Below are 125,048 nucleotides of genomic sequence, written 5' to 3'. Positions count from 1 at the left end.
ATGATCTTAGAGGTTTAATGTATCATTTTCAAATATGTATTCATAATGTTCTTGTGTTTAAATAAAGCAATTATAGCATTGTTTCTTTCCTTATTTGTATTTTCACTTAATGGAAACAAAACTATATTTTTCTACTCATTTTTCACATTATTTCCGAAAGCATACCTTCATTCTAAAAATTTGAATTATTTATATACTATTTAGCATGTTTTCGTCATAAGAGAAATGGAAAATTACTCATAATTGCCCTCTTTTTATATTACTCTTCTTACTTCAAGCTTTGTGCAAAAAAGATCGGTATTTTCAGCCCGCTTTCAAAAATTCTAAAAAAATGTTATCCTTAAAGTGTTATCCTTCAATTAAAAATGGTTTTATTGAAAAAGAGTGAGTGGTTTAAGAAAAATTCAATTTTCGTAACAATCGACGAATCTGAACAGTGCTAGAGTATTTCTTTAATAACTAAAAAATTAAAATAATGCTATATATACCAATTAATGTACTAAATAGTATACTAACAGATGATGAAGCATAATTTGAGAGGTTTTGGGTATTTGTAATTTGTAAAATAGGTGGGGTTAGTAATATTGACATAACACTAGTTGGTACATTAGTATGTACATTAATTAATTCTTGTAGCACCATCGAAAAATTTAGGAAAGGTATCCCATTTTTGAAAAATGACATAGAAACTAGATAAAATTCTCTACAAATCATAGAAAGGCCGAGTTCGGAAAAAGTCAAGAAATGTCTCTTAGATTGTAATCTTTAAAGAGTATCTAATTTGAAAATTTATGTTTGCTAATGATTTCATACTTTAAAATTTCATGAATATGCTTCTTATCACTTGTTTGGGCTTTAGTATGATTTTTACATTTTTATGTCTATATTTCTTTGTCATGGTGCTTCGATGATGCTCAAACATGCATGGAAATTATAATCTCAATAGCTTATTCTAACATTCACTTAAAACATCTAACTCAAGGGGAAACTAAATGGGGTGGTATTGGGTTTTTGATCACTTGAATAATAATGAAATGATAATATGTTAACTTCAAGTATGGATTGATGGGACGTGTTCCCTAATTGAAGGTTAAGTCTTGCACAAATGATTTTTTCGGAACCCTTGAATGGACCGTTGTATTCTGACCCTAGGTATTTATGATGGATGAGGTTGGAGGAGGTTATGGACTTGGCCCTTATTTTTACCGTATCTTTTGAGGTCCTCAGTTGGTGCTACGTGGTATGTAATTGTTATAGGCATCCGGGATAAGGTCTATAAAGCAACAAAAGATGGGATATACTAAATAATCCGAATCCAATTCTTGCGGTTAGGTTAGGAGGATGAAATCCTTATTTCTAGATTATTAACATCTAACTTTGTAACCTTTTGCTTATTTACTTGAATGTCATGCTTCATTACTTGTTTGTGTTGGACAATCTTCACTGTATTTAAATAAATTAAATTATGTTGTGTACTAAACAACAACCAGAATATAAAGAAATAAAGGAAATGAGAGAATTTGTTTGATTACAAAAATCAAACTCGAAATAAAAATAAATAAATAAAAACAGATTTTATTTTGTTACAAAAACAAAATTAAAATCTGATTTAAATAAATAATAATAACACTGAAAATAAATTAAATAACTTACTTGATTTAATTTCTTCGAATTATAATCTGATCAAGTCTAGTGTTTGACACTGTGTCCTTAAAACAAATTTGCCCTCTCCACTGTGCTTTCAGAATTTGGGCGTCTATCTCCCAAGATGAAATGATGCAGCACTACAAATTGTTTGCCTTACGAACACACTAAGTGTTTATACTCTTTCTTTCAGAAATTAAATGCAGCAAAATGCAGAGATTTATAGCAGAGAATGGAGTACGAAAATTGGAGTCAAATCCAAATAGGAGGCTAGTCTATTTATAGATGTAAAGGTGGCTGCTGGTTTTAAATTGAACAGGTATGAAACCTATTGGTTTTGAATTCAAACAGATTTGAATCTGTTGGGTTCATAATTTAAACAGATACAAAATCGGGAAGGGCCCTGTTTGGATGTACAGTAAAAACCAGACTAGTTTATTTCGGGAAGGATCCTATTTGGATGTACAGTAAAAACCAGACTAGTTTATTTCGGGAAGGGCCCTGTTTGGATGTACAGTAAAACCAAACCAGTTTATTTCCAGTTTAATTTGAATTCTAGATTTTATTTTATACAAAATAAAATTAAATTCAAATGTTTTTGGCTCAAAAAGATTAGTATTGGGCCGAACAAGCCCAACCTCACACCACGCACCCGCGTCCAAGCCCAGGCCCAGCCCAGCTCGCCCGACCGGACGGACGGCGGCGCCGTCGCGCGCGCGTGTGGTGATTTTTGGGTCCAATGAGTCTAGCCCATTTTGCCCATAATCTTTCTCTCTAAAACACTTACCCCTTGAGGCACACCCCAAGTACCAAACCCATGCCTTATAAACCCATTCAAAACTTTTCACCAAATTAATGTGGAACAAGCCTTATACAATACATTTAAGGATTTTTCATCAAAACTCCATTTTCATGGAGCATACTTTGGCTTCAATTTTCCATTTACTCGGTAATGGTTTTGAGCAACCAAATATACTACGTGAATCACAACACAGCATAAAACGCGTTACCACTTTGACCCGTGAAAATCAATGCACGGGGCCCACCTAAAAAATAGACAAAACTTAGGAAAAAATTCTGGTTTTATCCAGAATTTTATAACCATTTTCAACAATCCCCCACATAAATGGAATTTGATGACAACGGAAATGCAACAATATGCAGACTTTATCGAAAGAGTATAAGTCGAAAATATCTTGCATCAGGATAGGTAGCTTTCGGCCTTGAACCTTCCATAATGATAACCTGTCAGACTTACTGGCTAACCAATGGATGTGATGCCTTGAATTGTTCATCCGTTTGTGTAAGCCAAGACAATAGATTTCACACAAAATATCTTCTAACACATCATGGTTCTCACTGTTGTGTTCATTTTGGCCTTGAACGCTCCTGGTTTTCATAAGTGTTTCTAGAGAATGTAGCCTCTTTCATTCTCATAGAACCGGCCCCAGTTTAACACTCATATAAGTGATTCTTATTGTGAGTATCTCCTTATACTCGTCTTGATTTTATGCCTTAATCAAGATATAAGTAATCATTAAAAGCAAAGCTTATCCTTATACCCCTGCATACAACATATGTTGCAGATATCACTCTCACCATAGGAATGGATAGGGAAATTTTAATCCCTTGGTGATTTCTGGCGAGCCATACATAACTTAGTTGTCCCTTTGAACTTAGTTCTTGGGATCTCCAGTCATATAAGTAGGGTTACCATTATGACGACTCTTATGTAATAGGCTTTAATCCCATCCCCTTCGATGAACTATACACTAGCTCTTTTGTCAAACCTTTTGTTAATGGATCCGCAATATTCTCTTTAGATTTTATATAATCTATTGAGATTATTCCGTTTGACAACAATTTCCTTACGGTATTATGTCAACGACGAATATGTCGAGACTTACCGTTATACATATGATTTTGTGCCCTGCCTATTGCAGATTGACTATCACAATGAATGCAAATAGCTGGCACAGGTAGGGCTGAGCAAGGAATCCGTGAAATCCGTAATCCGATCCAGTCCAGTCCAATCCGATATGTTTGGATTGGTTTTTTGAATCCGTGGTTCGGTTCCGGATTAAAGAATTAAAAATCCGTAATTCACGGATTGGTTCTGGATTGAACTCCACGGTTCCGGATTGGAACCGATCCGGACCGTATACAAATAGTCTATATTTTATTATACATCCTCTCTCATAGTATCTTCTCATATTCCATATAAAACCTAAACTCAAACCTAAACTCGCATCATATATTCTTTTATTACTTTTGTTGGTTAGTTTTTAGTTTTAATTTGTAATGGTCTAAATACTTATGGTGAAACCAATTTTTTTATAGTTGTTTAAATTCTAGAACAGTGTGTCGCTATTATAGAAAGACATGTTACTATTGTGAAGCTAATATATCGCTATGTTTATGTTTTTATGAAATTAAAGTGCTATATATATATTTTTTTGTTATTTAATTATGTGAATCCGTGGTCCTAAACCGATCCAATCCGTATTTAAATGGATTGGTTCGGATTGGTTCCATGATTTAAACGGATTGGATTGGTTCCAATTTTTCAAGAACCGTAAATAACGGATTGGTCCTGGTTTTATCCCAATCCGGTCCAATCCGGACCATGCTCACCCCTAGGCACAGGTTTTGGCAACATTGGAATATCTTCTAAGAAGTGACGAAGCCATTCTGCTTCTTCTCCTGCTTTGTCTAAAGCAATGAACTCAGATTCCATTGTGGATCGTGCGATGCATGTTTGTTTCGTGGATTTCCAAGAAACAGCAGCGCCTCCCAGAGTAAAGACATATCCACTTGTAGATTTTGAATCTTTAGTATCCGATATCCAATTTGCATGACAATAACCTTCTAGTACTGCTGGATATCGAGTAAAGTTCAAACCATGATCACGGGTGAGTCTCAGATATCTAAGAACCCGAATGATCACTTTTCAATAGTCTTCTCCGGGGTTACTAGTGTACCTACTCAATTTACTAATAGCATAAGCTATATCAGGACGAGTACAATTCATTAGGTACATTAGGCTTCCAATGGTTTGGGAATATTTTAACTGAGACACTGCATCACCTTTATTTTTCAATAAATAAAGACTGATGTCTACAGGTGTTCTAGCTAAATTCAAATTATCCTCGATAAATTTATCAAGAATTTTCTCAATATAATGAGATTGAGATAATGCATATCCGTCAGATGTTTTAGTAATTTTCATTCCTAATATAACATCTACGACCCCCATATCTTTCATATCAAATCTTTTGTTAAGCATTTACTTAGTTGATTTGATCATGTTTTGACTACTTCCAATAATAAGCATGTCGTCCACATAAAGACAAACTATGACATATCTTTGGTCAGTGTTTTTAACATAGACGCATTTGTCACATTCGTTTATCTTAAACCCATTAGTAAGCATTGCATGATCAAATTTTTCATGCCATTGCTTAGGTGCTTGTTTTAATCCATAAAGGGATTTTACAAGTCGACAAACTTTCTTTTCTTGCCCTGATACTACAAACCCTTCGGGTTGCTCCATATAGATCTCTTCATTTAGATCACCGTTTAAGAAAGTTGTCTTAACATCCATTTGATGTATTTCTAGATTAAACAACGCTGTTATAGAAATAAGCATGCGAATGGATGTTATTCTTGTCACAGGAGAATATGTGTCAAAATAGTCCAGACCTTCCTTTTGTCTGTAACCTTTAACTACAAGTCTTGCTTTATACTTGTCAATTGAACCATCTGCTTTCATTTTTCTCTTAAATATCCATTTATATCCAAGAGGTTTAGAACCTAGTGGAAGATCCACCAATTCTCAAGTATGATTTTGCATAATGGATTCAATTTCATTATTAACAGTCTCTTTCCACAAAGGTGCTTCAGAACCTGTCATTACTGCCTTAAAGCTTTGAGGTTCATTTTCTAACAAGTATGTCAGAAAATCTGTACCAAAGGATTTTGATGTTCTTGCTCTCTTTCTTCGTCTTGATTCATCATCAATTAAATCCTGTTGGTCGAGACCATTACTAGTCTCTTATGTTTGATTGTCATTAGTCTCTTGACTTTGTGTACAATCATAAATTCTTTTCTGTGAACTTAATTCCTGTCCTTTCTTGTAAGGAAAGACATGTTCAAAAAACGCAGCATTCCTTGACTCTATAATAGTTTTCACATTTATATCAGGTATTTCTGATTTATAAGTCAGAAACCGATATGCACTACTATTCTGAGCATAACCAATAAACACACAATCTACTGTTTTTGGTCCAATCTTCATCTTTTTAGGAACAGGAACTTCAACTTTTGCCAAACACCTACACACTTTTAAGTATTTGTAGGAAGGCGGTCGACCTTTCCACAATTCATAAGGAGTGCTGTTGGTTTTCTTATGGGGTATTCTGTTAAGAACATAATTAGCAGACAATATTGCTTCCCCTCACAAGTTCTGTGGTAAGCCTGAACTTAGTAACATGGCATTCATCATTTCTTTTGGGGTTCTATTCTTCCTTTCAGCAATTCCATTTTGCTGTGGAGAATAAAGGGTTGTAGTTTGGTGAATAATGCCATGTTGTGCACAAAATTCATTTAATAGTGCATCATATTCACCACTCCTATCACTTCTAACCATTTTAATGGTATTACCAAGTTGATTTTCAACTTCTGTTTTGTAGAGTTTAAACATTTCTAAGGCTTCATCTTTACTTCTACGTAAATAAACATAACAATATTTTGTGCAATCATCGATAAATGTTATGAAATACTTTTTGCCTCCTCTAGTTTGAATAAATTTTAGATCACATACATCAGTATGAATTAATTCTAGAGGTTCGGTTTTCCTTTCAACCAATTTAAATAAAGCCTTGGTTAGTTTTGCTTCTACACAAATTTCACATTTATGATTAGGATTAATTTCAAACTTTGGTATATAATCTAAACCAATTAATCTACGCAAAGCATCAAAATTCACATGTCGTAGTCTACCATGCCATAAATTCGACTCAAGAATATAAGCAAAAGATGTGTTATTCTTATTCATAACAACTTTCGATACAACTGTCATTACATTCAACTTAAAGAGACCATCACTCATGTATCCCTTACCAACATACATACCACTCTTTGTTAATACAAATTTATCAGACTCAAAGACAAGCCTAAAACCATTTTTACTTAACAAAGAACCAGAAACTAAATTCTTCCGAATGTCAGGTACATGTAGTACGTTGTTGAGAGTCAGTTCTTTCCCTGATGTCATCTTCAAGATCACTTTTCCTTGTCCGCCACAGTAGAAGTAGAAGAATTTTCCATAAAAATTTGCTCACCATTTGCAGCCTCATTATAGGTAGTGAACATATTCTTGTCCGCACATATGTGACGAGTTGCTCCAGTGTCAATCCACCACTCTTTGGGATTTCCAACCAAGTTAGCCTTAGACACCACAGCAGAGAGGTTGATGTCATTCACTCCGTCAGAGATGTAATCCAATTCTGTTACATTGGCCTGATTGGTGGTCTTCTTACTTGTACTTCCATAATCCTTCTTAGGGCAACGGCAGTCAGAACTCAATGTCCAGTCTTGCCACAGTTATAGCATTTTCTTTTGAACTTCTTGTTACTATCGCCTTGTTTAGGACCATCTCCAGTAAACTTTCTCTTTTTGTTATGTGGTTTATGAACTTGTTCAACCGCATTAGCCTTGGACTCAATAGGATTTTTCCCATTCCTCTTTTCAGCCTTTCGGTTATCTTCCTCAATTCTCAGTCTTATTATAAGTTCATCCATGGTCACCTCTTTGCGTTTATGTTTTAAATAATTTTTGAAATCTTTCCAAGTCGGTGGTAACTTTTCCACTAAAGCAACGACTTGGAAAGACTCGCTAAGAGACATACCTTCTAAATGAATATCATGCAAAATTATCTGAAAACTTTGAACTTGAGATATTACCGTTTGGGAATCTACCATAACAAAATCCAAAAATTTACCGAGGACAAATTTCTTCGTGCCAGCATCCTCTGTCTTGTATTTCTTCTCCAAAGAATCCCACAAATTCTTTTACTGACTTCAAAGGACTGTATTCATTATACAACATGTTGTCAAGGCTATTGAGGATGTAGTTTCTGCACAGGAAATTTGAATATTTTCAAGCATCTACAGCGGCAACAACTTGCCGATCACTTTCACCCTCTTTAAGTGCTAGAGCCTCTTCATGGAGAAATCAGGCCAAATTAAGAGTTGTAAGATAGAAGAGTAACAATCGGAGGACCGGTGTTGGTGTAACAATCGGAGTACCACTACCAGATGCAGTTTCAATTGTAGTAGCCATAATCTCTGATTACAAAAATCAGAAAAATTAAAACACAAATTAATTTTCTAGTTACTAAAACCAGAAAATAAATTATAACACAGAATAATTTTATTTTCCTTGTTACTAAAACTAGAAAAATAAAATACCACAATAATTTTCTGTAACACAAATTAATATTCTGCAATTGTTAATGACACCAGTATATTACTACTAGTTGTCAAAGAAAAGAGACAGTATATTACTACTATCTGTCAAATAGCATAAACACTATTTGTTTTTTCAACCAGAATATGTCTTATGAAATTACAGAAAATTAAATACAATGAAGATACCAAAAACGGTTCTGTCTTAAGATTGTTGAACAATCTTCACTGTATTTAAATAAATTAAATTCTGTTGTGTACTAAACAACAACCAGAATATAAAGAAATAAAGGAAATGAGAGAATTTGTTTGATTACAAAAATCAAACTCGAAATAAAAATAAATAAATAAAAACAGATTTTATTTTGTTACAAAAACAAAATTAAAATCTGATTTAAATAAATAATAATAACACTGAAAATAAATTAAATAACTTACTTGATTTAATTTCTTCGAATTATAATTTGATCAAGTCCAATGTTTGACACTGTGTCTTTAAGACAGATTCGTCCTCTCCACGGTGCTTTCAGAATTTGTACGTCTATCTCCCAGGATGAAATGATCTACTACAACCAATAGCAGCACTACAAATTGTTTGCCTTACAAACACACTAAGTGTTTGCACTATTTCTTTCAGAAATTAAATGTAGCAAAATGCAGAGATTTATAACAGAAGATGGAGTACGAAAATTGGAGTCAAATCCAAATGGGAGGCTAATCTATATATAGATGTAAAGGTAGTTGCTGGTTTTGAATTGAACAGGTATGAAACCTGTTGGTTTTGAATTCAAACAGATTTGAATCTGTTGGATTCATAATTTAAACAGATACAAAACTGGGAAGGGCCCTGTTTGGATGTATAGTAAAAACCAGACTAGTTTATTTCGAGAAGGGCCCTGTTTGGATGTACAGTAAAACTAAACCAGTTTATTTCCAGTTTAATTTGAATTTTGGATTTTATTTTATACAAAATAAAATTAAATTCAAATTTTTTTGGCCCAAACTCACACCACGCACCCGCGCCCAGGCCGCCCGACCAGACAGATGGTGGCGGCGGCGCGCGCGCGTGTGTGGTGATTTTTGGGTCCAATGGGTCTAGCCCATTTTGCCCGTAATCTCTCCTTCTAAAACACTTGGGTACCCCTTGGGGCACACCCCAAGTACCAAACTCATGCCTTATAAACCCATTCAAAACTTCCCATCAAATCAATGTGGAACAAGCCTTATACAATACCTTTAAGGATTTTTCACCAAAACTCCATTTCCATGGAGCATACTTTGGCTTCAATTTCCCATTCACTCGGTAATGGTTTTGAGCAACCAAATATACTACGTGAATCACAACGTGGCATAGAACGCGTTACCACTTTGACCCGTGAAAATCGACGCACGGGGCCCACCTAAAAAATAGACCAAACTTAGGAAAAAATTCTGGTTTTATCCAGAATTTTATAACCATTTCCAACAATTTGTTATTATTGTGATTGTGTATTGGATTGGGAAAAAGAGACGGGGTGTATGTGTATTTACTGGGCATTCCAAACTCATGGCATTTTATACTAGGCATTGAAGACTATTACCCAATCGAAGATGAAGTTGGAGCATTTGAAGATGTATGATTACCTTAGAAGAATTAAGAATTAGTTTTGTTGAATCCAGTTTTGTAATCCTGTTTGGAATTGTAACGTTTAAATTATTGATATAATTAAAACTTATCTCTTGTAATTATTGTCTTACTTATATATTTATACATATCTTTTGTAACCTATCTTTATTTTCTGTCAGGTTATGTAGACCTCATGTTAATACCTTATTAAGATTTGTCAAGAAGGTAGCTTTGCTATTTAAGAAGATTGGACTTTGAAGAGAGGCTATATTGGCTCCTTCAATCTCTCTTGGGATCTTACGTAGTTATTGACCAAAGGACTCATTAATGATGTTTCCTATACTTCATCCATAGAGTTAATCTTGGAGTGCCACACTTGTAATATTAGAAAAACCATTTATTTATTTGTTAATGTATTCCTTGATGTTCCCGATTTTTGGAGCGTCACAATCGACCTCCTTCCCGACCACCTCAACCATGCCCCACACCTCCAGTGAAGCTTTCTCACCTCTACCACTTGTCGTTGTAATACTTACCCTCCGTAGGCCACACCATCGCAATAGCACTACACAGTCTATAGCAACTGAGAGACCAAGAGAGAGAGAAAAAAAAAGATAGAGATATCTCAAGGGAAGGGGTAGGGGTTGTGGTTGTCACGCCGGTGAGTGGAGGGAGGAGTAGGGATGGCAATGATGTAGGGTGGAAAGAGGGGTTAGTGAGTCACAAATGGTAGTTGGAAAAAGCAACTAGAAGTGAAGGGGGCTAGGGAAGTAGCGGTTAGGAGGGTATGTGATTCTGGCATCAACATTGAGATGAAAGTGCCAATAGTAGGAGGTGGCGACTATGGTTGGTGGTCTGTTAAAGTTAGGAATAAGGGTTTTAAGGAAGAAGAATATGAGGGTATTTTAGGTATGTTGGGTTATGTATTGAGTAAAATATAATATTTCAAAGGGTGATTCTACTTACACCACTACTTTACCTCTTTACACCCTCCAATGAGTTTTTTTTTTTCTTCCCAATTTTATCCATGTGTGAAATTACCTTTAAGGACAAAACACTAAAATTAAATATATTTTGTTCTCTCCTTACATCCCTTGGTCTTCAATCCCTACTCCTCTTTTCCTTTCTTAATTTTTCTTTTCTCTTACACAACTCTTTTAAAAAGTGAGAATCATAGTAATTTGTTCATTAAAGAAAGCAATGGATGAAGAAACGGTGGTAAAGAACCATCAAAAAAGTAAAATTGTGAGTTTTTTAATTTATTTGGTAGGTTTTTGTTTCGTTTTTTTTTATTGGTGTTTGAATTTCGTTCAATGGTTCGAAATCGAACAAAATAAAATAGTCCGGCATCACATTGCCGAACAAAAATATAAGTCCGGTAACCAACTACTGAATAAAAGATACATTTCCAGTAATCCCAAATCGAATTTTTTTAATTTGTTCGGCTTTTCATTACCATATACTTTTAGTTTCATTTTTTTATATATTTTTTTATTTTTTTGCCTGGAAGAATTATACTTATACTCATTGCAACAACGTAAGTACGACAATATTAGTGGACTCTAGTCATGAATTTATTATAGACGAGGTTTGTTAAGTTTTTTTTTTATGAATACGATTTTTTTTTTTTAATTTGTATTGAGTTTTATTAATAATTTGACGTATAAATGTATTTATTATCTTTAGATTCTTAGTAGTCATGAAGCATTAATTAAATGGGCTTCTAATGTTGGGAAGAAGATTGGATTTGTCATTGTTATAAAGACATCAGATGCGAGAGGTAATGACAAAAAACTAAGACTTACACTTGCTTGTGAAAAAAATGGTTACTATAGAGACAACATGAAGATCAATAGTGAATGATTAAGGTTGGCAGGTTCTAAAAAGTGTGGATGTCTATTTCTATTAAGGGAAAAAAATTACCTACAAATTACCAAAACGAATTGTGATAACATGTTTGATTGATGGATGAAAATAATGATAGATTTTATGGATACTTTATGCATATTCGTACACTTGATGTTTTTATGAATAATTTCGTTGATACTTTTTATGTATGATTTTATGGATGCGTGTTTGATTTATGAATTTTTTTATGGATGCTTCAAAGAAAAAGTAAATCTTTCAATGTACAACGATGGGGGCCTAGACAACTCTATTGTAGTTTGGTAACATGACACTAGAGTAATCTCATTTGTATAACAATATATCACTGAACATGCACTTCACAAGTGGTCCAAATGAATTTCTTGTTATCATCTAATTGGACGACAACATAATGCTGGGAAAAAAAATATTATCCGGTAACATGGCACTGGAGTAATTCAAATTAATTAGCGTTGTATTACCGAACAAACCCACCACAAATTAAAAAATCATTTTTTGGAAGAAAGTGGCTCTGTAAATGTATAGCAACAAAATACTGGAGAGATTTATTTTTTTCGGCAACAAAACACCGGAATAATGTAAATTATTTAGCATTGTGTTACCAAAATTAGTGGTGTAAAGAGATAAAATAATTGATTTAGGATTAGTTTTGGTAATATATTGGAGGTGTAATGAGAATTACATTTTTTTTCAGTAGTGTAATGAAATGGAGGGTGTAAAGAGGTTAAATAGTGGTGTAAGTAGAATCACCCTTTGTCCAAAAGAATAAGTTCAAGCAAAATGACCAGAATGCCCTTTCTTATATATTGGGTCCCAAAACCTCTCACTCAGTCACTTACTCTCTCTCTCTCTCTCTCTCTCTCTCTCTCTCTCTCTCTCGATCCCGATCTCGATCTTGATCCTAAACCCTCACTAAGACCTTAGCATCACTCGCCACCGTTTCTTTTCTCCGCCAATCTTCTTCTCCGCTGATCTACCCCTCTCTCTCATTCACCGCCAATCTCTCTTCCTACACACACTCTCTCTATCTCTATCTCTTTCTTTTTAATCTTATGTTATCTGTCTCTCTCCCCCCCAACCCAACACTACCATCCTCTTCGTGTTGATCTCATACTCTGTTGCCTCCTTCAAACCTTAATCAGTACATACCGTCTCTCTCTTTCTCTCATTTCTCTCTCCTCTCTCTTCTCCATCTTAGCCGCCGACATCACCACTTCCTCTTTCTGTTCCCTCTCCACGCCCGTCAGATCCACCGGCATCCATCATCAGAGATGTTAAATCTGGACCAAGTTCAAGTTCTGTTAGATTTGGACAGAGACAAATCTTTCTCTAAGGTTTTCGTCCAGATTGATGAGTATCCAGATCTTTCTCTAGTCCGATCTTCTAAGGTTCTCATATTATTTTATTTTATTTTTCCAAAACATAGGCCATGTGTGCATTGGGACATTTATTGCAAAACTTAATTTATTTTTATCCTTTTTTTTTAATTACATAGGCAAACTTGATGTTTCTAGATTCACCCCCCCAGAGTGGATTTCTCTTATTTACATAAATCTATCCAACGAGAATCGAAGAAAGATTTATCAAACTCTAAAAGTCTGACAGTATTTTCGAATAGAGGCGATTCCGATTTGTTGATGATAATGAGTTAAGGTTTGAGTCTAGAATCGCAAAAATAGCATTTGTGTTGATTTTTTTTTTCTTTGTTGTTTGTGTTGATCTCTGTGTGTGTGTGTGTGTGTGTGTGTGTGTTTTGTAATAGTTGTTATGGTTCTTATTATTGATGACAATGATGATGAATATCTCTGTTTGTTTATTTATTTTTTATTTTTTGTTGACGATGGTGATGAAACAAAATGCAACAGATAGAGAGAGAGAAAAGAAAGATTTGAACAAATAGAATTTAGTTTGGCTTGGTATTTCAACAGATAGAAAGAGAAAATAGAAGTGGAGAAATAAATAGATAAAGACATAAAATAGAGTAGAGAAAGAAACATATATAAGGAAAAAAAAGAAAAGAGAACTGGATAAAGACACAGATAGAGAGAGAAATCCACAAAATTTGAATAGATAGGGAAAAAATTGAACAGATAGGTATAAATTTGAATATGAGATTCTTTTCTTGAATGCTGTGGAAAATGAGCCACTCTTTTTCTATGTATGTGTAAACCTAAATGAACAGATAATAAAATATTTTAAAATTTGAACAGATAAAAAAATTAAACAGATAAAAAATTGAACAGATAGTTTTAAACAGATAAGTATTGAATAGATAATAAAACTTGGACATATATTTGAACAAATAAAGGTAAAAAAATTGAACAGATAGGAAATTTTTTGAACAATAGTCAATGAAAGTCAACAAATAAAAAAAGTCAACAAATAAATTAGGGGTAAAATTGGAAACAAAGTGTCCTTCAAAACTAACAAAAAAAAAAATCACTAAATTATTTCACAAATGGTAGACCTTTTATCTATAAAAAAAAAAAAAAAAAAAAATCCATTGGACCTACCTCACTAAATTAGATTTATCACCAATTTACTCTTGAAATAGTTAAAAAGATTTTTAAAAAATTATTATAAATTTCTATTTTTTTATGTCATTTCGTAAAAAATTAAAAAACTAACTAAAATAGTCAATTTTCAAAACAACCCAAACTATTGCTAATCTTTCTAAAAAAAATTTTAAAATGAAAAATTACATTTATAATATTAATATATGTTTGCAATTTTAAAATTGGAGTTAGGTGTTGGTTAGGCTCAAAAAATCAAGCTCTGGCTTAATTAGAGCAAGTCTAACAAGATTAGCCAAAATAGTTTAAAATCTTACTTTTCTATTTTAGCACTCCACCAAGTTGCCGTTCACTTGCACCAAGGATAACCGTGTGCTGGGTTTGGAGCAGTTTTGTAGTAACCCACCCTTGCCTGTATCATATCAAAGATGGGGCAAATCAAGGAGTGGCAAGGCTGAGCAAAGGTGGAAGGAGGACGAGTTAATTTTTTAAGTTGAAAAATAAAAATATTAACAAAATTTATAAATAATATGATATATTACAAATAATAATTTATATTTAATGAAAATTATAAGATACAAGATAAAATAAATAAATAGACATTAATAAAAAAATTAAATTATATAAATATATATATTTAATAAATATAACATGACAGAAAAAAGTAAAAGGGACTATGACTGCCTCCAGTCTTCTATCGGACCAGATTGTCTAATCCAACCCAGTGGACTGTTTTTTGGGCCCATTTTGATAATTTGAACTGCTTATATTTTAGGGTTCATGGAGTATGAGAGGGTGATTTATGATCTGGAGTTGGGCCGAGGTAACGGCCGAGCAGGTTGAGAGCCCAACGGTGCATGGGGCCGAGATGATCGACTATCCGCCCAGAGATGGGCTTCCAGAACTTGGGCCGGGCAGAACTTGGGCCGAGTGTGTGCCGTCCCAGACCGTAAAGAAGCTGCTCGGCAAGGCAGTGCTCGGTCGGACCGAGCTGCTCGATCAGGGGATGGCCGAAGCCAGACAAGCTGAGTGACCGGCGCTCGGAAAGGCGTGGTCAGCTGAGGTAACTGTTTGACCGGTAGAAAGGCCGACCACAGGAGGTGCCTTGGGCTAGGCTTTGCCGAGATGCCGCCTAGCCCGGTCCTCCTTGGTCTTAGCCAGAGAAGTGCTTGGGTATGAAGCACGGCACGGCACAGCAACGGATAGAGCAGCTCGGCTGCCGAGCTCTAGCTATGATGGCAGGCAGTTGAGATTAGGTGATGTTCAGCAAGGTTCATGCTGACAGATGGGATAGCGGAGCCACGTGTCAGGAGATGACTGGGAGTAGATATGGGGCACAGAGGGTATATAAGCATGTCTGCGCCCCCCATATGCGACAGATGAACACTTTGTAAGGAATTTCTTACACTTAAACTCCTCTCTCCCTCTTTCTCTCAATCCTAAGGTGTGTGTTAACTTGATCGTCGGAGGGTTTTTCCGGCCACACACCGCCGGGTAGCTTACCATTATTTGCGCGCAGGTGATCGGACATAGACGGAGCTTGGAAGAAAGGAGTACGGGCTTGCCGGAATATTTGCTCCCTGTACAATTGGCGCCGTCTGTGGGAAGCTTGACAGACAAAACCTTGTCTTCCAGGTTCATCTGATCGCCGTCCATGGCGAACAACGACAAGTTTCCGTTGTCTGCCATAGACGGAGCTACCCCAGAGTTCACCCGAAGGCGAGAAGGTCCTCCCGCTATCCATCCAATGGCGGACTTGGGGACGCCCACTGGAGGACAGTCAGTAGACGCGCGGGATAAGCGCGGAAGAAGTCATGGCCATTCGCGGAGTCCAGACGGTCACCGGCGGAGGAGAGACTCACACGCCAGGCGACTGGAAAGTAAGTTGAGAGACCAAGATGCTGTCATCCAGCAAATGGCGGCGGAGATGGAGGATCTGAAGCGGCATGTCAAAGGGAAGGGTGTAGCTGGAGTGGGAGACCACAGTGAGCGCACCCTATCCCGTCATTCGGGTGGCCAGAGTCAGCGACGTACTCAGTCCATATCTATTACCAGAAGTTACCAGGTTGGTGATTCTGACGCGCATGCAGAAAAGTCTAGCGCGCAAGACAGCACCTACAAACCCTCACGTTCGGTGACGACGTCGAGGTACTCTTACTCTGCTCAGTCGGAGGATTTACGGGCAGTCTTAAAGGAGTGGGCTCATCGGCGCGAAGCTCAGAGAATACCTGCCTTCCAGCGGCTATCCTACGGGGTTCACGCCAGCGAGGAGGTCGGAATGCCTCCACCCCGCCAAGCAATGCCACTCTTTGAAGATACAGACTTGGCTAGGCTGAGTGCCACCCCTTTTTCCCTAGAAATAGAAACAACACCGCTTCCGACAGGCTTCCACCAGCCAAAGTTCACACTTTATGACGGAAAAACCGATCCATATATGCATGTGAGCCACTTCCGACAGGTTATGGCCGGACATAGGCGCAATGACGGACTTATGTGCCTAATCTTCCCGTCAAGTTTGGGCGAGCTGGGCTTAAAATGGTTCGAGAGGTTGCCGGAAGGGAGCATACAAAGGTGGCACCAGCTGGCCGAGGCGTTTGTTACACGCTTCAAAACCAACACAAAGACTCCAAAGGAAGTCGATCATTTGCTGAGCGTCAAGATGGAACCGAGCGACACACTGAAGGTATACAACTCAAGGTACTGGGAAACCTTCAACGAGATCTTGGACTGCCCGGTCAACCTTGCAATCACGCAATACAAGCGTGGTCTCCCGGTCGGACATAGACTGCGGGACTCGCTTACCATGCACCAGCCGACCTCCATGGGCCAACTCATGCAGCGCATCAATGAACACATCCGAGTAGAGGATGACGCGTCAGCTTCTACCGTGAAGGCCACTCCGGTAGCAACAGACAAGAAGACAGCAGGCAAAGTGCACGCAGTTGGGCAAGAGTCCAGCCGCTTAAGTGACCGAGCAGAGGAATCGGACCGTGGCTCGAACCGTAAAAACTGGGGTAGAGGACGTCGGAATGACCGGGATGACTACCCCCGAGATGACGTAACGGATGCAGACAGAAGGATGAAGGCAAGGACTGGCATAACCACGGTCTTCAAGATTCCAATCTATCGCATACTTAGTGAAATCCGAGACGAGGAGTATGTCCGGTTTCCTGCTAAGTTGGGCAATGGACAAAAGGGCTATAATCTGCGGTATCGTTGCACGTTCCACCAGGAGAGAGGCCACCGGACTGAGGATTGTTTGCCTTTGCGGCAACACTTGGAAGAGCTGGTTGCGGCCGGGCATCTAGACCTTTACATTGATGGCGGCGTGAAGCCGAATCAGGCTCCGGTCGATCCCAAAGGACGGGATGACCGAGACGCACCACCACAAGGAGTTATTAATGTCATCCACGGCATCGTGGAACCGGAGCGTGTTTGCGAACTCCGGGGCATGATAAAAAAGGTAGAGCACATAAGGGAAGTTTTGTTGGTACAGCCTGCCATCAAAAGGGGGAAGACTGAAGAGAAAGACGTGATTAGTTTCACCTCAAGGGATCTAGAGCGTATCCAGACACCGCACAACGATGCCCTAGTAGTAACACTACGCGTCAAGGACTTTGATGTCAAGCGGATCTTGATTGATCAGGGAAGCTCGATCGAGATCATGTACTATGATGCGTTCAAGCAGCTTAAACTCCGGGAGACAGACTTGGCTCCGGCAACTTCGCCACTGGTCGGATTCAACTCACAACCAGAGTGGCCTTTGGGAAAGATTATTCTGCCGGTCAAAGCGGGATCCGTGGTCAAACAAGTTGAGTTCTGGGTGCTACAAGTGCCTTCGACGTACAACCTTATCCTTGGAAGGGGATGGCTACACGCCATGCAAGCTGTAGCATCGACTTATCACCAGGTGATGAGATTCCCCTCGGTTATGGGGGCAATCGAGGAGATTTGGGGCGATCAGGTCATGTCCAAGCAGTGCTTCGTGGCGGTCAACGGGAGCCGGGCTGCCAAAGGATTCGTTCAAATGATTGAGGGACCGAAGGACCAGGGTGTCTTGGATGATGTGGGCACCAAGGCCGAAGACAAGGCTGTTGAGGAATTGGTTAAGGTGCGAATTGATACGGAACAGCCGGACAAATTCTTCTTGCTCGACTCCAGTCTCACGGCCGTAGAGAAAACCGAGATGGTTGAGTTTTTAATGACCAACATCGAAGTCTTCGTGTGGTCGCCCTACGATATGCCTGGCCCCGATCCAAGTTTCATCTGCCACCACCTCAACGTCTACCCTGGAGCAAAGTCAGTCATCCAGCGAACAAGGAGATTGACACTGCATCACGCCGAGGTAGTTGCAGAGGAGGTTGAGAACCTGCTTGAGGCACGAACAATTCAGGAAGTGCACTACCCTCGGTGGATTTCCAACACAGTAGTGGTGCCCAAGAAAAATGGAAAGTGGCGAGTTTGTGTCGACTATAAGACAGTCAACCGAGCTTGTCCCAAAGACAGCTTCCCTTTGCCGCGCATTGACCAGCTAGTGGACTTGACAGCTGGACACAACAGGCTCAGTTTCTTGGATGCCTACTGCGACTACCATCAGATTGCCATACACGGGCCTGACCGAGAGATCACCTCTTTCACGACTCCAAGGGGACTCTTCTGCTACCGAGTTATGCCTTTTGGTTTGAAGAACGCCGAGGCAACCTTTCAGAGAATGGTGACCAAAATGTTTGCTCATTTGCTTGGCTGGACAATGGAGGCTTACATCGATGATATGGTGGTAAAGAGCCGACATGAAGCAAACCATTTGTCCGACTTAGCCGAGATGTTTTCCATTCTGAAGAAGTACAAGCTGCGCTTGAATGCGTCAAAGTGTGCCTTTGGCGTGGGATCTGGAAAATTTTTGGGATTCTTAGTCACAAACCGAGGCATCGAAGCAGACCCTACTAAGATCAGAGCCGTGCAAGAATTGAAGCAACCCAGCTCGGCTAAGGACGTACAGCATCTGGCCGGGATGGCCGCCGCGCTTAATCGGTTTATAAGCCGGTCATCAGATCGCTGTCGTCCTTTCTTTCAAGCATTGAAGTCAAAGTTCTCGTGGGACGCAGAGTGTGACCGAGCTAAAGGAATATCTGTCTACTCCGCCACTGTTGGTTACACCAAAGCCGGGAGAGGAACTTTACCTTTACCTTGCCGTCTTCCAGCACGCGGTCAGTGCGGTACTAGTCCGCGCTGAAGGAATAAAGCACTTCCCAATTTTTTATGTCAGTAAGACCTTGCTGCCGGCTGAGACGAGATATTTGCCGCTGGAAAAACTTGCGTTGGCATTGATGATGGCTTCGAGGAAATTGGCGCATTATTTTCACGCCCATACCATCGTCGTACTGACCGAGTTTCCCCTCAAGGCCTTGTTTGAGCGGACGGACTTTTCAGGCCGAATTCTTAAATGGGCGGTCGAGTTGGGACAGTTTGATGTCAAGTTCCAGCCGCGCACTGCTATCAAAGCCCAGACCTTGGCAGATTTTGTCGCCGAGTTCTCACCTGGCACTCATCCGGTATGCCCGGTCGATATTACCGAGGCAGATGATGAGATGCACGCAAGGCCAACCACGGTACAACCAGTTAGAGGAGGTAGCGACGCGGAGTTTGCGCGCATCATTGAAGCACCCTCAGTCTGCACGGTTATACTACCCGGTGATGCGAAGACGGAGTTGAGTATCACCGACCCATTCACTCTGTCCGGTCCCGCATCATCAAGGGGGGAAAGAATGGACCCACACAGCCCAGAACCTGCGGCAGGTTTAACACCGCAACTTGATGATTCGCCCACGGACTTGAGCATTACAGAACAACTTGCTGAGTCCGATGCTGAATCACCAAGGGGGACTGAATTGGAACCGGTCAACACAAAACTTGAAACCGCACAGCCGAGCAGTGGTGATCCCACTGCCCTTCGCAACTCTCAGGACCCATCAGACTGCTGGAAGCTTTTTGTGGGGGAAATGTGGAAGCTTTTTGTTGATGGAGCGTCCAACCGTCATGGTGCCGGCCTAGGTATCGTTCTTATCTCCCCGGATGGCCTAACCATTGAACATTCTATCACGCTTGGCTTCCCAGCATCTAACAACGAGGCTGAGTACGAGGCACTTCTCGCCGGGCTCAAAAGCGCAATCCAAATGAAGGCTGTCGAGCTCCTAGTGTACAGTGATTCCCAGCTTGCAGTTAACCAAGTCTCTGGGATTTACGAAGCAAAGGACGACAGGATGGCGAAGTACCAAGCTCTGGTCAGGGAACACATCAAGCAGTTTGAGGCAATTAGAGTCCAACAGATTGGCCGTGAAGAAAACAGCCGAGCTGATGAGCTGGCCGGCCTTGCTTCCATGGTAGATAGTACGTCTCCAAACCCCCTGTTAATTGACTTTCTTCCACGACCAAGCATTGAAAACGCCGGGCAGACGGATGTACTCTACGCCGCGCTAGGTTCTTCTTGGATGGACCCCTTGATCTTATTCCTCAGAGACCGGACTCTACCAACTGACAAGAAAGAAGCCCACAAAATCCGGGTGAAGTAAGAGCGGTTTTGGCTCTCTCCATCTGGTGCGCTGTATAAAAAGTCCTTCACTGGTCCTTATCTCAAGTGCGTGCACCCGAATAGTGTGGAGACCTTCTTGTATGAAATTCACGAAGGCATTTGTGGCAGCCACATAGGGGGCAGATCCTTGGCCTACCGAGCTATTTCGCAGGGATACTGGTGGCCGTGCATGCAGGCCGACGCATAAAAGTACGTCCGCAAGTGCGAAAAATGCCAGAAATTCGCCCATCAGATCCATCAGCCTGCTAGGGAACTTCTTCCCCTCACCAGTCCTTGGCCCTTCGCCATGTGGGGGTAAGATATAGTGGGACCACTGCCAACAGCACCGGGCAACCAGAAATTCTTCATCGCGGCCACAGATTACTTCACGAAATGGGTTGAAGCTGAGCCCTTGGCAACCATCAAAGAGAAAGACGTGAAGCGGTTTGTCTGGCAGAACGTGGTCAAGCGGTTTGGAGTCCCCAAGATCTTGATCTCTGACAACGGCACCCAGTTTGATGGTCGCCTATTCAGAGGATTTTGCGAGGATTTAAAGATAGAATTCTACAACTCCACCCCGGCTTACCCGCAGTCCAATGGTCGAGCCGAGGCATCAAACAAGACTATACTGGATGGGTTGAAGAAACGGCTGGAAAAGGCAAAGGGAAAATGGGCTGAGGAATTACCCAGCGTCCTTTGGGCATGCCGAACAACCCCGCGACGTTCTACCGAGGAAACTCCATATGCTTTGGCTTATGGCATGGAGGCGGTCATACCCCTGGAAGTTGGCATGCCCACCCTAAGAAGCGAGAGTTTCGAGCCCGAGTTGAATGCTGACGCTATTGCCTTGGAATTGGACCTCGTGGAAGAGCGTCGGGAAAAGGCCCTCATCCATGTGGCCGCCTACCAACAAGAGCTCTCCAAGAAATACAACAAGACGGTGCACCCCAGACCATTCAAGGTTGGTGATTGGGTTTTGAGGAAGATTATGGGCAACACCCTGATGCCAGGAGAAGGCAAATTAGGGGCAAATTGGGAAGGACCCTACAAGATCACCGGTCTGGCGGGCAAGGGGGCTTACCACTTGGAGGATTTAGAGGGAAGAGCAATACCCCGGCCATGGAATGCGGCCAACTTGAAACTGTATTATTTTTAAAGCTTTTGCTTTCTTTTCTTGTGCAAAGAAATTTTTTGGCTTGCACTACAGCATGTAATTCTTTTTGTCAATTTATAGAAGTAATTTTGCTTTAGCACTTGGACTGTTGTTTCAATGTTAAGGACATAGATGATTTACTCCGGTTGGAAGAGTTGGTGTTTTGTCCAACTTTGGATTCCCAACCGAGATGATTTACTCCGGTTGGAAGAGTTGGTGTTTTGTCCAACTTCGGATTCCCAACCGAGATGATTTACTCCGGTTGGAAGAGTTGGTGTTTTGTCCAACTTTGGATTCCCAACCGAGATGATTTACTCCGGTTGGAAGAGTTAATGTTTTGTCCAACTTCATATTCCCAACTGAGATGATCTAATCCGGTTGGAAGTGTTGATGATTTGTTCAAACTTTGTTATTACCAACCAAGATGGTCATCTCGGTTTATGAGTTTGTTGTTTTGTTCTGCTTAAGTACTTCAGCCGAGTTATGAATTCCGGTCGACGAGGTGTTTTGTTCAAACAATGATTTATACCGAGATGCTTTGCTGAAAATGGAATTGATGGCAACCGCGCAAACACTTGGCAAAATTCGGCTTTTTCATTGATAAGAAAATCAATACAAAAGGTGGGGACATAGCCCGGTTACATCAAAAGCGTTGAAAGCAAAAATACAAAAAAGATAAGAAAACTAAACTAGGGGGGAGAGATTGGTAAACTCGTCCTCGCCAGCATCAAGGTTGATGGTTGGACTTGCGTCTTGGGCACCGGGCTCATCATTGTCGGGCTGCTCTTGCACCTCGGCCTCCTCTGCCTCAGAATCTGTCTCACCGTCTCCCTCTTCAAGTCCTTCCTCGGCCTCAGCTTACAAAGCGCTGAAGACGTCGTTTACATAAGGCACGAGGTAGACCGGTAGCGAAGCTGGAGGAGGATTGGCAAATACATCGGTGTCAGCGCCCTGGCCGAGGTGTTCGCAGGCGGACTTCCAGCCAGCCTTGAAGTAGATGTCTTGTGTTGCAAAGACTTGCTTCTTGTAGCTCTGCTCGGCTTCATTAAAGCCGGCGTTATTAGCAGCCCGGCAAGCTCTCTTCTTCGACTTTTTGAGCTCGTCTACCTCGGTCTGGAGCTCATTCCATTTTTTCTCGGCCGCATCCAGCTGACCGAGCAGTCTGTTGTTATCGGAATTGGCCATCTCAAGCGAAGACTTAGCCCGGCCGAGCTCGGCTTGGAGGCTCTCAACCTAGCTGGCTGTGTCATTGGCCTTTTGCCGAAGTCTGTGGATGCGCTCCAAAACCAGGTGTTGTTTTTGAATGGCCTGCAAAAAGCAAAGTTGATTAGAAAAGAACCGGGCAAACACTTGTGAAATTTTCAGAGGAACATTGACTTACCCTAGCCATAGACTTTACTGATGACTTGACCAACCGAGTGTCAGAGACGTGGTTGCTGCCGACCACGTCGCTCGGTAGTAGAAGGGCTTTGGACAGATCGAAGGCGAGCAGATGCTCTTTGTCAGCCTTGATCGAAGCCGTTGCCGGGATGTCTTGACCCCGGTGCTTCAACTGTAGACGCCAGGCCGACACTGGGACGGGGGCGTCAGATGGATGCTCGGTAATGAGCTCTGCGACCAGCTCGGCGAATGGGTCTGCCCGAGCTCTTTTACCGGCACGTCGTGCAGAGGGTTCTCGGCTGGATTGCCCGGTCGCTTGAGAGGCAAGAGCGACCACAGCGCCACTGGATTGACCGGCGGCTGGAGAGCGAGTTACAACGCTCGGCAGCTCGACGGATGTGGCAGTGAGCAGGTTCTTGATTCTGCTGCGCTTGGCCATTTCTTGTTCCTCGGTCAGGCGAATGAGGGGAACGTCTGGCAGAGTAGGATCCGGTGGAGGTGTTGGAGCTCGGAGGAAGTCAGTAACTTTACTCCGGCGGGGAACGGAGTATCTGTATGTGGGACTGTAGCCAAGCAATTGGTTGCAATCTCGGTCGCGGTAGCGAAGCGCGGTCCTGATTGCCTCGACGTTGGGGAAATTATAGTTGGCTTGCAAGGCTTGGATGGCTGCAAAAGAAACAAGGAAGAGAATGATTAAGGTACAGAAACATCAAGAAAGTGTATTAACCGAGATAATTTGCGCGGCTTACATGTGCTCCCAAAATTTTTGCTAATCATCCAGCCCGGTACCTCGGCTGTCTCGTAATTACCAGACACCCAGAAGAAATCATCGTCGTGAAGATCCTTGTCTAGTATGCCGGTCACGATTTTCTCTCTGCCCGGTCTAATCTTGAGATAATAGGCGAGACCGTCGCCGGTGTGGCCTAGGGTGTATTGGCGCAGGATCTCGGCTAAACCTAGGCTAATGCCTAACTGGTTGTTTAGCTCGTGCACGCTGTTTATTATCCGGTAAGTGTTGGTAGACACTTGGGTGGGTGCTAGCCCGGTTCGGCGTAGGAACTCGGTGATGAGTGGGTTCAGAGGGAAGTGGAGTCCTCCTTCGACGACCGACAGCACGGTGAAGGGGCATTGTTCTGTTCTACCCCAAGGCGTGGTCTCTTCTTCTGCGAGCTCTAGGTGGACATCGGCCGGGACGCCGTACTCCTCCCTGAAAGCAGCTAGCGCGGCCGGAGTATCCACTAGGAAGCGGAATTTCCCCATTTGTGGCCTGCTTAGTATCCCGGCTGAGGGGTTTGGCACTGTGTAATTGGTTGCTGCTCGGTCCTGAGAGCCTCAGGAATGACAGTGGTCCCCTTGGACTCTGCAAGAAAAGGATGGCAAGTGTAAGTGTGAGCGCGGTCGCGCAAAAGGAGCTGGACTTTAGCTCGGTCATTAAGAGTGCCAAACCACCTCGGTTATCTATTCTAACTAAGGAGCCCGGTCGCCCAAGCAGACCAGATATTAGCCCGATTGAGCGACCAAGTCCTTTTGTTATCTCGGTTTTTGCTGGGGTTAAGACAAACATGTTATTTGCTCGGTCAGATTGGTTTTTTTGATCAAAAGAAGACCAGGAGCCCGGTTCGCCCCAGTTCTTCAGTGTTCTTCAGGAAGATGAAGAACACCAAGAACAGTGGGAGGTTTGGGACGGTTTCTATGGTCTATGCCCTAAGAGCTACGTTTTTGTACCCTAATGTGTGTAATATAAAAGAAAATAGCAACTCAAGAGGGATCGAAGGTCTTACCTGTGAAGGGCATGAGCTGTTCTTCCAATCACGAAGAATGACAGTCGAGGCTGAGAGGAAATGGCTTGAGCTCTGAAGCGTCAGATGGAAAAGAAGCAGTAGGAAGAAATTGTATAAGGGGGGTCTTGTATATGTAGGAACGAGAGGCCGCCCAAATTCAAATTCTGGCAAAAACGGCGGGTTGGCTGCTCGATGACCAATGGCAGCCCGCCACGTGTCCCCATTTATGGCGACGTCAAGACTGAAGCAACGGGTTGAAGAGTCGAAGAGCCAACCGAGCTACTTTCGAAGTAAAGGATGTCAGCCGAGGAGTATAACCGGGCAAGTTTGCAGACAGTTATGTTAACTAGCCCGGTCGAGGTTTGGCATCTTGAAGACCGGAGAAATGTTATCTCGGTCAAAGTGAGTAATCCCAGTCACGCTTTCGCGGACGGAATTAAGGGGCAATTGAGAGGGTGATTTATGATCTGGAGTTGGGCCGAGGTAACGGCCGAGCATGTTGAGAGCCCAATGGTGCATGGGGCCGAGATGATCGACTATCCGCCCAGAGATGGGCTGCCAGAACTTGGGCCGGGCAGAACTTGGGCCGAGTGTGTGCCGCCCCAGACCGTAAAGAAGCTGCTCGGCAAGGCAGTGCTCGGTCGGACCGAGCTGCTCGATCAGGGGATGGCCAAAGCCAGACAAGCTGAGTAACCGGCGCCCGGAAAGGCGTGGTCAGCTGAGGTAACTGTTTGACCGGCAGAAAGGCCAACCACAAGAGGTGCCTCGGGCTAGGCTTTGCCGAGATGCCGCCTAGCCCGGTCCTCCTTGGTCTTAGCCAGGGAAGTGCTTGGGTATGAAGCACGGCACGGCACAGCAACGGATAGAGCAACTCGGCTGCCGAGCTCCAACTGTGATGGCAGGCAGTTGAGATTATGTGATGTTCAGCAAGGTTCATGCTGACAGATGGGATAGCGGAGCCACGTGTCAGGAGATGACTGGGAGTAGATATGGGGCACAGAGGGTATATAAGCATGTCTGCGCCCCCCATATGCGACAGATGAACACTTTGTAAGGAATTTCTTACACTTAAACTCCTCTCTCCCTCTTTCTCTCAATCCTAAGGTGTGTGCTAACTTGATCGTTAGAGGGTTTTTCCGGCCACACACCGCCGGGTAGCTCACCATTATTTGAGCGCAGGTGATCGGACATAGACGGAGCTTGGAAAAAAGGAGTACGGGCTTGCCGGAATATTTGCTCCCCGTACAGAGTATATTATCTCTGCAAAAAATCAAGTCGATTGGATAATGAAAAACATGTGTTCAGATAATTTGTATAAACTATTTATTTTCTCACTGTTCATTTTTTATACAAAATTGATTCAAACACATGATTGTCGTTATCTGATTGACTTGATTTTTTTATAGTGATAGTGTACTCGACGAATCTTAAAATGTGAACAGTTCGAATTAGTGAAACAATTTGGGACTAGAAAGAAGTCAGTCCCAAAGTAAAACCCGTCTCCGCCTCGATCGGGTAGAAATTTTTTATAGAGTACAAGACGAGGGATGCAGGCAGGGAAACAGTGGTGTGAGTAAGGCTGCAAATGAGCCAAGTCGAGCCGAACCGAGTTTTAGTATGTTTGAACTTGTTTATTAAGAATTTAACAAGTTCAATATTGAGCTCGAACTCAATAAAAATTTAACAAACTAAGTTCGAGCCTGTTTATGAGTCTTAACGAACCAAAAAAATTATAAGTTTATACTTACATATAAGCTTGAAATTACAATTGAAATTTTAATTATATAATTATACATACAATATATATAAATATATTAAAAAAATTAATATTTTATCAAAATAATAATATCTATCACCACTATTATATAAATGTATTATTTATAATTAGTTATTATTTATATTTATATTTTTTAAATATATAAATAACATATTTTTATATTATTTAATATATAAAAAATAAATTTATTTTATTATTTAAATAAAAATTAAGTGAATTAATTAACTAGTCAAATTTTAATATGTTTTAACTTGTTTATTAAAATTATAACAATGATTCGGGTTCAAACTCGAAGCATTCACAGTGGACCAGTTAAATGGTGCGTTAGTGTCAGTTGCCAAAATTTTAGCCAGCCACAGTAACTTTTAGGTTCACAATGGAAGTATTAAGGAGTGTGTTAGTAGGATGTGTTAGTATCAGTTGTTAACTTATTTGTTAACTGTGGCTAGCGTTTTAGCCAGCGAGAGAGAGAGATAGAAAGACGTGGGAAGTGTCTTGGGGTCGTACAGCCGGTCATCCCCCGAACGTTCGGCCAGTCGTCCCCCCAAACATCCAGACCCTTCAAAAAAAAAAAACTTGTCGTTGACTGGTTGACCGGTCAGATGTCCGGCACCTTCTTTCCCTGCAACCTATATATATTCTTTAACATACCCTTAACACATACTTTACCACATCCACTACATCATCCCCCACTCTCTAAAATTAACAAACTCTTAGAGCAACTCCAAGGCCCCGTTTGTTTTAGGGTGTAGAGAGAGATGGGATTAGGATGGAGGTGAAACCCATTTGGTGTTGTGTTTTTTTGTAGATTTGGGGAATGGATTGAGATGGATGAGGGGATTAAGTTGGGCCTTGGAAGGGGGATTGGGATGAAAGAGGTGAACGTGGTATTAGAAAAATAGTCCTAGGACTAGAAATTTTTTATTTATTATTTATTTATTTATTATTTTTTACATGTTAAGTATTTTTTTAACATTAATATTTAATTTTTTATTAAGTAAAAATCATTATTTTATTTGTTTTATTTTTTTTAAGAATTATTTATTTATTTATTACATATTGGGGCTTTTTTTTGAAAATTAATATTTAATATTTTTATATTTAATTTATTATTTTATATAAAAAAAATTTAATAATTTCTACATAAACAACTATTATCAAAATAAATATAATTTTATTTAATCCCATACTACCAATCTTTTCGCTATGAATATTTTAAAAACAAACTGGCCGAAGAAAAGAGACATAGTGGTCCTGTTAGCTATTTTAGCTAAGGAAAATGCGTGAAAGCACGAATAGTCCGAAATATTATCTTACCGATAAAAGAATATGAAAAATCTCCAAAACGACGTCGTTTCGAGGTTTTCGGGCTATTGGGAGGGCTGATTTTCGAGCTATCAATCACGGTCCTTTAGCTAATATTACCCTCATATTCTCACTCTAATGGACTGGATAAAAGGCTTGCTATTTTCCCCACTGTCTTCTCTGCTGGCTTCAATTGGAGAGTGATTGAAGGCTCTCCAAACTCGCCTCTCCCGCAAAATCGATCTGCTCCTTCGGCGCGAAATCGATCTGCTCCTTCAGCGCAAAATCGATCTTCTCCTTCAACGTTGCCTGCAACTCCCTCCATCTGACCTCTTCCTCAAGGTATGGATACTTCTATCTCTCTGTCTTTCCCTTCTATACGACTCATAAACCCTCTCTCTCTCTTCAACTCTTCCCCTCCCATATCTGCGAAACCCAAAATTGAAACCCCTATGTATGTTCATTTTCTGCATGTTATTTTCTTTGTTTTTCACATGTATGTATCTGAGATTGGTAGTCTTGTATGCTGCTGCTACAGTTGTTTAGATTCATGTATGTGAAAACATTGCTGATTTTAATTGGTTTAAATCTTATCTTTTTTTCTAAATTCAATTATCTTATGTGAAATTTTGAGGTTGTGTTACCCTATTTCCTTCAATATAGATGATTTTTAGTTTATGAATTTTACTCTTAATGGTCAGCAATCAGGACATAGAGATAAAATTAGTTTATGAATCAGGATCATTGGTCAGCGATTTCAATGTTTTTAGTGTATGAAATAGGTCAGAGATAATATTATTAGTTTTTAGTTTATGTCGTAAACTTTCAATGTTTATGTCGTGAATTTCATAAACTAATGTTGGCCATGTAACCTGCAAATCATTGGTCAGCGATTTCCTTGAATAAAATTTCTGTATCAATTGTGTAGTTGAAGAGGCTGTCCTGATTGTGTAGTTGAAGAGGCTGTCCTGATTGGTGAATTTTACTTTCAATGATCAATGTTAGTTTTTGATGTGTCCTTGATAAGGATAGCAAATACGGAGATCATTCTCTGCATGTTCTTTTCTTTGTTTTTCACATGGATGTATCTGAGATTGGTAGTCTTGTATGCTGTTGCTACAGTTGTTTAGATTCATGTACGTGAAAACATTGCTGATTTTAATTTGGTTAAATCTTTTTTTTTTCTCTCTAAATTCAATTATCTTAAGACGCCAATTTGATGGGTGTTGGGAAAGATCAAAATGAGTTTGTTTTCCTTTTCTTTTTTTATCTAGTTCTTTGATTTGCAAGTTATGTTTATGTGTTTTAATTGGGTTTTGAGTAAAATGCTTATGAACTTTTGAGGTGATGTTACCCTATTTCCTTGAATATAGATAATGTTTAGTTTGGTGGGAAGTGTGTAATTGATAGTTAGACAATTGTTATCTCTAGTTGAATAGGCTGTCTTGATAGGTGAGTTTTGCTTTCAATGATCAATGTTAATTTTTGATGTGTCCTTGATAAGGATAGCAAATATGGAGATCATTAAAATGCAGGGAAACAATATATGTGAGTATGGGGTCACAGTAGCTAAACAAAAAGTAGATTACAGCAAGTCATTCAAAAGCAAGGGGGAAAAAAAGAGTGTACTTTCCTCCAAATTAATCTGGGTATAGTTTCAACCGGTGAATGGAGAACTAGAAGGAGAGAGAGAGCGAGAGAGAGCAGTCTAAAAGATGAAATTGTGAGTGGAAAAAACTAACATGGGATGGCTATTAATGATATTCTACAAAATTAATTAGCATTCCCTTTAATTTAAAGCAAGAACTACAATTATGGGGAAAAGAAAGAACTACAATTATGGAATAACTAACAAGGCAGAACTAAAATAAAGGATATGACTTCATTAATTTAATTACATTTTTCAAGTGAAAGGGTGAACAAGTTAGAAGAACATCATTTGTTGAAAACAGACCAATGGTCAAATAACTGGTTCTTTGAAACCAGCCCACTTTTAGAACTAGCTTTTTGGAATTTTATTTTGGTTGGCCCATGCACGTGTGAATAAATTCCAATTTCAAGTTCTCCAATGTGCCTTGTCCAAATGTTTGTGGCTTGAGCTTCCCCTACGGTGCACATTACGTTACGTAGTCCTGAAATTGCTAACCTATGCTAGTTTTAATACCAACTCAAATTAAAAGCCTAGAAGGACAGCATTTTGGTGCAGCATTCTGATTTTTAATCCTATTTACATGCGTTCATCTATAGAATGAGTTTTTGACATACATTACAAAGAAGAGTGAGGAATCCGATGTATGATGTTGACAGATCTTGTGAGGAAGAGTGATGGAGGAGCTGAATTGGTCATAGGGTTAGATTCATTGTTTGGTTTGGTTGTAGAGTAATACACCATGTTCTTTAAATTTTGATTACAGTTGACATTGTTGTGGTGGTGGTGGGTGGTAGTGCTCAAAGAGCGAAAGCCAAAAATGGAGTAAGGGCCACATAAAGAAGCCTGGATCCACCTGAAAATTGGATTGGAATACTTTGAAGTCATTCTTTTTTCCCTTTTTATTTTTGTTGTGCTGGTTTGAACTGATTGTAGGGGATTATTACGTCGATGTTTTCTCAATCTCGATTAATGCCTGTCAGGTGTGTGTGTGTGTGTGTGTTTGAAAGAAGATGCAAGGTGCCTTTCCAGTGTGAACTTTGGCAGGAGGCATGTTATGTGCTTGTCATGTATAACAATAATTTTTTTTTGCATTTGCTTGAAGAAATATCAAGTTTTCAATTTTGATTAGGCAGATGCTTTATGTGAGGGATTTTGTTATGCCCATTTTCAATCGTTTAAAAAAAATAAGGGCAGTTCAAAATGTGATTAGCATACAGGACCTGTACGTTTTTGGAAGTTGAAACCCTTAAAGGTATTATGAAGACATGTATAATATTGCATAACATGATTGTTGAGGATGAGCGAAATGAACAAAATATAGACTGTAATTATGATGCAATCGATGAAAGTCTCCCTGCAGCAGTGTCACACAAGCGTACACCCGAACTTTATGAATTCATTCAAAATCATCATTGCATCAAATATAGACAAACTCATTCTAAACTCCAAGCAGACCTAGTTGAGCATTTGTGTCATCTTCATAGAGATTTGTAACAACTTGAATTAGAAATAGTTTATTTAATTTGAAGTTTATTCTGAACTTTGCTATTTATGATTTTTTTTTCTTATTTTATTCATTGACCTTTGTAAGGTTTTTGATTAGTTAATTTGTGTTCTTTCGGTTCTTAATTTGATAAATTACAATTATTGGAAAACTTCCTTTGTATTGTTATTTTTTTAAAAAAATTCTTTATTATTTTCTTTTATTCTTCCCCTCGCCTCCCCTTCAAAATGGTTCCACAAAATACATATGTTGGTATATATTCACATACTATAAATTTTATGAAAAAAAATTAAATATTACTTAAAATTATTTTTTATAATATTTTGAAAATTAATATTAAAAAATATTATTTTAAAAAATATTATCGCAAATGTCACATTGACAACCATATTAGTATTTGGTGCGTATGTGGCATTATATGAAAAAGACAGTAATATATATAACATTTTTTTGTTTTGAAAATTGGTTAAATTAGTTTGAATAACTAGTTAAAATAAAGAGGATGATTCGAATACACAATAACTAAACTAATTGAGTAAAATAAAAAATGTATTTTTTTTTTTTTACTTTAGCTAGTAAAAAATAAAGTGTGATTGGAATTACATAACACACCTTAACATATATTTTTAGACCCTATTTTTATTTATTTATTTATTTTTTTTTGTCCTATAACACACTTTTAGTCATTGTGGATGCTCTTACCGAATGATCTATTTACGAACAGTTCAGCAAGGTGTGAGGGTTTAGGAGAAGAGTCAGAGAGAGAGAGAGAGAGAGAGATGGAAGAGGCAAAGGCATTGGTTCAGCAGCAACTGATGATGCAGCAGCAACAGCAGCAACAACAGCTCCTCATCTTTCAACAACTGCAGAAACAACAACAGCAGCAGCAGCAACAACAGCAACAGCAACAGCAACAGCAGCAACAACAGCAACAGCAACAGCAACAGCAACAGCAGCAAGCCGCTATCTCTCGTTTTCCTTCCAACATCGACGCTCATCTCAGACCTCCTGGCTTTCAACAACACCGCCCCATCAACCCCCAACAACAACAACAAACCCCCAATCCTAACCCTAACCCTAATTCCAATTCCATCCCTAATCAACAGCAAAATCAAAACCCTAACTCAAATCCACAACAGCAACAGCAGCAACAGCAACAGAAGGCAATTCGACCCCCGGTGAATCAGGCGGAGCTCCAGATGGCGTACCAGGATGCCTGGCGAGTCTGTCATCCTGACTTCAAGCGCCCTTTCTCTTCCCTTGAAGACGCTTGCGAGAGGTCTTTCTTCCCCTTCTCTTTCTTTCCTAAATTCTGTTCTAATCTAAATCTAAATCTAAATCAATAGCCTCAATTTTATTCATTATTTTTTTGTTGGCTTTGTCCATGCTTATCTACATTTTCACTGTCACTTTAATTGAATTGTTTCTTCCTTCCACGATTCAAATGTCTGTTGTAAAAATTATTGAAGAATGTTATGCACAATCGTAAGTTATATATGTAGGACAATATCTGTAATTTTATATATATATATATATATATATATGTATATATTATTTAAATGCATTATTTGATAGAGCAGAAATGAGGAAACCACCTTCTGAAGATATGAAATATACTCATATGCATCTCACAATGTTTCAGGAACTCAAGTTTGATATCACTTTGTTACATGCACAACTCTCATAGACTGATTGCTTTGTTCCATGACTCTGACAGACTAGGAAACAGAGTCACTCACTCACTCAGTTTTATATCAATCACACCAACATTATTTAGTCTTCAGTGTTTAATTTAAAATTGGATTAATTTCTCTTGTTCCCCCCTAAACTATTGCCATTTTTCGTATTTCATCCTCAAGCTATCTCTGGGCTCAGTTCTGAATGCTTGAGCGTTCCAGGATTGAGTGCAGCCCAATGTGATTAGTATTTAACTTCCAAAGCAGGAGATTGAGTGTTGTCCAGGGGTGAGAACCACTTTCACTTACTATGCACAAAGTGGTTGTCTCAGATTTCAAAATTTTGCTACTAAGGGCTAAATTTTTTGGGAGATTAGGAAGACTTGACCCATAGATGTAGCACAAGACGGATGAAATGAGAAAATGCTTCAGGAGTGTTTAAATGACTGTAAAATTCTGAATAAGTTGAAGAGTAAGTTCTATGGAATAAGGTTAGCTATTTTATGTAGTATTGACTATTGGACAATAAAGAAATAATGTATCCAAAAAATTACCAAAAATTGAATAATGCATTGGTGGGAAATTATAAGTGGCATTTGAGGTTTGGATTCAATGGATGGATTAAAAATGTCAGTCTCCCATCATCTTTATTCTGATGACAGGATTATCTTTTGTAGGGTTGAGTCGAAACAACTTAGGTATTTCTCATGTGTTGCTTTGCTTTGAGGATGTGTCTAGACTAGAAGTGGATTTTAGGAAAGCTAAACTTATTCCAATGGGGGAGAAGGAAATTCTAGAGGCCTTCGCATCTATCTTGGTGTGCTGAGTGAGGATTTATATCTTCTCTTTACTTGGTTTTAGGGTACATTCATCCAAGGGAGGGTGTACTACATTAATTAAAATCACTTTATCAAGTCTCCTTGCGCACGTTTCGTCTTTGTTCACTATTGTAGCTTTAGTGGGAACGAGATTAGAGAAAATAAATAGATGACATTGGAGAAGAAGTTAAATATCATTTGGTTGATTGAGATATGTTGGCATGGCATCAAGAAGTTAGCATCTCCAATGAAGCTCTTTTTGGAAAGTAGTAGTAATTTTATTGTGAAAGGGAGAAGTTATGGAGAAGGGTGATAGTTGCTAATATTGTTTGACATGGGGATTGGCTCATTCAGAGATTTATCGAAGATCTTTGGAAGAACATTTACAATGGTTAGGAAGATTTTGGCTAGTTTACTGGCTTGATTATGGGAAAAAAGCTATGAAGTATAGATACTCCTAGAAGGGAGTCGTATTCAATACTGATACTGATACTCCTCAAAAACTAGTGGATACGTATTCGATACTTTTTAAACATATCTACAATTGTAATTACTAACAACTGACTTTCGCCGATCCAAAAAAAAAAAATTGTAATTTTTTTTTTAAAAAAATTTTGTAAAGTATCAAATAATTTTCGAATACTTTGTCACATATCCAAACTATTGTGAAATTGGGATTGTAATAATCCTTGCATAGCATTATAGTATAATTATTAAGATAAACACATAATCACTTTTTCAATACTTTGCTCACTTCTTAGAGAAGAAAAAAACTAGTCAGATTAAAATCGTGTCCTACTTTTTTAAAATTTATCAAATTGATGGATCCTTCATCTGTCAAATGTGTCACATATGCGTATCCATAATGGAAGGATAAACAAGAAAATATTATCATTTCAACAATTAAACGAGAAAGTGACTTGTGTGCAACACTTTTGTGTATGATAAATTGTGAAAGGGAAAAGCACAGGGGCAACATAAATAGTTTAGACATGATTTTGACCTTTTGAGCTTATAAATAATATACTACTATCGTTTTTTTTATTTTTTTAACACGGATGCATCTGGACTATACCCATATCCTAACTTTTTAGATTTTTTCCTATTGCCGTAACCCTATACTTATCCATATCGTGTTCATATCCACTATCCTTATCCATATTCATGCTTCACTGGGGAGTGAAGTGGTGAGAATTTGGACGGGAGGCACTATAGATGGCTTTCCCATCTCTTCTTGCATTTAGTGGGGAGCTAGGTGTTTTGGGATGCATTTCTTAGACATGCATTACAGGATTGGGAGTTTGAGAACTTGTAGGCTCTCCTCACTTTATGATATAGTTGTTGGGAGTAAGCAGTGGAGATGATACTAGTTGGAATATGTCCAAGGTGGTGTTTGATAAATTGAAAATTAAATACTGAAAGTTTTAGCACTGAATTTCTAGTCTTGAAACATTTAAGTACTGAATGTTTAGATTTGCAGAATGAAGATAAAATCTACCTTCCAATGAACATATTCAGGGTTCAGTCATAAGTTTCATTGACTTAGATTTGAGACCCATTTCAATGAATTTTCAGATTTTAAGTGATAGATCCTTATGCATTAACCAATGCACTTATTTGCAAAATCACAGTGTATTCATTTCGAAACACTAAATTACAGTGTCAAACAGGACCCAAGCCTAGGAAATTTGAAGTTAAGTCATTCTATCATGCTTTTTAGGGTAATTCGGGTGTTTCTTTTTCTTGGAAAAGGAATTCGGAGATCTAAAGCCCCTTCTAGAGTTGTTTTGTTTTTCTTGGTGGACAACTACTTGTGAAAAATTCTATCGATAATTCTGTCCGTTGTAAATTTTGTGACTTGGTGTTGGTGTTGTATGTGCAAAGAGATGTGCATCATATTGTAAGAATGGCTACGGAGATGTGGTGCTTTGATTTTGTTATTCTCCCAACGAGGGTAATAAGTTTTGGCAAGAGTAGAAAGGAAGGCATGAAAATTGAATTTGTTGTGTTTCTTGGGGGTTATTAACTCGACTATGTTGAAATGTTGCACATTGACACTTTTGTATATGCGATTCTTGGGATTATTAACTCGGCAATTGCGGGTTTTTTGGACTTCATAGAAAGAGAATTTGACTATTAAGAGGAATTGCCCATTTAATTAAGATTATACTAAAGAACACAAGATACTGATTTTAAGCTTACTTAAATTTCTGTATTCCCAAGTAACCCCTGGCCATATGCAAACTCAAATCTCATATTTTCATTATCTTCTATAGAGTGGCATTCACAATTAATAGATATTAATGCAAATGCTTCGAGGTTGGATTTGATACAACATGTGGCTTGTGAACTTTGAACTTTATTTGATATAACAATAGTTATGAACTTGGTGAGCATGAATGAGTTCAATAAAACCTTAGCTTAGAAACTTTCTCATAAGCATAAGTAGCACTTTTCTTTTCCCACAATCCCCCTTCATGTATTGTTTGGCATGTGACAGAATGCTAATTATTTGATCTCAACCTCTTTTGTGTGAATAATTTTTGGAAATTTGAAAATGAAAGATCTTGCTTGGTACTATAATATTTTGCCAGGGAAGTTTGGGAGTTCAACTTAACTTTCAGACTTAATAATTTTCTGATTTTTGTCCCCATTTTATTTTGCGTGCAGATTACTACCTTATCATGTGGTGGCAGATTATGAAGCTGAGGAGGATGATAGGATCCTTGATTCTGACACAACAGGACAGATGCTGTCTCGTTCTCAACAGTGGGACCATAACATTGCTGCCAAAGTTGCAGAGTTCACAGCCACGTTTGAGAAGCAGGCACTTGCCTTCAATATAATTTCACGCAAGCGAGCTCTTGGGGAATTCAGATCAGAGGAGAGGTTGATGATTGAGCAGGCTCTCCTACAAGAAGAAAGACGAGCCATGTTTGAACTGAGGGCAGAAATGGAGTCAAGGGAGAAAGTTGGTCGAGAAGCTCATGAAGCTAAGTTGCGGATGGCAGCCATGGCTCAGATGGAACAAGCTCGAGCTGAGTCACAGGCTCATGCAGAAATTATGGCGCGTGCTCCGATACGAGGAAGTGCACTTGGGTCTCAAGGCAGTGATGTTGCTGTAATTGGTGGTCATGAAGTGGGTGAGCAGGAGCCGGGAGTTAACGCTGATGAAATGATTAATGGATGGGGAAACAATACACAGAGAGAGGAGAAAGAACCATCTGAGGATTTCTTGAATGACGAAGAGACAGAGAATGGAGAAACAAGCATACAACATGAGTGGCGTGAAGTGGGAGAGTTCGATTTGAACACCAGATGAACTTTGTGCGTGTTTTGTGAAGTTGATCATGGGTAGCAAAATACCGAGTAATTTGAGTTGAGATGGGTAGACTAGACTATTTGGAACAAAAATTATTATTCATGTTATGTAATCATATCTTAGTGGTGTGGGAAAATATATTGGCTGCATGGTTGTGCAGTTGAACATGCTTTTTTGTTGGTGTTGGCTTTAATGGTAAATTACAAATATGATGCAGTTTATCATTTCATTTAAAATGAGAGTAATGATCCTGCAACTGAAGACTGGATCTTGGATTTATGAAAGAAAAGAAAAGAAAAGGGAACAACAGTCTGTGAAAAAAAAAAATTTACTTTTTTCTTTTTTTCTGCTTGTAGCGGGTGGACAGAACTGGATGTTAAGAATTCTGTGAGGCTACATTGAATGTGGATTATTTGTTTTTGTTTTGTTGACTAAAATAAAAACTTCATTCATTCATAATGAAAGAACATACGTACATGACAGTTTAAGAATATTTAGATTAAAGTGAGACAGACGTAAGAGGAGACACAGGCAAAAGCTACAAAATTGGTAAGATTTTGGTAATCCCGCCGTATAATCTTAGGTCAATCTAAACATAAGATCCAAATGGATTCCCGAGACTAACAATTTTAGAAATGCTAATCCCCCAACTAACCCAATCTGCCCAAACATGGCCAAAGATATATGGAACCCTGAAACCAACAAGTCAAGGCAGACAAGAAACCGAATAATGTAAAAGAAACTAGGACTTCACAGCAATGGAGGGTTGGGAGCTAATAACAAAAAGTGGAAAAAAAAAAAAAAAACAGGAACTGCCAACCAGAAATGGACGGATGTGGCATCTGAGTTCACAAATACATAAAAAAGTATGGGCAAAATAAGAATTAAAATAAAACAAACAGATGCTATCAATAAAATTAACCTATTTTGCTGACAGTCAACTAACAGAAGGGTGAATGAAATTCAAAAGTAAAAGGGAGGTTAGTGACATTTTTGAAACTTGAGGTGATGTTTACCCTATTATAATAAATTGCTAGTTGCCTAACCTGATGGAACCTTAGAAGATATGATAAAGCAGTTCACATATGCATGCTGTATATATATAAAAAGGCGATGAAATCTGAAAGACCATCACTAGTAGCGTTGAGTAGATTCATTCATTCACCTCAGTGCATAACATACCATGCCAACCAATTGAGCAGAAATTCCAATAGGTTAAAATTCATAAGATGAGGAGTTCATCTCCCAATCAGATTAATTTTATGATTCAATGTCTTCTTACAGTATAGCCAAGCAAACGAACATCCTAAACTTCAACCATTTCAAAAAAAATGTCAATATTTTAACAAGAAAAACTTCTCTTTGGTAACACAATGTTTTGTGGCCAATAAAGAAAAAACGTAATCGTGTTTCTGTAGCACCAAATGTTATTTCCTTGGCTGTTTCATTCAAGTGACATATCAAAAAACATCAAAATGTTGGGACTGAACCATCAACGCCATGCTTTCACGAGTGTACACTGAAATATTAAAGCTATTTTTTTTTATCAGCTCAATTTCATTGCTGCAAAGGATGTTGCCACCTCCATTGCATCCTCTACATGTGCTATATCGGAGCCCTGAAATCACATACAAAAGAATTACATGTATACCACCAAGGTTGCAAAGATCACAGGCAAACTCAAATATACGGGGGATGAAGTAACTATCATATGTGAAACCAAATCATAGCATTCATTCTTAATGTTGTGCGAGAGAGAGAGAGAGAGAGATCATTTACCATTCAGGCATGAAAAAACAGATCATAATAAACTTAAGTCCTTTTTAATCTTCAATATTTTTTCCCTCTAATAATATTATATAGTTCAACTGATTAACACAATGCTTCATGTTGTTGATGACATAGTTGGGCTTGTCTTAAAATTGAATACAAAACATTTTTAGAAAGAAAATTTACAATATTCATTTATTGTGGGGTTTCCCAAATGTTTGCAAGCATATTGCTCCGAAAATGGAAACCTCAGAGACGATGTAGTGCTCAAATTTAAGATTTTAAAGCATGATAAATTTAGTTATATACTAATATACCATAAGAGTTGGATTGGTAACCAGGAGAAAATTGCTAACCTGGCCTTGAGCAAGACCACCTTTTCCTCCTCCACCCTTCCCATTTAGTGGCTTTAAAGCTGCCACCAACCACTCCAACACCTTTAATTGCTTACATTTATCTCCTTTCTCAGGTACCCCAGCACACACCAAAGCCTTGTTTGCAGTTTCATCTGTGCTGAAAACCATGTCCGCTATCCCCTGTCATTCACAGACTAGTCATGCAAACTTCATGCAGACATAAGAGCATTGTGAAAATAAAATAAATAAATAAAAGCATTAGGATATATTAGCTGGAAGGCTAGAAACAGCAAACAACCTTCTCATCCATGACTTTGACGACCGCTTCGCGCATTGCTGTAGTGTCCAAACCAACATTGACACGTGATATACAGAAAGCCTTTCCATCAGATGCAGCAACTTCTGCAGTCTCAATTGCAACCTTGACAGCTTTCTGTATATTCTCTTCAGCAATCTTCTTTTTTGCTTTTATCACTTGATTCTAGTAAAATATAGCAATTTAGAATCAACTTCAACCCAGAGATATATAAGCAGCAGGTTTGGTTATCAATGGAACCAAAATAGGGTAATTTCTTGCTCAGCATAGATGAAAACCTGAAGCACGGATACTTTGGCCTTTAGATCAGCTTTTGTTAAAATTGTAATATTATTGATTGATGTAGATTGATGTATCTATTACAAATGGTGAGTGGCTCATTATATAGGAGAGGGTGAGTGTAGTAGGTGAGGAGTAGGTGAGGAGTAGGTGGTGGTAGGTGATGGTAAATTGGTGGTAGGTGATGGTAAATTCTAACAGCCCCCCGCAAACTCAAGGAGGATAGAAACTAACCAACTTGAGTTTGAAGAGAGGAACAAAACAAGAAAATACATAAAAATAAAAAAGGATAGGAGACACTGTATGGTCGTGTTAGACCATTGGTGAAGACACTGAATGGTGGTGTCATAACGTTGTAGAGGACACTGTATGGTGGTGTCATAACGGTGTAGAGGACACTGGATGGCGGTGTCAGACCGATGTAGAAGACAGTTTATGGGGTCATGTCGGACCGTTGTAGAAACTAACCGGAATCAATGTCGGGACAGTTTACAAAGTCTTGTCGGACCCATGAAGGAGCTAACCGGAATCAATGTCGGGACAGTTTACAGAGTCTTGTCGGACCCTTGTAGAAACTAACCGGAATCTATGTCGGGACAGTTTACAGAGTCTTGTCGGACCCATAAAGGAGCTAACCGGAATCAATGTCGGGACAGTTTATAGAGTCTTGTCGGACCCTTAAAAAATACACTGTATGATGGTGTATATAGGCTGCCCAAATATATATATATATGGATATATATAGTGAGCCCTCAAAAGTCGCGCCCTCAAAAGGCGCGCCCACTCCATCAAAAGGCGTGCCATCAAAAGGCGTGTCCAATCATCAAAAGGTGTGCCGGACATGATGGCGAGGCACGTGGGCGCCTTGGCTTGCGCGCCCGTGTGATCGGCTGGCGTCGCGCGATGCGCGTGTCTGCCTTGGCTATATAACCAAGACGAAGACAGAGGCTGAGGCAGAGAAAAACTAAGAGAAACCTCTGAAAAATCCTTCGTGTTGCTAAGAAAGATAGTTCCGTTTACTGAGAGAGATAGTCTGTAACACTCTGTTGCGAGAGATATTCTGTAACACTCTGTTGCCCAGAAAATGGCCTCGTCCTCGTCTTCCCGTGGACTGCTCACCCTCTTTCCCGACCTCAACGAGTCAACAAGAGAGAGAACTGGTGCGGTGGCACTGGAACCTCAACCAAGCGCCCCGGAGTTTGCCCCGTTGAACTTTCCGATGCGGTCTGTGGAGCAAAGAATGGCAGTGCAGTCGGATGTGGAGGCCAATCAGTATACTTTGAAGGCATGTGTGGAAAGCATGACGGCGGTCACAAATTTGTCGAACCGGCTGCAAAGTAGGACAAATGAGGTGCAGCATTTAAACTCCCAGCTGGCTCTGCTCCAACGCATGTATAAGGATGCGCGAGCAGAGATAAGCGTGCTAAGGGCAGAAAACAAGGAGCTGAAGCGGAAGGCCACCGTGATGTTCCGATTTGGAGGGCCGCCATATGCTGCAGTGGAGGAGCAGGGAGTAGTGATCGTGCCCAGTGGAGTGGGAAACACGGAGGCAACACCGGCAAGGGCCACCCAGGACGGAGGCAAGAAGAAAAGACCGGCGGCTGAGTAGAGAAGAAAATCCTGCCTGTGGATGTAGTTGATTTGTTGCTTGTTTTTTTTTTTTTTTTTTTTTTTTTTTTTTTTTTTTTTTTTTGGTGGTGTAAAAGTGTGATCGGGTTGAGCCCCTGACATGAATAAAATGACAAGGTGGTGGAATGTTGTTGGTGTGATTTTGTGAATGCTGTTTTGTGTAATAAGAAAAATAAAATAAAATAAAATAATGGATAAAGAAAATAGATAAAAATATTTGTGGATGGGGGATAAGAAAAACAAGGGTGTATGTTTTTTTTTTTTTTTTATAATAAAATATATATATATATATATATATATTAAAAGAAAAGAAAATGGTAAAATCGTGGGTGGAAGAAAGTAAGGGAAAGGAGGGAATAAGGAATCATAAAGTGCATGTGGGGCGGTGGGTTGGAAAGAGAGGGTTTAAAGTTTAAGAATAATGAAAAAAAAAAAATAATAAGAAAAAGGCATTAATGGGAAAGCATGCACTGGTGGGTGTCTTGAAAAGAAGAAAAGTAACTAGAGAGAGAGAGAATAGGTAGATTAAAGGATATGATTAAAGGATATGATCGTATAGAGATTCCTATCTCTCTCAGACAACCTTGCATTTGAGCTTTGCCCTTTATAGGGAATCCAAGTCATAAAGAAAGACGAGCCTTGCTTAATCAACTTCAATCGACCGCTAATCCTCTCCGATGCATACTGAGTTGGATGAATTGTCACATTATCTTTCAAGTAAACGATTTCCGCACCATCGGGCTCACTCGCGGAGCTCCGTTTACTATCACTCCGAGTCAAGCTCGCCGAACCTTGCTGTTGAGAGGCGGCGTAATCGGAGTCGTCGGACAAATCGTGAAGCTCTGCTTCTTGCATCGCTGGTGAATTGGGGTGATGTAGAGAGAGAGAGTGTGGAAAGTGAAGGAGGCCACGTCTGCGGCGCTTGAGAGGAGAGGATCTCAGATCTGCTGGAGCGGCGCAACTGAAATTGGGCAACGAGGCGATCGCTACGTTTTCCGGGCCGGCGATAAGTTGCCGGAGTCGGTGGATTGGACGAAGAAAGGGGCTGTTGTTTCTGTTAAAGATCAAGGCCAGTGTGGGAGTTGCTGGGCCTTCTCAACGATTGCTGCTGTGGAAGGGATAAATCAGATTGTAACAGGCAATCTGATCTCTTTGTCGGAGCAGCACCTAATCTCTGTTTGTCGAGTGGGAGAAATGTCGCCGTCGTTGATGGCGAAAAAACGCGAAGCTATGTGCAGAAAATTCCAGCGGGCAACGAAGGCAAAGTTGCCGGCCGGCTGCCGCCGGTGAGAAAAAATACAGGCCTAAATCTTATAGCTCTGATACCATGTTAAAATTGTAATATTATTGATTGATGTAGATTGATGTATCTATTACAAATGGTGAGTGACTCATTATATAGGAGAGGGTGAGTGTAGTAGGTGAGGAGTAGGTGAGGAGTAGGTGGTGGTAGGTGATGGTAAATTGGTGGTAGGTGATGGTAAATTCTAACAGCTTTCTTGGCTGCTCGAATAGTTGTTGATTCCACGCGGCCATTTAAAGAAGTTACTTTCTGGGAAGAGGAAAGGGAAATCAGCAAACTGATATATCAGATAAAGCAGAATCATCTTCTTAATCAAAGCAGTGGTGAACAATATAATGACGATACTTCCTTGGGTGATGCATATTTCAGGGAAGTTGGAAGTATCTGAACCATTCTCAAAATACTTGTGCTAGCCAATACATTGGAAGTATCTAACCAATGTGCTAGCAGCAAAAAGATTATAAAGATTCTGGTATTTATGAAAATTACATAATCCTGGCAAGGAGTGGATTCCCTTCATTTCAGGAGACATTCCCAAAAGTTAATTTAGCAAAGACCTCATTCAGCTACAATACATGAAATAATAAAAGAGCAAACCACAATAACATCGCATAATAGCATATGTTTCATTCATGAGCAATAATATCCTCTAGTTCAAATATAAAGTTGCCGATGATGAGCACGTGATAATTATAGACAAGAAACTGCACTAAAAAATTCATTTTTATGACGGATGACCTTATTCTTTCACAGAATGTGCGAGAAATTCTGTCAATTCAATCTTAAGGTTCTTTTGAAAAATGGCAGGAGATCATAAACAGAGTACACAAAAACACACATACGAGGCTGATAGAACTGCACATTTTGTTTAATTGACAGAAGGATAAAGTACATTGACCTCCCTTAAGTTTGGAGAAAATGCAAGCTTCATAGATTTGGCATAATTACATCGACCTCCTTTTTATCAAGTTTGAATGGAATGTAACTAATGCAAATGGTGTGAAAACAAAAGAATAAATAAGAAAAAATAGACTGTTCAGTATAAATCAGATGACATCATCATTTTTCCATCCATATAATATAACTAACAAATTATTGATAAAAGAGGGCCTAAGTGTTATGTGAATTAAAATCTTGAGGGAACCCTACCAAAACTGTGGAGCTTCTTGTATTTTCTCCAACCCTCGGGGGAGGCAAGTGTAATTTACCCTTAACAGAATTACTTAAAACTGAAAAATCAGTTTACTGTAATTCTCTTTCAAACTTTTCACTAGTAATCAGAAAATTTTCACTGAACAAACCCCTCCAATGCAGGAGCTCCTAATAAGAAAGCGCTCAGTTGCCCAGCAATGAGAGATGGGCCAGGGACAAAGGAGCACCCAGGTGCAGATTCGGTCATGAACCTAACTAACTGTGGCCGTTAAATGCAACAGGGCAACCATTTTGGACAAGCAGTGCAACCATTTTGGGACAATCATTTTTTATAAGTAGTGCCAATAATCACAATAGAAGCTAAACAGAACATGATGTTGCACGCAGAATAGCAGCAAAACTGGAGCCATACATGCTGGTCCCTAAGAAGTAGAAAGAATGAAATAAACAGAAAAACTATTTTAGACCTGGCAAAAAAGAGATTAATGCAAGTTAAAAAGGGTAGAAAAGCTGGTAGAGGAAGGCAGGGTCACACATGAATAATGAATTAAGCAACACCCTTGCTTCAGGAAGAAGAAAATGTAACTCAAACTATCACACAAAAGCCACGGTCAAACATGAATAATGAATTTGAAAAAGCAGTTCAGTTTATCATATATTAATTCACAGAAAGAGACATTGTATCTGAATCTGAATCTGGTAAAAATAATAAAAAGAAGTGACAACCTGTTCCAGCGAGCTTCCTTCTGTTTTTGATGCCTCATCTAATACTTCCTGCTCAATTGACAATGCTAGTTCCAAGGCCTTAGAAGCACAGTCTGTTGTAACAGCAGTTACTCTACGAATTCCCTTGGCAATTCCCTCCTCAAACAACAGAGCAAACACCTTAGCCTCCCGTGTATTTGATAAATGGGTCCCTAAAAAAATCAACACACTAAACCTCAATACTTAATAGGACTCCCAGAAGTGGCACCAGGAATTACAAGGAGATGCTACCTCCACACAACTCTGCGGAAATTGATAACCACTCGCCATTTTCTGGATCAGCAAGGAGGTCCTCCACTTTTCAGCCAATTGATACAACCCTAACAGGATCAGGATAGACCTATATCAAAAACAGAAATAAGAAATTGAAGGCGGCCAGTAAACCAAGTACATTCCACAGGTTGATCATATGCCTGAACAAACTCCAATGATAGAAAAATGAAGTAGCTTACTTCTCCAAATACAGCTCATAAACCATTTATATGCTTCGCATCAATCAGAGTGGCCTCCTTTGAAAATACATCGAGCTCAGCTTTGATTTGCTCATTCACAATGGACTCAATTTTTCTCAACTTGTCAGGTTTCACAGGCTTGCCTGTTCAAGTTTCAGTAGCATTCAAAAATGATTTTATATGCAAAATTAATTGAAACAAGCATAAAGCTTACCATGAGAGAAATCAAATCGTAATTTCTCAGGAAGAACAATGGATCCCTTCTGGTCTACATGATTTCCAAGTACTTCCTGCAGTCATGTTACAGAACATTAAGAGAACAAAAGCAAACCAGATAAGAAAGCATCAACATTAGAAGCTCAGAACAGTATCATTTTGGAAATTACCCTGAGCGCAAAATTCAACATGTGCATACAGGTATGGTTAGGAGCAATGAGCTTACGTCTATCATAGTCAACCTGCTCAAGTCATAAATTACTTATAGTTACGAAGAAATACAAAGCAGATGTAGCTTGCACTCATGTACACATACAAGGACAGATGATAAAAGGGAAGTTACCTTACAAATCACTTTATCACCTACAGAGAACTTGCTTGTTTCCCCAGTAAACGAACCGATATGAACAACAAAGTCTCCATAAATTTGTACATTACAAACTTGAAATGATCCGAACGGGCCTTCAAGTGATCCAGTATCAAATATCTATGACCCCAAAGAAGAATGCAAGATGTCAAATTTCTATTCTTAACAGGAAAAATATGTAAATCATATATGACAACAGTCTATTGAATATGCAAACTAAAAAAAAATAAAGAAAAAGAGTAGAACCAGAAAAAAAGGAAAGCTGCACGCACGCAAGCTTAAATACTATGTAAACTAAAATACATTATACGGTTCAAGAATTGTGGATTTCTTCCATACTATCGTGTCTCTATGAGATCTCCCAAAACTAAGAGAAACAAATTAATACAAATGTGTGGTTTCAAGAGATCAACTATGCATAAAAAATTTATGCAATTGAAGAACATAGTGTGATCTATTACATGCAACGTCACGTTTAGCATTGCATCTGTGTTACTTGTGTTTAGCTTGTTATAGCTCTGGCTTAAAGAGCTAGAGGTGGAAGAGGGTTATTGGTAGAGTTTTTTTTTGGACTGATTTTTAGTGATGGCGCTGCCAAGTTGGATCCCTTTTGTTGGAAGGAATGATACTAATTAAGTTTCAAAAGTAAAAATCATAGAGATGAGATGCAAGTTAGTAAACAAAGTAATGCCTTGGAATGTGTGTTCCACTACCCAGCTTGCTACAATAGATCCTGCCCGTGCACAATGGGATATTGATAACTATACTTTTTTGGGATGGATGTTCAACTCCATGAAAGACTGTATTTATCACATGTTTCTCTAGTGTGACATTGTTCCCTATCTATGGCATGCTTTGTCACAGATGTATGCTCATGCTCATAACGATACTCGCATCTTTGAGCTCTATCAAAATATTGCTCGTGCTTTCTAGTCTGCCTTGGGTCTTTCTGTGTCAGAGTTCTTTGGATACCTTCAAGACCGTTGGAAAGAATTTGCTCAATATAAGCCCTTGACTAAGTTACTAGCAGATGTTGCCTCTCTTGTGTCCAAACGCCTTGCTTACTAGCACACTTACCAGTTTTTGTTGGGTTTAATCCCTTCGAATTCAGATTTTAAGCACATCACCCATGCCCTCTCTCTATGAGGCCTTTGCCACCATTGATAGTGATGAGCGTCGTAGGCGTTTGGTTCAGCCGAATCCTTCTCCTCTGTCTCCAGTTTCATCTGATCAAATAACTCTTGCTGCAAAGTAAAGCTCTCAGGGTTCTACTGGTCCAGTTACTTGTCATCATTGTGGAGCTTCTAGTCATGTTAAGGCTCATTGCTTCAAACTTCATCCTGAGTTGAAGCCACGTTCTTCTTGCTGTCGTGGTGCTAGCACCCCTTGGACTACGGCTCTTGGGTTTCCTCATCTCCCTAATTTACAGGAGTTATAGACTCAGATTGGTCTACTTCAGTCTCAGCTTAGATCTCTTACTGCCAGTTCTCGTGGCTTATTATCTTCCTACGTTGCCACCCTTGTAACAGGTACTTTTACTGCTTTCTATGCTCGGTCTGCTAGTCCCTCATGGGTTTTGGATTCTGGGGTTAATGATCATATGACGGGTGAGTTTTCCTTTCTTTCTTCGCTAGCTCCCACTACTATTGTCCAATCTGTGTGTCTTGCTGATGGTTCTTTATTCTCGGTTTGTCATAAGGGTATAGTGTGTTTATCCCCTACTATTACTTTATCATCTGTTTTACATGTTCCAAATTTTGCATGTAATCTCTTATCCATTAGTCGTCTTGCCAAACAATTTAATTATGCTGTCATTTTCTTACCCTCTTTTTGCCTTTTACAGGACTTGAGTTCAAGGAGGATTTTTTACAAGGGCTATGAGCATGATGGGTTGTACTACTTTGGGGATCCACCAAATGAGCCTTTCTTTTCTTCTTCAGCTAGTTTTCAGGCCTCTGTTTTGCTTGCTTCCATGTCTTGTGTTTTTAATATTCAAATTTTAGAATTATGGTACGCTCGTGTGAGTCATTTTAGTATTTATGTCAACTGTTCCCTTTATTTAATAAACCTTGCAAAGATTCTAAGTTTCATAGTGTGGTTTGTGAGTTTTCTAAGCATACCCGTACTAGATATATCTCTCATATGACTCATGCTCTTAGTGCTTTTGATCTTATACATTTTGATGTCTGAGGTCCTTCCCCTGTCACCGCTTTTTGTGGTCATAGATATTATGTGACTTTTATTGATGATCACACTAGGTGCATTTGGGTCTAAGCATACCCGTAAGTCTGACGTTTTTCCCATTTTTGTCTAGTTTTTACAAATGATTAAAACTTAGTTTCATACAGTTGTTAGGACTATCCGTTTTGATAACAGTAGGGAATATATTTCTAATGCATTTTGTTCTCATCTTAATGAAACTAGTATTCTTCAACAACTTGCTTGTTCTTGGACTCCTGAACAAAATGGTGTTGCTGAATGCAAAAATTGTCATATTATGTCTATTGTCCAGTGTCTCCTTTGGTGTATGGGTGTTCCTAAGTCTTATTGGCATATGGTTGTCCTTACTGTTGTTTACCTCATTAATAAGACTCCTAGTCGTGTGTTGCATGGTCTTACTCCGTTTCATACCCTTATGCCCACTGCCACTCTATTTCCACTCTTACCCTTCGGGTCGTTGGGTGTACCTATTTTGTTCAAAATCGGAGTCCCACTCGCACAAAGTTAGATGACAAATCTATCCGTTGTGTCTTCTTAGGGTACTCTTCCATGTCCAAAGGGTATAGGTGTTATGACCCTATGTCTCGGCACTTTCACCACACTTTGGATGTTATTTTTTGCGAGGATCTTCCTTTTTTTTTTGTACTAACCCTCCTTTGCAAGCTTGTCCTCTCGTTACTTCCATTGTTCATCTAATGACCATTTTGGACGAGGTTGAGACTGAGGTTGTCCCCCTCCCTCCTTCTCAACCTTCGTCCCTTCCCCCATTGCAAGTTGCCCACGCACTCAACCCTCCCTATCGCCTCTTCAATCTTTGGGTCAGGTAACTTTTCTTTTTTAGCTCCTCTTCCACCTCTTCATCGTAACCCACCTCAGGATTAACATCCTCCAAATCATTTGAGTTATTTGAGTAGTACTAATCATCCTATTTCCCAGTATATTTCCTATGACAGGGTTTCCACCTCTTACAAAGCCCACCTAGTGGCCAAAGGTTTCATACAGATTCTTGGCAAGGATTTTGGTGCCACTTTTGCCCCTGTCGCCAAGCTTACTTCTGTGCGTCTCCTCATCTCCCTTGTAGCATCCCATTCTTGGCCTCTTCATCAGCTTAATGTCAAGAATGCATTTCTCCATGGGGATCTTCTTGAGATGATTTACATGGCTCCTTTACCTGGTTTTCAATCTAATGGGGAGTATTTGGGGAAAGTGTGTCAGTTACGCAAATTCTTGTATGGTCTGAAGCAGTCTCCACGAGTATGGTTTGGTCACTTCAGTTCTGTTATTATATCTATGGACTTTGTTCAGTGCTACTCATATCACACTTGTTTCATTTGCCGGAATTATGCGGGACAATGTATAGTCTTGTTAGTGTATGCAGATGATATTATTCTCACATGTGATGACTCTGTCAGCATTGGTCAAGTAAAGAAGGACTTGGGCAAAACTTTTGATATTCCCTCCGTCCCAAAATATTAGTCCCTTATTCCATTTTTCATTGTCCTAAAATATTAGTCCCTTTTCAAAAATTAAGGGATAAAATAATATGAATTTACTATTTTGGCCTTCTTTTAAATTCATTAATAACACAAAAAATACAATTATGACAATTGATATTCCCCAAAAAATATACTATCAAAGGGTAATTTTGAAAAATTAAAATTTTAAAATGTAATAATTGTACTATCAAAAAAAGTTAGATTCCCTAAAAGAGACTATTATTTTGGAACAGAGGGAGTATTAAGGATATGGGATGCTTCAAAATATTTTCTAGGAATTGAAGTGGCTCACTCAAGGGAGGGAATCTCCTTGTCTCGGAGAAAGTACCCCCTTGACTTGCTTAAGGATACTGGTATGTTAGGGTGTAAACATGCTTCTACTTCTATAGATCCTAATGTCAAGCTCACATTAGAGTCTGGTGAGTTGCTGGATGACCCAAGCATGTATCAGCGTCTTATTGGACGTCTCATTTATTTGACCAACACTAGACCTGCTTTGACATTTGCGGTTAGTGTTGTGAATCAGTTCATGCATGCACCTTGTAAAGAGCACCTTGACACAATTCATCATATTTTGAGATATTTGAAGACTTTTCCTGGCTTAGGATTGTTCTTTACAGCTAGTCTCTAATCTAGGCTCTCCTGTTTCACCGATGCTAACTATGCAGGTTCTAGGATTGATTGGCGTTCCACTTTTGGCTTCTGTACTTTCTATGGTGATTATCTTATCTCATGGAAAAGTAAGAAGCAGGCAGTAATTTCTAAGTCTTCTGCAAAGGTTGAGTATTGGGCTATGACATATGGAACATGTGAGATTCTTTGGCTTCGCTCTATTCTGGCATAATTGGATTTTGAGGAGATTGTTCCTTCCTCTTTGTTTTGTGATAACAAATCTGCCATTATGTTATCTTCTGATTTTGGGCTTCATGAGCATACCAAGCATATCGAGGTTGACATACATTTCATTCAAGAAAAGGTTCGGACTGGCATTGTGCATCCATTCTTTGTCTCTTCTTTTCAGCAGTTGGCAGATATGTTCACAAAATCTATGGGATATGTTATATATATACATGGCCTCTACCTCATTCAAAGGTAAGCCAAATAATTATCTCCATCCTTTTGCAACCAAAGGGGAGCGTAGGCTGACTCCACCATCCACCATCCACCATCCACCATAAAGGGAGTATGGAAGCTAAAGTTGGCTCAACGATGTAAGCTAGTTCTACCCTTCATGGAGTGGAGTGTATGGAAGCAAAAGTTGGCTTGATGCTGATGGGGAGCATAAGTTTGGCCTGACCTAACTACGGAGGGGAGTGTAAGTTGGCTCCACCCTCCACAGAGGGGAGTGTAGATTGGCTCTACTTTGTAGGGGATGTAAGTTGGATTGACCCTAGAGGGGAGCACAAGTTGGCTTCACCCTCCACCACGGAGGGGAGCATATGGAAGAGAAAGTTGGTTTGACCATGGAGGGGTGCGTAGATTGACCCAACCTCGGAGGAGTACGTATGTTGGCTTTGGTTTCACTGTCAAGAAGATCAGATGAAGTAAATTTGGATCGTTCCTCTATCTTTGCATCTCTTTATGTGATCATTGCCTTTTCATATGTAACACTTCCTTTGAAATCATGTTGTTGATGACTCATTTTTAACTATTGTAATTTGTACATCAAAAGTCCATTTTAAAATGTGTGCATCTTCTAGTTTCCAAATGACTGATGATTCTGATAATTATCCATTATTGTTACATATCCTTTGAAATTTTTTGGACTAGCATGTGAAAGCTCTGTGTCTTTGTTGTACACCAGTGGTGTTTAGGTCTTTGCTTCATTTCATTTGGAATTGTGGTTTATGCTTTTAAGTTTAGAGTTTATTCTCTCTCTCCACATTTTAGATCAGAAGATCACTGCTAAATGAAGATGAATATGGCTTTCAGAGGGCCAAGCGACCAATATACTACGATGAAGGTTTAGAGGAAATGACACTGTTATTGGTTTTGCACTGAACTTGTAATTGAATTATGGATTACTTTGTTATAATAATTCTGTATTTTTTTCTTTTGTCTTCTTCCTGAAATGCAGAAGACCAGGCAGACCTTGAATTCAAAAATTAGTCAACTCAATTCTGCCATTGACAATGTGTCTTCACGATTGAGAGGTGGCAATAATATGCCTCCCTTTCCAATTGAAAGTGACCCAGAAGAAGCTACCCTGTGACACCTGCTGTTTTCTATTGCATAATAAACCAAATACTTGAGGTTTAATTCAACTAGTTGGATCTGTACTTGGGCAATGCAAAATTTGTTGAAATTCACTTGGCAAAATTTATATGAGATTGATATCAATGTGTTTGCTTTCAAGTTTGGCTGATTTATTTGCGAATGTTCAGATTTTGTAAATTTAGTATTTACGTTTGCACATATGAAGCTGCCAAAGCATTGTATTTTTGGTGTAATACAAAATGGGAGATTGGTTAACCTTTTCCTTCTTGATTGTAGTTTGAGCAATTTTGAGCAATGTCTTTATTTATATCTTATTGTTGATTGAACAGCACATTGGTTTTTGAGAGCTTGAATAGCACATTTTGTCTCAGTTCACACTACTATTTATTTGAATATTTTGTCTTCGTTCACACTATTATTTGTTTTTGAAAGTTATTCAAACGGTAAAATAGTATGAACTGGTACACGAATAGAATCTCTCTTGTATCCTTCATGTTTAGTAAAGCCATCATGGGTACTTGGACATGAATGCATTACCAAATATAAAACTATGTTTTTGCAGTTATTTTCGTGTTTTTTTTATTAATGTGATTTTTAAATATTCTCTATTTTATTTTTGGTAATGTTGTATTGCATGTTCAATTTTTTATGGTGTGTAATTTTTCCTAGAAAAAAAACCGCCCATTTTTTTTTATATTTTATATGTTTTTGAAAAATAAACCTCCAAATTATAATTATTGTACAAATGCTTAATTTTACTTTCATTCCCTAAACAATTGAACATTTTTAAATTCCATTCCTAAACTATGAATTTTAATTATTTAGTTTGTTAAGGTTTTAATTTCAGTTCATATGGAAATTGTCTGTCCAAATCACGAATGAGAAAACCTTAGTGAGCAAAGAAGTAATTTTACAAATTGGACAATCTAGATCATATAATCTGACTGCCACACACATCTTCTTCTTTACACTTCATTTCAAAATAGTGATAATTATTTGATTGTATGATTTAAATTATTTCAATTTTGAAGTAACTTTTTTGGCCCATTAAATTAGGTTTTAATATTTATTGATTTATTACAACTTCTTTAATTAGACCACATTAATTAAAAATTATTTTTTTAAAACTTAAATGAATGAAAATAATAATTAAAAAAATAATGATTGTTTAAAGAATAAAATTAAAATTAAAATTTATCCGACAAAATGAAAAAGGTGTACTGTAGAAACATTGAAAACGAGTATGGATTTGTTAAAGTTGAGTATCTCAACTTTATAGGTAAAGTTAACATATTGCAGGGAGGGATTAATCTGTATTTATGTCAATAATCTAAATCGTTCATATATGACAAATTGAGAAGAACATGCATGCAGATTAAATTTGTAAGATGATAAAAATGATATAATAACATAACAATTGTTGTTACGTCAATTTAATTTTTTTGTATAAATAGTTTTATTAGTATGTTGTACAAAATAAACGATTTAATGTATCAAAATGAGTCAAAATTAGTTTGATAATGAGTCAATTTTACTGTAAAATTGAGATTTTTAATCTTAACAAATCCAGACTGATGAATAAAAAAGTATGGTTTGGTGTGAACAAATAGAGAGCATGTTGTCACGTACCAACTCATTGGTAATGCGCACCTTGCAAGTGTATTAGTTTGTGAGTGCCCAGACAGGCAGGGTAGATCCCTATCGCGCATCGTTTGGGTTGGTCCTTGGGTATAATGCAAGGGGTAGGCAGTGCCACTCATGGAGCCGGTTTTTCAGGAGAATGACAAGCGCCGCCCAGTCCGTGATAAGTGGTATCAGGGCCAATCTAGGGGCACTATGATAGAGACGGTACATGGGACTTACACTAAGCACCTTTATTGTGGGGTTCACACTAAGGGTAGTATCCGCGCCGGGGCGAGGTTCCCATGGGTAGGGAACAGACAAGCCTAGAGATAGGCAGGGTAGGCGTCAGGGATTGGCGGCGGTAGCATGTCACATACTGACTCATTGTTAATGTGAGTTCTACACCAAGCAGCTTGCAAGTGCATTATTTTGTGAGCGACAAGGCAGACAGGGTAGATCCCTATCGCATCATTTGGGTTGATCCTTGGGCATAATCAGTGATAGAACTAAGAAATTAAATCACAGGGGGTACTTATCAATTATAACATTGAAAATTTTTACAAAAATATTTTACTTAAATTTTTACGATTGACTTCAAGAAAGATAAAAAAATAAAAAGAAAACTAATATTATTTGTAACTAATGTATCATGGACACTATAAAAAAATCATGGATATAAATTTTAAAATAAATTATATAATGATAAAGTAATTTTTTATACAAAATTTGAGTAAAATTCAATATAATAGTCATACCACACATCATTGACATGAGATATCATTAACCAATAGTAAAGAAACACATAGAGTATGAAACTCACATGTCAAATGTAACTAACAATCTAATAAATCTCATATTTTCATTTAGATTAATTATGTTTATATGTCAATAATGATAAACATCACCATTATATTAAAATTTTCATAAATAATAATATGATTTATCATAATTTCTTTATTTTTAATCAAAACAACTATTATTGTTCTTATAATTTAAAAAATGTGATTGACATTTCACTATAAATAATATTTTTTATTTAAAATATTTTCTTTATGTTTGTCAAAAAAATAAAAATAAAAAAATTGAAAACCCAAGGGGACACGTGTCCCCTTAGACTCTCTATATCTCTGCCGCTGGCCATAATGCATAAGGGTACACAGTATCATTCGTGGAACCGACTTGGATAGATCTCTACCGCATCAGTTGATCTTTAGACATAATACGGGAATACACCGTACCATTCATAAAACCAATTTCTCGATTGGATGACAAGTGCACAGTTAAGCTACAAGGTTAATTTGTTAACCTGCACCAAACAAGTTACCAATTTATATTCACAGTTATAAATTATAATCTGTTAAGTTATAATCTGTAATAATTTTTTTACAATTCTACCAAACGGGCCAACGTGATGTCCAATGTTTTTCACTATTTGTAAAACGGAACATCCATAGGAAAAGAAAAAAACGATTTTATTTATTTAAAAGGGGGTTGACGAATCTGGAATCCAACGCAATTTGTGGTGGATTGTGGTGTTTGTGCGTGGCACGGAGACAGTCTACAGCCACAGAGAGAGACAGAGAGAGAACTCCTTGTCATCTTGTTCTTCTTCCTTCTTGTTTTTTAATATTTGTTAGCAGCCTTGGAAAATTCCAAAACCAAAATACATACAGACGTGCTTTCCTCCATATACGACCAAACCCTTGTCACACCCATTTGAAGATTTTTATCCAACTGAATACTGATCTTCTGTCTGCTTCTCTCTCTCTCTCTGCACGTTTTCCTCATCAATCAAATGAATATGAAGTATTGTGCAAACAAACCCTTTTTGTTATTCTACTCCACATTGTAGCATTGTATATATATATATATATATGTATATATGGGTAGATATATGGAAGGCAATGAGGAGACTAGTTCCTGCACGGTACTCTCTCTCTCTCTCTCTCTCTCATTCCCAATTCCCTCTGCTTTTCTGGGTATTTGTTTGTTTCCTAATTTTTTCATGTACTCGTGGATTAAATGCACATCTCTGATTCTAGGGTTTACGTTCGGTCTCCTTGTTATTCAATTTTGTGGGTATCAAATGTTCACTTTTGTTTCTCTATGATTTTGATTGATTGGTTGGTTTTTAGACTTAATCGTGAATATATCCAAATGTGGTGGTTCTTTGTTTGGAAGTGAGTTACTGTTAATTTTTCCACATTGTGAGCCTTACCTTGGTGCACCCTTCATGTTGTTTTTGCCCATTTCTTGTTGAAGTTTCTCTATAGGCTTCAGTTGGTTACCAAGAAACAAATGGAAAGAACAGAAATTAAAATCCCAAATCTTTTTGTTTTCTGAGTGATTCATAAATCCCCCATAATACAAATCATATGGCATGATTGAATTAAAAAAAAAAAAAAATCATTTGAAGTAAAAATCCAGTGATTTTCCAATATGGGCTATATTGCCTGTGCTACCAGAAATTAATCCTGGTGCTGCTAAAATCTCCATTTCTTTCATTGAACAGTTTTGTCTTGTGTTCTTGAGCACCAGTCAATAGTGACAGCCGTTGATAATCGTTCGTAATTGTATCACCAACAAAATGTCATATCCTCCCCTTAGACCCTCAGGGCTCTTAAATGTCCAGTCCACCTCCTCCCACAATACATAACATTCTTACTGCTTGCTGCTTCTGTGATTGCCAAACACCGCAAGAACCATTTTGCTGCTGCCCGCCCCCCACCTCCAACCCTACCACCTGCCATGGCTCCCACAGTTTGCCTTTTGTCACATTATTTTTTAATATGATGTATATAATGGAAAAAGCTTATAATAAAGTAAAAATTACAAAAAATTGGAGTTTGGGTTAAAAACTTACAAAAATATGAAGAATATTTTGAATAATATTTTTTAATTACACTAGGAATGGAAATTTAATACAAGAGAGATTTATTAGGAAATGCTTTTTTAAGTACTTGTATTCCAATTAGTTCATACCATATTCTTGTATTCCAATAAGTTTTATTATTTGAACATTTGATCCACCAAATACTAATTCTTATATTTAAGGTATTTTATGGATAATTTTACCCTTACAAATATTTTTTAAACACTTAGTGACTTAGTAATGTGAACATTCATATTTAACAGTGTGAATGTTCACATTGACAGTATGAACATTCACATTGACAGTGTGAATGTTCACATCACGGAACATTCACACTATTAATGTGAATATTATTGTTAGAGGTATTTTGGTAACTATGTCGTCCATAGAACTTATTGGAACATAAGAAAATAATTTGGACTACGTAGAACATAAGTAGGTGAAGGGAGATTTATGAATAAATGTCCGTTTATAAAATAATTGCAAAAAATGAAATTCCTCTCTCTCTCTCTCTCTCTCTCTCTCTCTCCATTGCTAGCCCCACCCTCCACACCCTCCCTCTTCCTTTTTATCTCACCGAAGCACTCTCTCACCCTCTATGTAGCAGCAATCTAAACTACATCACCACCTCCTCCAACACTGCGCCTTCACCTTCCTGCCTCCATGTCCATTGGTAGCTCCATTACTGTTGCTTTGAAAATGTAATCTCTCTCTCTCTCTCTCTCTCTGCCCCATTGGGTGATTGTGATAGAGAATGGTGGTTATGGTTGTAGCTGGATTTGACAGTGGTATGGTGGGGGGTGGTTGGTTGTGATGGGGGTTGGGGATTGGCGTAGGGTACTGGAGATGTGCTACTGGGGGTGGCGGGTAGGGGTGCAACTCCTGCAAGTTTTATCAAGTTGAGAGGTTGCCCAAAACCTACTTGACTTGTATTGAGAGTAGCCCAGTTGTAACATCGCCCGGGGGGTACCCGAGCGTGTTAACAGTTCGGACCCTCTATTTCTTTGATCTAGTCTCACAAGTGCAATGTGAAACATAGATGAAAGTTTAGATTTGGCAACTTCAAAGAAAATCCATTTTTATTGCAAAAATATTTGCCAGAAATGGACTGCATCATCAGATCTCAGAGTCCCCACCTAATATTTTGGAAAAATTAGGAAACTCGTGACTCGTGCCAAGACCACTGTTCGTCTGTCGTAACAAGGATGCTTGACTTAGAATCTTAGGTATGAGAGGGAAAGGTCATTAATTGAGCACTTCCACTTAGCCGATCAAAAGATCGGCCCCTCTACTAAGCCATGATATTATTTTTATTAACTTTATATATTCATATTCTAATTATCAATAAATCCTAAAATTTATTATGTGAAGCAAATAAATATAGACTGTGTCATTTATTTTGAAACAATTTGATTTCATTATTTTGAAAATGTTTTGAATAGCACAATCATGAAAATCAAGTTTATTTCAAATTAAACAACACAACCTTCACTCACTGGCATGCATAGTGTTAGAATTTCCCATCTTTACCTTCACCTACTCCACTACACACTCCACTTCACCTACCTCTACTCCACTACACACTCCACTTCACCTAACCCACTATCACCTCCACTACACCTACTACCACATTACCTTCACCTACTCCACTACACACTCCACTTCACCTACCTCTACTCCACTACACACTCCACTTCACCTAACCCACTATCACCTCCACTACACCTACTACCACATTTTCTTCTATATATAGATTGTATAGGAATTGTAATTAATGCATCTTGTAATCTATCAATCATAACATTATATCAATCAATAATACATCTATTTTAACATGGTATCAGAGCCGGTTTAAGAATCTAGTATTTTCGCTTTCCCGGCGGGCGGCAACCTCACCTTAGCCGCCCGCCGGACCTCAACCTAGTCTGCTTGTTTTTTTTACACATACCTTCTTCCATAATTAAGCTCTTCTCTGCCTTCACAATGGCTGCCAACGAAGACCAAGCTTTTCCAGACCCATCCTCCACACAGACCACAGACCAGCTCATATACACCAGAGATGCTTGATATCTCTCTCTCTCGGGGTTGGGCTCGGAGAATCATCCACTCTATTATTTCCACCATCCACATCCATCTTTTCCTCCATTTTCCTTTCCCTGTATTCAATATATTCAACATATTTTGGAGCTGAAACTTCAATTGGTTTCTTGATTTGTACACCATCTGCCCATCTGTACTCATACTTGGGGCCTGCAGTCATTGTAGGACAGTTTTCTGGAGTGCAGAACTCTGTGAGGGTACCATACAACAAGTTCACCTGGTTGAAGAAGTCCACAGTGTTGACAGCCAGCCATTCATTAGCGTCCTCCCCTGGAGGAAGTCTTACTGCTTCTCTCAGATTTCCACTACCTAATGTTGCATCAATGTGCTTTCTCAGCTGTGCCCCCTTATTCTGGGCAAAATGTCCTTTGGTTCCTGCCCAAACCGAAGAGACTCATGGATCTAGAGAGAGAGAGAGAGATGCATGTGTGTATGCGTGTGATCTCTTCATCTCCGAACCAGTTCATGCCAGAGAGAGAGAGACCAGGTGCAGAGAGAGAGAGAGATGACTAGCTTTTCACTTTTCAAAGAGACAGAGGTAGTGGTTGAAAAGACTAATATAACTCTGGAACCAACCCATGTGCACTTTCTTTTATTCTACTTTTTGATCCATCATTCCACCACCTCCCTTCTTTTCTTTTTTAATCACACCCATTCAACACCCAAATTTTATTTTTTATTATAAAACTTAATTGGTGCTCTATTTTTATTCATTATTAATATTCATCATCACCATGTTTCATCACTATCTCCATATTTTTTTTATTATTCGATTCCCTTACTTTTCTCAAAAAAAAAAAAAAAAAAAAAAAAAAAAAAAAAAAACATTCATCATTCCACAAACTCATTTTATTCATGTCGGGGCTCACCCCGATCCCCATTTTACATAAAAAAAAATAAATAAATAAATAAATAAAAAACAAAACAACAAAAAAAAAAACCAAAACAAAAACAACAAAACAACCACACCCACAGTGGGATTTTTCTTCTCTACTCTGCAGCCGGTCTCTTCTTCTTGCCTCCGTCTTGGACGGCCCTTGACGGTGTTGCCTCCGTGCTTCCTAGACCACCAAGCAAGTTGCCTCCTCCCTGCTCCTCCACTGCAGCATATGGCGGCCCTCCAAATCGGAACATCACGGTGGCCTTCCGCTTCAGCTCCTTATTTTCTGCTTTCAGCACACTTATCTCTGCTCGCGCATCCTTATACATGCGTTGGAGCAGAGCCAGCTGGGAATTTAAATGCTGCACCCCATTTGTCCTACTCTGCAGCCGGTTCGACAAATTTGTGACCGCCGTCATGGTTTCCACGCATGACTTCAGAGTATACTGATTAGCCTCAATATCAGTTTGCACCGCCATTTTTTGCTCCACCGACCGCATCGGAAAGTTCAATGGAGCAAAACCAGAGGTGTTTGGTTGAGGTTCACTGGCCACCGCACCAGTTATTTCTCTTGTGGGCTCGTTCAGTTCTGGAAAGAGCGTGAGCAGGTTCTGGGTAGCTGGACGGGAAGAAGAGGCCATGTTTTTGGGTTGCTAAGTGTTTCAGCGAAATAGCAATTTCAGACTGGTAATGTTCGGAAGGGTTGGTGACAGAATGGCAACAAAGTGTTCCACAGTTTCTCTCTCCGCAGAGGCAGAGTTTTTTCAGCGAAGGGTTGGTTTCAGAGGTTTCAGAATGGTATGCCTCAGCCTCAGCCTTCGTCTTGGTTAAATAGCCGAGGCAGCCACGCGTATCGCGCGCCTCTTGCCGCCCGACAAACTGGCACGCCTTTTCATGGCACATCTTTTGACAAAGTGGACACGCCTTTTGATGGCACGCCTTTTGATGGCACGCCTTTTGATGAATTGGGCACGCCTTTTGATGGCACGCCTTTTGACAAAATTGGGCACACCTTTTGAGGGTGCAACTTTTTAAGAGTCCGACAAGACTCTGTAAACTGTCCCGACATTGATTCCGGTTAGTTTTTACAAGTGTCCGACAAGACTCTGTCAACTGTCCCGACATTGATTCCGGTTAGCTCCTTTATGGGTCCGACAAGACTCTGTAAACTGTCCCGACATTGATTCCGGTTAGTTTCTACAAGGGTCCAGCAAGACTCCGTAAACTGTCACAACATTGTCTTCTACAACGGTCCGACATGACCCCATAAACTGTCTTCTACATCGGTCTGACACCACCATACAGTGTCCTCTACAACGTTATGACACCCCATACAGTGTCTTCACCAACGGTCTGACACGACCATACAGTGTCTCCTATCCTTTTTTATTTTTATGTATTTTCTTGTTTTGTTACTCTCTCCAAACTCAAGTTGGTTAGTTTCTCTCCTCCTTGAGTTTGCGGGGGGCTGTTAGAATTTCCCATCTTTACCTTCACCTACTCCACTACACACTCCACTTCACCTACCTCTACTCCACTACACACTCCACTTCACCTAACCCACTATCACCTCCACTACACCTACTACCACATTACCTTCACCTACTCCACTACACACTCCACTTCACCTACCTCTACTCCACTACACACTCCACTTCACCTAACCCACTATCACCTCCACTACACCTACTACCACATTTTCTTCTATATATAGATTGTATAGGAATTGTAATTAATGCATCTTGTAATCTATCAATCATAACATTATATCAATCAATAATACATCTATTTTAACACATAGAGATATATCAAATAAGCACATAGTCGCATGGTAGGATGCTAAACATCGTAAGAAAATCGCACACAGGCGGGATGCTAAAACACACAAAATTTACATATTTATTGACGTCCCGCAAACAATTACAAGACAAAGTTAGTAAAAACATGCATGATCCTATATATAAGGTGCTAATGCAATTCACTATGAAATGCAACTAAAGATCCGGCTTCTATTATATGACATGTGAATCATCTCAAGACACGAGATAGCACACAAAATCACATAATAAACGATTAAACCCACAAATGCAAATTTAGCCGGACCGGATCTTAAGGCATGAAGCATGGATGCAAAGTATGGATATAATGACAAACATATATATTACATATGTGCAGAAAAGGAAAACAAATAAAAGAACGGGATAGAAAGAAGTAGGATTGGAGAATTATTAAATTTTGGAATATTACAAATTCGAATAAGGGAGGACGAATAAAAATATTACAATAAAATATCCTTACAAACTCTCTCTAATTAAAATTAAAACAATAAAAAAAGAAGCTGTAGGGGGCCTTGGAGACCATTGGAGATTGTTCTGCTCAACTCTAGGAGGCTACTGGGTTCTGTTCAGGAAAAAGTGGCTGGCCGGCCAAAAGATGAGCTGGCGGGCCAAAAAGTTAGCCAGCAGGCCAATCAAGTCAGGCCAAAACTCTGTTTTGCTTCAAATATCAGAAAAGCAAATAGAAAATATGCAAGTGACTCAACTAACCACTTTCAGTTAGCTTACAACAGGTTTATAACACAAAATCAAAGCAAGAGAAGCAATTGAAGAAAAAAAATGCAAGAAATACAAGAAAATGAAAAGTGTGCAAAATTCACTTTCCAAAGAAATGATTTGATTTCTAAACTTTCTTTTGATCACCCTCAAGTTTAGGAAGTGTGTTCCCAATCCTCAGCTTGAAAATTCAAAATTCTTGCTAGAATGGTGTTTTTGGGTTGTTGGTGTGTTTGGCAACGTTTACGTTTTCATTTTATATTTACAAAAATTTTATAAACTGATTTTTGTATGTTTTTTGTTTAGTTTTAGAAAAATATAAACTACAAACGTGTTTGGTAATTGACAAAATGTTTTAAAAAATTTAAAAATATAAAAAAGAGTAAGAAATGACAAGTGGTGGCAAGTGGCGGTAGAAGACGGTGGGTGGTGGGTAGCTGCTGGTGGTGGGTGGGTGGTGGTGATGGATGGGTGGGTGACGGTGGCGGGTGGCGGGTGGTAGCGAGTGGGTGGTGGGTGGCGGGTGGGTGATGGTGGTGGTGGCGGCGGTGGGTGGTGGTGGCCGGTGGGTGGCAGGTGGCTGGTGGTGACAGGTGGTGGATGGTGGTGGCAGGTAGGTGGTGAGTGGTGGTGGCAAGTAGGTGGCGGGTGGTAGTGGCGGGCGGTGGGTGGTGGTGGCAAGTGGGTGGCGGTTGGTGGGTGGGTGGCGGGTGGTGGTGGCGGGTGGGTGGTTAGTGGCGGTGGCAGGTGATGGTGGCGGGTGGTGGCTAGTGTTGGGTGGTAAAAAAAAAAAAAAAACTCAAAACTCAAAACGGAAACACATTTTTTATGTTTTCATTTTTTGGCCAAATTTATAAACTGAGACTACTGATTTATAAATCAAAAATTTTACCAAACAAGTTTTTATTTGAGTTTTTTAAATTTTTGTAAATATAAACAGAAAACTGAAAACGTAAGTGTTACCAAACGGCAGTGCGTGGGGGAAAGGTATACAACTCTCTATTTTTCTCTCTTTTCAACAACAATCACTCTCTTTCGATCAAATCTATTAGAATTTGGCTATATTAGAATTCTTGGGATGGTTTTGATATATGAAACTTGGTATATCAGTGTATGTTGAAAAAATGAAAGTTTTGGCTCAAAGCTTCAAGTTCTCTCTTTTTTTCCCTATCGCTCTTCTCTTCTCTTAATTCATCCTTCTTTCAAATTCCATTCTTTACGTTCTGATCCTCCATATAGACAATGAACGCAAGCTCAATCAAGGAGGTGGGAGACAAGGTTGATGGGATGACAAGGATGACAAGGGTGGTTGAAGAAGACAATCTCCCTTTTGACAACGGAGGGTACTGAAGGGGATGGGTGTGTACCTCGTGCGTGAATGTATCAACAAAAGATCTGAAATGGCATAACCCACACGCTTTCAATAAGAATTCTGCTGAAATTGCCCTGCTTCTGGGCAAATTAGCTAGCCGGCCGATTTATTGGTTTGCCGGCCAGGAAACCTTGGCTAGCTAGCCAAAAACCTTGGCCAGCCGGCCAAAAGGATGGCTAATCGGCCAAAAGTTGTCTGTGGCTGACTATTTTGCTCAAAACAGGATTTTTTGACAGAATTATCCTCATTTCCTCTTATTTCCACACTATTCTTTGCTTAATTTCCTCAGAAAAAGTCTTATTTTGAAATTTAAAAATGAGTCTCGGAACACTACGAAAATATTCGGAACAAAGCACAGAAAAGAAAGTTTTGAAAGATAGTTTTGAACGGAATTTAAGCACTTGACCAAAACAGGTTTAGAATTGGAAATGAAGCACAAATTCCATCTTTTCTTACTGAGAATTTTGTGAGAAACACAGTTTTATTTTCATTATCGAATAATCAAAAGAAAGGGCCTAAGTCTTAGGGCCGGTCAAAATGGGGTGTGTTAAAATTCACCTACTACACACCTACCACTACCACCTACTACACACTCACCTACTTCACCTACTCTCCACCTACTCCTCACCTACTCCTCACCTACTACACACTCACCCTCTTCTATATATAGGAATCATGAATCATTGTAATATATAGAATATAACAATCAATAATACATCAATTTTTACATGGTATCAGAGCAAGGTTGAGAAGCTAGTGAAGCTAGTAATTCTGCTTCACCGGCGGGCGGCAGCCTCGCCTTGGCCGCCCGCCGGACCTCTACACATACCTTCACTCCGCTGCCAGAAAGTCATAGCTGAACTCTTCTCTGCCTCGCACATATTTGTTCATCAATGGCGACATCGAGCCACCATCGTCTCCTCCTCCAATTGTCAATTCTCCAACGCCAGGCTTTTCCTCACAGTCAGAGATTTGGAGTTTGTATTTTGGGAGGATACTGAGATCTGCATCTGATCCACCTTCCCGGCTATGACGACGACGGCGTCACCGACGACCATGAACCCATCATCAACATCGTCCCCAATCGCAGTCTCCGACGGAGACAGTTTCCTTCTCGACCCTAATTCCCAAATTGGGAGTGCCTCTGGAAGCTTCAATAATGAGGGTTTTCTCAGCCTCGACGGCGGCGGCGACCTCGAGTTTGGGTTCTTTCGGACTGAATTCCGGCAGAGCCCACTGGTTGGGACCGTAGACTACTACGATCGCCATTTGTTTTTGTGCTATAAGAACCCTCAAGTGTGGCCTCCTCGCATCGAGGCCGCTGAGTCCGATCGACTGCCCAGGCTTCTCTCTGCTGCTCTCATGGCTAAGAAGGGTGATATGAAGAAACAGACCCAGAACAATGCCACAAAAAAAAATATATATATATATATATATACAAAAACAAATACCAAACCCATTGCAGGTTTTCACAAAACCGTGGGCCACGAAACCTTTTTTTTTCATTATTATTTCTTTGCAAAAAAAAAAAAAAAAAAAAAAAAAAGAAGAAGCCGAACTGCACACCAAACTCATTTTATTCATGTCGGGGCTCACCCCGATCACCATTTTACACCAAAAAAAAAAAAAAAAAAAAAACAACCCACACACAACAACCTCATCCACAGGTGGGATTTTTCTTCTCTACTCTGCCGCCGGTCTTTTCTTCTTGCCTCCGTCCTGGGTGGCCCTTGCCGGTGTTGCCTCCGTGTTTCCCACTCCACTGGGCACGATCACTACTCCTTGCTCCTCCACTGCAGCATATGGCGGCCCTCCAAATCGGAACATCACGGTGGCCTTCCGCTTCAGCTCCTTATTTTCCGCCTTTAGCACACTTATCTCTGCTCGCGCATCCTTATACATGCGTTGGAGCAGAGCCAGTTGGGCGTTTAACTGCTGCACCTCATTTGTCCTACTCTGCAGCCGGTGCGACAAGTTTGTGACCGCAGTCATGGTTTCAACACATGACTTCAAAGTATACTGATTGGCCTCAATATCAGTTTGCACCGCCATTTTTTGCTCCACATACCGCATCGGAAAGTTCAACGGAGCAAAACCAGAGGTGTTTGGTTGAGGTTCACTGGCCGCCGCACTGGTTATCTCTCTTGTTGACTCGTTGAGGTTGGGAAAGAGCGTGAGCAGACCACGGGAAGAGGAGGCCATGTTCTGGGTAGCTGGACGTGAAGAAGAGGCCATGTTTTTGGGTTGCTGAGTGTTTCAGCGAAGCAGCGATTTCCGACTGGTACTCTCAGAGAAGGATTGGTTACAGAGTGTTTACAGAGTGTTTCAAGATTTGCAGCTCTTAGCGACAAGCTCTCAACAAAACGAAGAGTTTTTCAGAGTTTTTTCGCAGGTCTTTGTCTCTGCCTCAGCCTCGGCCTCCGTCTTGGTTAAATAGCTAAGGCAGACACGCGCATCATGCGCCGCTCGGCGCTCGACGACAACCTGGGCGCGCCTTTTGATGGCACGCCTTTTGATGGCACGCCTTTTTATAGATTGGGCACGCCTTTTTATGGATTGGGCACGCCTTTTGATAGATTGGGCACACCTTTTGAGGGTGCGACTTTTTAAGGGTCCGACAAGACTCTGTAAACTGTCCCGACATTGATTCCGGTTAGCTCCTTCATAGGTCCGACAAGACTCTGTAAACTGTCCCGACATTGATTCCGGTTAGCTCTTTTATGGGTCCGACAAGACTCTGTAAACTGTCCCGATATTGATTCCGGTTAGTTTCTCCAAGGGTCCAGCAAGACTCCGTAAACTGTCACCACAACTGTCACAACATTGTCTGCTACAACGGTCCGACATGACCCCATAAACTGTCTTCTACATCGGTCTGACACCGCCATCCAGTGTCCTCTACACCGTTATGACACCGCTATCCAGTGTCCTCTACACCGTTATGACACCACCATACAGTGTCCTCGTCTGCTACAACGGTCCGACATGACCCCATAAACTGTCTTCTACATCGGTCTGACACCGCCATCCAGTGTTCTCTACACCGTTATGACACCGCCATCCAGTGTCCTCTACACCGTTATGACACCCCCATCCAGTGTCCTCTACAACGTTATGGCACCACCATCCAGTGTCTTCACCAATGGTCTGACACGACCATACAGTGTCTCCTATCCTTTTTTATTTTTATGTATTTTCTTGTTTTGTAACTCTCTTCAAACTCAAGTTGGTTAGTTCCTATCCCCCTTGAGTTTGCGGGGGCTGTTAAAATTCACCTACTACACACCTACCACTACCACCTACTACACACTCACCTACTTCACCTACTCTCCACCTACTCCTCACCTACTACACACTTACCCTCTTCTATATATAGGAATCATGAATCATTGTAATATATAGAATATAACAATCAATAATACATCAATTTTTACAGGGTGTCTACACCAGCCTATCCAAGACCTACTTATAACCCTATCGTATTTTCCCAAACCCGACCCGAGCATAATATATTAAACTCGAGCTAGATTCGAATAGCCCTTAAATTTGAGGGTTATTTTTTGTTGGCAATTAGGTTGATTAATTTGTCAAAAGTTAGACCTTATTAGCATTTTTTTTAATAACATCATAAAAAATAATTTATAGAATAAGTGAGACAAAAAGGAGAGAGATGAAAATTGAGGAACTGATGTGCTGCGATGGTGATCTTTGTCATTTCTGAATGAGAAAGGACTGGGTAAGGTTTTGTGTTGTGTGACCTGTGTATATGATATTATGCTATATATATATATATATATAACACATATGTTCTAACGGTTCCGATTATTTTACATCATTCCAAAAGCTAATAATTTATAAGTATATTTTATATATAAATACAATTCTGGCTTCGAGTTGCTTGGATTGCTCGCTTCTTTGTCCAAGCCCATTAGGTTTCTGAATTTTTGCCATGCTCAAATTGAATTAAAAAATATGTTGACCAAGCATTGCAAAATTTCAAGTTGGGCTCGGGTTGCTCAAATTGAGCCCATCCAAGTTACTCCCCTAGTGGCAGAGGGGGAAGTGCTTGGGTGGTTAAGGGAGGGGAGGGAGTGGTGGCCGGTGGTGGAGATAGGAGAGGGAAGAGAAAGAGAGAGGAGGGGCAAAAAAAAAATAAAAGGAGGCTTTTAATAATTATTTCCTTATGCTTAGGTAGGCCATGTTGAATGTTTAGGAGCTTGGATAGGGATGCATTACTAACATAAATTGTTTAGTTGTGTTTTAGAATCTATTTTTTGAAGTTTTTCAAAAACTAATTTTCTAAAAAACTCATTATTTTCATATGGTTCTCTTTTTGTGGGACAGAAATAATTTTTAAAAATTCAAAAATATCTTTTTTGATAAACTAGTTTCTAATTTTTCAAAAGAAAAAAAAAAGAAAAAGAAATAGAAAACCAAGTTCTGAAAACTCAATCAATTTGATTTGCCTGGTCGATTTTGAGTCTTGCAAGGGACCACTAGAGGTTTTCTCCATTGTCAACTTGAGGGCCTCCAGCAATTATTTCTTGACTATCTAGATGTGTGATAACTTGAGCCCAATTGGGCTGGGTTGGGCAAGAGATACCTTGAATTTTCAAAAAAGAAAAAAATAAAAAACAAAATTTCCACTTGTTATTAATGTAATTTTAAAATATCCTCTTTTTTATTAAAATTTTTTTTACCCTAGGTTTTTTTTGGGTGGTTATTTTTCGTGAAAAACACATTTTAAATTAATTTTAGGGCTAATTGTACTTTTCACCTATCTAGTTTTACTCAAATTTCACTTTAGTTCCTATTTTTCAATGTGAACAATTTGGTCATCTACACTTTTAAGTCTAGTTTCAATTTGGTCCTTTCGTCTATATTGGAGATTAAAATTAACAATTTTGAGACATTTGTCAATTTTTTAAGGTATACATGAAGAGAAAATTAATAGAAATTTAGATGGAAATACCAAATTGAAACTACACTTAAAGTGTAGGGACCAAATTGTTCAATTACAAACTATAGGGACTAAAGTGAAATTTAAATCAAACTACAAAGGTTACAAGTGTAATTAATCCTTGATTTTATTTTATATGTTCTTGAAAAATAAACCTCCAAAATTACAATTGTTATTCAAGAGAATGAAAAGCGTGCACTGGAGAAACATTGAGAACAATGTTGGTTTGGTGAATAAACACATCATGTGATATCCAATATTTTCAATCTATGAAGCACGGACACCTTTTCGGAGGTCACGTACGAGTGTTTGACACATGTCAGACATGGACACGTGTTAGGCACGCTCTGGACACGTGTTGGACACTCGGGACAAGCTACAGACATGTAGAGACACACTGGGGACTATTTTTTTTTTAAAAAAAAATTTATATAAAAACAACACACTTAAAGTTGATAAATTTGATAAAATTAAATATATGACATAAAATACATATTAAATACTTAAAAATATGGCATAATAAATACATAAAAAAATATATTTTGCACGTGTTCCCAACTTGTTATGTCCTGCATTTTTTGAAAATTTATGTGTTCACGTGTCCGTGTCGTGTTCCTGTGTTGTTCGTGCTTCTTAGTTTTCAATATCCCTTTTAACTATTGTAAAACATAGAAAATGAAAGAAAAAAAAAAGGAGTGTTTGTTGAATTTGGAATCCAATGCAATTGTGGAGTGTGAGTGGTACAGACAGACTACAACCATGAGGAGGGAGTGAGGGAGCCTTGTTGTCTTCTTCTTTTTGCAGCCCTTCGAAAATTCCAAAGCCAACCGCATGTTAGAAATACAAAAATACATACAGATATACTTTTATCCATATAGAACCAAATTGCAATTTCATTTTTATTTTTTGTTTTTTCAATATTAACCCACTGATTCAACAAATTTTTATTGAACAGAATACGTATCTTTTGTTTCTCTCTTTCTCTCTCTCTCTCTCTCTCTCGCTTCACATGCCTCATCAATCAAATTAAGTATTGTGTATACAATCCCTTTTTGTTATAGTATCACACATTGTAGCCTGTAAATATATAAGTAGACATATGGAAAGCAATGAGGAGACCAGTTCCTACAAGTACTGCACACCACTGCCTCTCCCATTCCCAATTCCCAATTCCCTCCCTCCAACCACCGACTCTCTATTCTTCTTTCTTGTGCTGCTTTTCTGGGTATTTATTTGTTTCCTATTTTTTTCATGTACTTGCACATTAATTGCACATCTCTGATTCTGGGGATTACTTCCACTGTCCTTGTAATTCAATTTTGTGCATATCAAATGTTCATTTTGTTTATCTATAATTTTGATTGGTTGGTTGATTTTTAGACGTAATATGAAAATATAAAATTGTAGTGCGTTGTTTGGAAGTTAGGAACGAACACTTCAAAATAGGCACCGTAGTGGTGTTGGAGACAGGGGCACACTAGGGACGCCATTTGGTGTGGCCCTTTAATTTATTTATTTATTGGTATGGGACATGTCGGGGCCAATTTTTTAATTCTATATATCCTTTGGGTCAAAGCATAAATTTAACAAAGTAAAAAAAATCAGAAATCCCTAACTCAAACAAATCCTAAATCAGAAGATCTAAATTCTAAATCAGAACAAAAAAAGAGAGAAGAGAAACGAAGAACCTGTTGGAGGAAGGCATTCGATTGATCTCTCAATCAAGCTCCATCTCCATCGAGCTCCATCTCTAGTATGGTAAGTGTCTCTTCTCTCTCGTCCTGTCTCGCCTCTTCTCTCTCTCTCTCTCTCTCTCTCTCTCTCTCTCTCGTCTTGTCTCGTTGATCGTCTCACTCTCTCTCTCTCATCATCTCTTTGTCGTCGTCGTCTTTCACTCTTTCTTGTCGTCTCCCTATCTAATCAATATATAATAAATATACTATTATATACTATTTATAATGAATATATTATATATTTCTCTTTAAATCAGCTTGTTTTTTCTTTTTCTATTATTTATTTAAATGTAGTGGCTTTTATATATACATTTAATTAATGTTAGTGTTTATTAATTTTGATTGTTCGGTAACATAGTCTTAATCTACATTGCAAATACATATTTATATTTTTTTTAAAAAAAATTGCCATGTCCCCGTTGTGTATGTGTTCTCATTTTTTTGAAATCGCTATGTCTCATGTATTTGTCCGTACTTCATAGTTTGGAAGTGAGTTACTGTTATTTATCAGAAAAAAAAAAAAAAGGCTTCTATGTTGTGAGTATTACCTTGGAGCACCCTTTATGTTGTTTCTGCCCGGTTTCTTTTGAAAGTCTCTCTGTAGGCTTCAGTTGGTTACCAAGAAATAAATGGAAAAACCATAACTAAAACTCCAAATCTTTTGTTTTCTGATTTAGGACTCAACGAAGAGTAACTTCATAAACTTACTTTTGTAATAATTGTTTCCTTTATGCTTAGTTAGCCTTGTCTTCTTCTTTTTGCAGCCCTTAGAAAATTCCAAAACCCACCATACATTATAAATACAAAAATACATACAAATGTACTTTTCTCCATATAGAACCAAACTCTTCTTATTTTCCATTTCTTTCCCTGCAATTTCATTTTTATTTTTTGTTTTTTCTATATTAACCCACTAATTCAACAAATTTGTATTGAACAAAATACAGATCTTCTGTTTGCTCTCTCTCTCTCTCTCTGCACATACCTCATCAATCAAATTAAGTGTTGTGTATACAATCTCTTTTTGTTATAGTATCACACATTGTAGCATGTAAATATATAAGTAGATATATGGAAAGCAATGAGGAGACTAGTTCCTACAAGGTAAGTACTGCACGCCACTGCCTCCCATTCTCAACTCCCTCCCTCCAACCACCAACTCTCTATTCTTCTTTCTTGTGCTACTTTTCTGGGTGTTTGTTTGTTTCCTATTTTTTTCATGTACTTGCACATTAATTGCACATCTCTGATTTTGGGGTTTACTTCCTCTGTCCTTGTTATTCAATTTTGTGCATAGCACGTGTTCATTTTGTTTATCTATGATTTTGATTGGTTGGTTGATTTTTAGACTTAATATGAAAATATCAAATGCGTTGTTTGGAAGCTATGAACGAACACTTCGAACTAGGCGCCGTAGCAGTGTCAGACACGGGCACACCGGGGACACGTGCGTGACACGTCATTTAGCGTGGCCCTTGAATTTATTTATTTATTTGGTATGGGACACATCGGGGACACGTCGTGGCCAATTTTTTGATTCTGTGTATCTTTTGGGTGAAATTATCAATTTAACAATGTAAAAAAAATTCCGAAATCCCTAACTCAACAAATTGTAAATCAGAAGACCTAAATTCTAAATCGGAACAAACAAAGAGAGAAGAGAAACGAAGAACCTGTTGGAGGAAGGAATTTGATCGATCTCTCAATCAAGCTCCATCTCCGGTTTGGTAAGTCTCTTCTCTCTCGACCAGTCTTGCCTCTCGTCTCTCTCTCTCGTCATCTCTTTGTTGTCATCGTCTTTCTCTCTTTCTCGTTGTCTATCTATGTCTAATAACTATACAATAAATATATTATATATTTCTCTTTAAATCAGTTTGTTTTTTCTTGAAATTTATAATAAATATATCATTTATCAAATTAAGAATTGAACCAGAAAAGCAATGTGTAGTTGAAATTTTTTCAGTGTATAGTGAGGTCCACGTATGAAACTAATCTCCACTATATATTTTTTTGAATTTTTTTTGAGACTATAGAACTGTTGAGACACACACACACACACACACACATATACTAGCGACCGGGCACGTGCGATGCGTCTGCAATTTCTTTTAGAATTATAATATGAATTTTGTTTGCAAAACCCTATTTACAATCTGTCAATTTACAATCACAATTTTTACACAAAAAAAAAAAAAAAAAAAAAAACAACAACAACAACAAATATTAACTCCACACCTAGGCTAAACAAAAAAAAGTAAATAGGAGAAACAAAATTAAAAAGAAGAAAAAATCCACTAAGGTTGTGTTTAGATTATAGATTTAAATAGGGTTTTGCAAACAAAAAAGAAACGATGAGAGAAATGCAAATAAAATATAAGCCAAATATTCTCCATTTCCCTTGTATTTTCCTTTTCTTTTCCAAATCCCTACCCAATCCATGATCCAAGCACAACCTAAATATATGATTGATTTGAACTTGACTTTTATTAAATGGAAAACCCAGAAATTATGTGTACCAAAAGATGAGAAAAAGAAGTTATTGAGTGATAATCTCAGAGTAACAATGTATATAGCATATGTATAAGAATATGTGGATATTCATAAATCTATTGATATTCATCCATCAATATCTTTTAAAAAAAAAAAAAAAAAAAAAAAGGAAATTGAGAAAGCATGAATTCGAAAAACATAATCAACAATATTCAAACAATTTGAATTTCTGTTATATCTAGAAAGCGATTCAGATTCAAAACAGTTATACAGATTAGGGACACAGCTATGTTCGTTTCTTTGATAAAACTATCAAAGGATTAACTAATGAGAATCGAAATGCAGAGAACTTCACTTTTGTGAGATTATTCAAAGAAGTAGATTGAATGAACTTGATCTTCTTGAAGAAGACTGTAAAGTGATTGAATCCAAACATATGTATCGAAATGTGGATATCTTGATCAAGGATTTAACAAAAACACATCAGAAAATTTAAAGCAAGAAAGCGAACTATATAAGCAGAGAGAGAGAGAGTGATTACTTGATGAAATTGCTCTGTATAAACAGAGAGCGAGTGATTACAGAATTCGAAGATACTGAAACTGATTTAGAATTGCTGTGCAGTTTGGAAACGTGGGGGTGGTGGAATTGGTTGGTTTGAATTTATCATGTTACCCTTAACTACAAATTGATGTTAGCGTAAAAATAATACAATTATTTAAGAAGTTATGGCCATTTTAGGAAAAATGAAAAAAATTTCTAAGAGAGGCTTTAGGACACCAAAGTTCCTGTTGGCTTTTAATAATAGTATAGATATACTAGCGGTTAAGGCACACGCGATGCTTGTGTAAATTTAAAAAAAAAAATTATGCGATTGAGTCAATAAAAATTGAATTAAGGAACACTACTTTTCAATTGATAAAAATTTTAATACATCCTCATTCAATTTTATTTTTTTAATTTATATATTCAATCGCATAATTTTTTTTTTCTGAATTTGATATGATATATATACACACATTCTCATATACTTCTGCATTATTTTTGATTTTTTTTTTTGAGTTTTTAATTTTTAATTTTTAAATTTTTGTTTCCATATTTATGAAATTTCTTTGAGTTAAGAATGAGGATTTATTTAGTTAAGAATATTGAGTTTGGCCAAAATTATATTTATATTCAATTTGTTATTTATTTATTTATATATTCAATCAAATAACTTTTTCTGAATTTGATATGATATATATACCTACACTAATTGATCAAAATTATATAAAACAAAAATCAGAGAAAAAAAAAGCTTGAAAAGTTTCCCAAGGATAAACAACACCGTCTTTGTTCCGATCGAAGAATGACGTGTTTTTTGAGGACATTCTCACCGTGACAATCCAATCCTGCAGTATACACACATAAATATATGATTAGCTATTTTGAGGAATCGAAACAATAATTTGTATATATATATATATATATGTTTGTGTATAGAATGTTGTTTGAGGAGGGTTTGAAATCAGAAGATGAAGCCATGGATAGAGAGACCTTTATGCCAAACTTGTACAGTTTAGAATGTTGTTTGAGAGAGAGATTGTACAAAAAATTAACTGCTGTACAGTTTGGAAACGTGGGGTAGTGGAATTGATTGGTTTGAATTTATCATGTTACCCTTAACTACAAACTAATATAAGTGTAAAAATAATATAATTATTTAAGAAGTTATGGTCATTTTAGGAAAAAGAGAAAAAAATTTCTAAGCCAGGCTTCAGGACTCCAAAGTTCCTGTTGGTTTTTAATAATATTATAGATTTTTTTAATTTATATATTCAATCGCATAATTTTATTTTTTCTGAATTTGATATGATATATATACACACATTCTCATATACTTCTGCATTATTTTTGATTTTTTTTTTTTTGAGTTTTTAATTTTTAATTTTTAAATTTTTGTTTCCATATTTATGAAATTTCTTTGAGTTAAGAATGAGGATTTATTTAGTTAAGAATATTGAGTTTGGCCAAAATTATATTTATATTCAATTTGTTATTTATTTATTTATATATTCAATCAAATAACTTTTTCTGAATTTGATATGATATATATACACACACTAATTGATCAAAATTATATAAAACAAAAATCAGAGAAAAAAAAAGCTTGAAAAGTTTCCCAAGGATAAACAACACCGTCTTTGTTCCGATCGAAGAACGACGTGTTTTTTGAGGACATTCTCATCATGACAATCCAATCTTGCAGTATACACACATAAATATATGATTAGCTATTTTGAGGAATCGAAACAATAATTTGTATATATATATATATATATATGTTTGTGTATAGAATGTTGTTTGAGGAGGTTTCGAAATCAGAAGATGAAGCCATGGATAGAGAGACCTTTATGCCAAACTTGTACAGTTTAGAATGTTGTTTGAGAGAGAGATTGTACAAAAAATTAACTGCTGTACAGTTTGGAAACGTGGGGTAGTGGAATTGATTGGTTTGAATTTATCATGTTACCCTTAACTACAAACTAATATAAGTGTAAAAATAATATAATTATTTAAGAAGTTATGGTCATTTTAGGAAAAAGAGAAAAAAATTTCTAAGCCAGGCTTCAGGACTCCAAAGTTCCTGTTGGCTTTTAATAATAGTATAGATATATTACATATTTCTCTTTAAATCAGTTTGTTTTTTCTTGTTGTATTTATCTATTTAAATGTAGTGGCTTTTATATATACATTTAATCAATGCTAGTGTTTATTAATTTTGATTTTCTAGTAAAATAATCTACATTGCAAATACATATATATATTGAAAAAAAAAAAATTTGCCGTGCCCCCTGCCGCGTGTGCTTCCTCATTTTTTTGAAATCACCGTGTCCCGTGGCCTTGCCCGTACTTCATAGTTTGGAAGTGAGTTACTGTTATTTATGAAAAAAATAAATAAATAAAGTTCTATACTGTGAGTATTACGTTGGAGCACTCTTTATGTTGTTTCTGCTCAGTTTCTTGTGAAAGGCTCTCTATAGGCTTCAGTTAAAAACCAAGAAATAAATGGCAAAACCATAACTAAAACTCCAAATCTTTTGTATTCTGATTTAGGACTCAACGAAGAGTAACTTCATAAACTTACCAGTGTAATAATTGTTTCCTATATGCTTAGGTAGCCTTGTTGTCTTCTTCTTTTGTAGCCTTTCGAAAATTCCAAAACCCACCGCACGTTATAAATACAAAAATACATACAGATGTACTTTTCTCCATATAGAACCAAACTCTTCTTTTTATTTCCCATTTCTTTCCTAGCAATTTCATTTTTATATTTTGTTTTTTCTATATTAACCCACTAATTCAACAAATTATTATTGAACAGAATACGAATCTTCTGTTTGCTCTCTCTCTCTCTGTAAATACCTCATCAATCAAATTAAGTATTGTGTATACAATCCCTTTTTGTTATAATATCACACATTGTAGCAGGTAAATATATAAGTAGATATATGGAAAGCAATGGGGAGACCAATTCCTACGAGGTAAGTACTGCACACCACTTCCTCTCCCATTCTCAATTCCCTCCCTCCAACTACTGACTTGCTATTCTTCTTTCTCGTGCTGCTTTTCTAGGTATTTTTTTGTTTCCTATTTTTTTCGCGTACTTGCACGTTAATTGCACATCTCTGATTCTGGGGTTTATTTCCGCTGTCCTTGTTATTCCATTTTGTGCATATCAAATGTTGATTTTGTTTATCTATGATTTTGATTGGTTGGTTGATTTTTAGACTTAATATGAAAATATCAAATTGTCGTGCATTGTTTGGAAGCTATGAACGAACACTTCAAAATTGGCGCTGAAGTAGTGTCGGACACGAGGGCACACTAGAGACACATGCGTGACACTCCATTTGGTGTGGCCCTTTAATTAATTAATTAATTAATTTATTTGGTATGGGACACGACGGCGATGCGTTAGGGCCGTTTTTTTAATTCTGTATATCTTTTGGGTCAAAGTGTAAATTTAACAAAGTAAAAAACAAAATCAGAAATCCCTAACTCAAACAAATCCTAAATCAGAAGACCTAAATTTGAAATCAGAACGAAAAAAGAGAGGAGAAATGAAGAACCTATTAGAGGAAGGCATTCGATCGATCTTTCAATTGAGCTCCATCTCCAGTATGGTAAGTAACTCTTCTTTCTCGTCCTGTCTCGCCTCTCGTCTCTCTTGTCTTGTCTCGTTGATTGTCTCTTTCTCACTTTCTCACTCATCTTCTGTTGTCGTCATCGTCTTTCTCTCTTTCTCGTTGTCTCTCTATGTCTAATAAATATACTATTTATAATAAATATATTATATATTTCTCTTTAAATCAATTTGTTTTTTTTTTTCTTCTTTTCTATATATTTATTTAAATGTAGTGGCTTTTATGTATACATTTAATATACATTTAATTAATGTTAGTGTTTATTTATTTTGATTTTCTAATAACATAGTCTTAATCTATATTGCAAATACATATATATATATATATATATGTGTGTGTGTGTGTTAAAAAAAAAAAAAAATTTGCTGTGTCACCCGCCGTGTGTGCGTCCTTATTTTTTTGAAATTACCGCGTCCCATCTCTTTGTCCGTACTTCATAGTTTGGAAGTGAGTTACTGTTATTTATAAATAAATTGAAAAAAAAAGGTTCTATACTGTGAGTATTACCTTGGAGCACCCTTTATGTTGTTTCTGCTCGGTTTCTTGTGAAAGTCTCACTATAGGGTTCCGTTGGTTACCAAGAAATAAATGGAAAAACCATAACTAGAACCTATGAAGCACGGACATGCATAGGGACATGGACACGGACACGGGATACGGCAATTTCTAAAAAATGGGGACACGGACACGGCAGGGGACACGGCAAATTTTTTAATTTTTTTTTTATAAATATTTTTATTTTAATACACATTAATTATTTTATTTATTTATTATATTTTTTAAATAATATGTTCAAATTAATTTTTTTTATTTTATTTTACCTACATGTGTTTATTTATTTATTTTATTATGTATAAATATATATTATCTTATAATATGTATTATATATATTATATATTATCTTATGCATATAGTATATGTTGTATAATAACTATTAATATATATTATGTGTTATATAATAAATATTAATATATATATAGTATATTATCTTTGAGTAATGGTGGTCAACGAAACATTTCAGTCTGAGAGAGAGAGAGAGGGGGGCAGACGAAAGAGGGGAAAGAAGAGAGGCAGACGAAGGGTTAAAAGAAGACGAGAGAGAGAGAGAGAGAAGAGGCGAGAGAGAGACGAGAGGCTAGCCAAAGAAGAGAGAGAATAGAGACGTACCAGGTCAAGAAGTGATAGAAGATCAACTGGAGATGGAGATGGAGATGGAGATCGATCGATCGAGATGAAGATGAACAGGTTCGCACTTCTCTTCTCTCTGTTCTTCTTCTGATTTTGGATTTAGCTCTTCTTCTCCTCTTTCTTCGAATTAGAGTTTTCTATTTTGTTCCCCTTGCCGTGTCCTCTTGATATGGGCCACCATGTCCCCGACGTGTCTCATACCAAAAAAATAAATTAATTAAAGGGACACGCCAAATGGTGTGTCCCGTACGTGTCCCCGGCGTGTCCCCGTATCTGACACCGCCACGGCTTCCAAATGGCGTGTCCAAAATGGAAGCCGTGGCGGTGTTAGATACGGGGACACGCCGGGGACACGTACTGGACACGCCATTTGGCGTGTCCCTTTAATTAATTTATTTTTTTGGTATGAGACACGTCGGGACACAGCAAGAGGACACAGCAAGGGGAACAAAATAGAAAACCCTAATTCGAAGAAAGAGGAGAAGAAGAGCTAAATCCAAAATCAGAAGAAGAACAGAGAGGAGAAGTGCGAACCTGTTCATCTCCATTTCGATCGATCGATCTCCATCTCCAGTCGATCTCTGTTCTCTCTCACCTCTTCTCTCTCTCTCTCTCTCTCTCTCTCTCTCTCTCGTCTTCTTTTAACCCTTTCGTCTGGCTCTCTTCTTTTCCCCCTTTCGTCTGCCCCCCCCTCTCTCTCTCAGACTGAAATGTTTCGTTGACCACCATTACTCAAAGATAATATACTATATATATTAATAATTATTATATAACATATAATATATATTAATAGTTATTATACAACATATACTATATGTATAAGATAATATATAATACATATTATAAGATAATATATATTTATACATATTAATAAAATAAATAAATAAACACATGTAGGTAAAATAAAATAAAAAAATTAATTGGAACATATTATCTAAAAAATATAATAAATAAATAAAATAATTAATGTGTATTAAAATAAAAATATTTATAAAAAAAATTAAAAAATTTGTCGTGTCCCCTGCCGTGTCCGTGTCCCCATTTTTTAGAAATTGCCGTATCCCGTGTCCGTGTCCCTATGCATGTCCGTGCTTCATAGGTCCATGCTTCATAGACTAGAACTCCAAATCTTTTTGTTTTTTGATTTAGGACTCAAGGAAGAGTAACTTCATATACTTACCTGTGTGATAATTGTTTCCTGTATGCTTAGGTAGCCTTGTTGTCTTCTTCTTTTTGCAGCCCTTCGAAAATGCCAAAACCCACCACACGTTATAAATACAAAAATACATACATATGTACTTTTCTCCATATAGAACCAAACTCTAATTTTTCATTTTTATTTTTTTGTTTTTTTCTATATTAACCCACTAATTCAACAAATTTGTATTGAACATAATGCGGATCTTCTGTTTGCTCTCTCTCTCTCTCTCTCTCTCTCTCTGCAAATACCTCATCAATCAAATTAAGTATTGTGTATACAATCCCTTTTTGTTATAGTATCACACATTGTGGCATGTAAATATATAAGTTGATATATGGAAAGCAATGAGGAGACCAATTCCTACAAGGTAAGTGCTGCACACCACTGCCTCTCCCATTCTCAATTCCCTCCCTCCAACCACCGACTCACTACTCTTCTTTCTTGTGCTGCTTTTCTAGGTATTTGTTTGCTTCCTATTTTTTTCATGTACTTGCACGTTAATTGCACATCTTTGCTTCTGGGGTTTACTTCCGCTGTCCTTGTTATTCAATTTTGTGCATATCGAATGTTCATTTTGTTTATCTATGATTTTGATTGGTTGGTTGATTTTTAGACTTTATATGAAAATATCAAATTGTGGTGCGTTGTTTGGAATCTATGAACAAACACTTCAAAATTGGCACCGAAGCAGTGTCGGACACGGGGGCACACCGGGGACACGTGCTTGACACACCATTTGGTGTGGCCCTTTAATTTATTTATTTATTTGGCGTGGGACACGTCGGTGCCGCTTTTTTTAATTATGTGCATCTTTTGGGTCAAAGAGTAAATTTAACGAAGTAAAAAAATAAAAACCAGAAATCCCTAACTCAAACAAATCCTAAATCAGAGGACCTAAATTCGAAATCAGAAAGAAAAAAGAGAGGAGAAATGAAGAACCTGTTAGAGGAAGGCATTCGATCTATCTCTTAACCAAGCTCCATCTCCAGTATGGTGTCTCTTGTCTCTCATCCTATCTCTCCTCTTGTTTCTTGTCTCTCTCATCTTGTCTCATTGATCGTCTCTTTCTCATCTTCTATTGTTGCCGTCGTCATCGTCGTCATCGTCTCTCTCTCGTCATCTCTTTGTCGTCATCTCTCCGTCGCTGTCGTCTCTCTATGTCTAATAAATATACTATTTATAATAAATATATTATATATTTCTCTTTAAATCAATTTGTTTTTTTCTTTTCTTTTTTCTATATATTTATTTAAATGTAGTGGCTTTTATATGTACATTTAATTAATGTTAGCGTTTATTTATTTTGATTTTCTGGTAACAGTCTTAATCTACTTTGCAAATACCTATATATATATATATATATATATGTAAAAACAAAAAATTTTGCCATGCCCCGCGTTGTGTGTGTGTCCTCATTTTTTTGAAATTGCCGTATACCGTGTTCCTGTTCGTACTTCATATTTTGGAAGTGTGTTACTGTTACTTATATTGTGAGTATTACCTTGGAGCATCCTTTATGTTGTTTCTGCTCGGTTTCTTGTGAAAGTCTCACTATAGGGTGTTGGAGATCACCCCATTTGAGTAGTGATCTCTTTTCCATGTGAAGCCAACACAGCAACACAGCTTGCCAACCGACAAGTCACAGAGGTGGACGGCCACTTTTGTGAAGGAACAGGCTGGCCATGTGCAAGGCCAGCCAACCTCTCCACCTTCTCTTGAGTGTATAAATAGAGAGGCTAAGGGGAGAGTTGATATAGAGAAAAACTATCAAAGTGTATAGTCTCCTTTGTAATCTTTGCATTTCTCTCCATATAGTGAAATTTATATGGAAATTCGCTGCCCGTGGACGTAGGCGACTTGCCAAACCACGTTAAAACTCTTGTGTTATTGCTTGGTTGTGTTTCCTGGTGTGCCTCCGATCCTCAACAATTGGTATCAAAGCCCGGGTGGTGAAAAATCGAATTTTTTTCGAAAGTGCCTAGATTTCGAAGTGACTGAAATCCACTCTTGAGCATACCATAAGGAAGCGGAAGCCCTTGAGAAGAGGAGTCCAGAATAGCAAAGCCCAACCCCAGAAGAGCAGCAATGCGCTCTCACGCGCCCTCTGAAGCTGGAGAGCGAAGCCCACTCTTGACACGCGCCGACACGCGTTGTTTACATAGCTGGTGCGTCAGTCTAGTCGCCCACACGCGCCTGACGCGCGGTTGAAGGAGGAAGGAGAGTCATTCTGCGCGTGATAGTGACGTCATCAACGAGTTACTGCCACATCAGAACACGTCATCCACATGTCAGACACGTCATCGTCGTTTGACCGTTGACTGAGCTGCTAAAGCCGAGTCAACCCGTGCCGCGCCAGAAGCCGCGCCGTTGACCAAGCCGTTGACCAAGCCAATTGGCCAGCCGTGCCAGAGTAATTATCCGGTGCATCTCAGACGCACCAGATTCTGCAGATCTGAACCGTCCAAACTATTTTGGCTTGATCTGAGTCATTCGGAGTCCGTTTCTAACGATCCAATAGTACTTTCCAACTATTTGGAGTATTCCGGACACATCCGTACGATCAGTTTTTTGAATCAAAGTTTTTTAAAAAAAAAACATCTCAATGGCAGAATCTATAGAAAGGAGATCAGCCGAGTCTACAAGCAGCCCCGCAGCTACAAATAACTCTAGGTATTAGACCCCGGTGTCCCATGCTAAGTTCGAGGTAGAAAAGTTTGATGGAAGCAGCAACTTCGGCATGTGGAGATGCGAAGTTAAAGATATGCTTGTCCAGTTGAACCTGCACTTCACTCTGGGAGACAAACCAGATGACCTGGACGGGATAGAATGGGAGAAAGTGAATCTCCTGGCCTGCAGTTCCATCCGACTTTGCCTTGCAAAAGAGGAGAAGTATGCCTTCATAGAATATGATATTGCGAAGGAGCTTTGGAAGGCGCTGGAAGACAAGTTCACGACAAAGAGCATTGAGAACCGGCTTTACTTGAAGAAGAGGTTGTTTCGTTTCAACTATAAGAAAGGTATTTCGATGAACGAATACCTAAACAATTTCAACAAAATTCTTACCGATTTGAAAAACTTGGATAATCACATTGATGATGAAGATAAAGCACTGTCACTGTTGAATTCCTTGCCTGACACATATGATCATCTCACCACCACTTTACTATAAGGTAAAGAAAAGATCAAGTATGTTGATGTTGCAAACGCCTTGGTAAATAATGAGTTCAGAAGGAAAGATAAATCTGCAAACAGGGACACAGCATCCGAGGCATTGACAGTCAGAGGCAGGACAAATAACAAAAGATATACAGGGTGAGGAAAGTCTCGCTCAAAATCCAGAGGGAAATCATCAGATAGAAGACGTCTTGCAAAAGACGAGTGTGCTGCTTGTCGCCAGAAGGGGCATTGGGCAAAAGATTGTCCCAATAAAGACAAAAAAGAGGAAAATGTGAACGTTGCACGAGTTGGAGATAATGGTGAAGGATCAACCTTCACAGTTTATCACTTGGCCAGTCTGATGAATGGATTTTAAATTCCAAATGTTCCTACCACATGTGTCCTAACAAGCAGTGGTTCTCGAGCTTACGAGAGTTCGATGGAGGAGTTGTACTGATGGGCAACGACCAAGCTTGCCAGACAAAGGGGATTGGAACAATTCGACTGAAGATACATGATGGAACAATCAGAATTCTTGAAGATGTTTGGTATGTACCAGATTTGACAAAGAATCTCATCTCAGTGGGAGTTTTGGACTCCAAAGGTTACAGAGTAACTGTGGAAGGTGGAGTCCTCAAAGTTGTTAGAGGAGCATTTGTTGCAATGAAGGGTACTCGGAAGGGAAATTTATATTTCCTAGATGGCTCTACAGTCACAGGGAGAGTGGCTGTCTCTACCAGCTTAGAAGATGATGTATCAAACACTTCCAGACTTTGGCACATGCGCCTAGGGCATGTCGGTGAGAAGGCTTTACAAGGGTTGGTAAAGCAAGGCCTGTTGAAAGGCGCCAAAACAGGGAAGCTGAGTTCTGCGAGCATTATGTACTGAGCAAGCAAACAAGAATCAAGTTTGGTACTGCTATTCATCGTACCAAAGGGATTCTAGACTACGTTCACACCGATGTATGGGGTCCTTCCAAGAATGCTTCGTTGGGAGGTAAACACTACTTTGTGTCATTCATTGATGATTTCTCAAGAAGAGTATGGGTTTACACAATGAAGCATAAAGATGAAGTATTAGAAATCTTTCTTATGTGGAAGAAAATGATTAAGACCCAGACAGACAGAAAGATCAAGAAGCTCAAATCTGACAATGGCGGGGAATACACATCAGATCCCTTCTTTGAGGTTTGCCAGAATGAAGGGATAGTGAGACATTTCACAATTCCTGGAACACTACAGCAAAATGGAGTTGCAGAACGCATGAACCGCACTTTGGTGGAGAAAGTTCGGTGTATGCTGTCACATTCAGGATTGAGAAAAGCATTTTGGGGTGAGGCATTGAACTATGCTCGTCATCTTGTCAACAGACTACCTGCTGCAGCACTAGATGGCAAGACTCCCATGGAGGTATGGTCAAGAGTGCCAGCTATTGATTATGATTAGTTACGTATCTTCGGATGTCTAGCCTATTTTCATGTTACAGAATCTAAGTTGGATCCTAGAGCCAAGAAAGCTGTCTTCTTAGGCTTCAGTGACGGTGTCAAGGGATACAAACTCTGGTGTCCTGAATCAAAGAAAGTTGTCACTAGAAGAGATGTTACTTTTGATGAATCTACAATGCTGAAGCAACCAAATCCTTAAGAAAATGATGAGGCATTGAAGAAGTCAGTGCAGGTGGAGTTTGAGACTCCAGCAAAAACTATTCAACCAATCAATCATCCTGAAGAAGTCTCAGTGGATAGCTCTGAAGAGAGTTCAGATGAAAATGAAGATCCAGAGGCCCCATAGCAATTAGAACCCATTGCAATCAGGAAAGGAAAAAGGGTTACTAAGCAACCCGGTTGGATGACCGATATGGTAGCCTATGCACTTCCAATCATTGAAGACAATGTTCCTTGCACTTTCAAAGAAGCCGTGCAGAATGTAGAAAGTGTTAATTGGAAGGAGGCTATGGATGAAGAGATCGGGTCACTTCATAAGAACCAGACTTAGGAGTTGGTGCAACTTCCAAAGGGAAAGAAAGCAATTGGGTGTAAGTGGGTTTACACCAAGAAGGAAGGCATCCCAGGCAAAGACAACATCAGATTCAAAGCCAGATTGGTAGCTAAAGGCTATGCCCAAAAGGAAGGAATAGACTACAATGAGGTATTCTCACCTGTTGTGAAGCACACGTCTATTCGTATCTTGCTAGCTTTGGTTGCACAGTTTGATCTCAAGCTCGCCCAACTCGGTGTCAAAACTACCTTTTTACATGGAGATCTTGAAGAGGAGATATAATGTCCCAGCCAGATGGTTTCAAAGTTGCTGGAAAAGCGAATTGGGCCTGTAAGCTGAACAAATCGTTGTATGGATTGAAGCAATCCCCAAGACAGTGGTACAAGAGATTTGATCGGTTCATGTTAGAGAAAGAATACACAAGAAGTCAATTTGATCATTGTGTATATTTCCGTAAGCTTCCAGATGGGTCCTTCATCTATTTGCTCTTATATGTGGATGATATGTTAATTGCTTCAAAGTGCAATGAGGAGATTGACAAACTCAAGGCACAGTTAGCAAGAGAGTTTGAAATGAAGGATTTGGGAGAAGTAAAGAAAATTCTTGGCATGGAGATCAAGAGAGACAAGAAGAAGGGCACGGTTCATCTGACACAAACTCAATATTTGAAAAAGGTGTTAGACAAATTTGGCATAAATAAGAAAACAAAAGCTGTGAGTACACCATTGGCCCCTCATTTCAAGCTTAGTGCTTCGATGTCTCTACGCACAGAAGAAGAACGGAAGCATATAGCTCAAGTTCCATGTGCAAATGCAGTTGGTGCATTAATGTATGCTATGGTTTGTACAAGGCCTGACATCTCACATGCTGTGAGTATGGTAAGCAGGTATATGCATGATCCAGGAAAAGATCACTGGCAGACAGTGAAATGGATCCTAAGGTACATACATGGCACGATTAATCTGGGATTGAAGTACGAGAGAGATAACCGACTTAGAAAGAATTTGGTTGGATATGTGGACTCAGATTATGCTGGTGACTTGGACAAACGCCGATCAACAATAGGGTATTTATTTACGCTTGCTAAAGGGCCAGTGAGTTGGAGGTCAACGCTTCAGTCAACGGTGGCTTTGTCTACTACAGAGGCAGAGTACATGGCAGTGACAGAAGCCTTTAAGGAAGCTATTTGGCTACACGGGTTGATTGAGGACTTGGGTATTGTTCAGAAGCACATTGAGGTGTACTGTGACAGTTAGAGTGTCATTTGTTTGGCAAAGAACCGGGTTCATCATTCCCGCACCAAGCACATTGATGTTCGTTTCCATTTCATCCGAGAAATTGTAAATGAAGGGGATATTCTGCTTCAAAAGATTAGTACTGCAGATAATCCGGCCGATATGCTCACAAAAGTGGTTTCTGGGATCAAGTTCCAACACTGTTTGGACTTGGTCAACATCTCTCGGAATTGAGCACCTTCGGGTGCATGGCAGTGTTAATCGATCACTATGTTGGATAAGTGAATCCTCGCCAAGGTGGAGATTTGTTGAAGATTGGGCTAAAGATTCAGCCGAACGACTCACATGGGTTGAAGGGGGGATTTGTTGGAGATCACCCTATGTGAGGAGTGATCTCTTCTCCATGTGAAGCCAACACAGCAACACAGCTTGCCAACCAGCAACACAGCTTGCCAACTGACAAGTCACAAAGGTGGACGGCCATTTTTGTGAAGGAACAGGCTGGCCATGTGCAAGGCCAGCCAACCTCTCCACCTTCTCTTGAGTGTAGAAATAGAGAGGCTAAGGGGAGAGTTGATGTAGAGAAAAACTATCAAAGTGTATAGTCTCCTTTGTAATCTTTGCATTTCTCTCCATATAGTGAAATCCGCTACCCGTGGACGTAGGCGACTTGCCGAACCACGTTAAAACTCGTGTTATTGCTTGTTTGTGTTTCCTAGTGTGCCTCCGATCCCCAACATAGGGTTCAGTTGGTTACCAAGAAATAAATGGAAAAACCATAACTAGAACTCCAAATCTTTTGTTTTCTGATTTAGGACTCAACGAAGAGTAACTTCATAAACTTACCCGTGTAATAATTGCTTCCTTTATGCTTAGATAGCCTTGTTGTCTTCTTCTTTTTGCAACCCTTCAAAAATTCCAAAACCCACCGCACGTTATAAATACAAAAATACATACAGATGTACTTTTCTCCATATAGAACCAAACTCTTCTTTTTTATTTTCCATTTCTTTCCCTGCAATTTCATTATTTTTTTTTCTATAATAACCCATTGATTCAACAAATTTTTATTGAACTGAGGCCTCGTTTGGGGACTTACCTTTTTAGCCAAAAAATCAAAAAGTTATCTTTTTAGCCAAAAAGCCAACAACTCATACCAAAAAGTTAAAGATTCTCTTTTCTCTCTACTTTTTGCACATCTTTTCGTAATTAGCCAAAAAATCATCCCAAACATATAAGTTTTTTTTACCTATTTTTTTAGCCAAATAGCCAAAAAGTTACTAAATTAGCCTGTTCCCAAACGAGGCCTGAATACAGATCTTCTGTTAGCTCTCTCTCTCTCTCTCTCTCTCTCTCTCTGTGCACATGCCTCATCAATCAAATTAAGTATTGTGTATATAATCGCTTTTTGTTGTAGTATCACACATTGTAGCATGTAAATATATAAGTGGATACATGGAAACCAATGAGGTGATCAATTCCTACAAGGTAAGTACTGCACACCACTGCCTCTCCTATTCCCAATTTCCTCCCTCCAACCACCGAATCTCTATTCTTATTTCTTGTGCTTCTTTTCTGGGTATTTGTTTGTTTCCTATTTTTTTCATGTACTTCCACATCTCTGATTCTGGGGTTTACTTCTGCTACCCTCTTCATTCAATTTTTTGTGCATATCAAATGGTTCATTTTGTTTATCTATAACTTTGATTGGTAGGTTGATTTTTAGACTTAATATGAAAATATCAAATTGTGGTGCGTTGTTTGTATGCTATGAACAAACACTTCAAAATAGGCGCCATAGCGGTGCCTGACACGGGGGCTCACTAGGGACACGTGCGTGACACCTCTTTTGGCGTTGCCCTTTAATTAATTAATTAATTTATTTGGTACGGGACACGTTAGGGACACGTTGGGTCAAAGTGTAAATTTAACAAAGTAAAAAAAAATCAGAAATCCCTAACTCAAACAAATCCTAAATCAGAAGACCTAAATTCTAAATCCGAACAAAAAAAGAGAGAAGAGAAACAAAGAACCTGTTGGAGGAAGGCATTCAATCAATCTCTCAATCAAGCTCCATCTCCTCCTGTATGGTAAGTGTCTCTTCTCTTTCGTTCTGTCTCGCCTGTCATCTCTCACTCTCACTTCTCTGTCGTCTTGTCTCGTTGATCGTCTCTCTCACTGTCTCTGATGTCGTCTTTGTCTCTCTCTCATCATCTCGTTGTCGTCATCTCTCTCTGTTGTCGTCGTCTTTCTATCTTTCTCGTTGTCTCTCTATCTCTATTAATAAATATATAATAAATATACTATTTATAATAAATGTATTATATATTTCTCTTTAGATCAGTTTGTTTTTTCTTTTCTATTTTTTTATTTAAATGTAGTGGGTTTTATATATACATAGAATTAATGTTAGTGGTTATTAATTTTGATTGTTTGGTAATGTAGTGTTAATCTACATTGCAAAACACACACACATATATATATTAAATTTTTTGCCGTGTACCCCGCCGTGTGTGTCCTTATTTTTTTGAAATCGCCGTGTCCCATGTCCGTTTCTGTGCTTCATAGTTTAGAAGTGAGTTACTGTTATTTATCAGGGAAAAAAAAAAAAGTTTCTATATTGTGAGTATTTCCTTGGAGCACCCTTTTTTTTGTTTTTGCTCAGTTTCTTGTTAAAGCCTCTCTATAGGCTTCAGTTGGTTACCAAGAAATAAATTGACAGACCATAACCAAAACTCCAAATCTTTTGTTTTCTGATTTAGGACTCAACAAAGAGTAATTTCATAAACTTACCCGTGCAGTAATTGTTTCCTTTATGCTTAGGTAGCCTTATTGTCGTCTTCTTTTTGCTGCCCTTCGAAAATTCCAAATCCTACCGCACGTTATCAATACAAAAATACATACAAATGTACTTTTCTCCATATAGAACCAAACTCTTCCTTTTCTTTTCCATTTATTTCCCCACAATTTCATGTTTATTTTTTGTTTTTTCAATATTAACCCACTGATCCAACAAATTTTTATTGAGTAGGATATGGATCTTCTGTTTGCTCTCTCTCTCTCTCTCTGTGCACATACCGCATCAATCAAATTAAGTATTGGGTATACAATCCCTTTTTGTTATAGTATCACACATTGTAGCATGTAAATATATAAGTAGATATATGGAAAACAATGAGGAGACCAGTTCCTACAAGGTAAGTACTGCACACAACTGCCTTTCCAATTCCCAATTCCCAATTCCCTCTCTCCAACCACCGACTATCTATTCTTCTTTCTTGTGCTGCTTTTCTAGGTATTTGTTTGTTTCCTATTCTTTTTCATGCACTTGCACATTAATTGCACATCTCTAATTCTATGGTTTACTTCTGCTGTCCTTGTATTCAATTTTGTGCATATCAAATGTTCATTTTTTTTATCTATGATTTTGATTGGTTGGTTGGTTTTTATACTTAATATGAAAATATCAAATTGTGGTGCGTTGTTTGGAAGCTATGAATGAACCCTTTAAAATAGGCGCTGTAGTGGTGTCAAACACAGAGGCACACTGGGGACATGTGTGGGGCACACCATTTGGCGTGTTTGGCGTGTCCCTTTAATTAATTAATTTATTTATTTGGTATGGGACATGTTGGGGCCAATTTTTTAATTTTGTATATCTTTTGTGTCAAAGTGTAAATTTAACAAAGAAAAAAAAAATCAGAAATCCCTAACTTAAACAAATTCTAAATCAGAAGACCTAAATTCTAAATCAGAACAAAAAAAAGAAAAGAGAAACGAAGAACCTGTTGGAGGAAGGCATTTGATCGATCTCTCCATCAAGCTCCATCTCCAGTCTGGTAATTCTCTCTTCTCTCTCATCCTGTCTCGTTGATTGTCTCTCTCTCACTCTTGTCTTCTATTCTCTCTCACTCTCTCTGTCATTGTCATATTTCTCTCTTTCTTGTCACCTGTCTATCTCTAATAAATATACTATTATAGACTATTTATAATAAATATATTATGTATTTCTCTTTAAATCAGTTTGTTTTTCTTTTTCTTTTATTTATTTAAATGTAGTGGCTTTTACATATTCATTGAATTAATATTAGTATTTATTAATTTTAATTGTATGGTAATGTAGTATTAATCTACGTTGCAAATACATATATATATATTAAAAAAAATTGTCGTGTCCCCCACCCTGTGTGTGTCTTCATTTTTTTGAAATTGCCGTGTCCTGTGTCCGTGTCCGTGTCCGTGCTTCATAGTTTGGAAGTGAGTTATTGTTATTTATCTCACACACACACAAAAAAAAAAAGTTCCTAGATTGTGAGTATTACCTTGGAGCACCCTTTTTGTTGTTTTTGCTTGGTTTCTTGTTAAAGTCTCTCTATAGGCGTCAGGTTACCAAGAAATAAATGGAAAGACCATAACTAAAACTCCAAATCTTTTGTTTTCTGATTTAGGACTCAACAACGAGTAACTTCATAAACTTACCTGTGTAATAATTGTTTCCTTTATGCTTAGCCTTGGTATCTTCTTCTTTTTGCAGCCCTTCGGAAATTCCAAAACCCACCGCACATTATAAATACAAAACTACATACATATGTACTTTTCTCCATATCGAACCAAACTCTTCTTTTTATTTTCTATTTCTTTCCTTGCAATATCATTTTTATTTTTTGTTTTTGCTATATTAACCAACTGATTCAGCAAATTTTTATTGAACAGAATAAGGATCTTCTGTTTGCTCTCTCTCTCTCTCTCTCTTGCTGCACATACCTCATCAGTCAAATTAAGTATTGTGTATACAATCTCTTTTTGTTATAGTATCACACATTTTAGCATTAAATATATAAGTAGATATATGGAAAGGAATGAGGACAGTTCCTACAATGTAAGTACTGCACACCACTGCCCCTCCCATTCTCAATTCCCTCCCGCCAACCACCAAATTTCTTTTCTTGTCCCCGTGTCCGACACTGCTATGGCACCTATTTTGAAGTGTTCATTCATAGCTTCCAAACAACGCACCACAATTTGATATTTTCAGAAGTCTAAAAACCAACCAACTAATCAAAATCATAGATAAACAAAATGAACATTTGATATGCACAAAATTGAATAAGGACAGCGGAAGTAAACCCCAGAATCAGAGAAGTGAATTAATGCGCAAGTACATGAAAAAAATAGGAAACAAAAAAAAAATACGCGGAAAAGAAGCAAGGACACGTGCGTGACACGCCATTTGGCGTGGCCCTTGAATTTATTTATTTATTTGGTATGGGACACGTTGGGGACAAGTCGTGGCCAATTTTTTAATTCTGTATATCTTTTGGGTAAAAGTATAAGTTTAACAAAGTAAAAAAAGAAATAAAAAATCCTCAACTCAAACATATCCTAAATTAGAAGACCTAAATTCTAAATCAATACCAAAAAAGAGAGAAGGGAAACGAAGAACCTGTTGGAGGATGGCATTTGATCGATCTCTCCATCAAGCTCCATCTGCAGTATGTTAAGTGTCTCTTCTCTCTCATCCTGTCTTGCCAGTCGTCTCTCTCTCTCTCTTCTCTCTCATCTTGTCTCGTTGATCGTCTCTCTCTCTCTCTCTCGTCATCTCTTTGTCGTCGTCTTTCTTTCTCGTCGTCTCTCTATCTCTAATAAATATACTATTATATACTATTTATAATAAATATATTATATATTTCTCTTTAAATCAGTTTGTTTTTTCTTTTTCTATTTATTTATTTAAATGTAGTGGTTTTTATGTATATATTGAATTAATGTTAGTGTTTATTAATTTTGATTGTTTGGTAATGTAGTGTTAATTTACATTGCAAATTGCAAAAACTATATATATATATTTTCTAAAAAAAATTGCCGTGTCCACCACCGTGTGTGTCCTCATTTTTTTGAAATCGCCCTGTGGGCTTGTCCGTGCTTCATAGTTTGGAAGTGAGTTACTGTTATTTATAAATAAAAAAATAAAAATAAAAAAAGTTTCTATATTGTGTGTATTACCTTGGAGCACCCTTTATGTTGTTTTTGCTCGATTTCTTGTTAAAGTCTCTCTATAGGCTTCAATAGGTTACCAAGAAATAAATGGAAAGACCATAACTAAAACTCTAAATCTTTTGTTTTCTGACTTAGGACTCAACAAAGAGTAACTTCATAAACTTGCCCTTGTAATAATTGTTTCCTTTATGCTTAGGTAGCCTTGTTGTCTTCTGCTTTTTGCAGCCCTTCGAAAATTCCAAAACCCACTGCCGCACCCCATAAATACAAAAATACATACGGATGTAGTTTTCTCCATGTAGAACCAAACTCTTCTTTTTATTTTCCATTTCTTTCCTTGCAATTTCATTTTTATTTTTTGTTTTTTCAACATTAACCCACTGATTCAACAAATTTTTATTGAACAGAATACGGATCTTCTATTTGCTCTCTCTCTCTCTGTGCACATATGTCTAACATGGATACGACACCTTCTTAGTGGTGTTTGTACCTTTTAGTTTTTAACTAAAGAATTTTGATTTTTGTTTTTCTTTTCATTTTGCATCCAATGTTCTTTAAAGTGGATTAGGTGGGAGTATGATATTCATGAGCATTTTAGAATTGAGTTATGCATATACTTGTTTATCTATATTTAGTAGTTAGTTAGTATTACCATGAATATTATACTATTATTCATGCATAGTATGATTGATCTTCTTTTTATAGTTTATGACAAAGGTTAACTCCGTACCTAATCTATCCCTTCCTAACCCCCGTTCAATGGGTATTAAAACTGGGCATACTTTTTTTATTCTTCTAGTAGTTTTGTTGTGTAGTTTATTACTTGATATGTATATATATATATATTAAAATGTAGTAGGAGTAGAAGCAAACATATGAGCAAAAACTTCTAGGATAACACGATCCTGTCTTAAGGGAAGGCCAATAAGATTGTTTGAGATTCCAGTTCAAGATCCCCTACCATTTGTCTTTTTTCAAAAGTCCGGTTTGAGTTGCAAATAAGACTGAGAAACTGATGAGGGATTTCCTTTGGGAAGTTAAGGAAGAGGGGAGAAAAGATCATTTAGTAAGTGGTTATGAAGATTGCTCTTCTCAGTAAGTGGTTATGAAGATTTCCCATGGAGAGTCATTCGTTATGGCATTCCATCATTAAGTGTAAATATGGGGTACAATATGTCTATTGTTCTTTTGCTACCATGAAAATAGCTAGAAGCCTAGAACAATTAGTTTGGCTGGTCCATGTAGACTTTTTCACACACCCTCACGATTGATACTTTTAACTTTTCAAGTTTGACCGACAGTAGGGTGGAGTGGCACTCTATCTCTATCTTTAAATGAAAAATGTGGTATCTTGCAGGTTAATGTGATCCTTTCACTTTATCATTGCATTTTCGTGGGGTAACTGATAATTTAGCAGCATCTGTTTCATATTATAGTTGTGATTCATTTATTCTCCAAGTATATTCGAGGCAGTAGTATACTTTATTCATGTCTGTTATTGGTGAACCATCTTGGAATTTCTCATTAATAATTCTGCTATCGTATGATTCATTTCATAAAAACTCTATCCAGAGTATTTCAAATGAAAAATTAGGAAGAGAAACAATGGTGCAAGCGACTGTTATTTATCTTATTTGAAAAAGAAGGGAACAACTCTTTGACTCTTTGTGCACAAGTAAAGAATAATTAGGAAAAGAAGAAAAACGGCAAGGGACTGTTATTTTTCCTATTTGACCAAGTAGGACTCAACTATTTGTGCACAAGTAATACATATTTGTGCACAAGTGGTCACATTTGGTAACACAAAAAAAAAAAGGAGTTGATTTTAGCTTGAAAATAACACCTAAAACCCAACTTCAAAAAAGTTAGATTTTTTAGCTTTTTAAGCTGAAGAGGCAAATAAGCTGAAAACCTGAAACTTGGAGCCAAGCAACTTACTTTTTTGAAGTACATATGCTTAAGCATGTGATTTTAAATTTTAACCTAAATAAGCTGCAAATAAGTGGAACCAAATGGGGCAATATCAAGTAGCAAACCTACTACATTTGCAGGTGTTTAGGTTAGTGTATTGAAGGCAACATGAACTTCCCGCAATAATTATGCACAAGAAACATTCCATACATTTATACGTGTGGTGCAATCATCCTTTGAATTCAACTTTGAATTTTGGATTACTCACATATGTATTACTGGTGCACAACTTTGAATTTTGGCTTACTCACATTTATAGTTATTTCATCATGTATTACCAACTTGAATTTTGGAGTTTTATTATCATGTTATTTGGTTGCTTACAAGATCTCTTGGCAGAACCCATTTATGATAGCACATGTTGTATGTAAGAGAGATTTACTGTTTCAAGATTTCCATACATGTTATTTGGTTATATTAACAGCATATTTAATCTGTGTCCTAAACCCTGGGTTTTAGCTTAATCACTTCTTTTTTTTTTTTTTTTTTTTTTTTTGGGTCAGTAGGATTTATTTTATTTGATTATTAGGTCTGCTTTGATGGATATCTGAGGGGAAATTCTTACTCATTTGAAGGATTATTACAAAGTTTTGGAGGTAGATTATGATGCAACTGATGAGAAGATTAAGTTAAATTACAGGAAACTGGCACTGGTTAGTTTTCCATCTTTTCTTGGTAACTGATGGCATATTCTAATAGCACTTTTACATTTCTTGATTTAAATTATAGTACATTATTGGAAATTTACATGGTCTTGCATTCTATTACTATGTAACAGAAATGGCATCCTGACAAACACAAGGGTGACAATGCTGTTACTGCAAAATTTCAACAGATCAACGAGGCTTACACTGGTAATTCTTGTCCATTTTTTTTTATATTTGTTTAATTTTATATCCTATATATATATAAGTAATTCTTATGTGGTGTTTCAAAAGCACAAAGGTCTAGATCCCCTGTTTTACACCATGCATGTGGCCTTATTATAATTATGTCAGTCCCCATGTTCAGTTGGTGGTTAGGTTATGGAGTATAAACACTTTAGAGTTCAATATTTGTAAGTTCTCAAACGTGTGGCATGGTGAATGGACATTAAGATTTTAAAGATCGGTTCATGTATCTAGAATTGACAGTCCTTGCCCATTTGGTATTTGGATTTCTAGTTTTTATTTTTATTTTTTTGTATTGGTATGTTGAGTTATTGACATCTAACTTCCGTTTCATAAATTGAATGCTCGTTATATTTCTGGGTGAAGCATATTTTGGGCCACAGTGGAAGCTACTAGTCCCTAAAAGCAGAATTTGCCTTCTGATAATTCAGATTAATAAGCTGCTAAAATTTAATTCAGACTAATTACCATAAACAGAAACTAACCCTTTCACAATCATTGTTTCTTTTTTGTTTAGAACTTCTTTATTTCCCTTCGTGTAGATTCTGTACTAATATTTATAGTTTTGATGGCGTATGGTTCTTTTGCAGTGTTAAGTGATCCTGCCAAGCGACTTGATTATGATATAACTGGAAACTATGAGATTGATAAGTACACTTTGCGAGTAAGAATTTCCATTGTATCATCAGGCTTAGATTTGTCAACCTGCTTTAATTCACTTTGGTTGTGTGATTCTTCTGTGATGCATCCTAATTATTTGGGATGTCTTTCCACTTCAATACAGGAGTATCTAACCAGATTTAAAGGGATGATACTTACTTGCAATGGGCTTGGTATGAGTCACTCATCAGTTTGGTATACCTCTCTGACTATTTAAGTTAAGTTATATTTTGAAAAAAACTAAAATTAGCATTTTGAACAATTTTATTGATAGATATGGCCACTGACTATCAATTGCAAGTCCTTTTGTTTTCTTTTCCTTTCCTTCTTTATTTTTTTTATTTTTTATAACAAAAGTACATATATTTTCTTGGATAGTTGTTACAACAGGTAATGTGTTTTTTCATTTCTTTCTGTTTTCAAGAAACTGACTTTTCACTTTAAAAGGAAGAAATATTCAACAGTTTTGATAGGAAATTTTCCTCTAGGTGACCATACACTCATTATTTTAAATTTCAGTTCATGTCTATCTGAACAAGTAATCTTTTAAATGGTTACAATTGTGTTGGAGTTCTTCATGGTCCTTGATTTTTACTTCCACAAGATTGTGTATAGGAGATATGGAAGGCTTCTATAATGAAATATGTCTTGAGCACAAAAAGGAATAATTTGCAACTGGAAAATTAATCTGTCACGCTGGGAGCTGTACTTTGTACTTAGTTACTATTTATCATAAGGAAATACATTCTGGATTTTTAGGAAATTTTGTGTATGTAACTTTATCCAATTATGTGATTAGAATTTCTTTTGAATTAGGTTACCAAAAGAGAAAGAGCTTAACAAATCAGTTAAAACTGAATCTCTTAGATGACATGGGCTAGGAAACTGTTTGTAAATGCCTAGTTATTTGGCTTGAAGAATGGATAATAACTACACTGTGTCCCTCGTTTGAATAGGTGTTACGTGGAACGACAACATGTCTATTGAGATTTAATGTTGTATGAGTTGTAGTAAGTGGATGCAAGTATTGCTGTTTCCATTTTGGTGTTAGATTTGTTGCTAAATGGATTTTGGATCTGTCATTTAGCAATCCTAAGGCTGTGTAAAGGGGCCACAATTGTATTGGTGTACAAGACCACACAAAATTCTTTCAAATCCTAAACAGTAATAACGATATTTCCATACTAATTTTTGGCATTGTTATAATTGAGTAATTTGAGTGATATGTTTACCTCATATTTTGTCCTTAACTAAGAAGAAAGAAGTTTACCTTATATTTTGAGCAAGCAACAATACTTCCATTCTCTTGGAAATGTTTCCATATTTGTCACTAAGCTGTTTACTTCATTATGACCATAAATTACCCTTATTTATTTATTTATTTTTAAACTACACTTTCCGATATGTTGCATGATATTTTCCTTATTTGCTGGCTGATTGGCACATTTGTTTGTTTTGTAAAAAAGCATGATTTTCCTTTCTAATTACGTCCCTACCAACGTCATCTGAATTGTTTTACATAAAAGCTCTACTCTGCATTATTTGGAGGTTACCAATTTATTGTTTAAGCTCTGTATTGTTACTCAAAAGAGTGGACATTTTAATTTGACTATTGTCATTGTGTTCTGCCACTTACAATCAATATGTACCATCGCAGGCCACAGCAACTGATGGAATCCAATGAGTGCTCTAATAAATAAGGTCCGAGTATCTTATCCTTTTTTCTACACTTCACATTCCCTGTTGTTTTGACTAGTTACATGCACGCTTGTAATGGTGGATGTAAAAGCTCTACATTATTTATTAGCAACAGGGTTATTGTATCAGAATGTACCTGTATGGAGATATATATCACATGTAAAATATCAGAATCAAGGTGCCTAGTACAACTGTTTAAACTTAAATATATCCAAAATTCCAAGTCAATCACATGAATGATTATTTCTTGGTTACATGGCTCATTATTCTTTGCATTGACATATTTATAATGTGATTTTGTGATGGCTTGAGATTATTTTTAGTTGTCATTATATGACAAGTGCTCCACTATATTGTTCGGGCCGTCTTGGCATTTACCTAGTTGTCCTCCCTAGTTCTGTTTAAAACAAAAAAAATGAAACTGTACACTGAGTGGTTATCATTATGTTTATGTTGTCAAGACTCGTCGCTCACAGCAACACTAGGTAATGTGTACTATAGTTCTATTATCTATACCCCAACACATGTTATTTTGATAAGTAATGATATAATTTAATTTACAAGAAGGCCGAAAACAAATTATACATCAAAACCTGATCCCAAGTCTCCAAAAGCCTAAACTTTTAATTCTCCAAATAGGCTCTTCTTACAAATGAATGTTCTCTTGTTCTGATCGTCCCAGATTTTCCACATCAAATCTGAGGTGGCAAAACCAAACTCATCGTCATGTCTGTAAATATATGTAGTTTTGATTGATTTTTATAAGAATCATCGCTGGAAAAGTCATGTGGAATGAAGTATGCCGCTAGCCCCCTACTCATCATGGTTTAAGCTTTTGAGAGTAAGGATGTTTCTAAAATATTAAGATTGTCCATTATCCTTCTCAAATTTTGAAGATACTAATAGCATGTAGATGTTTTATACAGTTACACTTGACTTGAGAAAGTAACTATAATTTTTTTTTTTTCTTCTTTAGAATGAAAATATCACTTTGGATGGGTTTGAATTGAAACAAAGCATAATCCCAACAAGACCCTAGGCCTAAAGCTCAAGGTGTGTGTGAATATCAACTGTATTTCTATTTTTAAAATTTTTATCTTGATAAAAGAACTGTATTTCTGTGAGGTTCATGAAACTTTGTAGTTATGTCAGTTGAATTTTTTTAATAATAAACTAAAATAATGTTAGGAGTTAATTTCATTCGTGATTATGAGTTTTATGTCATTTTGGTCTCTCAATTATACAATGTGAATTAAATTGACATAATTTAAATGTTAGAGACCAAAATGACAAAAATAGCATACTTTGAACATTAAAAATGTAATTAACCCAAAAATTATCAATGCTAGTAGTTGTGCAAAATATCACTCAATTCACATCGATCTTCTCAATCCATCCTGTTCCACCCGCGAACCGCGGGTTAATTTGAACTATGATTTGAAATTTTCAATATGCTTTCGGAACTGTTCTGTTATAGTTAATATATTTTTTTACCTGTAATAAAATATCGAATTAAAAATCGATGTGAAAGAGGTGTAGGATGTATAATTTATTATAAATTAGTGTTATATATTATTCAAATGTTTAATAATTGTTTAAAATTATTTTTCAATCAACTAACAAACGGTTTGGTTATTTGTCAATCCGTCGTTTACGATTTAGTTTATAATTTTATTTTTAAATCACACCGAATCGCACCGCGCAAGTCCGTAAATGCTAGAATGACTATATCAAATTATCACTGCTAGAATAACTACATTTATTTGTCATGTTTTTATTTATTATCTTATCACATTTATAGCACACATCTTTTGAGGGATATGTACAATAATCTTTTCCAACTTCAAAACATATGATAAATAAAACATGATCGATAAATGTGATTATTGCAACATTATTAAAAGATTCTAATTTTTATTCCAAAAAAAAAAAAAAAAAAAAAGGGCGGAGGAGGAGAAATTATTCATTGTCCTAGGGATATATTTAGGTGATGCTCCAACACCTTAGTATTATTGGTTGAAATAATAAGTCCCAATATTTATTTGTCTCATTTGAGGAAATAACTGGATCTTTATCCAAATTTAAATGGTATGAAGTAATATTTTTGGGGCAATGAATAATTTCTCGACAAGGGTGAGAAAAAATATTGAAAAATAAAACAATAAAGGATCAAAGTGTGCAGAGCAGAGAGAGAACGAATCAGAGGACTTCCATAATGAATCAGTACAAGTAGTACACAGCAATATGGTTCCAGTTGAAATTTTAATTAGACTCCATAGTTGAGATTTTTGATCGAAAAGAATTATTAAATGAAAGATTCTGATATAAAAAATAAAAAAAAAATCAAATGAAAGACCCTTAATGATACTTGAATTTTTTAAAAAAATTTATCAATAAGTGTGTTTCGTTTAATAATTTTTCACAATTAAAAATTTGAAAACATGTGAAATCCTTTATTTATTTCTAAAAGCAGTAACATCAGCAGCAGCAGTAATAGCAACAACATGATTATTATATATTTATAAAAGATTTCAATCAGTGGAGGAGGAGAGGAAGAGTGGAATATGATCCAAGAGAGAGAGGTGTTGAGGCCTATTTTGGGGGGTTTCTATTTACACACCACATTTGGTTTCAAAGTTAATGCACACTAAACACAATTTTAACTTTATTATTTTGGGTGATTCTACTTACACTACTACTTTACCTCTTCACATCCTCCATATGAGTTTTTTTTTTCTTTCCAATTTTATCCATGCGTGAAATTACCTTTAAGGACAAAATACTAAAATTAAATATATTTTATTATCTCCTTACACCCCTTGATCTTCAATCTCTACTCCTCTTTTTCCTTTCTTAATTTTTCTTTTATCTTACACATCTCTTTTTAAAAAGTGAGAATCATAGTATTTTGATCATTAAAGAAAGCAATTGATGAAGAAACGGTGGTGAAGAACTATAAAAAAAAGTGAAATTGTGAGTTTTTATTTATTTATTTAGTAGGTTTTTGTTTCGTTTTTCTAGACCGGTGTTCGGCTTTCGTTCTGTGGTTCGAAATCGAACAAAATAAAATAGTCCAGCATCACATTGCCGAACAAAAAATATAAGTCTGGTAACCAACTACTGAATCAAAGATACATTTCCAGTAACCCCAAACTAAATTTTTTTAATTTGTTCGGCTTCTCATTACCATGTATTTTTAGTTTCATTTTTTTTTATATATTTTTTTATTTTTTTGCCTTGAAGGATTATACTTATACTCATTGCAACAACGCAAGTATGCAATATTAATGGATTGTAGTCATGAATTCATTGCATACGAGGTTTGTTAAGTTTTTTTTATGAATACAAATTTTTTTTTTTTAAAATTTGTATTGAGTTTTATTAATAATTTGACATATAAATGTATTTATTATCTTTAGATTTTAAGTAGTCGTGAAGCATTAATTAAATAGGCTTTTGATGTTGGAAAAAAGATTGAATTTATCATTGTTATAAAGACATCAAATGCGGGAGGCAATGACAGAAAACCAAGACTTACACTTGCTTGTAAAAGATGTGGTTACTATAGAGATAACAGGAAGATCAAGGAAGAACGATTGAGGTTGACAAGTTCTAAAAAGTGTGGATGTCTATTTCTATTAAGGGAGTAAAAATTGCCTACAAATTACCAAGACGAATTGTGATAACATGTTTGATTGATGGATGCAAACAATGACATATGTTATGGATACTTTGTGGATATTCATACACTTGATGTTTTTATGAATAATTTTATAGATACTTTTTATGTATGATTTTATGGATGCGTGTTTGATTTATGAATTTTTTTTTACAGATGCTTCAAGGAAAAAGTAAATCTTTCAATGTATAGCGACGAGGGCCTACACAACTCTATTGTAGTTTGGCAACATGACACTAGAGTAATTCTATTTGCATAACAATGTATCACTGAACATGCACTTCACAAGTGGCCCAAATCAATTTCTTGTTATCATCTAATTGGACAGCAACATAATGCTGGGAAAAAAAATATTGTCCGATAATATGGCACTAGAGTAATTCAAATTAATTAGCGTTGTATTACCGAACATGCCTACCACAAATTAAAAAATCATTGTTTGGAAGAAAGTGTCTTTATAAATGTATAGTAACAAAATGTTAGAGATATCTATTTTTTTCGGCAGCATAACACCGGAATAATGTAAATTGTTTAGGACCGTGTTACTAAAATTAGTGGTGTAAAGAGATGAAATAGTTAATTTAGGGTTAGTTTTGGTAATATATTGGGGGTGTAATGAGAATTACATTTTTTTTAATGGTGTAATGAGATGGTGGGTGTAAAGAGGTTGAATAGAGGTGTAAGTAGAATCAATACATACCATCCATTTTCAAATATACCTAAAATATCTTCATCTTCTTCAACCACACCACCAACCCTAACCCTAGTCGCCGCCACTCGCCGCAGGCCGTCGCCTCTCCCTCATTCTCCAGCGAATCTCTTCCTCACTCCTCCATCCATCACTTTCTCTGCTTTACCACTTCCAACCACACTCCCAAACCCTTTTCCACCCTATTCTTCCCTCCACCACCTACTCAACCACTTCCCCACCATCGCCGTCACAACTTCTCATCCCATTCCATCTCATATCCTACTATTTCTTCTCTCTCTAAAAACTACCAAACCTACCCTCACCACCGCAACCCTCCCTCTACAGAGATCTTTCCCAACCCATCGAAGAGGAGCTTCTCGCCGAAGACAACTGCAGTGGCAAAGCTTCGAATCAGAGCTTGAAATACTAGATCGAAGCTTTGAATCTAGTTTACACGATCGAACTCCTGCAAGCCCTAGATCTAGATCTGAAAACCCTAGGATTCTCTTCTCTCTCTTTCTCTCTTTGCAATAGAGAAAAATGAGCCATGGCCGAAGTGAGAGACTGGGTTGTTCGTTGATGGGGAAAGGGAGAAGGGTTTGCATAGGGGAAAGGGGTCGCCAGCGAGGTAGGGAGGTTGTGGGGGTTGCGATGGTGGCTGGGTTTCAGTGATGGTGACCGGAGGTAGAATCAGGCGGCGGCAAGTGGTAGTGTGTGGGGGGTGTATTGATATTGTTTTGTGGTCATTTTGGTCATTTTATGTAAGGTTGTTATTATAATAAAAAATAACCAATTAATGGTGTGCCTTGAGACTAAATGTGGTGTGTAAATAGAGGCACCCGAGAGTTGTAAAATGGCACAATTAACACAAATATGTACTACTAATATAAATTACTAATTATAAATTATTTCTTGTAGTTTTAGAAATTATATTGTGCCCCCTAAAGTTTCTAATTTCATAACAAATAGATCTTTTTATTAATAAATTATCAAGTTAATTAACAGTTTTTAATAATGTTAAAATTTTATTTCAATCAATAATTTAGACAATTTTATTATTGTATAGTTGAAAGTTAGAAATTTCACTTTTTCAATTAAATCTGTTAAATAAAAAATTATGGCAGGGAGGTATTTATAATTTTTTAAACCACATGGGGCAATTCGTATTTTAAGCAAACCTCAAGGATGTATTCGTAATTTATCCTAATTTTTTTTTGTTGGATTAAAACCAAATTAGGGGAAACACTATGGTCATTATTAATTATTTTATTTTTTTTATAAAAAAAGAGTGCATATTGGAATTTTTGATATATAATATAAATTTAATTGTAAAAATAAAGATAAATTACAAATTTATTACCTAAAATATATATTCCTTTTGTGATTTTAAAAATTACAATTATCCCTTATCAGAATTTGTGATTTAATAGAATTGACAAAAAATATGAAATCTCTAACTATCTTCTCCTATATAATGATAAAATTATCAAAACTATTATTTGAAAATATCATTAAAATTTGTTAATTAACTTAATAGTTATGCGATTAGAAATTTTAAGAGGCATGATATAATTTTCAAAACAAGTAAAGATAATTATTATTGTAAACAAATGTCAAGAAGTGTATTTATAATTTACCTTAAAAATAAAGTTTGTCAAATATTTTTACTTTATGTCCTCCGTGGAGCCTATGCATCATTTGTTTCTTCTAATTTTATATTTTTAAATTTTCATATGACAAAAATAATTAATTAGACATCAAGAGTTCAATATTTATTATTTATTATAATAATGATGTATTTTTAAATGGAGAAATTAGGGAGAGATCCTCCATATATGTTTGTGTAAAAGTTTAAGAATAACAAAAATTAGTTTGATAGCTATGGTCACTAAGATTTAAAATTTTAGAAAGATAATAACAAACTTTAACATACATTGATCAAAATACCCTTTTAATTCTATAAACCATATTCTTTTTTCTCTAATTTTTCACCAGTCGCTTATCTCTTTATTCACAATCTATCTGCGGTACCACTTTAACGGAATCTCCAACGTCATCACCACATCCACCAACGTTCATCTATCGGTATTCATTCTTTTGCTTTCTCTCTTCCTCAACCACATCTACCAACACTCTACCATCTACCATCATTGCCTAACTATCATCATTCACCACCACCGATAGCCTCTCACCGATCTATGCATAGATCTAGCATGTTTAATTTTCTTTGTGGTCAATTTGTTTCATTATCGCCAATTTGTACACAAATTTGATCTCTCTCTCTCTCTCTCTCTCTTTTCCTATTATTTTCTCTGTGTCTTTGTATTTCTCTATGTTGAAACACGATATTTCTCTATGTTGAAAAAAAATTCTATATGTCTCTATGTTTTTCTCTTTCTCTAAGTGAAATTTCATTCTGTACTAAAGTCAAAGAAATTTCACTGTGACATAACAACGAACATAATAAAGTTTCATTAATTTTTTTCTTCAAAATTTCATATTACTCATGCATCTTGTTTAAAAGATCTTTTCAATAGGAATCTAAAAATATAAATTTTACAAAAATTAGAGATATAAATCAAAAGTTATTACATTTTAAAGTTTTGAAATCACCTAAACGAACATAAAAGATAACTAACTATGGGGGCTATTTTTGTCCAAAATGGTTAACCATGTTTGTTGGAGAAACTGAACTACTACTAGAAAATTGTTTCTCCTTATTCTTCTAAAGTAATATTAGTTTCCGGGAAAGTGAAAATTTTCAATGACTTCTTTTGGTGAGTCTTCTGCGAAGTGAAATTTCACTATGCTAAGTTAATGATATTTCATTGTTAGAAACATAAAAGTTTTCAATTAATTGCTAAAAATTACAAATTTGAATCAAATTTTTACATGTTAGGACACAGTTTTTTTTTTTTTTTACTTTAATGAAATTTTACTTTTAGATTAGTACAATTTCATTGAGTGGTTAAAATTGAAAAATTGAAAGCCAATTGAATTTTCACTATCTTAAAAATTTAGTGAAATTTCACTAACCAAATATAGTCAAAGTACAGTGAAATTCCATTGACCAAAACTAGTGAAACCAACCAACAAAATACAAATCAACAAATAGAGAAATAAAATAAAAAGAGAAAAGTGAGAGATGACATTTGAAAACAAACAATATTCAAATATAGACTAGTAAGATGCGTTAGAAAGAGAGATGAAATAACTTATACTTAAAAAATCAGTGACAACAACAACGGTTTCGAGTGAATAGAGTGCATATAAAGCTAGAGGCTAGCAGAGACTGAGAGATCGATGGTGACAACAACGGCTTTGAATGTAAAGAAAATAAGTAGCAACAACGGTAGTAGATACAACTGAAGTGAAAGTGGTAGATCTCATTAAGGCAACAATAGCAGATGTCATTAAGGCAATGTCAGTGAATGCGGTAGAGAGAGAGAGAGAAATAATAATTGAGAGTTCTAGAGATTATAAGGCTATAAGTGTAGCGTCCCTATTTGTATAATCCTTTAAATAATTAAAATTTATTAAATATTCTCCAGATATTATCAATTTAAATCCATTTCTCATGAAAAAATATTGTCCTCCATCAAGTAAATCTCTTTCTCATTGAACTATTTCAAAACAATTACATCTTGTGTTCACAATACAATTCATCTTGTAATTACAATATGAGAAATCAAAGTAAAATTCATATAAAAGTTAAAAAGTAAAAAGTATAAATTATATTTTCCTTGGTAAATTACACTTTGCCCCTTATATGTGTTACCATTTCCTCATTTTCACCCTTCAAGATTTTTTTTTTTTTTTTTTTTTTTCAAGTTTTAAGTTTTTTTCCAATTTACTCCTAAAACTAACTTTTGTCCAAAATTAAACAGAAAATGTCACATTAACAACCACATGACATAAAATATATCATTATATTTAGAATAAATTATAAATACACCTTCTAAGGTTTGCTTAAAATATGAATTGCTTCCTGTAATTCTGAAAATTACATCTCGCCTCTTCAAGTTTATAATCGCGTAATAAATGACCACTTTTATTGATATATCATCAAATCAATTAACAATTTTTAATGATATTAAAAATATATTTCAATTAACAATTCATCTAATTTTTTGTTACATAGAAGGGTAATTAAAAAATTTATTTCTTCTGTTAATTATATTAAACAAAAAACTATGACAATGAGATATTTATAATTTCTAGAACCACGTGAGCTATTCGGTTTTTAAACAAATTTCAATGGATGTATTTGTAATTTACCCTTATATTTAGCTTATACCTCTGACCCAAATTTCAACTCAATTATAATAATACATTTTTTTATGCCGAGTGACAGCTAATATGATATTTTTGTATAATTTTAGATATAAATTAACTTTAAAAGTAAATTGAGAAAAACTTAAAATGTGAAAAGCCAAAAAAAATAAAATAAAGACTAATGTGAAAATAATAAAACATAAAAGTGTAATATATTTGTTTAATTTTTTAGTTTGCATTTCGTATAATTATTGATGATAATGTTGAATTTGTGGTTTAAATTGAGGAAGAAGCACAGAAAGCCAAAAAAGAGATGTGGCAGCCCTGTGCTCAGGGTTGGGTTGGTTTGATTACAAATATGCCCCTCAAATGGTCGTGATGACCAAAATGGATGCCCTTTGTCGGGCTAGGCCAGAAGTGTAATCGCGGAGCTCAATGCGAAATTTTAAAACTAGAATCCTTCATGTAAAATTTTAAATATATATATATATATAAGAGATATGTTACAATGTGCACTTTCAAAAGGGTGCATATGGTATGCTTTTTATAATTCTTTCACAAAATTTCATAATTTAAACTCAAAATGTTATAACTTTTTTTTACTAAAAAATGTCATAACAAAATCTTAAAGTGTCATAACAAAAATCATAAAATGTCATGACATTATCATTCCTAACTTTGGGATGCACATCATAAATTTACTCTTTATAACTTTACTACAAAATATCATAACACACATCATAAATAATCATAACGTTCATCATAAAAAATTATAATTTTTTTACAATATGCATCATTTAAAAGGGCGCACATTGTAAATTTCTCCTATATATATATATATATATATATATATTTAAAATTTTACTTTAAAGTTATATAATGTAAATTAAAAATTAATTTAACGTAAGTTATACCTAGATTGAAGAGTGTTTTTTTTTTTTTTTTGAGTATTCCAAAAATTAAACTATTTACCAAAATAGCTTACTTTTGAAAGTATTTAGTAAACTAACCGGTTTTGTAAAATCCCATATTGAACCTACGATTTCATCTTGAAATTATAACTTCAACTTGCAATTTTATACTAACATGTCTTCTTTAGTTATTACTGACATGACATAAACAAATCATATGTTGAACATGCGATTTTGAAATTGTATATTGAACATGCTATTTCAATCGCCTAAGTCCTAAATTCCTCATTCCTATTTAAAATCTATCTCCAATTTCTAATGGTGAACCGGACTAAATCCCCCGTTGTTTTCCTCTATGCCAATCTTGTTAAGGACTTCCAATCTTACTTTTGATTTTGATCTTCTTAAGGCTTTGCAATCCGAGATCAGACACAAACAATCGTCTAATCACTTTCATGTACTCTTTTCTTTTCCATTTATACAAACATTATTGATCTTTGATTCAATCACTTGCTTTCCTGATGATTGATTGTTAAACCATGCATCACAGCTTTCATTTGCATCTATTTCTAGTGTTGAACATGTTAAAAAAAATATATATATGTTGTTCAAAAAAGAGGAATAGGTAGTTGTAGACACCCCATTTTTGACTGACCTTAAGACTCAAACGTCATCGATTAAGCACTCGGTGATAGTGCATGTTGTGCTCGTTTCGAGCTTCGGGATTTTGGCTGAGAGCCTTGCCTCCAGGTCTCCGAACTCTTTGTGCTTTGGCTCGGTTGTGGACCGAACCTTGTTTTCTCTTCCCGGAGGGAGGGAGAGGTCTTGTAGACCATCTCTTTGTGGTCGTAGACCACTTTTTTCCATTTGGAGATCAGTTCCCGATTTTCGGAGCCTTCGGCCGTGCGCCTTGTCTCGGGACCGCTTAACGTTCTCCGTTTCGCGTGATTTTTGAACCACACCTTGTTTCCTCTATCTAGAAGGACACTGTGGTCCGGGAGACCACTTTTGTGATCGTATACCACTTTTGGTGCTCAACAGCTGGGTTTCAAGGCTCCCGGCTGCGCACTTTGCCTCCCGAACTCTCATTTTGCATCCGTGTTGGTTTGTTTTTGGTACAAACCTTGTTTTCCTTGCTTGGAAGGTGGTACGAGGGTGGGAGACCAGTTTCCTTCCCACCAGCCGATTTTTTAGTCGGGAAACTGGTTTTCTTGGTCTTTGGGCCACCTTCTCTAGTCTCCCACCCCACCATTGGCTTTCTTTCAGTGTGGAGACCACCAATCCTTTCAGTGTGGAGACCACCAATTCCCCCTGCTGACCACTTTTTTTTCCTGGGAGACCACTAGAAGTGGTCGGTCGACCACTGCAAGTAGCAGGCTGACCACTTTAAGTGGTCGGCAACTCTCCTCCTGTTTTGGCAGACTGTGTGGATACCAGCTGTGCCAGCTGGAGGGCACAGACTGTATCCTCCATACACGTGTGTGGAGGGATTGCATCCAAGTTTTAACTTCTCCAAGAAGCTTGAACCTTTGTTTTTCTATAAGAGAGGCTCTCCCTCTCCATGGCAGAGGTTCTAAAAATTTTCCTATGGCATAAGCATATATCTCTTTCTATATCTCTATATTTGATGCCTAAAGAGTGTGTTGTTCTTCACTTTTGCACCACAACCCTTAACCATACACCCCCACCATTGAACTGAGGTTCTTGGAGGACTTTTTTGGAGGTTAAAAAAGTACCTTCTTGGCTGAGAAATCTGCTGGTTTTACAGTGCTTCAAGGGTAACCTCTTTTCTCCCTTTTAAGCTTTATTTTGGTTGCTCTCTTGGTCTCATTTGCATGCTTATTTAGGCCTTGCTTTCAACTGGAAAAAGTTTTGTATTTTGATGTTTGTTTCAGGCCTCTTGGGTGTTGAGGGTCTTCTACTCTCTTGCATGCCTTGTTTGGCCTTGTTTTATGCCATGGTTTAAGGCCTTTGAGCTAGTCCTTGCTTGGCCTTCTAGCCACTGAAATCCAGTGGATTTTCAGTAGTAGGCATGTGGTTTTGAGGTCTCAAATCAGAGGGGGGTGATCCCCTCTCTTCTTGTTTTGTTTGCTTGCATTTTTGGCCTATCAAAGGAGCATGCATCTTCATACTTTCAAGGCTTAGTTCAGGCACTTTTTCATGACTTTTAGGGCCTACCTTAGCTCTGTCTATGGCTGGTTTGGCCACCTTATGTTTGCTTCTTGTATGTGTTGTGTGTTCCCATTTGTGGCTCATCAAAGTAGCATGTCTTTCTAGCATGAATTGGCTCTATTTCAGTAGATTTTTGGCCATCATTTGACATGTCATGACTCTGTTTTTGGCTGGTTTGGTAGCCTCTTGCATGCTCCATATGCTTGTAGTGTAAATCTTGTTTACTAGCTTTGTATGCATGATGTTTTGGCTCATTATCCTAGCATATTTTAGCTATGCCCTAGCATGATTTTGTTCTTATTTTGGGCTATCTTAGCTCTGTTTTGAGGCTTCTTGGTCGAATGAGGCTTGTCATGCATGCTTGTAGTGTAATAGCCTTGACTAGCTTCGAGTTTTGAGGTCTTTTACATGCTTAACTTGAGGTATTTGCATGTTTTGGCATCATTGAGAATGATATTTCAGAGCATGTAGGGCTGTTACACTTCCATATTTTCCGCTCTTTAAGTGCTCTTGAGGGTTGTGCTTTTGTGCCCTATTTGTGAGCCATTGCATGAGCCTCATTTTCGTGCCTTTCAAGCCATCATCCCAACTCATTTTTGCTACTGTTTTGGCTTGCATAGGGTCTATTTGGGGTTAGTTTGGCCATTTGAGCATTATCTTGCATGCCTCTAGTGTAATACACTTCACTAGCTTTGACGCTTGAGCCTTTCAACATGCATTACATGGGTTGTTAGCATGATTCTAAGTCATTTTGCATGCCATTTCAGTGCTGGAACATATGTCATTGTACCCCATGTTTCATCATTTCAATGCTTTTGGAGAGTTGTGTTTTGAGCCTTAAGCTTGGGCCGATATGCATGCATGTTTGTATAGCATTTTGAGTTTCTATCTTAGCATGTATGGCCACTAATTTGGACAGGGCTGAGGCCTATCCATTTTGGTTTAAGTCCATCGTGCATTGAGTATGCCATGTTGTTGCATGATTGATTATTGCATTTGTGCATGCCATGTCCATTGCCTAGCGTATGCTAGTTACCATGTGCATTGCGTATACTAGTTGTCATGAGCATTGTGTATGCCATGTAGTTCATAGCATTGTGTATGCTAATATGTTAGTTGCATGTTTTCATGCCTGTCCCTTGCATCGTGTTCATATGCTTGTTTCATTGCATTGAATGTTTGCATGCTTGAGCCGCATTGTGTATGTCATGCCATGTTATTTGTTGCATTGTGTTTGGAATAGGAGTTAGTCCAAACATGGGAAACAAGGGACGTTTCATACTCGAAGTGATGAAACGTGCCTCAATTCTCGGTCACCAACACTCTTGACTATACATGATGGAGTTTTAGGCTTTATGTGTTCATGTGTGCATTCATTTCATATTGAGTTGTGTAATTTGGCTCCTCGGCCATCATGCATCGAGATGCATGATTGGTGGCCCGAGGGTCGAGAACCACACCCCCTTGAGCTTATGTAATGAGAGGGAGGGTGTTTGTGCATATATGTGTTGCAAATACTTTGCCATGTCCCTTTTTTGCTCTCTGTTGCAGCAAACTGAAGTCTGGCAGCAGAAACTGGTCGGTCAACCAGATAAAGTGGCTGGCCGACCACTTTTTTTGGTTTTCAGCACAGAAAGTGGTCGGCAGGTGGTCTCCAATGCCAACAACTGGTCGTCAGCCCTCCTACAGATTCCCAAGATAGAGTTTCAGCCTTCTGGAGCTTTTCGCAGTGTTCTAAGACCAGTTGCAAACAAAGGCAAATCGGGGCATCGCGATGGATTTTCGCACGAGGTGACCGGGCACGCATCCTTCGTCATCCAAGGCAGAGTTAAGGCTGCTTATTTCATATAGTTTACATGCTTATTCAATTGCTAACTTAGTTAATTTGTTAATTAGTTAGAGTTGTGTAATAATTAGTTGTAACTTGTTATTCATTTTGTTGTGTAATAACTAGTTTAATTAGATTAGCTTAGATTAGCTAGTTGGTTTTGTATTATTCATTCGGACCCTCTGTCGAGAGGGCACAACTGTTGTAAATAAGTGTGCATGTGTGTGATGCATGTCTTCCAACCCCCATTTCTTTCTCCCTTTTATTTACCAGCTTACGATGGTTAGTTTTAGGGCATGTTTCAATTAGCATCCTTATGCTCGCATGTTTGCATCTATTCATCTGTCTTGCATGCATCGGGCTCGGCGCATCATACTAACTGCATTGTATTTCAATTCCTGTTTGAATACATGTATCAAATTGCATTTCACATGACATTTTAGAATAGCCGAGCCTATCTTAATTGCATTTTGTATGTGTTGCATTAGGCATTCTTGACATAGCTAGGATCATGCATTGATTTCTAACATAGCTTTTGTTTTGGCTCGGAGTACTCGGTAAGTGTTTATGCTTTAGCATCCTTGCATGTGTGTGAGTGACTGCCATGATAGCATGCTTGCCATGAGGCTAACTGCTTATGTGATATAACTGCCTGAATGCCTGTGGGTGAAGGTTGGATTACTTGAATTGGAACAATTCATTGATTGCGAGTTTTAAGCCTACTTGAGAGTGACAAATCACCATGTTTTCTAAGCCCACTTGAGGGTGACAAAATCAGCATTTTAGCCTACTTGCGAGTAGCAAATCGCCTTCAAAAACAAACATGAGATGTTTTGTTCCAACTTAGGCAATCCAGTCTATACTGTCTACTGTGCGCACCACATAGTAATTCTAGGTTAATAATTGGAATAAGAGCACATGTGTTTTCAAAAACAAGATATCATGTTAGTAAAGGCCAATCTTTGATCGGGCGAGCGGGGGTGCTCATTGCATGACTTTCCCCTCTCGTACCCAAGTTCCCGAGCCGAGGCAACTTTGGTGATGACGGACACGTGGCCTTAGGCACGAGTCAGGGTTTCCTAAATTTCTCATAAATAAAATATTTAGGTGGCGACTCTGTATCTGGCAAAGCAGTCCATGTTTGGCACTTCTTTCTAAAAATCAGTTTTTCAAAACGATTTGCCGGATTTGGACTCTTTGGTGGTTTATCAATCTCGCATTGCACTTTGCAAGATCAGATTAAGAACCGTGACATTGAGTCCGAACTGTAGTGAGCCCAATGAACAAAGCGGGATTTTCCCGGGATGTTCGGGCGCGTCTACAGTTTCTGGCGACTCTGCTGGGGATTTAGAGAACCTGACGCGAACTCATGATATCTTGTTTTGATTTTACTTATGTGTTTCTTTGCATTGCATGTGCATTGTGCACCTAGGACACCGTGTTTGCCGTATGCTATTCCTGAACGGTTTGCCGGAGGCTTGGTTTGAGAAGCACGTCGTAAGGCTGACTGGTTGCGGGCTCTGCCACGACAGGAACACAAATCCCGCTTTTTACCGGGGCACCCTTTTTTACCATTCGACCTAGTGCATATTCGGAATCCATAGTGACTTTTCCAAACTAGGACAAGTTGCTTACCTGATTATAGGTTGTCTGAAGCCGTTGCGTGCGTAGTGAAACCCTAGCTCCTGACAAAATAGGATAGGGAAACCCTACCCCAACATAGGGGTGTTTTGGCTCTCATTTGCTTGATTATGTGTTTTTAGAGTGTGCCTCTACAGGGAATGCACGTATCAGTTTGCAAGTCTGAGTATCAGGTCTGCGGGTATCAGTATTTGGAGAATCAGTTATATCTGTGGGCATCAGATTCAGTTTTGGGGCAGTAATTTGGGGAATAGTGATCAGTGGTCGAATACAGTTATTCAGCTATGCTTATGTCTGTTCTGGTGAAATTGGGCTGAGATGCTACATGTTTTCTCTTTCAGGGGGGTTCAGAGATTCGGTTCCGAGTAACCAATGTTCTCCTTCACTGAGGTAAGGCAGAAAAGGGCTAGTCAAGGCTCACCGGTTCATCAGATCCGTCAGCCACCAGTCACATCACCTCTGTTCAGTTCAGCAGACTCACGATGACACAGAATTCAGAAGAAATTGTGGTCATAGCAGCGGCACTAAACCAAGGAATCACAATACAGGGTGAGACCAATGTTGAGATGCAACGTCTGCCCAGGTCACCTGCCGCACATCCAATCTGGGAACCTCAATTATTTCAAACCCGTGAGCCCACCACTTTTGAGCTAATGGCAATGATCGGTGATTTTCAGAGATCTGTTGCTGATCTAGCCTACGAAATATCAGCTCTGTCGTCGACCATGTCACATGCCAGGAACTTCATGCCGGAAGAGCCTCCGCTCTTGGGGCAGATTGTAATTGAACTCAGCCAACCTGAACCCATCCTAAGTATAGGCAATGGCATGTCAACAACAACCAGGTTCCGCTCTGATGTAGCAACCCAAACCTTCGATCAAGCTAAGGCTAGTAGAAAGAACAAGGTGGGGGCAGACATTGATCCCTATGAACAACTCATGTAGGCTGTTGAGGCTTTCAAAGCCGAGGGACTGAACAAACAACAGGTGCTCGCAGTTGCTACAAAGATTGTGAATGACACTTTTCCCACTCAAACTAAGGGCAATTCAAGCCAAGGGGAGAACCGGGAGAAGGGCCGTCATACTGGAAACGATCCTGTTAGATCTAATCCTGCATCCAGAAAAGATCAGAAAACCAAATCAGCACCAGCCGACCCCTTTGCTAGTGCGTCCAGCAAAAGTCTGCAAACCTCAAAGTATCTACCCCGAGGTCGCAGGGTCTTCCATGCCCTCTACATGCCTTTGTCTAAGGCTCTTCAAATCCTTGTTGAAAAGGGGCATCTCAAACCCCTCGAGCCTCGACCTCTCCCTAGTCATCTTCCGTCTAGTCATGTCGCTACCCAGTACTATGCGTACCATCAACAAACCGGTCATGCCACCAACAATTGCTTCCGTCTTTGCCACGAAGTACATGATTTGATTGACAATGAGATCATCCTCCAACCTAGTTCAGCAAAGTCCATCGTTACTGGATCAGTGAACTACGAGGATAATACATGTATGTGATCAGGAAATGAACCACCTACGGGCGGCGTTCAGTTTACTCCAGATGTTGTGTATGGCACGCACTGTTTTGAACATTTGCGAATGCTATTTATTTTGCATTCTGGCTTGGGTATTGAGTCAGTTCTTTTGTGTTGTTTTGAGTCTGTCTTTCTGCTTTAAGTCAGTCTTTTGTTTGGGGTCTGTCTTGTTGTATCGAGTCAATTATGTTGTATAGGAGTCGGGTGATTCCGGAGATATTACCTCGGGCATCACTATTTTGTTTTGTGTTTGTCCTTTTGTTTTCTTTTGGGTCTGTTTCTGCTATGGAGCCAGTTACACCGGAAGATTTGAATGAAACAACTGTGATTTTCATGATTCTGTGTTTGTTTCTGCTTTGAGCCTATTATGCCAGCAAGTTTATAGAATGAAACGGCAGTACCTGCTCTTCTGTGCCTTGAAATCATTGCATTGGCCTAAGTTTTTCAAAACTTTTTCTAACATTGTGATGAAAACAAAGAGGAAGGAATTCCTCAGGTTTTGCAAAATTTGATCAATTGAGAGAAAGAGAGGCATGCTAAGCCCTTAATGAATGAGATCATGTTTGTTAACGCAAGTACTGAGAAGGATCCTGGCTTGATCCAGATTGGTCCTACATTGTCTTCAGCGCGAGCGATTAGTTGCTTTCTTAAAAGATTTCAAAAAATGTTTTGCGCGGTCCTGCGAAGACTTGTGTGGAATCGCTCTTGAGATTGTGCAGCCCAGGATCGCTATTAGCCTCGAGACCCGCCCTCCTTTGCTCTCAAACCTTGAACCTTAATTCAGAATGTTCAACGGTCAACCACAGTGTGAGGCCTGTGTGGCCAGATCAGAAGTAGCCCGTGAATCAGCGGCAAGGAAAGTCAGATCAAGAAGATCAGATGTGATCAAAGGAAGCTTGCGAAGCCAGACCAGCAGCACTCCTCGAATTAGGGGCACCAAAAATGCCAGATGCGCTTGAAGAGCCAAAAATCGGGACACATCTCAAAACTAATGAAGATTGGCAAGAATGCCAAATCCCAGAAGGGAGGAAAGAAGAAAGTATCGTTGAAGGACAACTGAGTTTCTATCCACAACACTAGGGGCAAATTCAGCCCCCATTAAATGGACTTTTGCATCCTCAGCGAATAGCAGCCATTCTCCTGGATTCAGATTACTTCAGGATCTCGAAACCATTTGACATGGACAAAGCTACACTTTTACCCTTGAAAGGCTCACTGGGCCGAAAAATCGGAAGGGCAACCTAGGCAAAAGTTAGAGCAAGAAAAAGAACAAAAAGAATAAAAAAAAAAGAAAAAATGCAAAGAAAAGATGAAAAAAAAGGGAAAAGAAAAGAATTGAAAAGAAAAGAAAAACGGAGCTCGCAAGGTTGAAAACCTGGAAGGGCGGCCTTGGCAAAAGTTAGAGCGTAAAAGGTGAGGGTTAATACACGAGTATACCTTAACTGGAACTACATAAGGCTTGATTCCCATGTTTGGGATACGTAGGCAACTTCGTTCTGAAATCCAGCCACAAACACTTCCAAATCAACTATGTCCATGAAATGGTTTTTGATCATCTTTGTTTTCGCTGTATCCGAGAATTCGGTTGTGATCGTCACTTGGAGGACTGATTACAGTATGTTGCGGCGCTATCCAAACAAGGGGCAACTTTCCGTTGCTATACAATGTGCTACGCTCAAACTAGGGGCAATTTTCCATTGCCATATAATGCCTGGATCTGAGGTTGTGCATCTCAAGTGTAAGTTTCGTGCTCGTTGAGCAGTGGTCGTTTGCAAAAATAGTTTTTGAGAATTTTTTTACTGAGGTTTGACTAATTTTCTCGAAAATTATTCCATTCTTTCCAAAACTGGACCATTTCTTGGACCCAAAAAAGGAAAATTTTCAGTGCTCATAGCCTGACTTGCATGATTTCAAATCAGACAGTTGAACAAGTATGTTAATCTAACTCTCATTTTGATTAACATTGTTTTAGTAGAAAGCCAAAACAAAAAATGGTCAAAATGATAAACTAGGGGCGTAGTTGAGTCAGGTGTTCTGTCTTTTCCCCATTGTCAACATGCTTGCCGAAAAGGGCACTCTACTCGCCACAAAGCGCACAACAGGAGCTAACAACAAAGGGCTGAAAGCTCTTTCATCCTCCGAGCAACGAGGTATCAAGCCAAGTGCGAAGCACGAACCGGAATGGATCAAGATACTCCACTCCTTCATCCGAGGCATCGACTAGACGTCACCGGAGGAAATAGCCTCGAGCTGAATATACTGGGCATGAGCCCACAACTTCCTATTTATCTATCAACCACCCAGGGGAGGGATAAAAAATAAGAGAGATTGAAGAATAGAGAGATGTGCGTGGAGAGAAAAAGTGAGAAAAAGGACTTTTTCAGAAAAACAGAGCCTGAGGGCCGAGTGATGTGAGGATCACAAATGAGAAAGGGTGGGAAACAATACCCGGAGAAACTGGCTCCTCATGATCTAAGAGGTCTCTCGTCTTTGTAATATGTCTGAGTGTCATGATGGTTGTGTTGTTTTTCTCGATTCTTGTTTTGAGTCGTTTTGATTGTTACTCGATGTGTTTTAGGTTGTTTACCTTTTGTTTTTCTTTGTTAACTCGTTTTGACTGTGGTCAGTTATAGGCTCAATACCTGGTTGAGAACCCCTTTCTCATTTCAATTTCAAAAATAAATTGTTTTGTGCTCAGAGTGTTGTGTCATTCTCCACATTTGTGCAAAACAAGAATTCGTTCTTTCATAAACCGCGAGGCCCAACCCAGGTCATGTCAGAATAGTGGAACCAGGACCTATCTGAAGCTATGGGTTTCGGATTGCGAAGCAAAGGAAAATAAGGAAAATGCGGAGCATCTGAGTGTGTTTCGACTTCTGAAAGCTCCCTCTTTACATCCCGTGTGTTCAAAATGAATAGAATACTGTGTTCTGAGCTGTGTGTTTAGAGTGAGCAGTGTTCAGAATGGGCTGTATGTTCAGAATAAGCTGTGAGCAGAATAAATCAAGTACCATGTTATGGGCTGTGTGTTCAGAGTGAACAGTGCTCAGAATGGGCTGTGTGTTCAGAGTGAACAGTGCTCAGAATGGGCTGTATGTTCAGAATAAGCTGTGAGCAGAATAAATCGAGTGCTATGTTATGAGCTGTGTTCAGAATGAGCAGTGCACAATACGAACTGTGTGTTCAAAGTGAATCAAATACTATGCCGACTATTTTCGTGTCAGAACGGCAATCAAAAGTGCTCTCCTGGAGTACCAATCCTTGCCAGAGGCGTCTTGGTTGTGTTTGCGATGAGTTCCTAGGGGATCAATTGCGACAGTGGAAACTAGAGTTCGAATGGTTGTCACCAAGAACACAAAGGTTCGGAATTTCTGAGGCTACAGTCTGGTTTAATACCCAGGGGTGTATCCCCGCTTGAAATCTGTATGGAAGCCCCATAGGTTGAGGTAGCAGGTTTGCATCTCGATTTTGGATACTGATCTAACCTAGTCCATCACCCCGTTGAAAAATAGGGAAAGTTGTGAATATGACCAGGAAGAAAAGCGGCATTCGTGGCTTCCCCAGCAGATGTTGCTCCTTGTCAACAGTTCAGCACCTTTGTACTGTGAGTTGAAGGTAAGAGTTCGAAGAACACAAAGGGAGTCTCTAGCTTCCCTGTGTGCTGAGAGTACTGAAGGTCCAAGTTTACCTCTGTTTCGGATGCATTTTGTCGATTTGTTTGTCTCAAAATGCATTCGCTCTTCGAGTTGTTAAGTTTTTCTTATCGAGTTGTTGCTCGTTACTTATCGAGTTGTAAACTTGCTAAGGTTTTGTTTCTTAGTGAGTTAAGTTGTTTAGTGGTTGCGTCGGTTCACTACCTGACTTGGTAATACACAAGGTTTAATCTCCATTCAAATTTCATTTTTGTGCAAAATGGTGCAATACGATGCGACGCTCAGAATACAAGTACAACACTTTTTTTGAACCAAAAAGTCGTTTTCATTCCATCATGGCTTCTTTTTACAACATTTTACAAAAGGGTACAAGTTTTGAAAGAAAATAAAACTGCCTAAGCTGTACAATGTGCTACAACTACATGTAAAAAGAAAAATAAAGCAGGAACATATGCGTCAGCGCCATCAAGCTCAAGACCGAGAGGCCCTCTTCACCCTCTTCGGCTGAGCAGCCTCCGTGCCTCCAGCACTGGCACCATCATCTGAATTGGAGTCACCGTCCTCGGAATCCTCCTTAGCGTCGCCTCCGCCCTCAGCACTAGAACCAGAGTCGTTATCCCTGCCTGTAGATGTCTCTAACTGTGGATGTGCCGACTCCTCCTCCTCGCTAGACTCCTCAAATCTGGCAGGTGTTCTGCACCCACCTCGGCCGCGTGCTAAGAATCCTCTCTTAGCTGCTCGAGAAGGCCTGGATGGCCCAATCCGCAGAGGCGAGACATGAAAAAGATAGTTTGAATGTGTCAGCCAATATGTATATCAGATGCAGATGCGAGAATTACATAGAGCGGGTGCATGCAGATATGATGTGTGAATACGATGTGTCAGATGTGCTCTATACATATAATGAATCAATATAATGAAATGTTCAGTTTTCATATGTCATCAGAAGCATGCTAAATGCGAAGAAATTGAGAACGTCTCCCTCCGCAGAACCATGCCCTCGAGTGAAGCCACCACTCCGAGTAACCCCTCAGTATACTCCCTGGGAGGCTGCATGCACAAGTCCAAGTCATCAGTGAATGAATGAATGTTTAAATATCTGAATGATAAATGAAAACTGTGAAGCATACCGGTGCTGAGTCAGGGTATAGTGTCCCATACTCCCAACCTGTCAGCCCGGTCAGAAGATCTGGCCATCCAGCATACTGGCAAGTAAAGGGCATCTATCCAGCCCCACCCCTCGATGTGCCGGCTCCGCTGGTCGAAGGAATGTCTCTAGCTCGGGCGTGACTCGAGGAAAGCACGTCAGCAGCCCTCCTCCTGGAGGCACGGACATCTGACAGTGGAGGCATCAAGTACGCATGGCGATATGTTGTGTAATCCCCCTCCTCCAGGAAAAGCACCGCATCAATACTTAACATGAGGTCTTCCGTCTTCCGGGGTGTGAGATCCCCTGCAGACCGTATCTCTGGTGGTGGCAATAAGGGGACGTCTTGATCAGAGTTCCCCATCGTCTGGCACATGAAGCACTCTCCGAGGAACCACGCTCTGCCAATCAGTCCCTCAAGTAGAACCCTGTATCGCGAAATGCCCCATGCCCTAGCGAACAGAAACTAAGGATTCCCTGGCATGGCTATCCAAGGCTGCCAGTTAACCTGTGGGTAGCAAGTGTGTGAGCTAATTAGACGTCATGAATATACGAGATGAATCAAAATTGAAAGTATGAAGAACTGAGAGTTCTGGGTTACCTCTGTCGTTCGTACAGTATCGAAGAACTACCGAAGGAAGCGCAAAGTCTGCCGGGCCTCGGCCAGCACCGACCCTCAAATCTGCGCGAGTAGAGGATCCCAAGGGGTGCCTCGACCTCGAGCTCAAGAGCTAGCGTCAGGAAGTATGCATAAACCCACAGTTGTAAAAGGCAAGACAGTGGCCATCAAAATACAGAATGCCAAGTGCAGAATGCTGTGTGCAGTATACAGAATGTACGAAAAATACAAGATGTTGAGTGTAGAGAGCTGAGTGCAGAATATACAGAAAATGCAGAATGCTGAGTGCAGAATGTAGAATACAGAATGTAATGTGTGTCGTGTGCAATATACAGATAATCGAAAGCAGAACTATAAATCAATAAGGTAGAATGTACCTCCCAGGCTCGCCAGTAGCCCCCAACTATGGTCCCCCGCTCGCGGGAGGTCGCACTCAAGTAGCAGTAAAGGGTAGCAAGGGCAGCGCCACCCCAATCAAAGCGCCGGACCTGTAATAGGTCCACTAGAGCACTCAGCAGATAAAGCCCAACTGTGTTTCCCTTGTCGGAGAACGGTGTGGTCCCGAAGTGGAACATCAAAAATCCCAAGGCATACTGATGTATGGCCTCAATGGTCTGGGGCATAGTCTTTCGATACTGCTCTGAGAACCAGGTGTACCTGACCTTACCTGATGATCTGTCAATCGGCGGACAGTCTCCGAGCAGATAAATCCACGCCGCCTCCCACTCACCCATATCTGCGTCGTATGGGATCGGCCGGCCTCCCACGTCAAGGCCCGTCAGCATGGAGAAATCAAATGGGGTCATCGTCATGTCCCCGGTAGCGGAGAAATGGAAGGAGTTGGTGGTGTCCCACCATCTCTCTACAAGTGCGTCCAAGAGGGTCCTGCTCGCTGAATGACGTGACAATCCCATACAGAACGGGCCAAACCGTGCCTCGTCCACAATGTGTCAGACAGTATCCAGGAGCTCTGCGTACCACTCCCTCGCATGAAACGGGAGGACACCTGCATGAAACGGGAGGACACCTGCATTCAGAATGGATAGATGTATTCAGTTCAGAATCAAATGTATGGGTTGCGTGCAAATTCAAATGTATGGGCTGCGTGCAAATTCAAATGTATGAGCTGCGTGTTCAGAATCAAATGTATGGGCTGCGTGCAAATTCAAATTCAAAAGATGTGAGCTGCGTGTTCAAAATTTCAAAATCTCAAAAGATGTGAGCTGCGTGTTCACCATAAAAATTTGAGTTGCGTGTTCAAAATTTCAAAATCTCAAAAGATGTGAGCTGCGTGTTCAAAATTTCAAAAGATATGAGCTGTGTGTTCACCACAAAAAGTTTGAGCTGCGTGTTCAAAACTTGAAAAATGTGAGCTGCGTGTTCACCACAAAAATTATGAGTTGCGGGTTCAAAACTCAAAAGATGTGAGCCGTGTGTTCACCATAAAAATTTTGAGCTACGTGTTCAAAATTTCAAAAATGTGAGTTACGTGTTCACCACAAAAGTTTGAGCTGCGTGTTCAAATTTCAAAAATATGAGCTGCGTGTTCACAATAAAAGCTATGAGCTGCGTGTTCAGAATTTCAAATGTATGAGCTATGTGCCAACAAAACAGAATGCTGTGTTATGGGCTGTGTGTTCAGATTGAGCAGTGTAATGAGCTGTGTGCCAACAAAACAGAATGTTGTGTTATGGGCTGTGTGTTCAGATTGAGCAGTGTTATGAGCTATGTGTCGATCAGAACAGAATGTTGTGTTATGGACTGTGTGTTCAGATTAAGCAGTGTTATGTGCTGTGTGCCCAAATATGCTGTGTGCCCAAATGAGTCGTGTGCCAAATTAGCGGAATGCTGAGCATAAACTGTGTATGCAAATATGCAAAGAAGTGCAAAATACATCACAGAAAATGTGCAAATGTAGTACGTACCTCATGCGCGTGATGAGATAGATGGGACTCCGGCACCCATAACAGCAGGTCTTCAGGTGCCCGCCACGCGAAGTCCGTGAAGTGATAGAAGGTGCTAGGAGGTAGAACGTGCTCCTACGAGTCGTACTCCTTTGGGTCGAATGGCCGTATCCTCGAAGGCAATGGTATGATGTCGGGCTCGTCCTCTGCATATAGAAAGCCTCCGTCATACGGGATATCGTCAGCCATCTGAAGAAATCTGCAAAAGATGCAAAAACGAGCAAAATAAGCCAAAATCGCAAGAAGTCAACAAAAGTCAACTCTCGGGAAGAGAAAAAGTCAACAAAAGTCAACGCTCGAGAAAAGGTGCTAAACTGTGAGACAAACATACCTCAAGTGGTAAAAATGGAGAAAGAGGCTCCGAAACCCAATTCTAATCGATTCAAAACGAAGAAAATCGAAAGTTTTCGTGAAAACAACTTCACGTGGGGCGTTGGAAAATGCGTATAAAGTGTAGATCTGAGAGAGCAAAGGGTCTAGGAGCAAAGGAGAATGTATTTCGGCCTTGTGGTTGTGAGCAAAACTGATTTGGAGTTGCGTACTTAAAGAACCAAAGCTTAAAAGATCGAATTGCCTCGAAATTTTGTAAACTGGTCGGCCAGCCAGTTTTTCTGGTCGGCCGACCACTTTAGTGAGCTACAACTAGTTGGCCAACTTTATAACTGGTCGGCCAGCTTCCTGGATAATCTTCAGAGCTCTATTGTTCTCCCTATGTGTTTTGGTGGTGATTGGAGTTTTCAGTTCTCGAGAAAGTGCAAGAAAAGTACACTTTTCGGCTCAAGAATGTCCCTGCAAAACTTCGATTCAAGTCGTCGATGTATGGCTCATCGTCACTCATCCAAAGAGTGAGACGTATCCTTTTTAAGTATGTTACGACCCTTTCGAGAGGTAAATCGGAAGTCATCGCTGAATTGCGCTTGTTAAGGCTTGTGTTTCCTCTTTCGGTATTTCCTTTCAAACATACATCTAAAGTTGCGCATTTTTTTTTTCGCATTATCTTGCACTTTTCGCACGCGTTGTCGCGCATGTTTCACCTGCATTGTTATGCACACCACTTGTGGCTTTGTTATACACTCACTACTTGTGTTGGCACGCTCGTTTTGGCTGCATTGTTTTGCACCCCTTTTCGCATTGTTATGCGTTATACTTAGGTTGCATGGTCATGCACTCCTCCACTTGTGTTGTTGTGCACTTTTCACTTGCATTGCTATGCATATTCCTAACAATATTGTACCTGTTGAGTTTCTCGCTTTTGCAGGCACGATATTTTATGTACGGTTCATTTGAAGCTGGCACGACCAGACGAACCAGACATATATTGTATCTACTGCGTGTGAAACGTAGCGAGAATTGTATAATTCTCTTACATCCTTTCTGCATGTAATGTAGTTAGATTTGCATTCGCCTGCTTAAAACTGTTGCATTTATTTTGCATAATTGCTTCGTTACAGTTTTCTTTGCATGATCATAAGTTATGTTTGGCTTCTTGCATTGTCATTTACATTTTGCCCCTGCCAGCGGGCACATTTCTTTGTTATCTTACATCTTTGTCTAAGTCTTCGGCCTTGTCAAAAATGGGTCGTCTCTGGGCTTTGACATTCACTTCTGTCACTTATGACTTTCGAGTTCTATCAAAGAGGGGCAACTGTAGACACCTCATTTTTGACCGACCTTAAGACTCAGACGTCATCGATTGAGCACTCTGTGATAGTGCATGTTGTGCTCGTTTCGAGCTTCGGGGTTTTGGCTGGGAGCCTTGCCTCCGGGTCTCCGAACTCTTTGTGCTTTGGCTCGGTTTGTGGACCGAACCTTGTTTTCTCTTCCTGGAGAGAGGGCAAGGTCTTGTAGACCATCTCTTTGTGGTCGTAGACCACTTTTCGCGGTCATAGACCACTTTTTCCCATTTGGAGATCAGTTCCCGATTTTAAGAGCCTTTGGCGGTGCGCCTTGTCTCGGGACCGCTTAACGTTCTCCGTTTGGCGTGGTTTTTGAACCACACCTTGTTTCCTCTATCTAGAAGGACACTGTGGTCCGGGAGACCACTTTTGTGATCGTATACCACTTTTGGTGCTCAACAGCCGGGTTTCGAGGCTCCCGGCTGCGCGCTTTGCCTCCCAAACTCTCGTTTTGCATCCGTGTTGGTTTGTTTTTTGTACAAATCTTGTTTTCCTTGCTTGGAAGGTGGTACGAGTGTGGGAGACCAGTTTTTCCCCTTTGAGACCACTTTCCTTCCCACCAGCCAATTTCTGGTCGGGAAACTGGTTTTCTTGGTCTTTGAGCCACCTTTTCTGGTCTCCCACCCCACCATTGGCTTGCTTTCAGTGTGGAGACCACCAATTCCCCCTGCCGACCACTTTTTTTTCCTGGGAGACCACTTGAAGTGGTCGGCAGCTCTCCCCCTATTTTGGCAGACTGTGTGGATGCCAGTTGTGCCAGTTGGAGGGCACAGACTGTATCCTCCATACACGTGTATGGAGGGATTGCATCCAAGTTTTAGCTTCTCCAAGAAGCTTGAACCTTTTTTTTTCTATAAGAGAGGCTCTCCCTCTCCATGGCAGAGGTTCTAAAAATTTTCCTAAGGCACAAACATATATCTCTCTGTATATCTCTCTCCATATCTCTATATTTGGTGCCTAAAGAGTGTGTTGTTCTTCACTTTTGCACCACAACCCTTAACCATACACCCCCACCATTGAACTGAGGTTCTTGGAGGACTTTTTGGAGGTTAAAAAAGCACCTTCTTGGCTGAGAAATCTGCTGGTTTTACAATGCTTCAAGGGTAACCTCTTTTCTCCCTTTTAAGCTTTATTTTGGTTGCTCTCTTGCTCTCATTTGCATGCTTATTTAGGCCTTGCTTTCAACTGGAAAAAGTTTTTTATTTAAGTGTTTTTTATGTTTGTTTAAGGCCTCTTGGATGTTGAGGGTCTTCTACCCTCTTGCATGCCTTGTTTGGCCTTGTTTTGTGCCATGGTTTAAGGCCTTTGAACTAGTCCTTGCTTGGCCTTCTAGCCACTGAAATCCAGTGGATTTTCAGTAGTAGGCATGTGGTTTTGAGGTCTCAAATCAGAGGGGGGTGATCCCCTCTCTTCTTGTTTTGTTTGCTTGCATTTTTGGCCTATCAAAGGAGCATGCATCTTCATACTTTCAAGGCTTGGTTCAGGCACTTTTTCATGAATTTTAGGGCCTACCTTAGCTCTGTCCATGGCTGGTTTGGCCAACTTGTGTTTGCTTTTTGTATGTGTAGTGTGTTCCCATTTGTGGCTCATCAAAGTAGCATGTCTTTCTAGCATGTATTGGCTCTATTTCAGTAGATTGTTTGCCATCATTTGACATGTCATGACTCTATTTTTGGCTGGTTTGGTAGCCTCTTGCATGCTCCATATGCTTGTAGTGTAAATCTTGTTTACTAGCTTTATATGCATGATGTTTTGGCTCATTATCCTAACATATTTTGGCTATGCCCTAGCATGATTTTGTTCTTATTTTAGGATATCTTAGCTCTGTTTTGAGGCTTCTTGGTCGAATGAGGCTTGTCATGCATGCTTGTAGTGTAATAGCCTTGACTAGCTTCGAGTTTTGAGGTCTCTTACATGCTTTACTTGAGGTATTTGCATGTTTTGGCATCATTGAGAATGATATTTCAGAGCATGTAGGGCTGTTACACTTCCATATTTTCCGCTCTTTAAGTGCTCTTGAGGGTTGTGCTTTTGTGCCCTATTTGTGAGCCATTGTATGAGCCTCATTTTCGTGCCTTTCAAGCCATCATCCCAACTCATTTTTACTACTGTTTTGGCTTGCATAGGGTCTGTTTGGGGTTAGTTTGGCCATTTGAGCATTATCTTGCATGCCTCTAGTGTAATACACTTCACTAGCTTTGACGCTTGAGCCTTTCAACATGCATTACATAGGTTGTTGGCATGATTCTAAGTCATTTTGCATGCCATTTCAGTGCTGGAACATATGTCATTGTACCCCATGTTTCATCCTTTCAATGCTTTTGGAGAGTTGTGTTTTGAGCCTTAAGCTTGGGCCGATATGCATTCATGTTTGTATAGCATTTTGAGTTTCTTTGGACATGGCTGAGGCCTATCCATTTTGGTTTAAGTCTATCGTGCATTGAGTATGCCATGTCGTTGCATGATTGATTATTGCATTTGTGCATGCCATGTCCATTGCCTAGCGTATGCTAGTTACCATGTGCATTGCGTATACTAGTTGTCATGAGCATTGTGTATGCTAATATGTTAGTTGCATGTTTTCATGCTTGTCCCTTGCATCGTGTTCATATGCTTGTTTCATTGCATTGAATGTTTGCATGCTTGAGCCGCATTATGTATGTCATGCCATGTTATTTGTTGCATTGTGTTTAGAATAGGAGTTAGTCCAAACACGGGAAACGAGGGACGTTTCATACTCGAAGTGATGAAACGTGCCTCAATTCTCGATCACCAACACTCTTGACTATACGTGATGGAGTTTTAGGCTTTATGTGTTCGTGTGTGCATTCATTTCATATTGAGTTGTGCAATTTGGCTCATCGGCCATCATACATCGAGATACGTGATTGGTGGCCCGAGGGTCGAGAACCACACCC

At 38.2% G+C, this 125,048-nt stretch overlaps 2 protein-coding genes and 1 pseudogene across 9 annotated transcripts; 2 read left to right on the top strand and 1 right to left on the bottom strand.

Annotated features, from left to right (window-relative positions):
• Positions 1-27,847: 27,847 nt before the first annotated feature.
• On the top strand, positions 27,848-37,219 carry LOC114312006 (uncharacterized). The gene is made up of 3 exons (XM_028258163.2): positions 27,848-28,423; positions 31,961-32,515; positions 36,401-37,219. Exons 2-3 carry the CDS (start codon positions 32,016-32,018, stop codon positions 37,050-37,052), a joined length of 1,152 nt encoding a protein of 383 aa, XP_028113964.2. The 5' UTR covers positions 27,848-28,423; positions 31,961-32,015; the 3' UTR covers positions 37,053-37,219.
• Positions 37,220-38,265: 1,046 nt separating this feature from the next.
• LOC114311811 (alanine--tRNA ligase-like) lies at positions 38,266-46,781 on the bottom strand (annotated as a pseudogene). Its single transcript, XR_014344573.1, has 13 exons — positions 46,735-46,781; positions 45,961-46,024; positions 45,634-45,777; positions 45,461-45,532; positions 45,289-45,364; positions 45,075-45,217; positions 44,854-44,962; positions 44,584-44,774; positions 42,902-42,954; positions 39,773-39,809; positions 39,477-39,659; positions 39,179-39,358; positions 38,266-38,670 (listed from the first exon to the last, which is right to left on the bottom strand). The product of XR_014344573.1 is annotated as an alanine--tRNA ligase-like (transcript).
• A 7,920-nt stretch (positions 46,782-54,701) lies between these two features.
• On the top strand, positions 54,702-96,580 carry LOC114312012 (uncharacterized). Of its 7 annotated transcripts, XM_028258186.2 has the most exons (8): positions 54,717-55,140; positions 71,304-71,409; positions 75,644-75,696; positions 93,680-93,757; positions 93,883-93,958; positions 94,585-94,658; positions 94,779-94,849; positions 96,312-96,580. In XM_028258186.2, the coding sequence occupies exons 3-8, from the start codon at positions 75,664-75,666 to the stop codon at positions 96,352-96,354; spliced, it is 375 nt and encodes a 124-aa protein (XP_028113987.1). In that variant the 5' UTR covers positions 54,717-55,140; positions 71,304-71,409; positions 75,644-75,663; the 3' UTR covers positions 96,355-96,580. The 7 variants fall into 7 exon arrangements, 5 of the variants coding, with proteins under 5 accessions (XP_028113972.1, XP_028113992.1, XP_028113987.1 ...); XM_082893906.1 differs by lacking the exon at positions 71,304-71,409; XM_028258171.2 differs by lacking the exons at positions 71,304-71,409; positions 75,644-75,696 and having other exon boundaries at positions 54,702-55,140.
• Positions 96,581-125,048: the final 28,468 nt, after the last annotated feature.

Source organism: Camellia sinensis, chromosome 11, assembly GCF_055761805.1.
Source record: "Camellia sinensis isolate YWXY chromosome 11, ASM5576180v1, whole genome shotgun sequence".
Taxonomy (NCBI): Eukaryota; Viridiplantae; Streptophyta; class Magnoliopsida; order Ericales; family Theaceae; genus Camellia; species Camellia sinensis.
This window is presented reverse-complemented; position numbering and strand designations above follow the sequence as displayed.

Bases quoted from the DNA above. Each gene is read 5' to 3' on its own strand.
- LOC114312006 (XM_028258163.2), top strand. From the start codon at position 32,016: ATGGAAGAGGCAAAGGCATTGGTTCAGCAGCAACTGATGATGCAGCAG. The intron at 32,516-36,400 runs GTCTTTCTTCCC...TTTTGCGTGCAG, and splicing joins CTTGAAGACGCTTGCGAGAG to ATTACTACCTTATCATGTGG.
- LOC114312012 (XM_028258171.2), top strand. From the start codon at position 55,096: ATGGGTAGATATATGGAAGGCAATGAGGAGACTAGTTCCTGCACG. The intron at 94,659-94,778 runs GTAAGAATTTCC...ACTTCAATACAG, and splicing joins TTGATAAGTACACTTTGCGA to GAGTATCTAACCAGATTTAA. The intron at 94,850-96,311 runs GTATACCTCTCT...GTACCATCGCAG, and splicing joins ATGAGTCACTCATCAGTTTG to GCCACAGCAACTGATGGAAT.